Source organism: Gymnoscopelus braueri (assembly GCF_963280865.1).
Source record: "Gymnoscopelus braueri genome assembly, chromosome: 19".
Lineage (NCBI taxonomy): Eukaryota > Metazoa > Chordata > Actinopteri > Myctophiformes > Myctophidae > Gymnoscopelus > Gymnoscopelus braueri.
In genome coordinates, this window is record NC_137621.1 from 29880655 (window position 1) to 30024833 (window position 144179).

Consider the following 144179-nt stretch of genomic DNA (forward strand, 5'->3'; position numbering starts at 1 on the left):
CTCTCTCTCTCTCTCTCTCTCAGTGCAGGATGAATGGGGGTGCCCCATTTAGCAGTGATCCTGTCACCCGTTGCCAGGGAGCTTTCCCTGGTTCTCTGAGATACTCCTCTAACAGGGGGGCTGCCTCCCTCCCCTCTGCACCTCCTCTGTTACCCTCTTCTCCTCCGCTTTCCTCTCCTCCCTTGATTCTCCCACACCCCTGTACCCCCCACCCCTCCACTAGCGTCGCCTCTCCCTTACTCTCCCCTCCAGCCCTGCTTGCCTCCCCCCTCAATTCCCACCCTGTCTGCCCCCTGTCCCCTCTCAGCTAATACCCAAGGGTTTGGTCACAGCTGGCGACAGCTAATAAACTCATCACTCACACTCCCTGGGTCCTATTTACCTACAAGACAAAGAGAGGGAGCGAGAGAGAGAGAGAGAGAGAGAGAGAGAGAGGGAGAGGGAGAGGGAGAGAATGAGAGACATGCAGACATATAAATGCAAAAGTGGGAGGAAGAGGGTATGTGTAGAGTTGACAAACAGAGTGAGAGACAGAGTTAACGAGAGAGAGAGAGAGAGATCTGCCCTTTCCTATAAAAAAAAAAAGCCAATTTATACGACACGTGAAATCATAAATTAGGCTTAATTCTAATTCCTGCATTCTTATGTATGGAGTTCCTTTCCCACTTCTAGACAGCTAAAGTTGTGCTGTGTGTGTGTGTAAGGGGGGGGGGTATTCTGTTTTACAGCATAGAGTTAGTGCACTCTCTGGAGTCTTTACAGTTAAGCCCAGTTAGTTGCTAATTGATCGCCCCGAGGACATGCACGTATACGTACTGTACATCCTTAAGTTTGATTACAATTCCTCTTGACTACCATTCACACATGTGACCCAGTTACCCTTTGTCTCGGGCACAGGGCCGGCTGTCTCCATTCCCAGATTGCATACATGCACACACACACACACACACAGACATATATAATTGATATACTGTATATATACTGGAGACGCTGTCACATATACATGTGCATGATTGCATGTCTAATAATGCAGATGGAGGCACATACATGCACGTTTGCCTGCATGTACTCATGCAATGCATCGACCCGTCACCCCTGTAGATATGATATGAGCACATGTAGGCGTTTGCAGGCGTAACGCCAATGCAAGGAAAGGCCAGCATGCACGCACGCGCGCGCGCACACACACACACACACACACACACACACACACACACACACACACACACACACACACACACACACACACACACACACACACACACACACACACACACACACACACACACACACACACACACACACACACACACACACACATACACACACACACACACCTGCATTGAGTGATAGGGATCTGATTGATTTTTCTTTACTACCCATTCAGTGTGTGGCGAGAGTACTGTGAGAAACCATTGTTTATTTTATTACTACAAGAAGAACCCAATGATGGGGACAGCTGAGAGGGAGAGATTGATTGACTGCATCACCGTGTGATTATCTCCGTTTAATACGGTCTCTTCCTGTGCCCCGGCACTAGATCACCAGCCCAACAGTCCCACCCTCTCATGGCCTGTTCCTCTCCAAATATCCCACACACCGTTGGCACTCTTACACACTGAATTGCATCACATTTGTGAGTGATGGGTCGGCGGGCTTGTGGAGTTGTCGGCGATGAAGATAGAGATACTGTCCTGTAACCGATAGGTCACGGATTCGATTCTCACATCAGTCAATGTGTCCATTAACAGCCAGGAGGAGCAAGTCGGTGAGAGCAATCTGCAACCTCCATCTCCTGCTGCTTGCTTGTTTGCAAGTGGCTCTGGGTCAGCTCTGGGTGTCCCTTGAATGTAAATACATTTTGTGCTATCTGTTTAAATCACACTGTGAGGTATTACTTTTCACACTGACACATCATTTCCAGTGTTAAGTTTCAGTGACACGGTATCTTTTGCAAGAATCAATTTTGGCCGCTGGCCACGTCTCTGGTTATGGATTGGCAGTCAGTATAAGCAATCAATTCGAAATATACTGTATACTACATACAGAGGAGGAGTGAAATAAATTAATCAATGATGCAATACAACAATTTTGCTGTGCTGTGGTATCTAGGCCAGCACTGTGTGTACAACATGCCTCTGTGTGAAGGGACTATCTGAGGAACTGCTTCAGTATTTGGGTTGGGGTGTATAAAGGCAGCATATGACTGCCTTCCCCACACACACACACACACACACACACACACACACACACACACACACACACACACACACACACACACACACACACACACACACACACACACACACACACACACACACACACACACAGTATTAAATGCACCTGACCTGTCAGTGACTGAGATTGAAGAGAAAACAGTGAGGGAAAACAACAGAATGTCTTCCTATTACCCCCCTTTGTCAAATTACCTTCTGCTTCTACCTTAATTGTCCCATATTATTACTCTGCTGGTGGCTTTTAAACAAAAACAGAGGTTCAAGCACCACCATGTGGTTAACATAATGCATTACATCATAAGCTAAATTATTCTACAATAATGCCCAGAGACACTGAATTAGTTAAAGCCCCTTGCTTACCCTACAGAATTTTTTTTTCTAGAAGATCGCTGGTTTACAGCGTGGAGCTGACATTGTAATCTGCAAAATAATGTTTTTAATGGCACCTGTCTTTTTAAACATCTGTGATCATGCTGAAAGCTGAATAAACATAAACATAAAGATAACTGACAACTGTCTCCTGGCAATAGAAACAGTAAAACCTGTAAAAAACAACAAAAAAAACAACAACAACAAAAAAACTCCAGGCCAATTCCCCTTTGGTGCATGGGTGAATTTTGATTTAGTGTCTGACAGGTGGAGGTAATCATGCATGGCTTTTCTGTTTTCACATCAGCTTCTGGAATTGGAATTGGAGGGTGGGGTTATGGTTAGGTCCTAAATAATGGTTAATACCCCCAATGCATGGAACCATGTGTCCACCTGCTGGCAAAAGATGGAATCCAACAAGAACTGCCTTATGTACCTCCCTTCATTCTCAAAGCTGTTGTTATACACTCTGCTTCTATCCCTGTCTTTTATTGCATTCCCAATGTGGGCAGAAAACCTAGTATCTCCATATTCTATATTCGTTTTTTGGAGGGGTAAACAGCCAGTCTGATTTCTTAGGACACTTGAAATGTTCCTGTTTAATGAAACATATCCAACCCACATGGGTTGAGTTGAGCGTGAACGTGTGGGTATTGCAGGAAGTGTTATGAGGTTTTCTCACAGAAGCCAGATAGTTGGGTCATCTGTGGCACTTCCGTGACCGTGGAGAGCGAAGGTCCGTTTCTCAATGGATTTGTCATCTAGGAGGGTTATTAAACAAATTTAGCCGGGGTGTCTTTTTTAAAACGGCGGGGAAAATTTGTGAGAGACCAAAATCCAAAATGGCTGCCGTGAAAATGAACTTTTCAATGGTTTGACCTACAATGATGCACAATACATGGTTTCAGAGCTTATTTTGGTCAAGGAATACATATATGGTGTTTATATAATGATTTGACCTATTGTCGACCTTCAAATGCAAGATGGCTGCCAATTATGAACTCCAAATGGGAGTTTTTTTTCAAAATCGTCACAGAGCCTTCATATTAGGCTCAAATGAAAGCTCTGCTCATGATGAGTTTAGCTATGGACACAGGGGATACCCCATCCATCTGTGAAAGTCGGAGATCACCCCTGTTTGCTTCAGCAGGGTGGGTTATTGGCCCCAGATGCAGTTTTCACAAGGTTGTCTGACTGTGCTTTGTCTGACCTCTCACCCTAGACCTGTCCGGTTTGGTAAAACCTGCTAGGAGTTTCCTCCTACTGGCATAGCTCGCAGGGTTCACTGAGGTACTAAAGTCCCTTACCACGACAAGGTGAACAGTCAAAAGGGAGTTTGTTTTTCTTTTTTTAATTTATATATTTTTTCTTTTTCTCAGAAATACTAAAAGATAATAAATTAGTCAAATGAAAATAAAGGGATGGGGAAACGAAAAACATGACTGGTACAGTACATTAGCATAACTATGGTGCTTCAACAAATAGCATTCCAAAATAATTGATCAACTAGTAGCTTAATGGCCTAACGGGCAGATTTGGAGGCAACAGCGTCTCCCTCTGGCTGACACAGCAACCATGTAAAGTCAAACTGAAAATATAATTGTTAGAATAAAACACACTAATGTTCACATCACTATTATAGAAATAAAGGAAATAAGGGTAGAGAGAAAAGGCTGGTAGAAAACACAAAATACAGAGTAGGAATGGATATAAAGTAAGCTAAGCAGACGATATAACGTAACAACTTGTTGTTGATGGATGATGAGAACCGGAGACAATCACTATTCTTCATCAGAATCTGTTGATTCTCCAAACTGACTCCATTCGTCATCACTGCTACTCTCATCTGAGCAGTCATGAGATGTGAGCTGCTGGGGCAAGGGGAGGAGGGTATGGCGCACTGGCCATTCACTAGTTCCCAGCCGTGACCAATGGGGGAAGGATGTTCTTGAAGGTTGTAATGGAGCTGGCAATATGTAATGTAGTTTGTCCTTTCCACATGAAGATCCAAGGTGTCCTCATCAGGTGGGAGACGAATCGTACACTTCTTCTTCAATTTGTGCCACTTGGAAGCTCTGGCCTGGCCACACGTAACATCTGCACTCTCGGCGTAAACAATTGAGAGGACAAATGCTTTCATATCTGTTCTCACTTCATCTTTCAACTCCAGACTCTCACCCACTCGTCCCAGGAGCTCTCTTGCCTCAGGAACTACCATCACCTTCTCCAACACCTTCTTCTTTCCATGCCCATAGAAGCCTGAGGTGTGGTCACTGCCAGTGATCACATGGAGAGGTATGATGATGTCTGCAACCTCTTCAGAGAGCATGGCACGGCAGTTGATAAATGCATTCTTGTGCTTGATCAGCAGATCACCTCTGATTTGTTGCGACATAAGCTGCTTGGACAAACACGTCTGTGTCTCCGCAGTCTAGAACAACAGGTCCAGTGTAGTTGGTGGTCCTCACCTTTGCATAGGCGGAGAGCAGCATTGTATCTGCCTCTGGATGTTTGAAGACATAGTCTCCTTTAGCCACGCCAGTGCTGAGGTTGGTTGACACTTCTCCCTCACAGTATATGATATCACCCTGCGTACCCAGGTAAGCATTGGCATGGCGTGAGAAGATAATTACGCAGATTTTATGCAGGTAGTCAATCCAACAGTACTCTGAACCATCCCGCTTCCTAGCCTCTCTGTCCTCAGGTGTGGGGATGGCAAGCCGCCATATCATACCCATGTCTACAAGGCTCACATGGTTCTGTAGTTTCTCAGGAACTGGTTTTAGGGTGAAAACCTCTAATATCTTGCTCTTCACAGCGCATTGACCCATCCACATTGAAGAGTGAAAGGCACTCCTCTGTCACTCTTCTCTCAAGGGCTGATTCAAGTTGTATCATACCAGATCCCTCTGCTAGGTCCACCAGGGCCACAAGTCCTGATCTCTCCATATGGGCCACCTGCATAAGAGCACCAGAAGGTGTGCAGATCTTTTCACTTGCAAAATTCAGTCTCTTATTCCTGTGGATGGTTGCAGTAAGAGGCTTGATCTTGGTGAACACCCGCTCTTGCAGAAAAGTCTCAACCTGCGCTTGGCCATCTGGAATTGCAGTCTTAAGGTCATGCAGTAACTCTGGTGAGGCAACCAGGCCAGACTGTAGTGACCTCAGTGTAGGTGAGATGTCAAATGGGTCAGCTTCAAAATCCCTCATGCATGCCTGCAGGTCCTGAACTGCTTGCTCATCCTTCTTCATCCTCGCTGGCTGGCATTCGACATGCTTCCTGTGACGACGCTGGCACTGGAGGCCCGCTTCACAGTAGACTTCACCCTTGCAACGTTGTTTGCGTTCCTTGTTGTCGAGAACAGTTGTTTCTCATTCTGTAAAAGCTGAGTCCATCCTTGCTTTAGCTTTGAGTTCAGATTCATAGTTGTTTCTATCCATAGATCGAGGGGCTGGCAGGAGTAGGGTAGCCCTGTCATCGACTGGGTAAAGTGATCGTTGAAGAAGAATCGTTAAAGTGTCAGTGAAGAGAGCATTGCCCAGTAGTCTGGCAACCACCTCCCATAGTCATGGTTGTCGTATGCCATCAGTCATATTCTCAGTAGCCTACCCTATTTAATGGGAAACCGCAAATCAGCAACTGCTGTTTGCACACAAACATTGACTTTATTGACCTCAGAGATTACTTCTGTGTACTTATACTGTATATTATTCAACTCATCATGAGCAGAGCTTTCATTTGAGCCTAATATGAAGGCTCTGTGACGATTAAAAAAAAAACACCCATTTGGAGCTCATAATTGGCAGCCATCTTGCATTTGAAGGTCGACAATAGGTCAAATCATTATATAAACACCATATATGTATTCCTTGACCAAAATAAGCTCTGAAACCATGTATTGTGCATCATTGTAGGTCAAACCATTAAAAAGTTCATTTTCACAGCAGCCATTTTGGATTTTGGTCTCTCACAAAGTTTCCCCGCCGTTTTAAAAAAGACACCCCGGCTAAATTTGTTTAATAACCCTCCTAGATGACAAATCCATTGAGAAACGGACCTTCGCTCTCCACGGTCACGGAAGTGCCACAGATGACCCAACTAAGAGCAGAGCAGAACAGAACAGAACAGAACAGAACAGTGCTTGAGGCATTGGCTGTCTGCTGCCTTTAATAATTTAACACTTAAAATTGACTCACTATAGCTTCTTACAATCCTTTTCTATAAAGGCGTGTGCAGGGAAGCCAACTTGCCTTAATATTTCCTCCATGGAGACAGATTACAGTGAAAGTGGAGCGATGTAGACAGAGAGAGAAGGAAGGCCCTGGACAGGATTTGATTGTACAATAGAATCGCTGGGGTATGCAGTTGGATCCAGGGTTTGATTTGTCAAATAAATGAAAAAACAGAGGGTTTCTTAACCACTTAAGACCTCTAGTTATTTTATGACAAATAGTCTTATCATGTTGTGAGTTGTAGATCTGATATTGTCGCTATTTTGTTTATTTTGTTTTGCCCAAAAAAGGGACGCAAGAGTTCATGTGGTTAACATACATTTTGAATTAAATTGTTAAACTGTGATATTGTCAAACATAAATATCCAATACATCAGACAGTCCAAAAGGAAATCCATGTATTTAATACTGGCTGTATTTAATACCCCCCATCCCCTCCCCTCCAGCAAATGTAACCCTGGTTGGATGCACCTGCACCGGAAGCTCCATCCTAGTTACTGTAATCACTGTTCTCATTTTCACACTGACTCATCAAGTGCTAATGCAGGCAATTCAAGTGTATAAATGTTTATTTCAAAACATGAGAATGGTCATCATGATAAAATTCAATAATATGCAGATACAATTCTTGATAAGGGGTAAATTCAAAACTGTTTATTTTTTTAATATCCTGTTGCACAAGCCTCCCACCTCTCCGACCTAATAGGTTGATTTCTTTTCATAGACACCATGGCAAGTGAACACAACCACTTCACACCATAGCAAAGTTTTAAAATGTTTACATTTACAACAGTACCGTCATAAAACGTTAAAGTTCTTGTTCTGACAGCGATTCCTCTGCCAATATCTCAGACCACTGGGCCAGTGGAATCCCCTACAACCAGTTTAAAGTGATGGAGAATCACACAATATCGAGTGTAGCGCAATAACAGTAGCTAACGTGATTTTGTGTACCGCTGGAGCAATTTGATAGGCTTTATTTCCCTTGTTCCACTGCAACTGCATGAGAAAAACAGGATGCAGTACAGATCCCATCTGTCATTAGTCGAACGTGTTCTTTCCAAATTGATATATTTCCATGTTGAAAAGATTATCTGTCTTCATTGTTCAATATTTTATAAAAATGTAGGTTATATTCTCTGAAATATCTCTCCTCAAATAGCTTAAAGTGTCCAATTTGTCAAATGAAAATTCATTTGTCAGGACTTCATTTCACTGAGCAGGTGAAATAACATCAGGTATTTGCTCTACCTGTGTAGGATCTGTAGTAAAAAATACATTTAAGGCATCCATAGCCGCGGGAAGCGAGACTGCAGCACCCCTTGGTGGTTGATGGGAAAACTGCATATGAACCATGGGCCCACAAACTGTTATTGATTCCATAGTGTAGGTACAAAGCATTACTTAAATTCAATGAATGTCCTCAGAGTAGAAAATGTGAATACATTTGATCTGCATTCAAGAATTAGTCATAAAAAAACAAAACAAAAATCAGAAAAAGATGAGAAAAGAAAAACATGGCTTTGACCGACAGGGCTTATGAATCATCGTGCACCAATTGACCATATTCATACAAATGTCATTTTGCTCTTACATCATACTCAGCCTGGAGTTATGTCACAGCAAAATGGCCACCTTCTGAATATGGTCAGTTGGTCTTCTCCTTTGAGCTAGAGAATTGTTCCTGCTTCAATTAGCGAGGGACTGAGAGACACTGGGCAGCTAATGGATGCCAGGTTGAGGTTGATTATCTCCAGAATGAGTTTGATAGCTTGAATTCATTCTAAATTGTTGGAGCTGGGTTTTTTATTGCCCTATAACAGTCCAAAGGGATGTCCAACGGTTTACAAATCAACCCCTCAAGCAGAATCGATGGCCTTCTGGACACTGTTTTTACTGGTGAAATGCTTCTCTGGCTGTGGGACTTTAAGTGCATGTAGAGGACTATGCCAGTTCTGTACAGTAGGCTGGTACACTATCTTGAGTGAAACAGTTTACGCTGATGGTCACGTCATTAGTTTATTTCTGTTGCTCCTTATCTTCCCATATTTCGTTTTATATAATTCATTAAATATTAGGTCTAAAACATATTTTTGGTGTTAATTTCAGTGTCTAACTATGCTATGTGCAATCACTCAGTATCCACAGTTAGAACACGTTGCGTGTATTTTCCAAATGGTTCTTAATCAGACTGTTTTTTTTATTTCCATTTTTTGCTTTTTTTGCTGTGCTCTTGCTGATGTTCATGTGCTTGTGCAGTGTTGCAGCCTGCCACGTTTCTCACCAGATACTGTAGGCTACTGTTGGCAAGGAAGCAGCTTTGAATGTACGGTCCCATGCCTGTGCAATTGGTCTCCGAAAATGAGCATTATCATTTAACATTGCCTAATTGACCACCAAGTTGTTCGAGCTCATTCTTACTTACGTGATCTATTGAGTGTGCAAGGGGTTTAATATCCCGTGAAATTGCTTACTTTCTTTTCTATGGCAATGAGCCAGGAAAACTGGTAATTTTAGCTTCACACTGACTGGAGAATCTTTTTGGTTGAGGTAAACAGGGTCAGATATTGTCTCTGATCTTGATTTATGGATGGATAAGATGATTAAAATTTTAAGTGACTCAAGTCAACATCTCTTGCAATTGTGATGAAGTCCCGGTCGGCATCAACCATCACGTCCATAACATCACCTCTGCACGTCCAAATGAAAAGTTCTTCCCGCGGCTATGCAAGTATCCAATGTCAAATGCTTCATTCCATCTGCGTCTTTACACTTCACAGAATGGGGCATTCACAGAATGGCAGTCAAGTCCCACTACCCGCACTTGACGGGTTGGCTTTTGTCCTCTCCAAAGTGCTTACAGTACGTGATAGGTTAGCCTTCTGCCTATCGAGGCTAGCAGTGTTCCGTGATTGGAGTGTTCTCCCTCGCTCCATGCTATTCCCAGTGCCTGGTTGGATGACTCTGCCTCGCTCCAAACTGGTGGAAGTACGTGATTGGACGGTCCTCTCCCCTGTCAGTGTATTAACAGTGTGTGGTTGGGTGGCTCTCCCTCTGTCCAAACTGTTAACAGTGTTCAGCTGGCTACTTCTCCCATGCTCCAGAGTGCTTAGACCGCCTGATTGGTTAGGCCTCACAGTCTGTTGATTGTTCAGGGTTTGTAATTGGCTGGTCCTGTCTCTTTCTGGGAGCTTTGATTGGCCGGAGCCACTCCTGTCCAGAGTGTTGACAGTTTGTATCCTCTGCCTGTCCCTCTCCCTCTCCAGACTGGTCTCCCTGCGGCCAAGGCCGCTGCGCTCTCTCTCCAGGCTGCTCTGGATCTCTGCCCTCCTGGCCAGGGCCTCTCTCAGCTGGGTGCGGAAGGTTTAGATCTGCCCCTGCAGCTCCTGGAGCTCCCCTTCCCACAGGCAGGCCTGGGAGGCTCTGCTCCCCAGGGGAGAGAGAACCAAGCCTGCAGAGGACAGCGCCGAGGCCGGGCCCCCGTTAGCTTGGAGGTTAACCTGCGGAGAGGACGTGAGACCCCCCAGGGTCCCCAGGCCCAAGCCCGTCAGGCCCAGTCCGGGACGTCCCACCATGCCGGGCCGCCCTCACACCGAGGCGGTGTGTGTGCGCAGGCGGTAGCTGTGTAGCGTCTCCAGGTCAAAGTGCACACGCTTCTCCTTGGGCTCGTGGGACGGTGAGGAGGAGCTGGTGGTGTCTCCACCAGACACAGTTGCAGCAGAACGGGACGGTGGAGGGGAAAGGGGCGGAAGCTGCTGCTGCTTCCTGTGGAGGGTGCAGTTCTCTGATACACAAGGGGAGGGGCTGGGGATTGGAGAAGAATTGAGGTTATGTTATGTAACGTAATATACGGCACCTAATACAAGCCAATCTGCACAGTGAAATCTCCAGTGTTATCTCCATTTCATTTTCCAGTGTAAATATAACCAAAACGGTAAATTAACACTATGGATTTGACTGTGTAATCAAATCTGAGATTTGTCTTACTAAGCCTGATTGACAAGTGAATTTACAAACCTGGAGAATTCCACATTCTAGCTCATATTTGGGATAAATCATATTTGGCTAAAGTATGACAGTACAGGCTTGTATTGAATTATGCTACCATATAAACAGAGCAACCAATAAACCAATAAAATAAAATAATATAGTAGATATAGTCATGATTCAGTATGGTGACGGGACATTGTCACCTAGCAAATATGAAAGGAATACAACTTTTACACATGCTCATGAAATCTTTATCAGCATCCTTCAATATCCTGAGTAATAATGCAACATTAAAGCACACGTAAACTCATTATTTAAAAAACTCAAAGTTATAGGTATGGCTTAATTACCTTTGGTCCAGGCCGGTCAGTACCTTCCCAACATCCTCATAGGTGGTGTTGATGGCTCTGTGTATTTTCTGCATGTAGAAAAACAATGGAGAGACATGCTGGTTAGTTGTGCAACTTCTGTACAACCCACTTGTTCTGAACTCCACCACTATTCTCCCTCTCTGTACCTGTGACTCAAATCTGACCCTCTAGTCTACCCACTCAAATTATTTATTTAAATGCTCTTAAATATCTCTCCCTATTTTACTTGAAAGAGTGGCTAAGGTATCGGTCACGGCTGCCTTTTTTGTTTTGCCTAAGGTGCCTGACTTAACAAAGCTTTTGATCAAAGCCAGTTTAATAAAAAGAACAGAATCCCGTCTTCACTTGTACTGTAGGCTACTTTAATCGGTGTAACGTTACGCTTAGCAAGATTTTCATCAGACAAAGGAAAATGTCTTACAAACAAAATGTTGCACATTGTGCATGATTGATTCTGCCCATTTTTTTTTACTTTGATCTGTTGTTTTCCCCCTATGCACCTGTCACCAAAGCACAAGTGTGAAAACAAATATTTGTTTTGTCCAAAGCCAATAGAAATTGGAGCTGAGGGAGGAGATGTTCGGTGAAATCATCGGTCATGGTAGACCATGCTTCCGAAAACTGTGGGTTTTCTTTATGCTTTCTTTTAGGCTGAAATGCTACTTGTCAAACATCCAGAGTTTGACCTGTCTGTCTCCATATCAAAGGGAGAAATCATAATAGACCTCACCACCTTTCCATCTTGTTGGGATAGCATTGTTGCAGTGTAATTGGGTGTGCTGCTTCGAAAGGATTAGACTTTCAAACTGTGGGATTTTGAAAGCCAACAGAATTTGAATTCTGTCTCTGTATTCAGATAGAACACTATCTAGAGATTCAATGTTATGCGTCTGCGCTTTACGTATGAAGGTCATGGCTAACGGAGACGATTGTCTTTCCTCTTTTGTTTTGGTCAAATTGCTTCCCAGGGACAATTTCACACGGTGTAGGGGCAATCTGGAGAGATAAACCTATCCTAGGTCATGCATTTGGAGTGCAGTGAGGCAGGCCAGTGTGTGATGGATGCTGGAGGCTCGCCGGGAGTGTTTGCCCTTTCCAAAAGAAAAGAATGCAAGAGTGTGGGAGAGGAAGTCTTCCTAGGCACCCACAGACTAATTTCATCATTCAGCCAAAAACATGGCCACAGGCACTTCATTTGGGCCTGGCTAGAGCCTCGTAGTACAACACTTGACATTTATGCAGCACTCCAAGTCAAGAGAATATGATGTTGAGAAGCGATGCCTTTAGCAACCTTGTCCCTCCTTCATTAACATTCACATGACTTCGACATCAAATAAATGTTCTCCTGTTGCCTTGAAGTGTCTGCAGAATTGGCCCACAAATTGATTCAAAACATAATTTTGTTTGAGTCTGTGAAAAGCCTAACCTTTAGGGCCACCATAGTATGTGGTTTGAATTTTTCATGTATTTCTTTCAGGGAAGTCTGTGTATAATTCCACACTTGTTCACCAACAGTGCTGTGGCTTTGGGTTGTCATTTTAGATTTATAACACAAGAGGGCGCAGCATACCATTGCAACATTACAACGCTTTGCAACATGACATGTTGCGAGCTTGTAGGTCGGCTGTGTACAGCGAAGACATTTGGTGTAGAGGGAAAAGGGCAGGGTGCCTTCCTACTGCCTATTGTATAGGCCTCTGGGGGACACTGTTCAACAAAGTATAAGGGGTTTAAATTGTTAAAGATGTTTACTGAGCTTGCTTCCTTGATTTCTTTAGGTAATGTATTACACAGATTAAGGGCATTCATCTAGCAGCTCTTGGGGGAATACTGTTTATGTTGTCAGTGAGTCAGTAAGGTACACTGCTCCTAGCCCTAGCTCCTAGCATTTAGTACTTTAACCCATTAAGACCTGAGGCCCATTCTACTAATGTCTTCTAAACTTATGTTGCTATATCAGTGGTTCTCTCTCAAAGTCAATATGTGTGTGTGTGTGTGTGTGTGTGTGTGTGTGTGTGTGTGTGTGTGTGTGTGTGTGTGTGTGTGTGTGTGTGTGTGTGTGTGTGTGTGTGTGTGTGTGTGTGTGTGTGTGTGTGTGTGTGTGTGTGTGTGTGTGTGTGTGTGTGTGTGTGTGTAGTGTGTTTGTGTAGTGTACACTTGTTTTGCATTGTTTTATGTACATGCTGTGTGTATGTTTGTGTGTTTGTGTATGCTTTAAATCTCCCAGCAGGTGGAACATTACCCCACTGTGTGTGTGTGTGTGTGTGTGTGTGTGTGTGTGTGTGTGTGTGTGTGTGTGTGTGTGTGTGTGTGTGTGTGTGTGTGTGTGTGTTATGTCCTTTGTACATCCTGTACTTCTCATTATGTGTGCACGTGCACGTGCTCTCACCTGGCTGGTGTGGAGCCAGTAGGTCAGCAGGGCTCCGCCCACTCCCATGCACAACAACACAAACAGACCCGAGAAATGCTGGATCCCCATCTGCAGAGTCTAGAGAGAGAGAGAGAGAGAGAGAATGAAAGGGAGATAGTGATGAATAGAGACATAATGATTGATACAAATATGGGACTTTACTCTCTGTATCTCTTCGGGCCGTAGGGAGACCTAACATGTAGAGCAGTGGTTCTCAAACCTTTTCATGTCAAGGACCCTCAAATCCGCAGACCCCCATCTCAAATATTTTGTTCCAGGGACCCCCAGAAGCAAAGATTTGAGTTACAAAGTTCGCTTAAAAAAATATATACATTCAAAAGTTTGCAAAATTTACACACGTTTTCAAAAATAGCAGATCTAAGCTCTAAGCTCATAGCGCGGCACAGAGTGCCACGCTATGAGCTTGTAGATCTGCTATTTTTGAATAGCCAAAGTATAAAAGGTTGAAATCATTGTGATGCTATATTAACACATTTTGCTGGGGACCCCCTGGTACCCCCCAAGGACCCCTAGGGGTCCCCGGAAGCCCACTTTGAGAACCAATGATGTAGAGGGCGAAATAGATGGAAAAGAGGAAGGGAAGAGAGAGGCAGCAGAGAGACAGGACAGGTCAGAAGAGGGAGATGAAGAGCGGTGAAAGCACTGATTTGATTGAACGTAATGCATTTCTTCTCACTGGCACATTATGCTGGCTGTAGATGTTACTGTAATCATATGGCATATGATGCATACTATTTAAAAGGTTTGCTCTCAAAAGATGACTAAAGCCTGATTTATATGCTGTAAGTCGTACGACGGTGTTGAAGAGCCGCTCTACATAATAGGCGCTCTACAAACTCACAATCCGTTGGATATTTCTGGCACACGACACCATTGTACGATGGAGTAGGAGTTAAGCATGAGAGAGGCTTTAAACTGTTTTTATGCGGAGTTGAAAAAGAGGACAAATGTTTCAGCCTCTGGCCATCATCAGCGTACTAAAATTAGAATTTTAGTAGGCTATACTGATGAATGGCCACAGGCTGAAATGGTCTGTGCTCATTTTACACCCCCCCGACGTAAACCCATATTTTGAGTGCAAACCTTAAAATGGTTTCTAACAGGGGTGTAAATCTCTGACCCGAGTACGATTCTTTCAGAAACTATTCAGTGCAACATGATGATTATATTCAGTCCAATATGAATACTTTATACGATGAGGTTCAGTACATTTCGATATTTAATTGACTGACATTTGACTGATTTTATTTGACATCTTACAAACAGACAGCACTGTCATCAGTGATGTTGTTGCAAGAATGGAGCATTGTGGTGGTTCAGGCAGGCATGGAAGTCAAGCCAGTCCCACGCTCATACACCCTCCAATCACATACTGGTACAGTCCTTCATATATGTTCTTATCTGCTTATCTATTTAAGCAGACCGATGCTCACTTTTCTTTTTTTATATAGCCAAAAATGTTTTACCCCTTTCTACTCATAATTGTGTTGCTATGCCAATGAACCCTCCCCACATGTTTCTGTGTTCCCACTGCTATTGTACCCTACTGTCTCACCTACCAGCGAGGAGAAACGCCTCAGTCCTACTCCTCCCTTTCAATGCCCCTGACAGGCACTCACCCAGCAGTATAGGAGTCGCTGGCCCAGTGCCAAACACCCTCCCGGATTCCCCCTCCCCCCGACACACTAATATCACTGCGTAGATATTAGTCTGGAATCTTTGTGTGGCATCTGCATTTCCAAGGGATGGATAAAAAAAATGCCTCTGGTGATAAACCCGCCCCATATTTGCATACTGGGCCCTGATTGGTGCCCCACAACTTCGTGGGCAGCGAAATCCAATCAAAACCGAGTCGGGCCAGAATAATCTGCCAAGGGCTTTTTTGTCTGGTTTCCAGGCTACCGACACTGGGCCAGTTGTGTTTGTACAGATGCTCAGCCAAGCCGGATGTACCATGGTGGATTCAAACCCCCAGACAGTACCTGTCCAGGTGGACAGGTACTTTATCCTTGCACCACCCGAGTGCCTAAAAGAAAGACCGACACTGACTCCATGCTCAACATATCTTGCCACATCCCCAGCCTCCTTCTAGGTCTTTACTCTGTATTTACTATGGAGTATCTTCAGGTTCTTCCGCCCTATAAGGGGTTAATATGTCTATTATCATGCCCATAATAACTGTGTATCTTTATGGGTGATTTTTTATGAAGTTGTGCACTTGTGTCACACACTGAAAATAGCAGATCTACAAGCTTGTGATCTCAGAGTCTGTTATGCTTGCGCAGAATGTTCCGGAGCATCATGGGAGCAGAGCCACCACCGCCAAACACAATGCCATATCATTGCATTAAGTGGTTTACATTTGGGTGAGAGTGTCTGACTGAAAGAAATACTGAATTTCAAATGCCATTTTGAAAGAGAAAAACTGGAGGGGCAAAGGGACAAAGAAAGCGAGAAAGGAAAGTAGAGAGGAGAGAACACGACTTGAAACAATTGGGAGTTAAGAGAAGAAGCGTTCAATGAGAAGAGAGAAGAATATGGACGAGGACACAAGTGGGACAGAGGGAAATGAAAAAAATAAAAGATATGGAAGCATAAAGTAATATAATCGGAAGAAATGGCAGGAGAGCAAGGAAATTGTTTAAAAGGGAAGAAAATCAAAAGAATAAAAGGGAATGGGAGAAGTGAAAAATGAGTCTTAATTAATTAATTGAAAGAACAGTTTTCTGTGCTGAGCACACCCACATCACATCCCCTCTGACATAACCATCTATCTACACGCACGCACCCATACACACAAATACACACACGCACCCACACCCCTCTGACATAACCATTTATCTCTTCAGAGGCTTTGATGTGCCTGGAGGAAGACCTTGGTTTTCTTTCTGTAGAACCTCTTCCCCAATCATGTCTTCTCCTCCTCCCCCCACACACACACACACACACCTCCATCTGATGGCAATTAGCCCCATGCTGATACGACACTCCCACCAGAGAACAGTGACCTCCTTCTGCACCCAATACAGCAGAGGGCAAGAACACACACACACACACACAGAGAAAAGCGCTCTGTCTCCATTTCAAATGGTATCAGTACAGCAGTAATATGTTTCCTCATACAGGGTGAAGTGGAACCTGTGGCTGCGTATTTGTGTGTAATTGGGTGAATGGTTGCAAATCGACTCACCTTAAAATACTGGGATTTTCAAAAAGCCAAAGCAGGGATATAATACCAAATATAAACTGTGTGCACAATCTAGGGATCTCACCTTCTGTACACAGCTAAATCCTCTGTGTTAATTTATCCATTTGTAACTCTGAGGGTGTACAAATGTAACCAACAGGTCCATTTGGTTACATCAATATTGATTGGCTAGGACTGCTCACGTGGCGGACGTGACGTGTGTGTGTGTGTGTGTGTGTGTGTGTGTGTGTGTGTGTGTGTGTGTGTGTGTGTGTGTGTGTGTGTGTGTGTGTGTGTGTGTGTGTGTGTGTGTGTGTGACGCCGTTCCGATTTGTGATTGGCTATAATTGGCAGAGCGGCGCTGTACCAAAACGAACACTCGCTTCGACGTTTGCATCGCATATGAAAGTGACTGGAAAAGACGGAGGGTAACGGCACATCTGCTCAATGATAGCCTCGGTATACAGGCTTTTATTTCCGTTCGCGTCCAGCTCAAAAAGAAAAAGCTCAATCACAATATGCGGAGCAGCGGCCTCACTTTGCGTGCGCACGCGCGTGTTTGAGAGAGAGAGAGAGATGGGGAGAGAGAGAGACAGTCTGGCGATACATCATTTGTATTGATGCAATATCAAATTGAAGGCAAGACAACAGTTACTGAAGGGCTGAACCATGTAGAATTGATTGCCTTAACGAGAACGGTCCTCCTCAGAGCGCAGATCTCCGCCAGGCCTGGTTGTCTACCCAGGGCCCGCAAACTTCAGTCATAGCCACTTGGAATGGGAAAAAAACTCCAGATGTTCGGCCCGAACCTCTAGTTTTGTACACTCTCAGAGTTGAATTAACACAGAGGATTTCACAGTGCATCACGACTCAGCCCTCACATAACTCAAGACAGTTACTACATCCCTGTTGCTTTGGTCTAGATTGCCAATTAGACCTGCAGGTCTGTGTGTGTGTGTGTGTGTGTGTGTGTGTGTATAATGTGGTCTCACCGTGTGTGACTGTGTTTATGTGTGCGTATATGAGTTTAAACTGGCAGCCAATCTTGGCTGCTTCCCACAGGGAAGGTCTTTTATAGTGCTACCATAGCTGATTGCTTCCTACACACACACACACAGACACAGAAACACTTACCTCAGTCACGGCGAACACTCTCTTCCCGCAGGGCACCACTTTATACCACTTGTCATGTAGCATGTCCATGAAACCATCAGACTTGTAGCGGCTCACAAACTCTGACACATTACGGGTTAGAGGAGAGCCCTGGGGTAGGCCTATACCATAGCCTGGAAATAGATATGCACGCACGCACACGTGCACACACACACACACACACACACACACACACACACACACACACATTTGTGTTTGCATATTCATGAACACACACACACACTCCTGAATCATACCAACTGTGGGTCTGAGTAAATTGGGTATTCTAATTATTATTATGAATTATTATTATTGTGGGAAACCGTTGTAATGTGATGACACTTTAAATGTGTTAAATGTGAATTGTAATGTCTTTAGACATTGGAGAAATAACTGGTTTGTGTGTAAATTGAGGAGTCAATTTAAGATTGGTATGGTCCAGTGGGAGGGGCTTAGCCTTTAAAAGATGGGTGCCTACCAAGACCTATGCAGTCAGTGAAGGGCTGCAGTAGAGAGCAGACCTAGTGCCAATTGGGCCAGTAATATATTGTTTCCCCTGGACTTTCTGAAAGAAGGTGAATAAAAATACTTGCTTTTGCATCAACGGACTGTGTTTGATTCCAATGTTTTGGCATATACTACCTACACAGGTGACAGTGTGACATTTATATAATTTGCACTGTAGGCATTTAGCAGATGCTCTTAATCCAGAGCGATTTACAGTAAGCAAGGTAAACATCAGCCAATGCATGGAAGTAGTAATCTAGGATCATAGGTAAACCAAGAACCTATCATCAGTCTAAACAGTATAATGTCAAAAAATATAATCTGTACATTGAAACTATACACACTAGGATGCCAGGTCTACAAATGTTCCATTTACACTGATATGCGACACAATTGTTATGCAAAGCTCGGCCAATAAATTAAGCTGACTTGTTGGCTTAGCCAATCAGGGACGTGATGCCAATCTGTGAAGCGGAGCGTTTGGGTTGGCCAGTCAGGGAAGCCAATGCATACAATCTCCTGAACACACAGATAATTATTGCCTCTCGACCTGCGGGCCGGCCGACGGATACAGATATTCGTGATTTCTTTAACCCTATGTAGTCTGCCCGAATTGCCATTCGGCTCTGTTTGAGACTGAACAACTTATGCAGGGAGAGATTTTGTGTGACACAAACACTAACACACACACAACCCCGTCTGCCACTCAGGTGTGAAGAGCGCATCGCTATACTGTGTGTCTGGCCGACATCTCACAGTGGATGTCTTCTTCTCACCACCTCAAGCTGGACCCAGACAAGACCGAGCTTCTCTTCTTCCCAGGTAAGTCCTGCCCCATGCAGGAGCTCACTACTTCCATAGACAACTCCCTGGTGGCTTCGGTTCCAATGATTAGACCTCACCCAGGCCTCAGTCATATCAAAGGGTGTCCTGCAGGGGACGCCTGTGAGGATCTCAAGCTCTTTAGTGTCACCATCGTGGGTCTGAACCTTGGCTTGTGAGCTCAGGCTGATGCCCTGGTATTTGTCCATCCTGGTGAGGTTGCCTGACTTTGGTATTTAGAACGATGTGAACAATGTGTATGCTTTGGGCGAATTAGGCTCTCTCTGCTTCTCTTTCTCTCTCTCCTGCTCCCCCGGCCTCTCTCCCTCTCCGACTCTCCCTCCCTCTCCCTCATTCCTTGCTCTCACTGATTCCCTCTATAAGCCTGCCTGCCTGCCGTTGCTGGGTTATTTCGTTGACAACACGTTGCATTGCAAATGTTCAATCCATATATGGGCATATCTGCCCGCCCGACCGCCACAACTTGAACTTAGCTATAGGGTGAAATTGGCAGGAGTCACAAACGTGGCTGCAGTAGTTGTAGAAAAGCGAGCAGCACAGTATAATAAATACTGAACACTGTGGATGCCAGTATGTGCGATGATGTCTGGGAGTTACAGTCCGTATAATCCACATCAGTGTTTTGAGTTCATTACATCTTGCCTGAGGAATCACCCAGCATTGTACTATGGAAATAACGTATTCGTACAGTACGCGTTCAACTCGCGAGTATCAGAGAAAGTGAGCTTGTGTGTGACTGAATACGTTTGTTTTTGTGTGTGTGTGTGCGTGTGTGCGCGTGAGCGCGTGTGGGGGTACCTTAGCAGCAGATAGCAGCAGCAATGAATCCCGCTGACAAGATTTTAAATGATATATATCTGCGTGCTCTAATCAGAGCATAACAGTATATCAAGGTGGATAATTACACTACCAGACAAATTTATTTCTGCTGCTTTGCTTTGCAATTCATAATCAAAATGCTTTGGTTTCTGTACAGGACCTCCTGCTCTTATTCGTTTCATGTAATTTGTATTGCAGTCAAAGAGGCAGACCTGTCAAAGCCTTCTGTTTGTGTACTGCATTTGTGCCAGACCTGTCGGCTGTGTGTGTGTGTGTGTGTGTGTGTGTCAGCTGACCTGGATGTGCACGTTCACGCATATGCCTGTGGGTTTGTGGGCAGGTGGGACGGAATCTGCTCCGTCTGCTTGTGTTTTGGTGTTTGAATCTGTGTGTGTGTGTGTGTGTGGGCGCGCAAGTGTGTGCGCCAATGTTGGCTTTGTGTTTCTGAGTAATTGTGAAGGAACATCGGACCTGTCCGCCAATTTTGTGTGTGTGTGTGTGTGTGTGTGTGTGTGTGTGTGTGTGTGTGTGTGTGTGTGTGTGTGTGTGTGTGTGTGTGTGTGTGTGTGTGTGTGTGTGTGTGTGTGTGTGTGTGTGTGTGTGTGTGTGTGTGTGTGTGTGTGTGTGTGTGTGTGTGTGTGTGTGTGTGTGTGTGTGTGTGTGTGTGTGTGTTTGTCTGTCAAAGTGAGTTAGGTATGATGGGGTAGAGACAGCGGCTTAGGTTCAAGTTCTTGTCACACTCTGCTACCTGCATGACAAAAGACTGTCCAACCAATCACTCCTTCCCTTCTTCACCTGCGCCCTCCCCTCCCTTCTCCTCTCCTCTCCTCCAGCCCCCCTCTCCTCCCCTCCCCTCCCCTCTCCTCCTTTTCTGTCAGGACTAATTTCTGTTCCTCTCTCAACATTTCCTGGGGCCCATAGCTCTGCTCACTTCACAAAACACTACACTGGATCAAGCTCCAAAACAATACTTTTGGAGCTTGATCCAGTGTGCAGACTCCATTCTATTGTGATGTTTGCTTCTGCCCAGCGCCTGGCTTTTTAAACTGTGGATGTGCGTGCTTCATTTACTTACTTTGCTATAGCTTTGCTCAATTCCCATTTACATCACCACTTCACTTGTTGTTCACTTCATCCTTCTTTTCATATCTCGGCCCACTTTCACAATCCCATGGCTTCCCATCTCTGCGGACCCCTCCTCCTAGCCCCTCTCTCTTGGCAGGCGGCTGGCATTCAGCAGCAGACACCAGCCTACGTATCTCCGTCCGACTCTGTCTATCTTTGGAAGCACTCCGTCAAATGGTGGAACACAAGTGAGGATACAGTGCACTTTTCATTTTGCTGGGTTCTTATGCCCAGAGACCCCCCCACAAATACCACCACACAGCTTCTACTCCCACAGGCATCACCCCACGCCCACCCACCCACCCACACATGCACGCACGCACACACACTCACACTCACACACACACACACACCCCTTAACAGATGTACACACAAATTCAAGCACACATCACTCTTGCAAAATGTGTGCTACCTGCCCCGGCAACAATGTCTCCTATCTACATTGTTTTCCTCGGATCGTTCTCCGCCTTGCTTGACTGAGCTTGTTGTCAGTGGCATCATGCCCATTGGAACATGTGCCCACTACGATTTATTCTCTCTTTCAGAGGAATATAAATGTTTTCTTTTCTTTTTTTATAATAATAATAATGTATGTATTTCTGATCATTTGATATCATAAGTCAAACAAATTCTTCTACTTATGTACACACAGATCCCCTTTCTTTATCTATGGTATTGGTTTCTTTGAAAGTTGCGCAGGTGTGGTCAGGAGGGGGACAAGGGAATCGTGGCTGCATCGCGCACACACACACACACCACACACCACACACCACACACCACACACCCACACACACACACACACAATTCCCCACTCTCTTCCGTCCTCACTACTGTAAGTAGTTAACAAGTAAGACGCGCGAACGCGGGAAGCGAACGCAGCTCGAAAATATTGTGTATTTACGGACTTGTAATCCGTGTTATTTCACCGTGATGGGGAGAGAACATTGACTGTGTGTGTGTGTGTGTGTGTGTGTGTGTGTGTGTGTGTGTGTGTGTTGTGCATTTTAATCAGAGCATAGTCTAAATTCCTGCACTCTGGCGCACTCTGGCGGCTGCATACAGGCAGTGCACGCACGTGAGTCACATGGGGGCACGAGCCAATGAGAGCGCGGCTGCACACACACAACCCGGGCACACACACAACCCGAGCGCGGTTACATAGTAAGCTCCACTTGGTCGGAGGCGCGGCTTCGCCGCGCCTCCTTCCGCGCATCCTTCCGCGTTCGCAATAAATCGTATTATCCCCTTCATTCACCGTTTCAGTATCACAACCAAGGGTGCACACTTGGTTTTTATATTTGTCATAATAAACACATGTTAAATGCATATATCTGCCGTAATTTATCTTTCCGTTTCCACAACAATATACAGAGAAAATGGGCATATTTGGGGCATATTTACAAATTAATCATGATTAATCACACGTTAGCTGCGATTAATCTGATTAAAAATGTAATCTTTTGACAGCCCTAATATAGACAAAATCAGAAAACACACACGCACGCACACACTAGCTTCTACAACCACAGCCACCGACATAATTACTCAACTTATAATACTCTCCCAATACACACACACACACGCACACGCACAAGCACAAATGCACAGCACAGCACAGCTCACAGTTCTTCCATGGCCACATACCCACACCGACAAACAAGCGTCTGGATATTCAGTGGTGAAGTTATTAATGGGGTGTGTCCGGGCTGTTGTAAACATCTCCACAGCACTCGTCGGAAATACAGACCACAGCAGCACACACTCCTACATCTCTCTCTATCAACCCCCCCCCTCTCTCTCTCTCGCTCTCCGTCTTTCTCTCTCTCTGCTTTTAGTACTCCCACTTCCCTCCTCTCTCTTCTATCTCCTCTGTCTCCAAACACCAAACAAGCTACTTTCTAATATGTCCTCTCCCTCTCTCGGAAAACCGAACAGCGCCCACCCTTTCCTCTTTCCTTTTCATCAGTGTCTCAGCCTACTCTGTCTCTCTCCCTGGTTGGTTGGGGTTGAGGGGTTTGTCTTGATTAGGTGGACTCTGTTGGCTTGGGTCTTTTATCACTCGCTGTGCAGAAAGGCACAGACTGGCAGCGTGGCCAAATGAAAGTCCTCTATCTCCTCCTTCTACTCACTGTCGCTGCCTCGCCTACCTCAGTTGTTGCTTTCTCTGTAATTCGGGTCCTCTCCACTCCCCTCCCCTCCTCTCCTGCCCTCTCCTAGCCTTTATTTATTTACAACTTTCTTTCCGCTCTGTCTCTCTCCGGTCTTTTCTTTCCCCCCTCACTCTGCCTCACTTTTATCTGCCCCCCGTTTCTGTTTGCCTGTCTCTCCTTTCTCCATCTCCTCTGCATCTCTATCTTTGTCTGGGTTCCTTATTTCTATCTCAGCGTGTCAGACACCATTCAGCCCCTGCAAGGCTCCACGACACGTCTCGTCACACGGCGAGATCGCGTGGCGACCGAGCATCAAAAGAAAACACATTCATTCGCTGGCCTTTTCATGTGAGAGCCATTGAATTAAAGCCCCAGCCATCGGTTTACAACCTGCTCTGCATACCAACCGAGGCTCGCTTATATGTCGTTCGTGCCAATCGGCCGAGCCTCGCCACGGCATAGAGATCACACGGTTGCACCGCGGAGGCAGATGAGGTCGGCTCATCCCAGACTCAGAGGGATGGACACGGGAGAAAGAGCATCCTGATAGCAGTGGACAGGAGAAAGAGGCAGACTTGTGTGGTGATTTAACATGGGCATGGCGCTTGTCAGTGACTGACAAGAGTTTGGGTATGTACGGGGGACAGCAGCAGGTCCCAAGTGGCAGCCTTGTTCGTACTTATTAGTTCAGCTGTCTGTCTCCAAAATGAGAGAAGCAGACGTGCGTTTATGGAAGCACACCAGTATGAATATTTGCGCCGGCGCAAGCTCAAAATGCATGCAGGAGAGTGCATGTACCATCCACCCACCCACGCACGCATGCACGCCCACACACACACACACACACACACACACACACACACACACACACACACACACACACACACACACACACACACACACACACACACACACACACACACTTCATCATTGTTTTGCATACAGATAGTCCTACTGTACATACAAGCATGAAGTTCACACACACTGCTTTTGACTGGGCCTGATGCTTAATAATAGATGGCTGTGGACTGTTAACCCTGCAGCGCTCTGGTTCTCACTGTCAATCACAGCACTATCCATTTGATCACTGTGTGTGTGTGTGTGTGTGTGTGTGTGTGTGTGTGTGTGTGTGTGTGTGTGTGTGAGATAAGATAGAGAGATGGAGAGGAAGGGAGAAGGCAATAGACAGGCAGACAGCTAGAGAGAGAGGGGGAGGGGGGGGGGGGGGGGCGTAAAGAAGCCGTTGCCATTGCTACACCGTATCAAATAAAAAAAACCTGATGATGACCTACAAGGCAATCAAGGGCATGGCACTCTACCTTCAGGACATGATCCACCCCTACACCCTTCCTGCACACCAGCTATGACACCCTTGCCAACACTCCAAGCGACTCTCCCTCCTGGCTACCAAGCTGTGAAATGACCCCCCCCCCCCCACCAGTCAGGCGGCAAGCATCCACCGCTTCAATTGAAGCCAGTGCGGAAGCAATGAAAACCCTGCAGTTCTCATTAATGGCCTCTAGAGGGTGTCGCTATTTCCCCTCCTGTTCATTGTAGAAGAATTTTCTATGGGTATTTGACCGGACTTTACGCTTGGTTTTATGACCTTAGTAAACATTTTCAGTGGCTAGTTTAAAGTCTTCTTTCAATTCTCATGATATGCGTTTTTTTGTAAATTACTGTATGCTCCCATAATTTCAAAATGAATTATAAAGAATTATAAATATGCTTCTGAAGACTCACTCACCCATTTACCACTTCCTCTGGAACAAATTTGCAAACCTGCAAATCTGCTTTAATTCTCCTACAGTTCAACTTGGGGTCCCAGCAACGTTTTGACAAACACCACAGCATGCTGACACTAATGCTATAGTTTGACAAATTGAGGGCGCTAGCACAACTCCTAATATGCTGAATAGTGCTCCATTCTGCTCAGGTACAGGAGGCTTGTAGTTGGTACCTACTCCTCCCTCTATCTCTCAGTGGTAGAAGAAGTACTGACATTTTTCACTTACTTAAAAGTATCTATACCACTACAAGTAAAAGCCTGGTGTTCAAAAAGTACTTGAGGGCCCGGACGGGCACCTAGGATCAATGTAGCGTGACGCAGGTTCGGGTCCCGATCCCGACAGCCTTTGTTGTGTGTCACTCCCCATCTCTCTCTCCCCATTTCCTGTCAACCCACTGTACTATCAATAAAGGCATAAAAAGCCCAAAAAGAAATAAAAAAGGGGAAAAAAGTACAGTGAGAGTACAAAAGTATAGACATCAAAATATACCTTAAAGTAAAAGTACTCATTATGCAGTACGTCCCATTTCACAAGTTCACAAGTTCATTTTTCTACATTTCATGTAGAAAAATCTTTTGAAAATAGCTGATCTAACAGCAAAGCAAAGCGACATGTTGTGAGCTTGTAGATCAGCTATTTTCAAATAGCCAAAGTATATATAGGGATGAAGTGGTTAATGTATGTTTTGTAATAATATTCAAAATCTTCAAATTAACTAGTAGTAACTAACATTTTCAAATAGTTGTAGTGCAGACAATATTTGTCTCTGACATGTAGTGGAGTAGAAGTAAAAGTATTGAAAATTGGAAATACTCCAGTAAAGTAAAAAAAAATACCTCAAAACATTACTAGTACAGTACTTGGGTACATGTACTTAGTTACTTTCCACCACTGCTATCTCTATACCTGTACCAATCCCAACCCCTCCTGCTGTCTCTGCCGCTCCACTCCTCCCCTCATGTCTCCCCTCCTCTCCTCCTCCCCTCCTGCTCCTGTTCTGGACCCATGCACCGTCAAGTTCAAACGCAAGGAGCCTATACAGACACCTCCCCTTATGACGTCCACCCTGGCCCGCTCCGCACACGCCTGGCCAACCCAGGGGAATGAAAATATATACGCGCTGCATTGATTCCGTCACATCGCTCGATAGTTCAGTCAGAATTCCCAGCTCCAGAAAGTTACTCAAGGACTCTCAACAGGGGCTGTGCTCTGTTTACCTGTAACCCATTCAGACCGAGAACGCATCACGTGTCATTTTTTGTATTTCTTTGGGCCATTCAAAAATGGCAGATCTACAAGCTCATAGTGCGGGACTGAGTGCCGCACCATGAGCTTGTAGATCTGCTATTTTTTTGGAAAAAATCGTGAAAATGTGTGCAAATCTTTGAATGTACAGTTTCTTTTTTTAAAGCTATAATTTTCTTTACTCAAATCTTTGCTTCTGGGGGGGTCTCTGGAACAACGTATTTTGAGATGGGGGTCCGCGCTCCAATACATATCATTTTGTGGGCCCTTGACATGAAAAAGTTTGAGAACAACTGATTAATAGCAACATACGCTTTTCCCCCCAGAAGCTTTAAAAATACATTTATATTCAAAGTTTTGCACACATTTTCACGAAAAAAAGACAGAAAAAGTAAAGAGCAGATATACAAGCTAACTATGAGCTTGTATATCTGCTACCATGACCGAGAACACAGATGCGTTCCCGGTGTAAAAGGGTTAACTCCCATGGTGGGGGTATTTCCATTTCAATAGTGTTGCTGTGTGCCTGCATGCTGACTCAAACACCTACAACCGATAAAGAATGCCACGATGACCTTGTCTTCAACCCCCCGAAAAGTTTCATATGTCTCTCTCCCGTCTGCGTTCCCTTCACTTTGGCTTCTGGACTTTGTCTGCATCCAGTGGTGGAAAAAGTACTCACATTTTTTACTTAAAGTAAAAGTACCAATATTGCAATATAGAAATACTCTGTTACAAGTAAAAGTCCAGAATTCAAAATTTACTTGAGTAAAAGTACAAAAGTATTGTAGTATCAAAATGTACTTAAAGTACCAAAAGTAAAAGTACTAAAATGTTTGAAAATAGCAGATCTACAAGCTCACAACGTAAGCTCAAAGTACAAAAGTATTGTAGTATCAAAATGTACTTAAAGTACCAAAAGTAAAAGTACTAAAATGTTTGAAAATAGCAGATCTACAAGCTCACAACGCGTTGCATCTTGTGAGCTTGTAGATCTGCTATTTTCAAATAGCCTATGTATAAAATAGGGCTGGTTAATGCATGTTTCATAATATAATAATTGATATCTGAAAAGTAACTAGTAACTAATATTTTCAAATAATTGTAGTGGAGTAAAAGTACAATATTTAGATCCGAGATGTAATGGAGTAGAAGTAAAAGTACTGGAAATTGGAAATACTCAAGTAAAGTACAAATACCTCAAAATTGTACTTAAGTACAGTACTTAAGTAAATGTACTTAGTTACTTTCCACCACTGTCTGCATCCAATTCAAAACACCGACTGCATCACTGTCTGCTATGCATGGGAGCTGTACTGACCCCAACTGCAAAGTAATGCAGAGGGTCATTCTGTCATTCACTCCATCCAGGACATAATACGAAGGACGTTGTGTCAGCAAAGCTTGCGAGCTTATCAAAGCTCAGAGCCAATCCGACCACAGACTGTTTTAGATGCTGCCAAGTGGCAAGTGGCTCCGTAGCCACGGAGCCGTCGGCAGTAGATTGCTATACAGCTACTTCCCCGGGGCAATCAGTCTTATGAACGAACAGGACAGGAAAAAAGAAAAAATAAGCTTGGGAAACGCTATACCTCACACCTTAGCACTCCTCATTCCTTCTATCACTTCTTGTTGCCTATTTTCGATAGAAGCTACAGTATGTTGTAGATGTATGCTGTCCACCAAGTATGTCACGTACCTACGTATGTTATATGTTTAGACAGATGCTAGGTTTGATGTTTACCTGGTAACCTAGTTACTTTGTAGCACTTAATTGTTTTCTTTGCCCTCTGTGTAATGACAATTGAATTTACCCGGCCATTGGCTGACTGGGCTTCATGCCATTTATGCCATTTATAACATTTATGCCGATATTGCACTATGTAAGTAGCTCATCTGCTAAATGCCTAAATTGTTGTAAATTGTAATTGTGAATTGTGTGCCTGTGTGTGTGTGTGTGTGTGTGTGTGTGCGCGTGCGTCAAGTGTGTGTGTCTGCGACTCTGCGTGTGTACATACCCTCTATTGCGAATGGTTTGCCCACTGTGAGCAGTTTGCAGTCAGCATCAATGGACACCTCAAAGTCTAGCAGGGCCTTATCCATGATGAAGGCATCCAGGGTAGGAGGATCTGTCCTTCAGCACAAACACACACACACACACACACACGTGTGCACACACACACACACGCACACGCACACGCCCACACAGACAGACAGACAGAAAAAGACAGACACACAGACACCATAAGAGTGAGGTAGAGCATTTAATAGAGTCCCATACTAAATGAGTATCAGGTGTCTTTTGTGCAAATCTACGATCTTGCAAAAACACTCAATTTGCTACCTTTTTCTTTTTTTTTGGGTGCAATTTCCCAAGACCTGGAACGTATTGGATTCACCTCATCTACTCCCTCCTAGGGCTCCCTGAGCTTGTGTACGAGTTGTCACAGTGTCACTCTCCCATTTATTGTGGGGATGAGATTAGCTGCATGCTAATTAGCTGCATGCTAATACGCTGCGTGAACACATACATTACCTACAGTCTCTGCTGTGGACTGATAAAGCGTCAGATGGACCTCCGGAGAGTCCTCGGCTCAACTGCTACATATGTATATCGATCTGATTGACCCTAATATCCCCCAATTATTCCCCGATAGACTCAGACACTGCTGACCATATCCGCCAGTGGAGAGTTTCACCATGACAAACAACACTATGCACTGGCTGGGATGTACACTGAAACACATACATGATGGACAGACTAAATCCTCAGTGTTCATTTAACTCAGAATATTCATTTATTATAGTTTTTCCCCCTATTTTTTTGTTTTAAAATTTAGAGTAGCCAATTATTTTTTACACCCATGTGTTAATTTAAGCTGGAATCAGTGTGTACACTGACACAACCGCAGACACGTGCACTTCAGATCCATTCAATAAAATGTAATCACCTCTGCACCTAATTTTACGCGCACACACACTTCTAAATCTACTACATGCATGAATGCGCATGCAAACTCTCTTTTTCACTCAAAGCACACACAAGCACATTTGAAATATTTATTTATGTCCACATAAACAGAAGTACAAGATGTACAAAGGACATAAACACTGCCAGTGCAGTCAGATAAAGGGAAAACAGCCAGTTACAAAGTGCATGTAAAGCAGAGCATTGTTACATACAAAACAAAAGATGGCATACAGTACTTGTCAAACACAGCGGACAACAGTCATGGGTAATGGAAACAACGCCTCCTCCAAATTGAGCGGCTTCCTATAATAGCTGATATTGAGCAGTACCTTGCTAATTGTTTAGCCCTCCTTTTGGAGAGGCCGGCCATTTGCAGGCCCCTCACAACCAACTTGTGCACGTGTCCTACACTACCAAAGATAAAAACAAAAAGTTTACATCTGTAGCCTAGCTGAGAGATGGTCTGCTCTAGCTGATGATATTTTAGCACTTTGGTTAGGAAGGCTTCCTTAGTCTAAGCTGTAATCAAAGTACAGCCGACCTCGAGAATGAACACCTCCCTATGGTTTTCATTAACAACAATGACATCAGGGGTGTTAGCTGAAATGTTAGAGAACACAGAATCATCGTTACACAGGTTAAACATGCTCGGCTTCACGGTAGAATGCTTATACAGCATGATGGAAGACCTGAAAATAGAAATGATATTTTTTTATATCAAATCCACTATTCTGTCATGCCTACTTATGTAGAGTCCCCTGTATACATGGCACCCATTTAAGATGTGGGACATGGTTTCAGCTATTTGTTCATGACCATGATGTATACAGTGAGGAGCATGGTTGCCTGGAAACCAGATGGAGAGGTTAAGTTTAGATGGTAAAACCTGCAACCTCGCTTTCAGAGTAAAGACAACAATGCATTTGTCTAAAGCAAAAAAAATTAACACAGAGTGAGAGACAGAGTGGTCCGCAGCAGGGAGACATGCAGTCTTCCCTGCCGCTGCCTTTGCTGTTGTGCCCATAAGAGGCGGCCTCGGGCATTAGTCAGTGGGAGTGTTCTGCTCCACACACAGTCATAGATGCTCTGACAGAGATACTGGAGTCAGATATAAAGTCCCCCGAGACAGCCATCGTCTCAGAGTTAGATCCTACCCACTTCAAGGTAACATCAGCCCAACAGCACAGATCGTTTAAGTCCGGCCAGTCTGACCACACACCGAAGCCGGGAGAGCGACTGTCTAGCTTTCCACTAGGTTTCCTCCTGAAGCCTAGGAAGCTAGGATCCGAGCCACATGCCAGGGGGACCTTACGTCGTTTTAGGTCCAGGAACAGAGATGAGCGTGCAAGCTCTCTCACATACTGGTCATCATTGTTCAGCATATTTAACAAATGGGAGAGTCTCGTAGCAATATATGTCCATTCAAAATTGGGAACACCCATACCACCCTCACGTTTACTGTGAAATATAATGTCACGTGTTGTGTGTGTGTTAAGACCAGTCCATTGTCTCACTAGGTGCACAGTTTTGTCAGTCAAATCACGTAGTGATTTTCGTGGAACATGTACATTGGAGAAAAGATGTTGTACCTTGGCCAATGCTATTATTCTGACTGCCTCCAGTTTCATGATTAGAGGCAGAGGCTATGCGTGGACTGCTGGAGTACTCAGAAATGATTACCTCGACCTGGTCTCCCCACTCGCCTGCCACATTAAACTTGTGACCCAAATATGTGTAAGTCTCGTGACCTGAATAGACTTTAAGGGGTTTATTGAAATCAGTTAGCGTATCTGTTTTAGAGTGATACCAGCAGTTCCCTCCATTCCGCCTTTCATATAATACAGCACATTTGGATAATTTTACCTCTAATCCTGACCATTCCAAAAAGGAATCGGTTTTGGAGAGCATGTTCTTTATTCCCCATGATGAGAGGCTATCTGGACATCGTCTGCATACTAGGGTTTAACATTTTCCGGGAAATATCTAATTTTAATTCCCGGGAATTTTCAGACCTTTTCCCGGGCTTCCCGGGAATTCCTGTTAAAGGGCAAAAAAAAAAGTCTAAAATTCAGTTTATATGCAGATACTTCATTTTTTAACAGAATAGTAGACATTGTATTGCTTAAAACGTTTTATTTGAACGAAATATTAACATATCAATTCAAACAAACATATATATAGTATATATATATATGTTTGTTTGAAAGGGCCAGAATCGCGCAACAACAGCTGATAAGTCTATGGAGAATTACCGAGCCATTCCGAGTGGAAAACGGAACGGAACGCTTGTCCCTAAACACACTGCCCCATTTATTTCGCGGATCGAGGCCACCGGTTTGCACCTGGGGCAGGGTGTTTGTGGACGACGGTTCTTCTATTACATTTCTGAATGGAAAGAAGTGCACTTCTCTGCGCAATGAGAAAAATAATGACACTTTTCTGAACGTTGAATGAACTTTATTCATACAGGTGCAGTGGAGGGTCTTTACTTGTACACAGTGTGGAAAACTGTTTAATCACAATAATAATTTGAAACAACATATTAATGCTCATACAGGTCAAAAACCCTTTACTTGTATAGTTTGTGGGAAAAGATTTCACTAAATAGTAATCTGAAGACAAATTAGCCTACATCCACACGGATTGATACAGGGGAATGGAAAAACTTAAGTTGTATGTGGCAAATATAAATGCAACTCTTAATTTCAACAGATGGAACAGATGGATCTCTAGAACACGAACATGCTTTTTCTTGAACGAAAAACATTTTAAAATAATAAATACCTCCTACTGTAGCCTATATAACAAAAATAAATTAGGCAATTATTTCTTTTCCCTGCGGGATTTGAGGAAGTGGGATTTGAGGGGAATTTGATTGATTTGTCGCTCAGTCTGTTTCTCAGTTTGGTAATGAAAATCCCACACACTGAAAAGGCTCGCTCAGCTTCCACCGATGTTGGCTGAATGGTCCCAAGAGCCAAGTAGAGGCGTTGGAGATTCTCGGGGCGAACTTTGGTTGCTTCGAAGAGCGCAAATTCCTTCGAAAGGATTTTCTGCAGGTCATTCCCAGTCTTTTCCTCTAAGTCTGGGCCTTTCATGCAGGCATCGATTTCTTGCTGCAGGTGGGCTTGTAGGCTCACGGTAGTCTGACTCTGCTCTTCTGATTCCGTTCCCTCATCAGGTGGTTGGGGTTCTGCTGTGTCACCTGTTACAAACAGGCGCTCGCAGAGACTGTGCGCTGTCTTCACCAGAGTATTTTTGGAGGGCATAGCGAACAGCACATCTCCTGTAGTCACAATGACTGGGTTTTGCAGGTACCTAAACAAATAATGTGTAGGTTAAATATAGCCTATGGACTTTCATGTAAAGGAATAATAGGCTATAATAATAATAATAATTAGCCTAGTATTACATTATGAAAGCCCATATATGGGCTTTCATAATGTAAAGTAATAATAGGCTATAGTAATAATAATAATAATAATAACCTGTACAAAGACACAATGTTGTTCAGTCTCCTGTCCCCGAATCGGGTCCTGATGGCCTCCGTCATCTCCTGAGAGATGTAGCTGTCCTGCTTCTCCAGCTCGGCAAGGATAAACTTGAAAATGGCATCTGCCTTCAGAAGATTTGCTCCTCTATCGCACAGTTTTTTTACTCCCATCTTCAAGGGTTTCACGCAATTTGCTAATTCCCGAAGGCTGGTTAACTCATCATCGTTGACAATAAGCGCTGGCTGGACGTCAATCAGTGCTTTGGAAACGGGGCGATGCAGCATTATGTAACGGTCCACCATGTCACTCATACTGTCCCACCTTGTGCGACAGTCTAGATGGAGCTTCAATTCTTTTCCCAAATCTTCTTTGACGTAAGCCTGTAGTATCTCGTTGGAACGAGGAGACCTTCGGAAATGTCTGGCAATCTTTCGAACCTATTAATAGGTGAAAATAGCAAAACATTAATTACATTAATATGGGTCTAATATAGGCTGACGTGAGTGAGAAAATGATAAAACATGTTTGTTGCGGTGTGTAACAAAGTTAGTTAAACATAATCACCTTGTCCACAGAGCTCTGTAAATTCACTCTGGATAGACGCTGCTCCTCCACATTTTCTTCAGAGCCTGTCTCTTCATCATCATCATCCAGCGGCGGACTGGCCATTTGGCGTACCGGGCAAATGCCCGGTGGGCCGCTGGGCCAGTGGGCCAGCCCGTTTTCAGATTATTACGGTCATTTCCGGGTCGCGCGGCCCAATTATTAGTTACGTTAATGTTTGGGCTAGGATGCTTTCCAGCAGGGGCCTCAGTGCGGCTGCAGAGTTCATGTGCAGGGCTGGGCTGAAACAGTGAACCGCTCCACCCCCCCCCCCCCCCCCCCAGTCCGGCCCTGTCATCATCACTCGTATCATTATTTGCAGGCTGTGCCGCTTTTTTGCTGTAGAGTATATCCATAACGGCCAGGTGGATGGCGTGGCAATAGCACAGCTGGTGTTCAGGGAGGACCAGTTTTCCATACTTCACCATCACAGAGGCTCCGTCGGTGGTGGCACACACGATGTGGTCATCCATGTTAAGGGAATAGATTGCAAGTTTATCATTCATAAGCTCAACCACTCTCTCGGACGTCATGCTTCCCTCAATCCGGAAAACCCCCAGGTTCCAATGGTCGTCCTCAGTGTGCAGGTTAATGTTCATAAATCGCTTGTTTTGTAGGGAGGTATATTCATCCATTGTAAGCGAGAAACGAACACCCGTGTTGCGTATCATCATTTTAAAGGCATCGACCAGATGGCTCTGTTGCTCCGCCGCAAAGGCCTGCACCTTCTGCGCTATCAAGTCTGGGTTTGTTGGCAACTTGTGGCCGTCATTCTCCAGGGCATGTCGGAGATATGCACTCTTTGCTATAGCATTGATTGAAAATCCATCCAGCGCGGCAAGCTCGGCCAGAATCGCATTGAATGGTTTCTTTGCACCGAAGTAGGAGTCGAGTTTCATTTGTTTGCCAGGAGGCCCAGCGTCGCTTGTCTCACGGCTCTCGCCAGCTCCGCTGCCCGACCTGTGGGTGGCCATGTGTCTAGCCAAACCACTGGTTGACCCTCGAATGCACTTTAATATTTTTTTGCAGGTATTGCATTTAGCCTCTCCGTCATTTATTTTAGTAAAATCCTTCCACACAGCTGAGCCTGAAGAAGCCGCCATGCTCGCACGGTTGGCGAGGATATTGTGGTGGCAGGCAGCCTAATTGCCAATTGTTTCCGCGCTGTATCTGTCCGCAGCCTTTCTACAATTAGTAGTAATTTCTAACAAGAAAAAAAAAACGGGATCCCAGGAACCGAAGTCATTTCCCGGGACGGTAAATAACCTCGGGATTCCCGGGATTCCCGCATCCCGGGATTCCCGGTGTTAAACCCTACTGCATACCCCTGAACAGGGTTAGGGGAAATTATATTGCCGGGGGCACACATACAGAGACATTTTAACCACTGATTAAGTGCTTACACAAAATTAACAGTGCTCCATGGACAGCCAGTCTTAACACCTGCTTGGAGAGGGATGGGATCTGTGAGCTGTTTACCACAGATGACCTGTATGAATGAACCAGTGTACACATCTTTAACAATGTCAACATAAACTTGCAGTAGATGGAATTCCTCAAGAGCTGTTATCATGACATTATGTGCAAAAGTGCCAAATGCATCACGGAAGTCCAGAAAAACTGCAAAGTATTCACTAGACCCATGCTTAAAATCGTCAATTCCTGTTTTGAGACAAAACACATGTTCATTCATGCCTTGCCGATTGATGTAGGCCTTTTGCTTGGGAGACAAGATGTTTTCATCCACAAGCCACGGGAGGATTCGGGCAAGAATGCACTTCATAAACACCATATAGATGGTAGGTAAGAGGGAAATGTTTCTCCAGGTAGACGGATCGTCCGGGATATTGTCTTTTTTGGGAATTCTATAGATGAGGGCTCCCATCCATGAAGCAGGGACCCTCCTGTTCTCCAAGCAGACATTAAATATAGCTGTCAAAACGTCTGACTGCGTAGCCCTAAGATGCTCATATGAAACACCGTCCATGCCACATGCACTATTACTGGGTAACGCCACCGGAAACTTCCCATGTCGTTATATTTTAACCCCAAAAATGGAAAAATAGAACAAAAAAACTTTTCGTTTTCATAGAAACCCTATTTTCTAACATAGTCCCCATATGAGTTGGTGTTATTTAAAAATAAATAAATAAATAATAATAATAAAATCAGAACCAGTAAGAGGGGGTGTTGCTCCTAAAAACAAAAAACAGAAAAAAAAATATGACAATATGACGTCAATGTTATTGCTCTTTCTTCTTATATTGTCCCTTCCCTCCTCCCCCTTCCTCCCTCATATCAACTCAGTGTTACCTCTTTTCTTTAAGCAGAATATCTTCAATTCCCACTTCCAGTTCCTTGAAGATATTATGTTCCATCGCTCGTCTCCTCCGCTCCACTCGCTTCCATTCCGGGACGGAATGGAATATGGTTCTCTCCATATTCCTAAGGCGATTTTGCCCGGAATATTCGTCATAAAGACCCACATTTTGCCGCACAATTTGAAGAACCATTTCTTTCAGTTTCGGTTTTTCGTTTTCTTTCAGGTTTGCCAGTTCCCACCTGATGTTGTGTGGGAGTTCTGACTGATCCAGATTGTACTGAATAACTGTTAGCTTACATAATGTCTTCAGACTAGGCCTTAAATCTAACATGAACAGTTCATCAGTGTGAACAGGCTCTGCGTTAAAACCAGAGATGAAGAAGTATCGCTTGAATCCATCAAAGATGATCATACGATCTCCCACCATGCAACATAACATTCTATACATTGATAACGGGCCTTTTCCTTTGGGCTCCACCTTGTTCCAGGAGAAGGTCTCTGGATTGAATTTCCACAGATCATTCAAGTCCTCGTTATGGCATTGGCCACCAAATATGTACAGCTCTCCATTGTAGGCAAAGGCTGAATGATCATTGCGTTCTTGTGGGACGCTGAAAGAGCGACGCTGAAAGAGCGCAGGAGTGCTAAGCCAGCAGTTGGTCTCTGTGTCAAACACACTAATGCCGTTAAGCCTGTATTCCCCAACCACTCTGCCCCCAAATACAAACATCTTTGTCCCAATGATGGTGGCAGAGGAACCCTCGGAAGCAGTTGGTGGAGTGCCTCTGGTGTTAATTAAAGACCAGACCATTGTGGTTGTGTCCAACTTGTAGATGACATTAGTGCATTGAGCCCTCATTGCGTATATGGCCTTCCCCAAGACACAGGCTGAGTAGTCGCAGTACCCCTTCTCTGGAACCTTCCCACAATCCCTGGGCTTGAACCATCTGTGGGTGTCGACATCAAATGCATAAAGACATCCTTCCACCAAAATGTAGATGGAATGTTCGATCAGCATAGCTGGCTCCAGGCCACATATGGAGGGAACCTCAAGGGGATGTTCTCCTCTTCCAGCTGTCACAGGGGGTAACATCATCCAGCACAGAGACACTGTATTGAAGACATGCACTACAATCTGATTGCACTTGTCTTCTTCAAAGCAGTAGACCTCGTGTCCAACTACCACAGCACCATGGAAGTAATTATTTTCTGTTCGATTCCGATGTACCACCCACTGAAACATTTCACTCACCAACACGAATCAGTGCTGATAACCAATTTACAAGTTGTAAGAAAGCAGGTTGATTTCTTGGTAAATCACATTTGTACCTAGTCATTTTAAAGGACAGTTACATGGTTGTGATGATGTCATGATGTCATTGCGTGATGATGTCATCAAAATAAGTAAATAATACATTATTACACAAACCAGTGATTTTTGGGCGGTGAAACCGCCCCTATAAGTGAGGTTTGGAAATTTGTACAATTATCCTGCGCTGTGAAATTTGTACAATTATCCTGCGCTGTGATTGGCCAAAAAGTACTCCGATGCTTTGTGATTGGCCAGTGTCACATGACACATGTGCATAGCCCTATATAAGAAACCATAACCTGAAAAAAATTATAATTAGTTTTTTCAAGTTATGGTTTCTTCCATCATAAAGAGTGTTTCAATAAATGTATTTATCTTTTGTACATGATTGGTTGACTCCATTCAGTATTGTGATTAGCTAGCAAGACACCGCCCACTTCACACAGGGTGTGATTTTTAAATTAGCAGCTGATTTATTCATTTTATTACAATATCTCTCACACACACACACACACACACACACACACACACACACACACACACACACACGTGCACATAAACTAGAAGGTATTATGTATACAGTATAAACTAAAATAAATGTTTTACTTTAAGCCTAGCTAAAAGCTTGTGTGGGGGGGCGGGGGGGTCTGCTTTTAAAAGAAGACTCTGTTGTAGCAGACCTTAAAGGAGGAGTTCACCCAAAACATTACTTATTTTCTATCAATTGCACACCCTATGAAGCCTTGAATCCATGGATTCTTTTTCGTTTTTGTCGCATTCTTAAGCTAATAATTTGATTCCCGTCTCCTACCGGCTAATGTATCCGGTAGGAGACACAAAGTAGATTATTTGTGTCTCCTACCGGAAATACACACGGTCATCAAATTATTGTCTTAGGAATGCCACAAAAACAAAAATAAATCCATGAAATCAAGGCTTCATGGGGTGTGTAATTGATAGAAAATAAGTCATTTTTTGGGTGAACTCCTCCTTTAATTCAAGTGGAAAAGAATTCCAGAGTGTACTGTAGGACCATAATGACTCTAGGCAGCACCATAAGCTGATTTAGAATTTATTCTAGGTATAATGAGGAAAGCTTTATCTGATGATCTAAGGGATCTGTTCGGCACTTATTCAGTGAGCATGTCAACAATGTAGGAAGGAGCTAAGCCATTCATAGGTTTAAAAACAACAAGAAGTACTTCAAAATCAAACACTGACTCACAGGCCAGACTAACTGGAATCCAGCCTTATTTTATACTAGACTGGGCTGATCAGATCACCTCCTTACTATTCAGGACATACACTCCGCAAAATTTACTGCAAAAACAAAGGGTGACTTTACAGTGTCTTTGCCAGGAAAGCACAAAACTCTTGTTTTCCTGCCTGCCTATAGCAGTGACCTGTCAGATAGAGCCAGCTGGGAGAACAGAGGATATAGGCTCCTTCAGGGAGAGAAGCAACTCGGAAGTTATCCAATGTTTGGCCGAGGAGCAGGTCTGTGAGTATATGCCTGCTTGCATGTGTTTGCGTGCGCGAGCGAGCTTGTATGTGTGTGTATGAGTGCATGCACGTGCGCGTGCGCGTGTGTGTGTATAAATGTGTGTTTGCATGTGCATGTATGTGCACATTTGCTGCTCTGTGCAAAGTGCATAGAGTATCCAGTACATCTACTGTATAAGCTATAACTCCCTCGTCATCCTGCATCTCGTGGGCTTCATGTGTGTGGGTCTCTCTCTCTCAGGGAGATTTCAGGGAGCGGTATAATGGGGTCAGTTAGTTCTGCCAGCAGAGTGTTTTATTACCTCCTGTTCCCTGCACTGCTGTGACTTTGTGCTATACATCGCATGACCTCGCAATGTAAATAAGCCCTTCCTTCGTCCAATATACCATGTTCTGATCATCATCTCTGCATTATATTCGCAAACAAGCGCTGCATGTCTTTCTCTCTGCTCTATCACACATTCAGTGCTTGCACGCACGCACGCACGCACGCACGCACGCACGCACGCACGCACGCACGCACGCACGCACGCCCGCACACACTGCTAAACTATCTCAACATCTTTGTCGGTGCTTCTGTCGTGCTGTGTGTACTTTGTGGTGTTTGATGTGCTTTGAGGGGATTAGCTGTGAATGTGTGCCATTTTCACAGTTTGTTTAAAGGAAGTGTGCCTGTGTCAGCCAGGGGACTGTACTGAAGCGTTCTGTATTTCATTTAGTGTGTGTGTGTGTGTGTGTGTGTGTGTGTGTGTGTGTATGTAATGTGTGTGCAGTGTGTCACTGAAGAAGAACACCAATAATGACAATAGTTTACAAGGTACTTTTGAAGAGCAAGGTGAGGACGAATTGTGGTAGAATTATATCTCATATCGTTATTATGGACCTTTTGCTTAGCATATTATAAGAGTCAAGTCGTCACGATGACTTAGGGCTGGTATCTATTGTTTTGGTACAGCTTGGTCCTTATGACACGAGCAGCTTCTCTCTTATCTTGAGTATAACTATGGACTGATCCCTGTGTTCGACGCAGAACTAATACTGACCTGTGTGCGTCTAATGTACTCCCACCCATGATATCATGTATTAAAGCACAACCACCACCACCTTGAAATAACTGTTTGCCTCATCAATTACTGATTGATCCAGGATTCCTCGACACAGGTTACATCAGACATGAAACCATGTAAAAAAACGACGCACATGCTTGCGGGCCTGCATACTGTGTGTGTGTGTGTGTGTGTGTGTGTGCGCGTGGGCGCGCGCGCGAGCGTTATGTCTCCCAACGTGCGCTGTGCATGTGTCTTACTTTAACATGTGCACTCCTTGTGGGGTGGTGGGCTGGTTGAAGCGGCGCATGTACTCGGCCATCTCAGGGAAGCTCTTCTTCGTGTAGTCCTCAGCGCTGCTCTCCTTCACCGTGCCGAAGCGGAAGCCCAGGGAGGGGTGGTGGGGGAGAGAGAGAGAGAGACAGGCAGGCAGTGTTTTGAGATTATGATCAGCCTAATATCGGATTCACCACAGTCATGAACTCCCTCCAGGGCTTGAGGAAACGCAAGACAATAATCCTTCATAAATAATTCTGCTCTTTACTCATTATCCTGTCCTTGTGTCAGATGATAGATCTAGCAGTGTGTGTGTTTTGTGTATGCTTCTTTATGCTCGAAGCGTGTTATTGTGTATGCTTCTGTGTGTCTGTCTGTCTTGTCTGTCTGTCTGTGCGAGTGTGTATGTTTATGTGCTCTCACCTGTGTGGCCGTATGCATATATATTTGTGTATCTACACTGTGCGTGTGTGTGTGTGTGTGTGTGTGTGTGTGTGTGTGTGTGTGTGTGTGTGTGTGTGTGTGTGTGTGTGTGTGTGTGTGTGTGTGTGTGTGTGTGTGTGTGTGTGTGTGTGTGTGTGTGTGTGTGTGTGTGTGTGTGTGTGTGTGTGTGTGTGTGTGCGCGCCTCTTTTGCTTACACACATGCACATGTGCTTTCATACATGCTTCCGCAGGCATGCGTCCTTGCACTCAGGCTAACCTTGTCATCGTGTATTCCCGATACCTCTTCAAAGACCTTCTCCCCCACCATTACTGCTGCTAGGTTAGCAGTATAGCTGGACAGCACCAGCAGACAAAATATAGCCCATAGGTTCATCAGAAAACGCCCTGTCCAACACTTGGGAGTCTGCAAAATGGAGAACAAACAGCTGAAAATACTTTTACTTTGAGGGGTTATTTGATGAAAGAACCAATATATATAACAGATTGTTATCGTGACATTGTTATATTGGAAGTTTTACCAAAAAGACAACAACAAAGCAATGCTTCTAAAAATGTCACAAGACACCAGACAAAGAAATATGTCAAGTTGACAATCAAAGTAATCAAATGAATGAATGACAGCTAAACTTGACGAGAAAACAATACAAGGACAACCGCAGATAAATGAAAGTGATATGTGTCATAAATCAAAAGGGACCGACAGACGCTGAAGATGAAATAGAATTCAGAAGTGTGGCAGTGAAACACGGTACAAACACCTTAGAAAAGGTTTTCAATGTGGGGGCCAAATGGAAAGGAGAGGAATATATATATATAAAACATGTCTTTTCAATTCACATTTTGAGCATGTCATTATTGTCAAAAATAGCAAAAATACTAGATCTACAAGCTTACAACGCATCACGTTGCGATGCGCTGTGAGCTCGTAGATCGACTATATTTTACTATGTTCTTTTTTTGTTTTCTTTATTAAGGTCATTTCAATGGGGGGCATGGAACAGGGTTTGGGAACCCCTGCCGTAGAATATACATTAGGAACATCTGTTCCTCCAGAGAAGTTGACGCGACAGGTGAATCCAGAGGAGAGCTGTGACCTCTAACTGATGTCACCAAATAAATCCACTTTAGTCATGCGAGGGACATGCAGAGGAAGGGGAAGAGACACAGAAGGATTTAAAGGATTAAAGGACGATTTAAGCCTTCAATCATTAAGACACGGCTTCAATATTAGGGTGATCATGATGTTGTGCTTAAGTGGATGTATTCAGAGACCGTATATGCATAGACATGCACGTGTGTGTGTGTGTGTGTGTGTGTGTGTGTGTGTGTGTGTGTGTGTGTGTGTGTGTGTGTGTGTGGACTTGTGTTAGTGTTTGGGGTCATCGTCGTGTTCAAGGATAGGCTACCGGAATTTGTGTTGAGGGACAGAGTTGTCTGCTGTGGTTGAACCCATGACCTTTCAAGTATATGACATTCTCTCTAATGCTATAGGCAATGCCAGAAGCTGTGTTATTCTCACTGTTTTGTTTAGGGCCACTGTCATAATATTATGAGTTTTTTTTATTAAATATTCTATTGCATTATATGCTGAGTAAACTGCTTAGAAGGCACAGAGAGGACAGAGGGGAATAATTTAAGCAAATGTGCATTTTTCTGAATTTCATTTTAATGTGGAAAACATTTGAATAGTGAGAATGCGTTAATGTTATAATGGAAGTGTTGATAATTGAGAGCTGAGAGAGAGAGAGAGTGAGAGACACCCCGTACACTACTCTTTTTCCTCAGTGCTATAATTGATCACGCCGGGCAGAGCAGTGCCTCCCGTGACACTGTCAGTCATACGTGACAGCTTGACACACGCGAGTGTACGTCTTAACCCTTTAAGACCGGGAACGCATTCTGTGCCATTTTAAGATTTCTTTGGGCTATTCAAAATACAAGCTCACAGCGCGGCACCGAGTGCCGCGCTATGAGCTTGTAGATCTGCTTTCTTTTTTTTCGTGTTTGTGCAAATCTTTGAATATATATATATATATATATATATATTTTTTTTTTAAAGCAAACATTTTTAACTCAAATCTTTGCTTCTGGGGATTCTACAAATGTCTTCTAAATCCTAACATTTCTGGAAAAACATATGTTTCTATGCCAGTGGTGCTCAAACCTTTTCATGTCAAGGACCCCCAAAATGATATGTATTTGGCTGCGGACCCCCATCTCAAAATATGTTCCAGGGACCCCCCAGAAGCAAAGATTTGAGTTAAACATTTTTTTAAAAAATATATATATTCAAAGATTTGCACACGTTTTCACGAAAATAACAGATCTACAAGCTCATAGCGCGGCACTCAGTGCCGTACTATGAGCTTGTAGATCTGCTATTTTTAAATAGCCAAAGTGTAAAATAATATATAAAGTGGTTACACAGATGCGTTCCCGGTCTTAATGGGTTAATCCACTGCCACCAGATATACACATGGAAACAAATTGAAAACGAAAGCAAAATAAATTGTTCTCATCGCTGGAGACGAAATTGGTTTTGTTCTTCTCCTATGTTATGTATTCATTTATGCACGCGTACGTGTACACCGCCTCGGACAGTCTGATAGGAATTAGACTCCCATTTGTTTTTCCCGCCTAGCCGGATAACGCCTTTCATTTATACAGCCAGTCTTGCGCAACACAAGACAAGCGATAACCGTCCTTCTCATTTCTTCCTCCTAACCACGCACCGGCCTTCACCCTGCTCGCTGTCTCACCCTCAGCCCACCCGCTTGCCCTCTCCCCTTTTACATGGTTCCTTCGCCCGCCGGCCTCCGTATCACCCACTCTCTTTAGCAATTTCCATCCCTGCTCGGCCATTTACCCTTTACCCTCTTGCCCACCGTTTCCATGCCAACCTTTCCATCACCATGTTTTTTTTCCCGGAAAATGTCTGCCCTCTATGTCCACTGTCCTACCAACCCTCCACCCCGCTGCTTCCTCCTCTCATCCAATTATTCCCCCATTTACTCCCATCAGCTCGTGCCGTACCTTTCAGTCTGATGTCCTGGGGTAGCCAACCCCCCCCCCCTTTCTTCTCTGAGGTCATCTCTCTCTATCACCCTCTCAGTAACTCTCTATATGTCTATCGGGGCACTTACCCTCTCCCCTCTCTCAGTGTGAGAGTACCACCCCCCCTCTCCCCCAGGTAACTTGCTACATCATCACTGTATTCCTACTTCACCTCTCTCCCATCTATCTCCTGTTTCATGGCTATGGCTCACCACAACTCTCCTCCCTTGCGGTCAGGTCCGTCCACCCAGAGCCCTGACCTCTCTCCCTCCCTAATCATATAACTCACCCCCCACACGCACGCACGCACGCCAGTGGTGTAAAGTAACTGAGTACATTTACTCAAGTACTGTACTTAAGTACATTTTTGAGGTACTTTTACTTTACTGTAGTATTTCCAATTTTCAGTACTTTTACTTCTACTCCACTATATCTCAGAGGCAAATATTGTACTTTTACTCCACTACAATTATTTGAAAACTTTAGTCACTGGTTACTTTGTAGATTTGGATTATTATTACAAAATATACATTACCCACTTCAGCCCTATATATACTGTACATTTCGGCCATTTGCAAATAGACGAACTACAAGCTCACAATGCGTCGCATCAGAGCTTGTAGATCTGCTATTTAATTTTTTTTAATACATTTTATACATTTGAAAACTTGTGAAATGGGACATTCTGCATAATGAGTACTTTTTCCACCACTGACCCCCCCTAAACGCGCGCACACACACACACACACACACACACAGACACACACACACACACACACACACACACACACACACACACACTAAAATGGACAACACTGGCTTATAAGTATATAATATCCATTCATCAAAAGCTTGTCTTACCTTGGTGGCGACAGTGCGTCCAAACAGTATGGCGTAACAGAGGTTGAGGGCAGAGGAGTAGGAGAAGACACGCAGCCTGTTTCTGCCGTGGGGGGTCATGCCAAAGGGACTGTTCCACTCGTACAGGGTGAGGAAGAGCGCTGTAAGGTGCAGTGTGACGAAGATGCCCACCCACATGGACCAATGTAGGGGCCACATGAAGGCCCCGATGGGGGCTGCTGTGTCCCGACTACGCACCTAAGAGGATATCACAGTCAGAATAAATACTAGTTTATATTATATCAACTCTTATTTCTGTTGAAAGTACATTTTGTCATGGTATCAATTAAACTTAAATATTAATGTGTTTTTTCCCCAAATACAAAAATGTTACCTGATCTCTATTGATGTAGTTTTTCTAAAATGTGCCTAATTTACTGTACATTTTGATTGATCAGCAAACTGTGATATATTCTGACAATTACTTTAAGTCCATTAAAGTGATTGTCAGAATATCACAGGTTGTTTAAAAGTTGTGCAGCCTATCATTTGTTAATAAGTAGCTGTCACTTTGTGCAAGAGAGGATATCTCATTCTGATATCACAGACTGTTTGTCCCTGGTAAACTGTCAGATCTTATACAGTATTTTAAATGTTCCCCACAGAGAGAGAAGTTAAATGACTGCAGTGGGTTTCAGATTCCCCCATCAGCTTCCTCTTATACTCATTATAGACTCTCCCACTGCTGCTTGCCTGGACTCTCGTAATTAAAACGCCAGCTCAAAAACTAAGCAAACTAATTATTGACTCCCTAACGATCGCCTGTTCCTCAGCAGAAGGCAAGGGCCGTTCGAGGAGAAAAAGGGTGACGTGAAATAGCATTCGACCATATTGTCAGGCCATATTGAAATAGTGTCAGAAGCACAGAGGGGTGAGATTGACAAATCACAGAAATACTGCTGCCTACTTAATCCTGCCACCGACTATCACTCACAGTGTGGCAGTAGATCTCTCTGTGACACGGCGGCCTGTCCTCTCACGTCATTAAAATGCAGGCATAAAATACTCCAGCATGAAACTAATGATGACTCCTGCCGATCCCCCCTGCTCCACCCATGAATCCCCACCCCCACCCGCTCCTCACCAGAATGCCCAGGCTGGTGGAGTAAAAGGGAGAGGTGAAGTCGATAACCCTGCTGCGGGCAGAGTTAATGGAGAAGGAGGTGACAGCCATGTCCGCCATCCCACTCAGCAGGTCTCCTACGAGCCCCGACCAGCGGTCCGCGCCGCTCGTCGCCCCGTACTTCCCGTCTCCGACGATGTACAGGTCAAAGGTGAAGCCCATGTCTTCGGCCAGCTTCTCCAGCAGGTCGATGCAGTAGCCGTAGCAGCACTTCCGCAGGTCATCAGGCAAGGCTAGGGAGATGAATTTCACCCCACACGCCCCCAAAAAAATGTAAATAAAAATGATGAGGTGACATTTGTTTAGCGCAACAGAATATTCATAGGCACGTTTTTAGAAGTGCACCGGCTGCATTTCTGCAGCTGTTGACCGTGGATCATAAGAACGTATTGGATGGATTCCCGCATGACGGGAGCATTGCTACATTTTAATGAGCGCAGTTCCCAGGGTGGGACGAAATGTATTTCTGTAATTTGGATCCCAAGCTGAATAACTTTAAAAACTCTTGAACTTAGAAGGAAAGAGTATGAAACATTGAAGTGTCAGCACTTTTCTATCTTATTTAACCTGCGATTCGCTAGGCTAGTGAATGCCATGCATTTTATATCTAGTTTTCCACTGATTTTTTTCTTTTCTTTTATCTTAAAATCTGAAAAGGAACACAGACATTCCCCTGCGGCGGCTGGTCCCAGTACTGACAGCTTAAAAAATGACAATTGGCCTTTCTCCTTGAAAAAAAAGAAAACAGAAGTCTCATACTGGGCTTACCAGGTGGTCCCTGCATGCTTGTGGACAGAAAGTGTCATAATGATTACCATGGCTTAAAGCTAAGCGCTTCCAGTGTGGTAGGGTGCTTACTGGCTTAGAACACCAGTGAGCGCTCAGACATGAGTGCTCAGTAAAGACCAAGACCCCAGCTTGAAGCAGACAAAAGCCAGAAATATCTTCATGGTCAATTCAAAGACCTTCACTCTGCGTTTGTTTGTATGGAATGTTTCCATTTTGTTCCAACGCATGCTGCCTTCATTGAATTCATTAGAACCATTTCATTCTAAGTGTGTCCTAATTTCCTTTGTGGTAATAGCACATACTGCCTCTTGTGTGATGCTGCAATTCGGTCATTTATTCCGTTTTGGGGAATATGAATCAAGCCCAAACATGACACTGCCCAAAATAGGAATAGTGTGAGCAAAAATATGCAAAGAGAGTGAATCAAACTCTGAAGTGTGACAAAAACACCTTATGGGCCCAATTGATCATTCTCTGTTAAACTAATACTCAAGATGGTACTGTGCATGTAAATGCATGCATCTGTCTGAAGCATATTAGTAAAACGTTATCTCATAATTATGACTAATGATAATTCAATTCAGTTAATTTCCACTATTTTCATTGCAGGTGCAAAGAACTTACATGTAACTCCCGAGTTAAACAACAAAAAAAGAATATCCATGAGGAACATTTGGTGAAATGGAGACATTTCAACCTAATTGCCATTATGACTAATGGCTCATGTAGACATTATCATCTATAAACTGTACTGTATATCGTTGCTGTTGGGCATAAACTTTGTATCTCCTTATTTAATCTTTTTATGTTTTTAATTATTTAATACCCTATATCGCACTTTGTATGACAGCGTTGCACAAAAGTAGCAAAACAAGAAAATGTACAAGCACAATATGCTGTCTGCTACAAAAATAACTGAGCAATGGCTCCAAGCCATTGGTATTGTCTTTGAAAAAGATTGACCATTTGAACTAGATAAAAGGCACAATTCCTTACAGAGTGTAACTTCTGAATTCGCTTATAGAATGCTGATATACGTTGAGGTTACTATAAGGTTACAATAAGAACTCGCCCCTGTCTTCCCTCTTGTTAACAGCATCTTTAGAATAACTCTTTAGCGTGTTAAGAGTAAAAATATAAAAATGTACCTGTATTTTGCTGTGTGCAATAGACCAGTACATTACAGTACATCTGTACATATATTCCTAATATATGCACATACTGTATTACTGGTAATACTGTATGTAGATACTACACTACCTAGGTCTTCAAGTTTATTTATATGCCATTCTTGTTGATGATAGATTGCAAAAGTTGTCCACCTATTGGTGACCCATACACTTTGCACACCTAACTGGTCCAGGTGCAGAAGGCCAGGGCGGATGTTAAGTCATTTTTATACTGTCTGTCTTTATATGTGTATATATATATATATATATATGTATATTATTGTTATACTACTTCTCTGTACTTGCTCTCTATTCTTACCTATATCTTTGTTTCATCCTTACTGCGGTGCGACTGAATTTCCCTCAGGATTAACCCATTAAGACCTGGAACTGTGTCATTTTTAGATGAGCTAAAAAGCATTATTTTACACTTTGGGCTATTCAAAAATAGCAGATATACAAGCTCATAGCGCGGCACCGAGTGCCACGCTACGAGCTTGTAGATCTGCTATTTTTGAAAAATCGTGAAAATGTGTGCAAATCTTTGAATATATATATTTTTAAAGCAAACATTTTTAACTAAAATCTTGGCTTCTGGGGGTCCCTGTAACAAGATATTTTGACTGGGGTCTGCGGCCAAATACATATCATTTTGGGGGTCCTTGACATGAAAAAGATTGAGCACCACTGATATAGAAACAAGTTTTTCAGAAAACTGTTGGGATTTAGGAGACATATAGAATCGGCTTCAGATCTCAATGATAAATGCCTATCCTATCCTATCCTATCCTATGCTATCCTACATGGTCTTTACACCATGTGTCAAAGTACAACTCACCTTCTCCCTCCCAGTCTGCGACTGTGAAATTTGGGTTGTGCAGCTGGCTGAAGAGGCCCTGTAGCAGGTCAGAGCGGTTGGTTCTAGGGTCCAGACACAGCACACCGGCCGGACACAGCCCGTCCTCGTCCACCTCGCGCGTGTGGACGAACGGGTGCTCCACCAGGGTCACCACCCTCAGCCGGGTGCCCTCCACGGACAGACCGGGCCTCCAGCGTACCACGGGGGCGCCGTCCCCTTGGCCGTCTCCTCCCCGGCCCCCGCCCCCCTGGCCCGCATGTCCCGGGCCGCCCCCCGCGCCCGGTCCTCCTCCGAGACCCACGACGCCTTCCTCCAGCTCCAGCCTGCCCCGGGTCCACTGGCCCACCGTCACCCAGGCCGGCTGGCCCAGGGCGCCTCTCTTCAGGCTCCACACGTGGAACAGCTGGGAGGACTGGACGTGGGAGAGGCTGGGCTCCACCTGGATGGGCCCCGTGGCCCCCGTGAAGGAGGTGTTGGAGAGGAATCTGAAGAGAGAGAGAGACAGAGGTTGAGGGAGGGGAGAGTTACAGAAGTCAAGCTGTCTTAACCCTATTACACTTTATTGACCGGGGGCCCCCAGGGGTCTATACTTGGTCCACTCCTTTTTTTCCCTCTACACCAAATCTCTGCAGAAATAGGGTTTGCGCCGTGTGTGTGTGTGTGTGTGTGTGTGTGTGTGTGTGTGTGTGTGTGTGTGTGTGTGTGTGTGAGAGAGAGAGTCAGAGAGACAATATGTGTGCGTTTCCTCCTGTTTGACCCCTTCCCACAGAGGACAGATAGAAAGAGCAGGAGACAGGTTAGACAGAAAAGGAAAGACATGCACTGAGAGGGAATAAGAGAGATGGTGTTGGGGCGTGCGTCGACTGTTGATTGTGTCTGAGGTCACCGGCGGAAATGGCAAGTTTTCACTCCTGTCAATAGAAAAGGTTGGCAAAGTTGTAGACCTCAGTCACTGGTGAAAAACATTCATGGCTCCTTCACCTTTTCTCTCTTTCTCTCTTTCAGGCTCTGTCACTCAGATACCTTTTTCTTTTATCGCCGCCAAGTTGAAAGTAAAAGGGGGGAGATTAGGGCTTGTCTGTCTGGCTTTCCACAACTAATCTTGCAAACCACTCGACCGATCAGCGCCAAATTTCTTGTTCAGTAGCTCAAGGAAGTAAATCTATGAATATATTTCACATATTGTGAATAGTGTTTTTGTCTGTGTCATATTTTGTCTGTGAATTCATAATCTCAGAACCTCCGACCAGTCTTGTCTTCCAAATTAGTTCCTCTCTGACATCAGCAATATGAAGTCATCAGTATGAAGTCAGAATTCTCTGGTGGACATTATGCACTCCTCTGAGCGACCCTCTCTAGTTCTCCTTTCTCTTAGACACACTTCAGTTTTCTTTTCTTTTTCACTTTCACCCCAAACCCATTCTCTCACAAAGAGAAAGGGGTGGGGGAAAGAAAGAACGACTTTGTTTTAAGCCTGTAAAACGCCCCCTTTCTCTTTCGAGAGAGAGAGAGAGAGAGAGAGAGAGAGAGAGAGAGAGAGAGAGAGAGAGAGAGAGAGAGAGAGAGAGAGAGAGAGAGAGAGAGAGAGAGAGAGAGAGGAGAGAGAGAGAGAGAGAGAGAGAGAGAGAGAGAGAGAGAGAGAGAGAGAGAGAGAGAGAGAGAGAGAGAGAGAGAGAGAGAGAGAGAGAGAGAGAGAGAGAGAGAGAGAGAGAGAGAGGAGAGAGAGAGAGAGAGAGAGAGAGAAACTTCCTCTATTAAATATGGGGAACGTCCAGGGGAATGAAAAGACTAAATTGATAGTGAGGGTCATTAACCTCACCTCCAAGTCCGAGCTATACGCTAAAGCCAGTCTGCGCAGTGCGCACCACACAGAATATGAATGAACGTGTCAGTGCATGTGTTTGTGTGCTGGGCCTGTCCCTACACAGTGGTGTGTGGTGTGTGTGTGTCCAACAATGTGTCGTTACTCACATGATTTACAAACAGCGACCTGCTGCTGATATCAGTTTTATAGATCGTGTCTACAGTATGCATGGATGTGTGTGTGTTTAAGTTATGGTTTCGTCCATCATAAAGAGTGTTTCAATAAATGTATTTATTCTTTGTAGCTGTCAGGTCTGCTGAGAGATAAACATCAGGAAGCCAACTGGACCGACTGAACATTTCGACACAGGCAAAGGTTTGTGAAAGCGGTTCACTGCTTCTCTATGGCGTGGTGATGAGGGACTGTCATCAGGCTGTCAATGATGACACGACGCGGTGGCGGTCTTCAGCCAGGGGTCAAGAGACATTGTCATTATGGTCACGGATGAAAAACGTAGAGGTTGGAACATTGTGTGTGTGCTGTCAACTGTCAGGTGAATTGGGTTGAAAAAGTGCTAAAAAGTTGTAAAAAAAAAAAAAATCACACCCTGTGTGAAGTGGGCGGTGTCTTGCTAGCTAATCACAATACTGAATGGAGTCAACCAATCATGTACAAAGAATAAATACATTTATTGAAACACTCTTTATGATGGACGAAACCATAACTTAAAAAAAAACAAATTTATGTTTTTTTTTAAGTTATGGCTTCTTATATAGGGCTATGCACATGTGTCATGTGACACTGGCCAATCACAGTCCTGAATAGACTGTGATTGGCCAATCACGGTGCAGGGTTAGGCGGGGTACTTTTTGGCCAATCACAGCGCAGGATAATAGTACAAATATCCAAACCTCACTTATAGGGGCGGTTTCACCGCCCAAAAACAGGGAGAACCATAATGACGGAGGAAAGGCAGTGTAGGGAGGGAAGATAAGAAGAAAGGAAGCAGGGAAGGAATAAAGGAAGGAAGCAAGAATGGAAGGATGAATGGGAAGGAGTGAAGATAGGAAAAAAGAAAAACATGACACACACACACTACTCGTGTGTGTGTGTGTGTGTGTGTGTGCACTCGCGTGTGTGTTTGAGAGAACACTGAAAGTAAAGTGCTAAAAATGCAGTAGCTGCCCAAAGTGTAGCCCACGGGCTACATTTGACTTATCGAGAGTAACTCATAGTGAGCTAAAGGCTGAAAATTCTGTCTCTGACTTTTTCCAAAGTTTTCCAATGATAATAAGTAAAAAAAGAAAAGAAAATCACCAAATGTGCTTGTTTTTCGCCCAAGGCATACTGGGTAGAGGCTCTGCATGCCAGTAGCTAAACTTGAGCTGATGGAACCCAAGGGAAATTAGAATCTGGTTTTGTGGTGTACAGTAGTTTATGATCAGTTGCCATGATAGACAGGCATTTCACATTTCACCACCTGCCCTTGGCCTGATTCATTGCATAAACTCTTCACCCAACACCACAACACTACACAACCACAAAGATACATCGTTTCATCATTAAAGAAAGACGTGTTTCACCTTTGGAATGAGTTCAGAAAGTGTAGAAATAGACTTGTACAGGTCCATTTTACACTTTCAGAGTTAAATAAACACTTAACTATGCAGCAGGGGGTTCCAGTGTGTAATAAGGTATGTACACTATGTACTAAGATTTATAAGATGTACCCGACGCAGACCACACAGGTCAAAACGTTGTACTAATAAAATTCACTTTTGGAGCCGCAAGAACGTGTACGGAAAATCTATTCTTTTCTTAAGTTGTACTATATAATATTTTTATCCTGCCCCCGTAGAAATTCTCATTTCCACCTTATATGGTTTCAGGGAGGTTGTGATGTATGTGGCTGTCGGTGTACGAGGTAGCCTACCTATAGAGGGCTGTGGTGCATTTTTATGATTTAAAAGCAGGAATGCAATTTGCATGTTCTAATCTGCTTTTACATTTGTGTGTGTGTGTGTGTGTGTGCACGTGCACAAGTGTGAATGTTTCTGTGTCCGTGCGCAAGCGCTCACCATCTCTGCTTGTGTGCAGCCGTGCATGCGGCGTGGTGGGGTGGGGTGGGGGGCTGTTTGCATGCATGCATTATCACTGTGACAGTGACAGGACGATGAGGACATGAAAGAAATGTGTCGGTGGCTTCTCTTCAAAAGCCACCTTGGACCGAGGCAGCAGTATAGCAGCAGTATACACAGTATAATTACTCGTGTTCATTTATCAATTTGTAACTCTTACAGTGCAAATTTGCACTCAGGATGTTACAGTGTAGACAGACCAGTGGGTCTTTAACTTTTTCACGTCAAGGACCCACAAATGAATTATGCTGTTGGATGTCTTAAAAATATAGCAAAATTGTCTATCTTCAAATAAGGCTTAAGTGGGGTTAAAGTGGTTAAACTGCCTTTGATGCTAAAATAACACATTTTACTGGTGACCCCCTGGAACCCCCTGAAGGACCCCCCCCCCCCACACACACACACACACACACACACACACACACTTTGAGAACCACTGGCGTAGACAAGGCAATTCCAACAGAAGCCTCCCGGTGGCTCTGTGTGTAAATCTGTATGCCACGAGGCCCCGCTCTCCACCTTTCAGTATGACTGAGCGGTTCAGAAAGCAAGAGGACAGACACGGACATCAGAGAGCGAACAGCCAGGACCAGCAGCTGAACAACCAGAGAGCGGCGGCTTCTGAGAGCTAATGAGTCTGCAGACATTCAGGGATGGGAGCGGAGAGTTCTGTGCGGCCTGTCGAACTTCTGAAAACACTCGTTTTGCTGGAAGACGTGGTCTGGTGTTCAATTTTGTGTCTACACCGTGAGAGCCAGTGTTAATTTATGTCTGGGAGTGTACAAATATATTTGAGTTAAATATGGATGACGCTGAGGATTTTACTGTGTGTATAATGAACTAAGTGCCCCAGGGACTTGTTTACTGCACAATAATGTGTGTGTACATACAGTACGTGTGTGCGTGTGTTTGTTTACTGATGGGTGTGCTTGTGTGTCCTGTATGTGTATTGCCTGCCTGTATGTGTTTATTTTGCGCATGTCTGTGTGCATGCCCAGCAGAAGCACCGAGGACACGGACGGAGAGGCGGAGCGTAGCAAACGAGCGGAGAGGATGCCGAGCACCTCCTCTTCCCTCTGGTCCTCCCGCCGCTCCTCGCTGGCGTCGCTGCCCCTCCTCCTCTTCTCCTCCTCCTGCTGCTGCCCCTCCGTGGGGAGCGCGAGGTTAATGACGTCCCAGAGCTGCCAGGTGGCGCCCGCATGCATCTGCAGGTGGGACAGCAGGCCCTCGCCCCCTTCCTCCCAGCCGGGACCGACGACGGCCACGCCCCCCCAGGTCCCCTCGCCCTCGCCCCCTGCCCCGTCGCGCTCCACCTCGCCCCCCCGCAGCACGGAGAGCAGCAGGCTGCTCAAGGCCGACGGAGGCACACGGGCCGACATCTGCAGGTGGAACCGGTTCTGGTGGAGGACGAGAGGAAAGGGAGGGGAGAGGCAGGGGGATGAGAGAAGGGGTGAGGAGGGAGGGGACATATGGAGATTGAAAGAGGGGAAGGGAAATGGAGGGGGGGATGAGGGTAGGGGAGCAAAGAAAAGCAAGATAGATAGCGGGGCACGAGACGAGGGACAGAGAGGGTAGGGGAGAGCACGAAAGAGGGTAAGGGAGGAGACAAAAGAGGAAAACAGAGATTAATAGATGTGGCCAAACCCCTGTATCCCACAGCTCCGCTTAATGCCAGGAAATGCAACAAAAAAAGAACAAAAAAAAAACACACAGTTGTTAGGGACGTAAAAAAAAGCAACCTACATAATAACCACAGTTTATTATTCACATCATAAAACCATAAATTCACTTCCACATTGATGCACGAATAAAAATAAGAAGATGGGTCTCTCAGACACATACTCAGACACCAACAGAGAGACGAGTCAATGATTTGTGACTAATCTTGCCACATCACTGTGCTTGGCAAGGGAACAGTGGCGTCCACAGTTCATCCAGAAGCCGGCTTAGCCGAGCTCCACTGCAAACACTGGCTTGTTTTATACGGCTCCAAATGGATAACACTGTTGTCCTTGAATACAGCTCACAGATGGACTTTACACCACACCCCTCTCCCCCCCCCCCCCCCGATAAAGCACCGATTCATTTTTCATCACCATGTCCCGTGAGCGAGGTTGAAGGACGGCCCCTTGTTTGGCGAAACAAGACTTGAAGATTTGCTTTTGCATTGACCCGAGAGATATTCCAGCACACACAATGATGAACACACCCGTTTGTCTTAAGATTGTTATATATAACGTTATATTCTCATTTAAATATATTAAATATATTCATCATCTGTTTTTACGTCTGGAGACTCCCGTCCGGGACAAGCTTCAGACGCGCCTTCTCCAGTATTTTATGTAAGTATTTAATAAGTATTTTGCACACCTACAAGGCAACATGGTGCGTAGGAGAAGACTAGATGAGGGCCGTAACATACTGAGAGAAAAAACTCCTGCACACTGTCTTCAAAAGCAAGAAAAAAAGTTTAATGAGAATATAACAAACGTTGCGGTCTATTAGCCCTTCATCAGGTTATCTTAAGATAACCTGATGAAGGTCTAATAGACCGAAACGTTAAAACTGTTTACGGTAAAAAAAAAAAATCTTGCATTTGAAGGAGTTTTTTCTTTCGGTTGGGGCCCTAGTCTGGTCTTCTCCTACGCACCTGTCGCCTTGTAGGTGTGCAAAATGCTTTTTTAATGACACCTGACAAACGACAGGGTAAATGGTGCAAAGAAAACAATTAAGTCTAAAGAGCGTCTAAATAACATGGACAATTAACCAACATACATTGTATAACTAGCATCTATCAAAACAACATCTGGTAGGAAGAAGTGATACAAGAAACGAGGAGTATAGTATACTGTAGGTAGTCTGAAGATGTGCGATGAGTCTGCAGTCCTGGTCTGGGAGCCAGGAGGGAGAAGAGTCTAGTACACTCGGAGCATTGGCCAGGGTGTCGTAGGGAAGAGAGGGACAGACGGCTGCCATGCCCTTCATAGGCTCTATGCACAGCAGCCATTTTGGAAAGAAATTGGGCCTCTTCGTACTTCCTTCACAGGTGTTACTAATGATACTACTGAAGGCTCTGTTCACTTCTGGTCAAACTGAGTCAGGGTGCTTATATTGTGCATTTTGGCTCACTGGAAACACTGCTACACCAGTGGGTCTCAAAGTGTGGTCCAGGGACCCTCATGGTTCCTTGAGGGGGTTCCAAATGGCCCCTTAAAAGGTGTGTAACTCTGAGAGTGTACAAATGGAACCAAATGGACCGGTAAGGGTCCATTTGGTTCCATTTGTACACTCTCAGAGTTATGGGGGTCCTTGAAATTAAAAGGTTTGAGAACCACTGTGCTGCATGAAATGGAACAGAGCCTTCATTAGTGTTGAGGGAATCAGACCCTGGGTCAACTAGACCCAGACTCCCCACCGGAACCCCTTCGAGATTTGCTATAGTCTCTCCGGTTACCGGAATTTTAACCTTACTCCTACTTATCGCTTTATCTAGAATGGATAAACTCTGTCTCTTGAGTTCAACCTAGAGGATCTATTCTCGGTAGATTACAAGTGGCTTCCGACAATGACTAGACTGCATTGCTCAGAACTCAGGCACAAATCTAGAATTAGATTTAATAAACACTCAGTGATCGGAGACCAATACTATTGCTTTGGCGTCTTTTACCAACAGCTACGGGACACAACTGCTGTTGTATCTGCGTGTGCTTTGGCATCAACTGTAACAGACCTAATTTCACTCTTGGCTCTGGCCTTATCACCAAGCAGTCAGTGCCAAGTTATCTCTCGTGAGCAGCGCTCTTTATCCTGCTTTTATGAGGATATAAGTGAGAGCCACTCGTTGAGAAACTTAACACCAATCACCTTACTCAGTAATAAGCATCAGATAGATATCTCCACTGGGGAAATATCGTGAGAATGAAACCTAAGACCGTGGGCAGGGCCTGTCCCAACCTGTGTCAGTTAGAGAGGAACTCTCAAACACAGGCTGGCTCCTATCTTTAATGTAGTAATTTGTGTTACCAATCTTACCACAGAAATACAGGAAAAGGACAAAAACCTGGATATCTTTCTCGGCTAATGAAGCAGTGGGGAGGCAGTCGTCGCACAAAAATGAAGTTCAATAAAAAGTATTTATTAAGAAGTGAGTTACAAATATAGAGTAGTAAAGTATTGAAAAGAGAAGAGGCCACCGAGGTGGCTATTAGCTGTATATGACAACAGATGTCTCTAGATGCAAAAGTCCAGGAAGAGTGTGCCCATCCCTGGGCGATCGGGGGTTAAATACATCAACCCCTGTGGCAGCACACTGTCATTACATGGCACCTTCCGCCCCCCCCCTTCCCGCCCAACTCTCACCCTCGAGGCACGTAGATACTTCCTGTCACGTCTCACTGGTTCCAAGCAGACAGTGCGTGACCTTGGCTTGTCTGGCCTGTTATCAGTTTACACATGCAGCTGGTGAGAAATTGTGTGTGGGAAGTTATCTAAGCAAAAACATTTTAAAGCTATGGCTAATACTAGCTAAGCATTTGTTTTACATGTTTTAATGATCTCTAATAGTAGGGACCCTGCTGGCCTCTTGGATCGGGTTGATATTGGGCGGGGGGCGCCCCGTAGAATCCTGTGTTAGGATGAGGGCTGGGGTAGGGTCCTTGGTGAGGTCCCCTCGGTGCATATGGGTGGGGGTACGTCGGTGGACCCCCCCTGTTGTAGGGACAGCGTTGTATGGTGGATTCCAATTGCTCCATTGCTCGCTGTCTGCGGGCCACCCAGTGGCTGGCGCCCACGCAGCACGGTTGTGTTTCAGCTTCTCTCTTTTCTTCTTGCTGGCCGAAACGGCAGATGCCTTGGGCGGGGGCCTTACAGGAGCTCGGGGTATAGGGGTCACATTGATGGCTTGAGCCTCGCTCTCAACAATTAGTATCACTGGTAAAACCTGTGAAGGAAGTAAGGAAGAGGCCCAATTTCTTTCCAATATGGCTCCTGCGCCTATTAGAGCCTATTGCCTAGTAGGTCATCACCAGTGTTTCAAATTTGATGCTTGCATGCAGCAACCGGAAGGCAGCGAAGGAAAGGGGGAGATGTGAAATTTAAGAGGGTTGAAGACCAGGCGTGCAGTGACATTCTGTAACATTTGTAGGTGTGAGCATGCAGGCATACTGGTGTCCACACATGCAAGACCATTGAAATGGAAATACCCCCACCATGGGAGTTAAAGGTAAACAGAGCACACCCGCTGTTGAGAGTCCTTGTGTTTCTTGCTGGAGCAGGGAAATCTGACTGAACTCTTGAGCGACATGGCGGAATTAATGCAGTGTGAGTGTGTATATATTCTTATTCCTGGGGTGGCTAGGCGTGTGCGGAGCAGGCCAGGGTGGACGTCATAAGGGGAGGTGTAGGCTCCTTGCGTTTGAAGCTGGTGGGGGGCCCAGAACAGGAGCAGGAGGGGAGGAGGAGAGGAGACATGAGGGGAGGAGTGGAGTGGCAGAGACAGCAGGAGGGGTTGAGATTTGTAGAGGTATAGAGATAGAGAGGAGCAGGTACCAACTACAGGTCTCCTGCACCTTGCAGAATGGAGCACTATTCAGCATATTAGGACTTGTGCTATAGCGCCTTCAATGTGTCAGACTATAGCATGCATGTCAGCGTGCTGTGGTGTTTGTCAAAACGTTGCTGGAACTCCAAGTTGAACTGTAGGAGAGTTAAAGCAGATTTGCAAATTTGTTCCTGTGGAACTGGTATTTAAAGCTATCGACAATGTTACTGACGTGTTTTTAAGTCCCTGCAATTTAAGCGAGGATGAGGATTTTCGGATTAACTTTAAAAAATATATTATTTCTTAATCAGGATATAAAAGTATAATAATTATATAATGGTGGAGTTGCAGGTACTTGTAGAACGGAGACCTGGGAATTGAAAATTGTTGCACACATTCCTCAAAAGATTTCAAAATCCCATTGTGAAATACTGTAGATCCCCCATTATACGACACATCCTGCCATTTCCTCTACAGTAACAAAAGGGGATTTACCAATACATAACTTTCAGCCAGACACTTGAGGAGGCATTTAGACATAGGTCCAAATTGAATATCCGGGCAACTTTAATCCATAATAATTTTAGGATGCGTTATTGGATGTGATTTTTCTTCTCTGGACAATTAGATTAGCCAATTACTCAATACAATACCAGTGAGGGTGAGCCATGCAAGTGGGTCAAAATTAACCATACAAACAGTGAATAAAACACACACATCCAAAGTTAAAAAGCCAGGTGCTGGGCTGAGACAAATACTTTGAAAAACAGAGTCCGCACACTGGATCCTGCTCCATTTTTCTTCTATTACTACCACCAACATTTTTCAAAATGAACCATAACCAGATGAACTGAGGGGAGAATGTGATGCCTAAATGTCTGACCTTGCTTGGGCCACTAAAATGCATTTGGTTGGAAGGCAATAAGCTAAATGGAACCCTTCTGACTTGGACCAATTCACCCTAGATAGCCTTACCTGAAAACGTTGTAAAGGAGCCAGTGATTCTGAGTAGACTGGGTGCCAACCTACCAGTGTCAGATATAAATAATAATATATCGGCTGTGGAATAAAGCATCAGTTTATGCACCTGGCCAGACATCTGGGAAATCAGGTTTTCCCTTACAGCAGCCGCCAGAGGCTCGATGGCTAAACAACACAACAAAGGAGAGAGTGGCGAACCTTGTCTCGTTCCACGGCCCAGTGCAAAATGCTCTGAAATGAGCCCATTGGTTTGCACTTCAGCCTCCGGGTGTTTATATAATAACTTAACCCAAACCCATATGCAGTAATAAAAAGCCCCACTCAACCAAGTCAAACATATTTTCACATTTAATGAATAGTGGCTACTGGGGAGTATGGATTAACGATGGATAAGGAGGATTATCTTGTTTGACCTGTAATTGTTTTAACATCCATCTAAAATAAGAACGTTATTCTTAAAATCATTAGGGTCTTTACCCTTTTTAGGAAACAGACTAATCAGTGCCTTTCTTCAAAGTTGTCTCTACTACATTGCTCTCTAATGCCTCTGTGTACACCTCTAACAGAGATCTAGTCAACTCTGATACAAAGCTACAACAAAAAACTCATGGTGCCCTAGCTGGCACCATGACACCACGGTACGTTTAAAGAAAAAAGAAAAAAGAAAGAAAGAAAAATGGCTCATTATCAAAGGACGAGCACATGTACACCAAAAACACGTTTTACAGGTTATGAGAAAACTATGAGGGGCCGTTTAGGCCAAAAATAATGAAACACTTTCACACACGCTAACGAGACAGTCTTATACTTACTACTGAAATGCTTTTACATTCAATTTTGAGACACTTTCACACACACTGATGAGACACTCTTACATATACTACTGAAATGCTATACGTTCAATATTGAAACACTTGCACACTCACTACTGAAACACTCTCACATACATACATACTTTGTAAATCGATGCACGTTCATATATGAAACTTTATACATACTCATCTGAACACTTACGCATACATATGAGAAACACATACACATACATATATACTTCTGTGCCATATACACATGCATACGAAATGCTTGCACGCATACAAGTTAAACATTTATACATTTATATCTGAAACACTCACACATACACATATGAAAAGGCTGCATGTATATCGCTGAACACTTGTACATTTACAACTGAATTTCTTGTATATTATTACAAACTAAAATGAAAACTTTAGATGCATGTGCAAGCCTTTCACATGTATTCATACGAGTCATTTCAGTAGTATGTATAAATAAATTCAATAATATATATACACATAATTTCAGTGATATGTATTCATACAAGTGATCTAAGTAGTATGTATAAATGATTTCAATAGTGTATATATACACAATTTTAAAAGCATGTACAGATCATTTCACATGTATTCATACAAGTAATATCAGTGATGTATATAAGTAATTTTGATAGTATATATAAATCATTACAATAGCATGTATAGATCATTTAACTATAATGTATACAATAATTTCACATGTATGCATACAAGAAATCTCAGTAGCATACGGAAGTGGTTTCAGTAACACCGGAAGGCACAGGCAGGTGCGCGCGCACACCAGGAAGAAACTTCCAGAGAGAAGGAGAAGATAAGAAGGAGAAGACAAAGGCAGCATGCAGAGATGCTCATAGGCCTGCGTCCTGCGTCTCTGACGCACAATATTGCGAAGGGACGCATTCATAATCTGAGTTCCCAGAAGTTTTCGCCTGCTCTGGCGAGGAACTTCTGGGCCAGAGCCCTGGTATTTGTGGGCGGGATGTAGCTTACGCTCAGAATCTGAGCGGACACGCCTCTTACCGGTCTGACTCGTCTAAAAAGTCCGACGAGAGGCAAACAGCAGTACACAACAATGGCGGCCGCAATTTCTCAAGGGGAAATTGCTTCCCGTCGATCCTATTTAGATGTAGCACCCACTGCATGTGGATCCCGCCCCCTTTTCTTCATTGGCTGTTGATTTGAATCACAACGCAGTGGCCGCGCCCCTGCTGTCCAAGCTCCGACGCAATGCCTCCCAAACTAACGCATTCATGACACCGTCGTGGCGTCCATGGGACGCACTAGAGTTGTCACCAACAACAGAGAAAAATATAAAAATAATTCGCGGTAAAATATTTTTTTTACCGCGAATATTTTACAAATCCACGGGACACCACCATTTTGCATGGCCACGTTCTACTTTATCCTACTTTATAAACAATAAAATCCACTTAGAAATCGTCTTAGAAAGACGATACAAATATCAATAATAATCCACGGGAGCCGCCATTTTGCGCATGCTCAGACCGAATTCTTTAGGTAACGCGTTTGCGTGTGACACCGTCCGCGCAGTTGAAACGTGACGCTTGTAGATCTGCTATTTTCGGCTGCTAGGGTTCAAGTGGTTAATGTAAAAAAAAAAAAAATCATATCACACAATGATTTGGCGGACCCCCTGTAGTAACTCTGAGGACCCCCTGTTGAAGCCCCCTGCTCTACTCTATTTAATCTAAATTAATGGATAAGTTATAGAACTGCCCCTGTATTGTCAGTACAGCCATTTCCTTTAAATCAGTGGTCCTTGAGGGGGTCCCCAGCAAAAGGTTTTAATACATTTTCACCCCTTTATCCATATTGTATATGTTGGCTATTCAAAAATAGCAGATATACAATAAATAAAAATGAAAGATTAATGTTAGTGGCACCAAAAAGATTCTGAGGGCAACACAAAACCCCCCGTTGACAAAACCGTTCCGGGGGGCACCGAACGGGTCCGCACTGACCCCAAATAGCTGATGTATAGGCTATATGGGTTGAAGTGGTTAAACTGCTGGGACCCCCAGAACACTTCCAAGGACCCCCCTGGTAGTGATGCGCGGCAGCGCGGGACGGGCGGGTGTCTGTCTGACTGTCTCTGTCTCTCTGTCTGTCTGTCTGTCTGTCTGTCTGTCTGTCTGTCTCTAAATGAAGAAAAAAGAAAACCTGACCGTGCATCACCCCCCAGGGGAGTCCCCGGACCCCACTGTGAGCACCGATGCGCGCATCTTCAACAGGAGTTGGATGGGATGGCCTTGCGTGTTTAATAAAATTAATACATAGATACATTTTGATTGGTCAAAAGTCTAGCAAACTCGTGTGGATTAGCCTACGGAGAAATTTTAATGAAGTTTTGATCGGGGAGCTACGCACTTATGGTTCTCTTTGTGTCAGTCCGTGCGACGTATGGTTCGCGGCCCCGGCCGGAGCGGCTTGGAGCGGCAGGCGGTCCTTGAGTAAATGTACTTAGTTACTTTACACTGTCGATTGGTCTATATCCAGCCCAAGCCTGTATCATCATACATTTCGACCATTTGAAAATAGCAGATCTACAAGCTCACAGATCTGTAGATCTGCTATTTTCAAAAGATTTGTATATGTCATACAGAAAACTTGTGAAATGGGACATTCTGCATAATGATTAGCCTACTTTCTACTTTTGGTAGGCCTATTTTATTTTTTGTAGGCTACTTTTACTCAAGTAAATTTTTTATTCCGGACTTTATACTTAACTGTTACTTTGTAACAGAGTATTTCTACATTGCAGTATTGATACTTAAAGTAAAAATGTGAGTACTTTTTTTTCTCCACTGACTGTATCCATGTCCAGTCCAACCACGAGGTTAGTGTCAGGGACCACCATATAATATTTATGGTGTTTTTCACAATTTGTCAAATATTTTTGAAAATAGCAGATCTACAAGCTCACTGTGAGCTTGTAGATTGGATATTTTCAAATAGCTGATATAGGCTATATATGGTTAAAGTGGTTATACTGCTGGGGACCCCCAGAACACTCCCGAGTCCCAAGGACCCTGGTAGTGATGCGAGGGGGTCTCTCTCTCTCTCTCTCTCGCTCTCTCTCTCTCTCTCGATCGCGCGTGCTCTCTCTCTCTCTCTCTCGCTCTCTCTCTCTCTCTCTCTCGGGCCGTTGATTTATATATTGTTTTCTTGAACTTGTGCTCCGTGGCGGGGCGGGTTATGAAAAAAACCTGACCCGCGCATCACCCCCCATGGGTGTCCCCACTCCCCGGACCTCATTTTGAGCACCAGTGTGCTCATCCAATGGGATGGCCTATACTAGATTGTTTAATAAAATGAATAGGCCTACATAAATGCATTTTGATTGGTCAGAGGTGTAGCAGTCACCAGCGAATTTCCACAAAATATGACTGCTGTCCGAATAAATAAAAGACGCATTTTCGCTCAAATTTTGTCTTTGATGTGGAAGCTTGCATTGACTTTAAAAAACAGGCGAAAAAAAACCTATTTATTTGCATGAATTCTCCCCGGTGTGTAGGTGATATATTAGTATTTGATATTGAATTAATTAAAGTGGGTCTCCGTTCCCCTCCATGCTGCCGTTGTCTTCTCCTTCTTATCTTCTCCTTCTCTCTGGAAGTTTCTTCCTGGTGTTGTGCCTTCCGGTGTTACTGAAACCACTTCCGTATGCTACTGAGATTTCTTGTATGCATACATGTGAAATTATTGTATACATTATAGTTAAATGATCTATACATGCTTATTGTAATGATTTATATATACTATCAAAATTACTTATATACATCACTGATATTACTTGTATGAATACATGTGAAATGATCTGTACATGCTTTTAAAATTGTGTATATATACACTATTGAAATCATTTATACATACTACTTAGATCACTTGTATGAATACATGTGAAACTCTTATACATTATACTGAACTCACTTATACATATCACTGAAATTATGTGTATATATATTATTGAATTTATTTATACATACTACTGAAATGACTCGTATGAATACATGTGAAAGGCTTGCACATGCATCTAAAGTTTTCATTTTAGTTTGTAATAATATACAAGAAATTCAGTTGTAAATGTACAAGTGTTCAGCGATATACATGCAGCCTTTTCATATGTGTATGTGTGAGTGTTTCAGATATAAATGTATAAATGTTTAACTTGTATGCGTGCAAGCATTTCGTATGCATGTGTATATGGCACAGAAGTATATATGTATGTGTATGTGTTTCTCATATGTATGCGTAAGTGTTCAGATGAGTATGTATAAAGTTTCATATATGAACGTGCATCGATTTACAAAGTATGTATGTATGTGAGAGTGTTTCAGTAGTGAGTGTGCAAGTGTCTCAATATTGAACGTATAGCATTTCAGTAGTATATGTAAGAGTGTCTCATCAGTGTGTGTGAAAGTGTCTCAAAATTGAATGTAAAAGCATTTCAGTAGTAAGTATAAGACTGTCTCGTTAGCGTGTGTGAAAGTGTTTCATTATTTTTGGCCTAAACGGCCCCTCATAGAAAACAAAACGGAAAAAGGGTTGCCAGAAAACAGCAGTGTTTTTTTCCCCTTAAATATATCACTCTCAATCAAATTTTTATGGCATCCATCTGCGCTGGATTCACACAGCGTTGTCAGCTCTCTATCAGTGTTATCATGTCATTACTTCCACTCCACTGATTTTGATGTGTGACTCTTTGCAGCTTCGCAGGGAGAATGTGAGCCCAAGAGCTCCCGAACAGAACTGAATGAAACCATCAAAGAAAATGTGTTGGGCTACTGTGAAAAACAGCAACAAATGACAGTCGAGAGAATCGTAATGTTACCTAGCATGAGCTACAATACAGACAGACATGTCTCTGCTGTGAATACAGGCGCAGCAACAAGATGCTCTCTGAAAAGTTTTGGTCAAAGTAACGGACAGCACCTAATCATGGGGGGGGGAGACACAAGAAGGATCACCCATTGCACCCTGGTTACCACACGTATGAGAACTCATTTCTATTCCATTCTAGGCTGTATGGGTTATCAGCATGACAGGAATGAGTCTTGGTCCAATCAGAGTGCTTGTTTAAAATTAGCACTCGGGCTCTTGTGTAATAATGAGAAAATCCAATACGTGGGGATGTTAAACCATTGCGGTGTGATCGGAAAGTTAAATCTCCCGGCAGGCTCTGTTAACTCCCGCTGTGATGATTTCCGCCATAAGCTGACTGCTTCTGACATGCATGTCTGAAGCATGAAAATGTGTATAATGTGTATATTGTCAAGGATATTTGAAGATAAACATTTAAAAATCAACTAATGTGATAAGATGTTCTCCTGCTTGGCTCCACCTTGCTTCAGGACTCTTTGCCTGCTAGACATCCTGTCTCCAAACAGAGACATTTGCATTCTTTTGTTTCACTTCACATGCTAAAGTGACAAATTAACAAGTCTGAAGATGAGCCGAGTGATTGTTCCATGTGAGAGAGGAGGTCTTTGCATTGTTTGAAGTCACTTGTATAAAGCCTGTGACCTTACAGTGTCTTCTTTGAGCCAAACTGGATTTCCATTGCATGATGATTTTGTGTAAAGTTTGCTCCTTTTACTCGAGTAAAATCTCTCATACTTGGAATTCTGAATTCTTGTCTTTGCCTCATTATGTTTTAGAGCACCCAGTACAGATTCTGCTTTCACATTTGGAAGTCCTACGCCGACGATTTTTGGACTGGGTTTGCTGCTGTCGGTGTTTGGCAGTCCAGTGGAGGGGAATCCTTTGCTTTGGAGGCCCAACTAGTCTTTCGCTGTTCAGCCAATCACCGCAGTAAGTGTCTTGTTAGTGGGGAATCTGTTTGGGTGTACTAGTGGGAGACATTGTTTCAGTTTTGCAGTATTAGTGATGAATTGTGATCACCATAGGCTTTTTGATGGCCTATATGTAGGGAGACTGAAATGTCTCGCCTTCATGCGCATGACGCAGATTAGAGGGACTTTGCTTGATTTTTTGAATACATAGGATACAATATATGGAAAAATGGAGGCTGTGGACGTGTTTTAATCTTTTAAATTTGTATTCTTGGTGGAATGTTTTTTAGTGTTGCCGATTAACGTCAGTCGAGGAAACGCAGTAATCATAAGCCGACACACTCAAACCGTTAGGAGGTCATGTTTAGTAAGGTTGTGTAAATGCGTTCAGTGACTCTCTTAGTTTTTGCATGTATTTGTATAGAAGTTATTCAATCAATCAATCAAACGGTCGCCGGCTGTCTGTTCAGGGGGACTTTTGTCCGGCCTGCGGGTCCGGTTGTACAGAGTTACAACAAAGCTAGCACAGAATGACTGGTTTGTATGAGTTGTGTGTGTGCGAGTGTTGTTTATTGTAATGTTGTGTGTACAAGAACAGCACAATTACCTTTTGATCAAGGTTAAGGTTCCGCATCTGTAAGCACATGGATTTTTTTAAAGGCCTGTCGGGACGGACCGAGGCCTCGAGAAAACCGCTATTCTGCTGTCTTGAAAAGGAGGGGTACTGAGTAGCTTAAAATTCAAAGTGAGTATTGAATCCTTTTGTTATGGTAGCCTGTTCAATAGTTAACAGGAGATAGATAAATCGTTTTAGATAGATATGAAAATTAAATATTATATAATAATAATAGGTAGGAATTTCTAGATGAAAAGAGTTTTAGTGTCTCAGCTTCTTTCCTTCGCAGTAGGTGGTCGACACTTGGAATTAGGTGTTGTTGAATTAAGCCCTGAACTTTTGGCTACTATGGTGATTAGATTAACCATACATGTTGACACTACAATGGAAGTGCCATTATTTTTAGGGATGAGTGATTGAAAATGTGATTTTAGGGTCTGGGTTGAGGATTTCTGCTCCATTGGGACGCCATGGCAGCAGGAATCCGACAAATACCAGTATGGGTTTTCTTTTCTGAGTTTTGGGTTTGTGGGAAAGTTATTCTCGATAATGTTGTTTCCTTCCCAATTTCTTTTAGGATCGGTGTCGTTCTATGGGAGGCTAACATAATGTTTTGATGTGATTTCATGTTGTACTGAGTGTGTTTTATCCCACGTGTATTTTGTGACTAATGGCACAACTAACAAACTAATTGATAACTGACCTATTGAGACGTGCGTCGTCGAATGTATTACTTTAAATTTTTCTGGTAGCCGGGAACACTGGATTGTTCAATAATCCGAAACACGGGGGGTAATGTATGGTGTTTATTCTGATTTTGATTGTTACAATTGTTTATTAATTGAGCATAAGGGCTGTGTAAACATATGACATGGTTTCTGTGTGTGCTTAGATTTGTATTGAATGATGCTAATTCATGTCATGTTTTATTTGTTTATTTTTAAGATGTTTTTGTAGTAAATGATTGCTTCTCTCTTAGTGACACAGACACAGGACTGCAGGACCACATCACTAAATAGCAATATTAATCTAGTGAATTTTATGGTAATTGGTAACTAGTATAATTGGTTTGAGGATGGATTTCTAAACATGAAGTAAGATTAGTTTACTATAGCCAGTGGTGTGCCTCTAAAGGCCATACATGACTAAATGCCATACATGTGGTTTAGTTAGGGTGTGTTAAATAATGTTGTTGTGAGTGTTTATTCTCAGGTCCACTTATGAACTGCAGTGGAACTGTTTTGAGAGAGGAGGAATAAGAGATGATGACAACGTGCTAAATATCTCTACGGCTTGTGTGGTATTAAGTATCGTGGTTTGCTATATTTGTTTTTCCATATGCAGAGTCAAATATCATATGATATATAAATATATATAGGTACATTATGTGTATAGCTACACTATTTGAAAAGATTTCATCTAATCCTATGTATTCCTGTATATGATAGATGTTGACGAAATTTTGAAAGTATGCTGTATGTGATTTTAATGAATTTTGTGATTTTACATTTTGAACCCTTGATGAGATTATTTATACAAGTTTTGTGTTTCTTTTTCAAGAATGGCGTATGATGGTGTTGCTAAGGATCCTATGGAGTCTTCAGCCCTGGTGTTCACAACGGGGGATGGACTGGCTGAGTGGATGAGGAAAGAGCACTCTGAACAGGAGGACCGGCTTCTGGACTGGGAACGACCTGGAACCACGCTTCACATGGACGGGGCAAACGCCACGGGAGGATGGAGGAACGAGGAGCTACGCAGGATTCTGAGAGGACACCGCGGGACATTCGCCGTCCGGATCCTAACGTTGTTTGCTACAGTTGACGGCATCACTCTTTTTGTGGATGCCCATTCCATAACGGCAGGAGAATGACATTGCTATCACTTTGGTGAAACAAGATTTGGTGGAACAATGGACTATGGTACTTTGAGGCCATGAAGAAGGACCTTTTCGGAGCTTTATTTCTTTTATGATCTGTACCTGTATTTTGTAACTGTATTTTTCTGTACTTGAATGGACTTTCTCCCTGTGCATTTTTGTTTTGTTGAACTTCTACATGTCGTTGGCCAGAAGGGTGGTCGTGGCTAATTGAGCTGGGCTGGATAGGAATTTTCCTGTGAAATTGAATATGGGTTTTTCGCCTATTCCTGCGATATGCTATGAGTATTGTTGTGTAAGGGTTTTTTAAATGTTAAAATGGGGGAAATGTCAAGGATATTTGAAGATAAACATTTAAAAATTAACTAATGTGATAAGATGTTCTCCTGTTTGGCTCCACCTTGCTTCAGGACTCTTTGCCTGCTAGACATCCTGTCTCCAAACAGAGACATTTGCATTCTTTTGTTTCACTTCACATGCTAAAGTGACAAATTAACAAGTCTGAAGATGAGCCGAGTGATTGTTCCATGTGAGAGAGGAGGTCTTTGCATTGTTTGAAGTCACTTGTATAAAGCCTGTGACCTTACAGTGTCTTCTTTGAGCCAAACTGGATTTCCATTGCATGATGATTTTGTGTAAAGTTTGCTCCTTTTACTCGAGTAAAATCTCTCATACTTGGAATTCTGAATTCTTGTCTTTGCCTCATTATGTTTTAGAGCACCCAGTACAGATTCTGCTTTCACATTATATGTACCATACGTACTGTGTGTGTGTGTGTGTGTGTGTGTGTGTGTGTGTGTGTGTGTGTGTGTGTGTGTGTGTGTGTGTGTGTGTGTGTGTGTGTGTGTGTGTGTGTGTGTGTGTGTGTGTGTGTGTGTGTGTGTGTGTGATTATAAGTGCATGCATGTATACTGTAAGTGTGTTTATGTTGTTTTTTTGTGTGAGAGAGAGCGTATTTAGTGGATGGATTCCCCAGTGCAAGCAGCTTGCCATCAGTACAGAATGGGGGACTTCATCCATGAGTTTGTGTGGCCATGAGATGTCCTGACCTTTGTTTCAACTTGCAGTTGCTGCAGAGTTATTGGGTCTTTGAATTTAAAATGTCATTTTTTATCATCCCTACAGGGGCCCCCCCAAGTTATTTTTTGATCTCTTGAGCGTATCTTGCAATTTATTTTTTATGACAACATAGTCTAGACAAAATGAGAGGCTGCTGTGTGGCCGAATGCCATGAAGGTAATTTCTCACTTTAAAAATGGAGTCATGCTAGGTGTCTTTTGTTATGGTCTCAGGTGTGCAGCCACCAACCAGAACCAAACTGGGTTTGGCTGTAGGTGTAGGTCTGTCTGGGTCTAATTTGTCCCAGGACTCCTTAAAGTCCCGCGCCTGTATTTTATCTCATAGACAGGTCATGTATTTTTTATGTCGAATACAATTTTTTTTGCACCTGCAAATGTGCGTGCGTGTGTGTGTTTACGAGAGACAAAGAAATAAGTGTGTGTGTGCGCGTGCATGTGTGTGTGTGTGTGTGTGTGCCCGCGCAAGTGTGTGTTAGTGTAAGTGAGAGAGAGTATGTGTGCGTGTGAGATAGAAAGAAAATACATGAGAGAGGGTATGTGTGTGTGTGTTTATTTGACAAAGACAGAATATAGTGTATTATAGTGTATATAGAGTGTATTTTATAGTCTTTCTGTGCCATTGTTTGTGGACGCCTGTCTTTCTATGTGCATTCTCTTTCATGCATCTCTGTGTGCATGTGCATGTGTGTCGTTGCCGGCGTGAGGGAAAAAGTGAGGGGACATTAGTGTGTGTGTGTGTGGGGGGGGGGGGGGTTTAGACGTCTGTTTTTGGAGTAAAAAAAAAAAACAACACATGGGTAGGCTAGTTTTGGTGTAGCTCTGAAGAGTATACAAATGTAACCAAATGGAATCCCAGTCCTCAGAATTTAATTAACTGACTATTTAAAGTTGTACAATGCAGATTCACAAATAACGATTTTTAGCAACCTCTGCTGGTCACTACCGTCACTGCATACAATTTCCGTAGTCCTCGATTACCCAGAATTCCATTTGTTTTCACCGGAAGCCGGAAGCGTTTCAAAAAGCGATCTTTTAATTGTTTTTTACTATCTGCGGATCGTTTCTCTTAGCCAGTGGAGCATTAGTTACCATGAGCTGTGCTTTCTTTTTCTGTTCTTTTTCGATCTTCCAATCCTACATTCTCTTAAAATCAGCGTGAGGTTCCTTTTTGTTATTAGCGCGGTAGTTCCTGGCCAAACAGGAAACCGTTGCGGTAGTTCCGTTTTCTGGCCAGATGACGTAATTTTCCCGGGAAAGTCCCCCCCGACAGCGTTCAATACAAAATATATAAATAAAAGGCTTCCGGGGGTGAAATTCATGGAGTGGGTGTTGTGAAACTTTTGCCACTCACAAAAGATATACAATTTAACTTTAGTTTTGTTGAAAACGCTACCTAGTATTACTTTAAGCTCTAAATATCTCTGGATAAAGACTAAATTGTAAATGTTAGTCATTTTCAGACTTTCTATTTAAGGGAAATTCAAGCTGAACTCTATGGTGAAAGTTAGAAGAACTACATATGCATGAAACATATTAGATTAGATATTATACACATAGAACTCTTCACGGGTTCAAAATGACGGACCCGTCCCAAACCCTAATGGACCCTTGAAATTGGTTCCAAAATCTGAGTGGAGCCGACATAAAAAAAGAAAAAAGAATGACGCACGCGGACGGCACCCATTATTTTATCCACCCTCACCCGACAAACCTAGAATGCTGTTCTTCTAACACAGTAGGCGAGATGTCAGCTATACTCCAGTCCATATGAAATCTAGCCTAGCCTACAATAAGAGACGAATTAATACATTTAAATTGCATGTTTTCACCTTGATGAATAAGTAATCCATGATCACACATGCCACGGTGCACTTTGATTCCATGGAGGTTCTCTCTTTCGCTCTCACTTTAACTGACAGTTGCCGCGGCTTCAACTTTGTTCCCATATAGCATAGCCTATATTGCGCTGCAGTAATCTGATCCCTGGTCAGTCAGTCTAATCATCGCAGCACTTGACTCTTGCAGCCCGACTGCTTCTTTCACACCCACAGCCAGCATCCAAGATCAATGATTTGATGTGTATTAGCTTGCCTTCAATAGCTTGTCTGGCACCCAATGTCCTAGTTGAGAGAGCAACTGCACGTAGCCAGTAACAGAACGCTCATTGCGGCGAGAGGCAAGCATGCAGCCAATACACAACAACGATTTGAAGCGGTGGGGTGCTGGACCAGTGCCGGTCGGGGAAAATAAATAAATAAATGGACCAGCGGTCGGCGAGATCTACAAAATAGTGGGGGGACATCTTGGCCCTTCTGTGATTGTGTGTGTGATGTGCTGTGTGCACGAGCGCGTGCGTGCGTGCGTGCGTGCGTGCGTGCGTGCGTGCACTTATCTATTTCTGTTCCTAGTTAAAAACTCCATCAGTAAGCATGTGGACAGAAGACTAGCATCTAAGGAAATGAGATAAGTGGAGCTTAGGAAATGTCAGCGTTCTCCATGTACTCTATAAATCCATACCTCTCCCCACACATCTGAAAATAAGGAACCTTGAACAGACTATAAACAAACTGCTGCTTGATCGCTCCAGACCAGCGGTTCTCAACCTGTGGGCCGGAGCCCACTGGTAGGCCATAAGGATATTGCAAGTATAGGCCCACCAAATAACTGGCAAAACACTAAGGCGGAACACAATCGATTTGATTGATCATTAAAAAAAACATGCTCTGATATTGATCAAAGGTGGAACACAATCGATTTGATTGACCCATCTGACCACGGCAGCCATTCGGCTGGTCAGATGGGCGGGTCGTGAGCGCTTTTGAGGTTTTCAAATGGGTCCCTGATGATCGAGAAAGGTTTGAGAACCACTGCTCCAAACCATTTAGACTTTCACACTCCTGGGAGTGTAAAAATGCACCATTCTGTGCACACATGAAGGCAAACTATCTATTGCTATTTCCACTATTTTTGACATTTCTTTAGAATATATGAAATTGTTTAACTGAATTGATTATGACGATTATGCAAAAATAATTGCGATTATATAAAACAATTGCGATTAGACGATTATGTAATAATCATAATAATTGTAACACATACACACACACTGGACTTGGACATAATGCTTGAACATGTATGCGTGTGCATAGTCTGCACACACAAATGTACTTTATTGTACATACTGTGTCCTATATAGTCCAAGTGCAGAAGAACAGGAACATCTTTTTATTTATTTTGAAGTGTATACATGGTGCCTGGTACCCCTGTCCTAGTCCCAGTGTGTTGCTACCTGCCAAACCTTTTATTTGCATCTTTATCATTACTAGTATCTTGTTGCTAACTTTATAACTGAAATTTCCTTTTTCTTTATCTTCCCTGTGCTTCTTACTGCTGTACTGCCATTGACAACTCAATATCCCCTGCAGGATCTGTCTGTCTGTCTGTCTGTCTGTCTGTCTGTCTACAAACGAACACACCATATGTGTGTGTGTACACCGGAGTCCGAGCACTCTGCCATAGGCCCAAGGGAATGTGTTGGTGATGTAGAGTAGGCAAAGCACAAGACAAGAGTATGGAAGATAATATTGGACTTTATTATCTGCAAAGAATTTTTCTAACCTCGCAAATATTTTGCATTCGTCACTCATATTTATATTGAACCTCGCAAATATTAGGCATTCGTCAGTCGTATATTTATTAACGTCGCAAATATTATGCATTCGTCTCTTGTATTCTGTACTGTGATCACACAAAAAAATCAGCATTGTAAATATAAAATCGAGCTCTGTAAAAAGTCAAGCTCTGTAGTTATTATTTGCACATTTGTCGCCTGCTTTTTACATGTTATGTTACATGTTTTTATGTGCGCAATAATGTCCAATTCCTCCCTCTCCAACTTTGTAATTTACACCTGGCAAATAATCTTTATGGCTAATAACTCGCAAATGAATTCACAAATGTTTTGACTGCTTCACTCGTGTTTTCTGGTATCTGCAAGTAAAAAAAATCGTGCTCTGTAACTACAGAGCTTGTTGTGTACACATGTGTGGATAACTTTTTACAAGTGACGCACAAATTACGCTTGTGGATCTCATTTCTACACATGTGTGACTCCTCCTTTTCAGCTTGTGGATTGCCTTCTACAAGTGACGCACAAATTACGCTTGTGGATCTGATTTCTACACATGTGTGACTCCTCTTTTTCAGCTTGTGGCCGCGTGTGATTTGTGACGTATTTTTGTCCAGTCTGAGGCTAGCTCACTTGCAAAAACAGTGAGTGCAGGACATCACTGCAGCAGAGCATACAGGTAAAGTGCCTATAATGATTACTGGGGCATAATCACTAAACACTGAACAGTATTAGACCTAAGAAAGTCATATATCAAATCATATATTTAATTTTTATATTATTTGAAATACATTTAGCTTAGTTTATTATGTAGCAGGACCACCATGCTAACGACTATGCTAACGTCATATTAACAGGGGTTTACAGGCTGAGTGGGGTATGAATAACATAATCACTGATCACTATTATGCTCCAATTAGACCCTATAAGACCCGATTTTATATTTCATATTTTAAATAATATTTAGCTTATTTATTATGTAGAAATTAAAGGAAGAACCATGCTAACGATGCTAGCGCATTAGCATCATCATGGTTTATAGGCTGAGTGGGGCATGACTAACATTATCACCGATCACTATATTATGCTCATTAGATCCTGAGAAAGACTATTTTATATTTCATTAAGATTTATATGGTTACATTTGATGTAAAAACGATTTTACTGTTGTTAGCCATCTTTAGCAACTTAGCTCCCCTTTATGTAACCCATTACATAGTCTTCAACAGGGGGTCCGGGACCCCTAGGGGGTCCGAGACCCCTAGGGCGTCCTCAGAGTTACTACAGGGGGGATGTTTGTGTGATAGGAACTTTTTTTTTTTTACATTAACTAGTCCAGAACCCTAGAATTCCTTTTTCTGAGGGGAACATTAGCCAAAAATAGCAGCTCCCATTGTGAGCTTGTAGATCGGCTATTTTAGCAAAGAGGTTTGATGTAGAGGGAAAAGGAGCAGATCAAGTAGGCTACGTACAATTATTTAGGGTTTAAGTGGTTAACTGTCTGAAAATACACATCAACATGAATCCAACAGTGATGATATTGCTGTCAAGTCTATGAAGCTATCTATGAAATCTATGAAAAAGTTTAATCTGCACACAATGTTATACAATAAGTAGTGGGGGTCCCTGCTTCATCTCAGCTAAGGGGTCCTTGGCCTGGAAAACGTTGAAGACCCCTGCATTAGGGCATTAAATGAGACATATAATTGTGCGCTTGTTATGAGCTTGTAGATCTGCCAATTTTTTTTATTTTAATAACACCTGTGTGTGTGTGTGTGTGTGTGTGTGTGTGTGTGGGGGGGGGGGGGGGGGGGTCCTGACAACCGGACAGCGTGGATACCAGCCTGCAGACACCAGTAGCAGGTATGTCTTGTGTTATTGTATTGTGTTGTATTGTATTATATCACATCTTGTATTTCATTTCTAACGCTTACTGGTCCATTTGGTTCCAGAGCAAAATTTCCATTTAGGATCAATATATTTGTAAGTCAAGCTTTTCACACATGAATGCAATAAAAATCCATTCTCATGACATTGGCATTTTATGAGCTAAACGTCACGTTTGTCTGCTTATTGCAGTACACCAACCTCACCATGTCAAATGTACTTCTGTGTGCAAGACGGTGTACATAGAAGAATAAATAATTCAGATTTTATGTGTGATGTTCAAAATAGACTGATGAAAATCTAATATTTTATATGTACATATCCTTTTTGCATTCAGGGCCTGCTGCTTGTCCTCTGACGAACAGATGTACATCTCGTTTCTCCTCTCACACCAGAGAGCACCTACCAGGCGCCTACACTCATCCCAGCCACCTAGTAGATGTTCTGGAGCAGGACGTTGTGTGACGTTGTCCCTGCCTCTCCTCAAGCCTAAATGCACCACCAACCCCACATAATTATGACTGACATGGTTTTATGGCTGTAGGAACAGTGTGTGATTGCAGGAACAACATGAGAAACATTATTCTACCAATCACATAGTAAAATCCTCAATGTTAAACTATAAGTGTGTGTTTAATTGTAACCCAGTGTACCTGTAACGGGTGCATTTGGTTACATTTGTACACTCTTGGTTAAATTAACACGGAGGATTTTACTATGCACGAGGTGTGAAGCTGATGAAAATAATACACATCACATGCCTTGCATTTGAGTTCAACTTTGGTGAAACATGAATTTTGCCAAGGCAGGCTTGGCCAGAACCTCCATCCAAATTTGATGATGGAGAGGGCCATTATATTTCCACACTGACTCCAGAGAGCCACATTGCATATACTGTCGGGCAGTCACCTCTTATCTCCATATTTTAACTTTTTTCGTAAATTGATGCTGTACTTCGCCATTCTATGTCACACAAAAGTAGCAAAAATAGCCAATCTACAAGCTACATTGGACACAAAAAAGACAATAATATTGTAATACTAGTCACTAATATAGACTGAAGTAATTAAAGCGGGTCATGAATTGTAACAGCTTAAATCAATCAGTATTCTGATATTAAGTGAACAGTATACATGACTGTTACCATAGCCTTGTATTGGTGCATTTGTCTCCAGGGGGATACACCACAAATGAGCCAAGCTATCACGCCAGTGTATTTGAATAAATTAATAGGCTTATATTTGTATTTGCAGTCAGATCACCTTACCACTATTTTTTGGGGAAAAGACAAGACGACTAATAACAGAACTAATGCAAAACATGGTTATCAATTATGTAGTAATTGATAACCATGTAGGTTATTCATACTGAAATGTTGTTGTATTATAATACTGTATATTGAATTTTCCCCTCTGGGAGTCAATAAAGGTGCACCTTATGTTATCATATAATTGTGTCTTGAAATATAAATCTGTAATTCACTGCTATACATTTTACAAATATACAAGTTAATGAGCTGTGTTCTGACCTGAAAGGTTAACATGATGGGAACATAGATTGAAAAAGCAATTTCTACAATGCACATACAGTAAGTAAAGAGACCAACAAATATTTTGTTTTGTACTAAGAATGTTGAAAACCAAATCAATTATCAGTACCAGATTAATAAGGCTAACATCCTCTAGGTCAGTGGTTCTCAAACTGGGGGTCGGGACACCCAGGGGGATCCCCAAATTATTTTGGGGGGTCCCCAGATGATTAAAAGAAACCCCCCCCCCTATTCTGGGGGGAACATTTGCAGAAAATAGCAGATCTACAAGCCAACAACACGTGCTGCAACCCCTTGTGGGCATGTAGATCTGCTCTGTTGAAAATAGCCAATCTTCAAGCCAACAACACAGCGCTGCGACACGTGGGCTTGTAGATCGGCTATTTTCGGTTAATAGGTTTGGTGTAGAGGGGAAAAAAGAGCAGACAAAGTACTGAGGGTTAATGTCTGAAAATACACATTAGCATGACTCAAACATATGAATAGAAAAGATATGTAAACAGATAAAGAATATTAATTTCCACAACACTGATGAGTGCTGTAAAACAAGTCTATGAAGCTATCTATGAAATGAATGAGTTTAATCTGCAACTCAATTGAATTTTTACTACAATATGTAGTGGGGGTCCCTGCTTCATCTCTCTCTCAGCTAAGGGGTCCTTGGTCTGAAAAACAGAGTCTATACGTGGTCCATTTCTTTTTCCATCTATGAACTTATAGATCTTCTATTCTGCTGAATGTTTGCCTAGGTCACATGGGGTCATTGGGGGAGACACCAAGCTAGATGACTCATCTAATACCCAAGACCAATCAGCAGTGGTCATGGAGGAATTGGTAATTGGCATCACAACAAGACTCCAACCTAGACGTTCAACCAATAGTGTCCAGGAGAATTACCCTCCCATACGCCCCATCCCCGCTCGCGGCAGCGAACACTGCAGGAGGGTTAGGTTTTATCTCTCCTCACCTTAATGTTGGTGTATTCCACAATATTCCACAACATTCCGCAAAAAAAAAATAACAGACAGACAGACAGACAGACAGACATAGATATACAGCAGACAATCTAGGTCTGTCTGTCTGTCTATTCTTTTCACAAAATAATGTAGTGTATACAGTAGCTATAGCTAGGTTGCCTGAGTTCACTCTACCGTTCAATTAATTGCTTTTCATTTGAAGTTAGGAAAATAATAATCTCTCAAGTGTTACTTCCTATTATAGATTATGCTGATGTTGTGTATGCAGAACACCACAGAACCTCATCTTAAGCCTCTTAATGTTTTGTATGACTTGTGCCGGTTTGTCTTGAGGTCTATATGGAACTCATCACTGCCTCATGTTCACCTCACTCAATTGGTTGCAGCCTAAATCAAGAAGGCAATTACTGTAGATTGGTTTCTCTTTTTAAAAACGTTAATGCATTTACTTTAGTTGCCCGGCTTCCTTCTTTGAAACAGTATTAGCTCAATATACATCATCATATTCACTTAGACACTAGCAATATCCTTACTTTGATGTCCCACACATCTTTAAAGAGGTTGGACGAAGGTCATTCTAATCTACTACATAGCTCCATTTCCTCCTTCTGACCCCTCAGGACTTCCCTTGATACAACTTGTTTATGCTTCTAAATTGACTGTACCTGTAGGGATATATACACTGATAGTAGTTGCACTGTGCCCTTCCTTCTCTTCTGTTGTTTAACAGCTGATGATGTGGTGGTTGGTGGGGTGGGTGGAAGAGGGTGAGCAAGCTATCTGTGTTTGAATGTATCTGTATACTTGTATTGTATGTGTGTATCTGTCTGTTGTTAATGTTTTTATGGGACCCCCTCGAAAATGAGATGCTGCACCCCAAAGGGCTATCCCTACAATAAAAATCTGAACAAATCTGAATATCTATCATGGTGTCACAGTGCTTATTTACAGCTAATAAACACAGGTTGCTGTTTCACCATGTTGATATGTGACATGACATCATGCTAATTTCTAACTGTGAGGAGAGATTTTGTTACTGTGCTAAAAAAAAGCCTAACCAATTTATACATTTCCTGTAAGCCGGAGGTCAGCGCGTCTCTCCAACACAGCTTCAAACACTTCACTGAACACATTAATATTTCCCGGCTAACGGATGCACACAGAGGAGGAGAGATGGGAGGTAGAGAAAGAGAGTGTGAAAGAGAGAGGGAGAGATGTTGAAAGAATGAGGTAAAAAGAAAGAGGGAAGAGAGAGAAGATGAAAAAGGTGGATAAAGATAGAGAGAGATACGGATACAGGGAGTGTGGTGTTTAGAGAGTAAGATGAATAGTGTGTGGGGGGGGGGGCATGGGTGGTTTAATGTTTGTGTTTTGGGGAGAGGAAGAGAGGAGAGCAACCATTGAGTGATGTCATGCAGAGAGGATGAGATTGACGGGTGTCTGATGGTGTGTGCCCGACTGAATGTTTGTTTCTGAGAGAAAGCGACAGAGAGAGCGATCGAGAAAGAGAGAGAGAGAGAGAGCGAAAGAGAGAGCAAGCAGGCTGGGAAAGGTGTTCTTGGCGGGGTGCGAGTCTGATTCCTGAAAATGCGGCTGCGACCGAGATGAGAACCCAGGGACGTGCAGAGATAGACTCTAGGTGGTGCTAGAGCACCTGCCCTTTGCCCTCTTGACCAGAAGTGCCCTTTTGAAAAATAAATAAATAAAGAAAAACGTTTTTTCTTTTTTTTTTACAGTATGTAGCCCATGGTGACATCGATCAATTCTGGATTAAAAACTTCTAATATATTAACATTCCCCAAAATGTGCATTGCAATTTTCTTCTCACACTACTAGGGCAGCTGGCGGTTCCGCGCGCCGCGCAAGGTGCCCTTTTTTTTTTACTTGAGCACCTGCCCCTCAAAATGTCTGTGCACGCCACTGTGAGAACCAGAACATATTAGCTGTATAACCTGAACGAAAAAAAAAAAAAACATGTCACCGCAGAGGAGCGCACACATGGGCCAGCAGGGCGTGCGATAATCCGACTTCGATCGGGTACAAGCCCCATGGCACGGCACTGATTTTCTGTCACAGGATAAAACGAGAACAACTACCATACTCTCTACATCGGCTCATACATAATGAATAAAATGCTGTTGAAAGTGCACAAGTAATTTATTTGGACTGGTTTTCTCACAGTCCAAATAAACAGCACTTGATTGAATAAGGCCAACTAGTTCCATTTGCATAGCTAATTAAAGCTCTGCCTCTCCGTTAACTGGTTGGCCGGTGGGCTATCCAAGCAGTTGCCATGCTTTCAGTTGTGTATAATTATATGCAAATAGCACTGTTTAATTTTCGCCTAATTTGCCTGCATCTCCTGATGCTAAGTATAATACAGGGGACTTTAATCTCAGCCAACCGTGCTGCTGGGGGATTGGAGCCAAGAGCAATGGGATGAGGGAGAGGCAGACGCACACACACACACACACACACACACACACCAAATTGGAATATCCACACAAAGACATGCACAGGCGGTAGGCGCGAAATTACATTTACGTGCTCACACATGCATGAAATGCATGTCACATGCATGGGCATGTGCACGCACACACACAACCACATACACGAACGCAGCAAATGCAGCCGTGTGGTGATCAACCACTTAGCCCAGTAAATAACTACGGTTATCTAAGCATAGCAGCCTGTAGGCACGGAGAAACGGAGGCGATAAGTGCCATCGATACGCTACCACCGCCAGGACTAGCTGAATCTTATTTCGGGCGTAACAGAGGATGGAGATATTGCGGTGTAGTGTTGCTCAGATTATAGCAAATGAAGTCGTCAGCACTCGCAAATAAGTATGTACAGCAACACTTTTAAATAAGGCACAGCAGCAGAGGGAAACGGATGTGTTTCAGCCCTCGGCTTTCCTCAGCGTTTCTGAGACATATGTGGGTGTGACCCCTATTAAAGACGTTGGTGATAAAATAATTACAACCACAGAATTGTAAATGCATGTTTATCCAAGATTTGTGAAAATTATCACCTAATCTTAACTACTACGTTTTCGCCAGTTTCTTAAAATTTCTCCTCTATGCACTGTACAGTCCACGAGCATTGCCATTTAAAAAAAAAAGTTTGACAGACTCACTTCCACGAAAAGGTTACCACACATACACTGTAGTAGCCTATACCTACTTACTACTATACAGTAGAGAGAAATGTCCTTGTGGGTTTTGCTATGTGGGCAAGACAAAAAGGGGAATTGAGAATTAGGATCACTGAGCAAGAGTAGCATCTGAAATAAGGTTGAGAGGTCTCCTGTAGCCAGACACTTTATTTCCACTAGCCATGGAGTTTGTATAGGCTATGGTTCATGGGTCACACACACACACACACACACACACACACACACACACACACACACACACACACACACACACACACACACACACACACACACACACACACACACACACACACACACACACACATAAACACGCACACACGCATGCATTTGCGAGTGTGTTGGTCTTTGTCTGTCTGCTGCTAATCTTGCATACTGTATCCCTGCTGCTGGGCCAATCAGTGTCATACATTTGGTGCATGCTGCCAGAAGATCAAAGACCTCAATTCCTGATTATTTTTTCAAATCAGTCAATGATAATAATTGCAGAGCCATTATCCCTCCAGTTACTAGTCAATTGCAAGCCTGCAATCGCCAGCACAAGCCAGGGCTTGAGACAGACATGTCAACTCTTGAAAGTTGCATCATAGTTGATCATCTATGCGTGGAAAAATATATATTTTCCATCGAATCTCTTAGTCGCATAAACATTGTCCTTGTGGAGGAGTTTTGTTCTTATTGGTACAGATTATAAAGGTTGGTACGCCCACTGCCACATGGCCTTAACAATCAGACTTTGCAGTTTAGAGAGAAATTTGAATGACGGAAATCTGAGAGAATGATGGAAGTACAGTAGGTAGAGTAGACAATGACTGTGTAGCAGAGAGACAGGGAGGCAGACAACGATGTACGAATGGTAATCACATCCCCTGCTATTTTCAAGGCTGTACAGTACATAAACATTTCCCTGCCTACACTAGGTTATCATTAGGGCATGCATCCTGGCAGAGATGCATATACCCTAGACTTTTTGACTGGAGAATCCAGTCTAACACGCAGAAAACGGCGAAATGGCCAAAAGGGGGAGTTAACCTCTGAAGCTATTTAAAGAGAGGCGGGGCGTCGGTGAAAAAGGGGCGGGGTTGGGTAAGTCTGGTTGGTCTGTTGGAAAAAGGGGGCGGGTTTGCTAAAAAAGGGTTCTGAAACGCGTCATAATTAAATGTCCGTCCACCGATTGGTTGTGATATTGCCCTGACAACCAACAACAACCAATCAAACACATGACTGTCCCTTCGGGCTATGGAATCTATCCTCCTGTTATTCTCCTGGATGAGGTTCCACACAGCGTTCCACCACATGCCGCCTCCCTCGTGGCGCGCGTGTGTGTGTGTGTGTGTGTGTGTGTGTGTGTGTGTGTGTGTGTGTGTGTGTGTGTGTGTGTGTGTGTGTGTGTGTGTGTGTGTGTGTGTGTGTGTGTGTGTGTGTGTGTGTGTGTGTGTGTGTGTGTGTGTGTGTGTGTGTGTGTGCGCGCTATTGTGTTTGCCAGAGATATTTTCGTATTTTGGTTTGTCTGACAATGGATATACTACTGATCTTAAGTGTGTGTGTGTGTGTGCGCGCGCAGCGTGCGTTATTGTGTTTGCCAGAGATATTTTCGTATTTTGGTTTGTCTGACAATGGATATACTACTGATCTTAAGACAATCGTCTGTCACGACCGTCATTGATGAACTTCAACCTGGTGTTTGCACTTTCTCCATTTACGGCCCTACATCTACATAAACGTTCAGATTTCAAATATAAAGTACTTACCTTGTGGCCACGGACGTTATAATGATGGACGGTTCCTCAACAGTATCCGTTTATTCCGTGTTGTTCAATAAAAAGCATTTTAATCCGATCGAGGGCCATTTCCTCATACAGTTACAATGTATCAGAGTGCAATACACCTCCCAACCGCTAGGGTCGCTTAGTTGAAAGCATGGAGAAAATTCGGAGAAAGAGGCCATTGATCGAATTAGAATGCTTTTCATTGAACAACACGGAAGACACGGGTACTTCTGACGGCCCGTATATAATTGTAACATCCATGGCCATGGGGTACGCACTTTATATTTGAAACCTGAACGTTTATGTAGATGTACGGGTTGTAATGGAGAAAGTGCAAAAAACAGTTCGGCCATGACGCTGGTGGTGGACGATGCGATCGTGTTTCCACCCACAGTGATGTTGCTTTTTTCCTGTATAGTTGTTTTGACAAGGTGTCATCTGAACTACTACAGTCCTAGCCTAATGTTAACCTTGCTATTTATAGTGTTATGTGCACACTACAGTAGGCCTATGTTCATTATGTGAAGGCCTGTAGTGTTATGTGGCAGTAGGCCTACCTTTTTTTATTTGACAACTTCAGTACTACTTTGTAGATTTCGATTATTATTACAAAACTTACATTAACCACTTCACCCCTATAAACATTTCGTCCATTCTAAAATAGCCGATGTACAAGCTCACAGATCTTGTACATCTGCTATTTTCAAAAGATGTCACACATTTCACAACTTGTGCAATGGGATATTCTGCATAATGAGTAGCCTATTTTCTAGTTTTGGTACTTTAAGTACATTTAGATACCAATGTTTTTGTACTTTTACTCAAGCACATTTTTCATGCCGGACATTTACTTATAACATAGTCATTTTACATTTTCTACATTGCAGTATTGATACTTTTACTAAAGTAAAAAATGTGCATGCTTTTTCCACTGACTGTATGTCCAACCATGAGGTTAGTGCCAGGGACCACCATAACATTTGTGGTCTAAAAATGTTTGCAAAAACATTGCATGTTTTTCACATTTTGTCAAAAGTTTTTGAAAATAGCAGATCTACAAGCCCACAACGCGTCACACACTCTCTCACTGGATATGTTATCCAATGTATTCATTCAGATCCAAACTATGGTAAGTACGTAGCTAAGCTACTGAAATGCTATATTTCACCATAGCAGATCCAAACTATGCCATCAAAATAAAGTATAAAACGTAAAAATGCAATATTTCACAATAGTAGATCCAAACTATGCTACGTAGGTAGCTAAGCTACCGATCGTCCATACTGCCAGTAAGTACATGTTGACCATAAATAAATAAACTTCCCTCTATTGCCTACATGACGAAAATGTGCTAATATATATATATATGGCTAAATCACCTGTTGTCGTGGGTTCCTTTTGTGGACCTGTAATGTTCATATAACCATCATAACAATAACTTGATATAACATAGGCTACTTGTGGCCACAATTTTGTAAGAACAAATAAAACATTATAAACCTGTAGATTTGTGTTACTTGAATGCTGTGATTGCTAAGCTAGGAAGACATAGTCTACTATGTGGTCATTAGCCTAAATGACTATCTAGGCCAGTGATTCTGGCTCTTTAATTTTAAGGACCCCCGTTTCATATGTACCAGGGCACAGGCCCCAATTTTTCCAGCCAAGGACCCCTTAGCTGACAGAGAGATGAAGCAGGGGTACTGATACAAGACCACCAACAGGAGACTCAACCTTTACAGACATATATACATATTATTTTACAAAGATTTCGTAGATTTATTTGGTAGATTAGCATTAGCATATGGAATGTGGCCAATCAAAACTGTCATTTATTATGAATAGCCTCATTTACATCGATCAAAACATATGACAATGTCATCTAATGACACTGCTGTGCAATTGATTCTGACGATGGGAAATGACTCAAATCAAGACGCATAGTACCCCCAAAGCTGAGCCACGCACTCTTATTAAAAAGTATTGGTATCAGAATGTACTTAAAGTACCAAAAGTAAAAGTACAAAAATGTTTGAAAATAGCAGATCAACAAGCTCACAACGCGTCGCTTGTAGATCGTCTATTTTCAAATAGCCTATGTATAAAATAGGGCTAAAGTGGTTAATGTATGTTTCATAATATCATCATTTATATCTGAAAAGTAACTAGTAACTAGAGTAACTAGTAACTAGAGAGAGAGAGAGAGAGAGGACACACAACTTTGCGTGCAGCTCATTCACACCTCGCGGTTAATTCGCTCATGCGTTAATGTGTCAATAACGCGCTAACTTTGACAGCACTACTTCTGTGTCTTTCCTCTTCTCAGATCATGAACACAGAAGCCACGTCCTAGCTCTCCAGTCACAATGACATCTATTGTATGTCATACGTCCTTGTTTAGTTACAACATGCTTTAGAAAAGATGTGTGAAAACCCCAAAATGGATGGCTGAAACGGTTCCCCGACATTTGGAACCGTTTTCGGAACAGGTTTATCACACTGTCAGAGCTGGTATGTGGACTTCACGTCTGCTATACAATTACAATACCGGTGGTTCTCAATTTTGAGAGTTACAGACCTGTAAAGGTTACATTTGGAACCCCCTCAAGTAACCCGGAGGGTCCCTGAACCTCACTTTGAGAACCACTACAATAATAATGTATGTGATACTGTACGTATGATTGAATTTGTGTTTATAAAACATTGTAATGACGGCCAAAATTATAAAAGAAAATAATTGACTATAGGAATCGTTAAAGAGAACCGTTAAGGAATCGGACCGTTAAGAGGGAATCGTTAAGGAACCGGAATGGTTAAAATCCTAAAGGATTTTCCCATTCCCAAACCTAACTAGAAAGTGAGTCTATTAAAGTTAAGGACCATGCTAGTTAGCTGTAGCTAGGGGGTGTTGTTGTTGGTGGTGGGGGGTGTTATGTGGTCATAAAGAAAAGTGAGCTATCGTGATGTGCTCATAAATGTCTCAACAGCCTCAGTTTATCCTGTCTCTCTCTCTCTCTCTCTCTCTCTCTCCCTCTCTCTCTCTCTCTCTCTCTCTCTCTCTCTCTCTCTCTCTCTCTCTCTCTCTCTCTCCACCACAGAAAAATGGGAGAAAGAGAGAGTGAGAAAATTTGATTTGCTCATTCCGTACATCTGCTTCAAACCAACCATAACGAGGTGGATGTAGTGTAGTGTATGTGTGTGTGTGTGTGTGCGTGCATATTTGAGTCGGTGTTTACTCGTGAGTGTGCCTGTGTGTGGGGGGATGTGAGAGTGTTTCTGTATGTGTTTATATCTGCCTGCCTGTGTGTGTGTGTGTGTGTGTGTGTGTGTGTGTGTGTGTGTGTGTGTGTGTGTGTGTGTGTGTGTGTGTGTGTGCGCGCGCGTGTATGTGTGTGTGTAAGTGTGTGTGTATGTGTCTCTCAGTGAGTATATGCATTTACAGATCATTTGCAGGAATATTGTCTCAGTGTGGTTCCAAATTAATTTGATTGATCAAGCAGTGGAGCACATCAGCATTTTCCCCCTCCAGAGCCTGAGGAACCACTGTAGAATTGACGGCAACAGCAGTGAACACACGCACGCACACACGCACGCGAGCGCACACACACACACACACACACACACACACACACACACACACACACACACACACACACACACACACACACACACACAAACACACACACACACTCTCTCTCTCTCTCTCTCTCTCTCTCTCTCTCTCTCTCTCATACACGCATACAGTACACTCAAACACGCACACACTCAGACAAACACAATACGATTACTTTAACCAGCCCAGAGTGCTCTGAGCTTTGTATATTACCAATGCAGGAGTTTTCAGCAACACGATATTAAGTCACTTAGTTTAATCAAATGATGATCCGGAGGGAAATGCTCTCCTCACTAGTAATGCGAGTGCACATTGGGGGGGTATGCAAATCCAGAGCGCACAAAGGCAATGCTGAGCAAATGCAACGACCAGGGGCTCTTCTGTAGAGCACGCTATCCTCCGGTTCGGCACACGTTTTTCTTTTGTAAGCCTCCGCGGACCTGAGGAAAGCATTCTTATGTCATCAATAATAATCAGATAGATTTAGAACGGGCGGAACAACAACGACCTAAGGAGGGCGAAAGGGAGAGAGAGAGAGAGAGAGAGAGAGAGAAAGAGGGAGAGAGAGAGTGTAAGATGGCTCCATTTCTGTCTACTGACTGTGTCAGAGGTGCATGGGCTTTGGACAATTCAGGAACCTTCCTACCATTGATGTCATCGGTTGGGATTCCAAGCTAATGGAAACTACAGTCTTTGTCTTCCTGGAAAGTTAGCATGCTGAAATAGAAGCCAATGTTTTTGCATCATAAAAATTACAATTAAGATTGAAAATGGTGTAATCAGTGGGAACTGTCCACAGTCCACCTCAGACATGCAGACATAATATATAATGAGCAATAGTGAGGACCATTATTTAAAGATATGTTTGAAAATGGATGACGTGCTCTGCTCAAAGGTTGCATTTTACAATTAAGTGATAGAATGTTCTAAACTTTAGGCTATTAGACTCTTGTAGGCTGAGTGAAATGAACAACCAATGCTTCTACCTGTTAAGTAATCACATCCAGTGATTACTGCTACTTATTGTTATTCTTTCATTGTTTGTGTTTTTGTTGCTGAATCTCTTGAATCCATATTACTAATGGTCTTTTCTCAAAAAATATTGTAAATTATTCCGAAAGTACCAACAGTCATCCCAAAAATATTGTCATATTATCAATATCAAGTATATTAGCTAAACATTGTGACCAAACATTTGATTTGGTCATAATAGCCCAGCCCAACGTGTGTGTGTGTGTGTGTGTGTGTGTGTGTGTGTGTGTGTGTGTGTGTGTGTGTGTGTGTGTGCGCTCAGGCAGCAAAGCGAGAGAGAGTAAAAAAAAAACGATTCTGGGCGAGCGTTCCGGTGGTAGCCGGAACGCTCGCCCCAAAACACACTCGCCCCCATTCATTTCGCGGACAGAGGCCGCCGGATTAGACCCGGGGCGAGTGTGTTTAGGGACGAGTCTTCTGTGATTTCATTCACCAGCCAGTGTTGCCAGATTTTGCGAGAGAAATAAGCAACCAGTTCTATGAAAACAAGCCCAAAAGAAGCAACTTAGGCCACATGAGCACTTAAAACCTACGCTATTTTTTGAAGCAAGCCTAAGCAAGTACACTTTAGAAACAAGCCCCAAAAAAACGCAACCCACAACGACCAACATTTTACAAGAAAACTTTACAGAAAAACAAGCCCAAAGTCGCTTATAATACGCGGACATGGCAACACTGGCCCCAGCAGGTAAAGCCCCGGAAGAGTGAGACAGGCAGCGCCAACAACAAAAACAAACAAGGAACCGAGAGTGGTACGAGAGACAGAACGAGAGCAAGACCGACATTACAGAGCGAGACACACACGCGCGCGAAGCACGCGGAAAATGTTCACATGCAATGTTTTTGTGGGCCACACACGCGCAAATTTTTTACATTTAATTAATTATAGACGCGCGCATGCCGTGCGTGTGGGAGGCAGGGAATAATCATAGTATACCTTCAAAAAAAAAACTAGAACACACCACTGAGTTTGCTACAGGTACAATATAAAAACACGCGCGCACGCGCGCGCACACGCACACACACAATTAAAAGACACCGTTGGTCTACCTTGGTCCGGAGGGGCTCCGTATCCTCCAGGATGGAAATGAACGGAATCTCCCGGAAGGAGGACAGAAACTCCACCTGGATCAGCTCGGAGGAGGAGCGGGGGAACGCCAGCACGGCGGACACCCCTCTGACCACCAGGTCCTGGCAGGCGCTACGGGACAGCGACTCCGGGTCGCCTCCCGCGGGCGTCCGCGCCACCATCTCCAGGCTGAGGTTGTAGGGCAGCAGGGGAGACATCTGGGAGGTGGTCGCGGTGGTGGCGGAGGAGGAGGAGGAGGAGGACGACGAGGAGTCCGACCCGGGCCCGGTGGTCTGGTGCCGGAGGCTGGCCAGGGCGCGGTTGAGCGCGTTCTGTATCCGTGCCGGCTGGCGGCTTGGCAGGAGCGCGCCGAGGCGCACCGTGTGTCCGATCCGCGCCAGGATGTGGCAGGGCTGCGGGTGCGGGCGGCAGGGCTCCGGGGAACAGGAGAGGACGGCACCTCAGTGCAACGCTCAGCAAAGCTTATAACCATATAAATATTGATATAAAAAAAAGCACAATTGTTAATTTCAACTGCACAAATTAGAGCTCAATGAGCACTAAAGAATGAGACCATTTTTGGTCAATTTGGAGGAAAAAAATGTGGGGTGCAATGCTCAGCAAAGCTCATAACCATATAACTTAAAATATCTCAAAAATGATACCAGCATAAATTCTAAAATTTACGGCACAATTCAGCACAAATCCAGCACTAAAGAATGACACAATTTTTATTCAAGTTTTAATCATATGGGGTGCTGCTAACTTCACTGAGGTGTGTCGGTATTATTATTAGGTGGCTTCGGGATTTCGGGGTGACTTGGGGCGTGAAAGAAGCAGCAGCCGAGATGGATTAAAACGGGAAGATTCACCGCAAAACTGGAGCAGCACGCGCGACAACGTCGGGGGGGCGACGGGACTCGGTGAATTCACGGAGCCCCCGGGACAGAGGTGAGTAGTAGGGACTGTCCGGTCCATAGACGGCCCAGTGCCCCCCCCCCCCATCTCTCTCTCTCTCTCTCTCTCTCTCTCTCTCTCTCTCTCTCTCTCTCTCTCTCTCTCTCTCTGAGAAATCAGCACATGGCTTTTCACGTTTCCATAATTAATGATCTCATACGTGATATGCTTTGATGTGAGGTGAAGGAAACGACTATAGTTACACCATAACGGTGTGGTTCTATGTGGTAGCAGCAGGCTTATAATGTCTCTCTGCCTCCCTCGTTTTGTGTGTTCAGGACCACGCCGTGGACAGCGCCTCATCCGCACTGCCAGCGATGCGACGCGACGCGACGCGAGCGGGCGATGAAATCTCATTAAAATACATGTTTTTCAATGAGACCGTCCTGACCTACCGCGAGCGACAACGAACCATGCAGCGACGTCGTCCACCCCTCCTATTTTCGCTCGCAGGGTCTCTATTTGAGCGAGGTTTCGCGGCTGTGCCCCGCCCCCAAACACTTTTTTATTGTTTTTTATTTATTGATTAAATACTTTATTAACAGAGAGATTTGTGAACAGTGTAGAGGTAGGATTTTACTATGGTTGTTAAAAGGATAACACAAAAAAACCTAAAGGAACTTGTTTCCATTGTGGACCTGATTGAGATCTGCACACTGCTTTGTCATAGAGTGGGAAAAAAATAGTGCTTTGTGCCTGTTCGATATACTACATCTATAGTATAGGCTATTATTTTTTATTGTCAGACGTTTTATAAAGAGTGGAGGAACTTGGATTTTCAAATACCTATAGTGGACGGACAACACATCAGCTACTGCACATCACTTTGTTCTTCATATTTGAGGATTGTTCTACTAAACGCAGTAGGCTAGGCCTATAGTGAGACCCTCATTACTTCATATTTTATTTATAGCCTATAAAGTTCAAACGACCACCATCAAACAGTAGGCTACAGTGAGTGAAAAAAGCTCCGCTATTCAGTGGTGGAAGAAGTAGTCAGATATCATATTTTACTTAAGTAAAAGTAGCAAACAATGTGAAGAAATAGGCTACTCTACAACAAGTAAAAGGCCAATGTTCAGTAAAAGTAGGCTACAAAAGTATTGGCATCAAAATATACTTAAAGTACCTAAAGTAAAAGTAGGCTACTAAAATGTTTGAAAATAGGTACAGATCTACAAGCTCACAATACATGTTGATGCATTGTGAGCTTGTAGATCGGCTATTTTCAAATATCCTATGTATAAAATTAGGCTAAAGTGGTTAATGTATGTTTTATAATTTAATAATGTATATCTGCAAAGTAACTAAAGTTTTCAAATAATTGTGTAGTGGAGTAAAAGTAGGAATATTTGCCTGAATTGCCTCTCAGATGTAGTGGAAAGGTATTGAAATTTGGAAATACTCCAGTAAAGTAAAAAATAACTCAAAATTGTATTTAAGTAGGCCTACAGTACTTGAGTACATGTACCAGTTACTTTCCACTTCCACCACAGCCGCTATTTATTTATTTATTGCTTCTTCGGGAATTGTCCTGAAAAATTGGGATCTATACGCTACAGTACATGTTTCCTAGCTGTAGAATACAACTCTCGTAGACGTATTTATGATTCTGACGTTTTCAATCTACGAGAGTTGTAGGGTTCACGGTCACCCCCCATGGACACAGGGACTTTCAGCACTATACCCGGCCCGTAGACACTCCAAACATGTACAAATTGAAAAAATGGTGCTTACCCCCACGCTATGTTAACTCTCTCTACGGGGTAGTAGTTTAATGTAATAATTCATATCTTTTCAATAAAGAAGTGTTTTAATGCCGTCTGTGGCCGAACGCCATTTTTTCACCCTTGTTTACTCTCTGTTTACATTGAGTGTAATTCTGGGTTTCACCAGATGGGCGCGTCGCTACCACCCATTGGGAACTTCCGACAGAATCGGCCACAGACGGCATTAAAACACTTCTTTGTTGAAAGATATGGATTATTACATTAAACTACTACCCCGTAGCGAGAGTTAACATTTGGGACGTGGGGGTGAGCACCGTTTTTTTCCTTCAATTTGTACATGTTTGGAGTGTCTACGGGGTATAGTGCTGAAAGTCCCTGTGTCCATGGGGGGTGAACCCTACAACTCTCGTAGATTGAAAACGTCAGAATCATAAATACGTCTACGAGAGTTGTATTCTACAGCTAGGAAACATGTAGCGTATAGATCCCAAATTTTCAGGACAATTCCCGAAGAAGCAATAAATAAATAAATAGCGGCTGTGGTGGAAGTGGAAAGTAACTGGTACATGTACTCAAGTACTGTAGGCCTACTTAAATTAAATACAATTTTGAGTTATTTTTACTTTACTGGAGTATTTCCAAATTTCAATACTTTTACTTCTCCACTACATCTCAGAGGCAATTCAGGCAAATATTCCTACTTTTACTCCACTACACAATTATTTGAAAACTTTAGTTAGTTACTTTGCAGATATACATTATTAAATTATAAAACATACATTAACCACTTTAGCCCAATTGTATACATAGGCTATTTGAAAATAGCCGATCTACAAGCTCACAATGCATCACCATGCATTGTGAGCGTGTAGATCTGCTACCTATTTTCAAACATTTTAGTACTTTTACTTTAGGTACTTTAAGTATATTTTGATGCCAATACTTTTGTAGCCTACTTTTACTGAACATTGGCCTTTTAGCCTACTTGTTGTAACAGAGTAGCCTATTTATTCACATTGTTTGCTACTTTTACTTAAGTAAAATATGATATCTGACTACCTTTCCACCACTGAATAGCAGAGCTTTTTTCACTCACTGTAGCCTACTGTTTGATGGTGGTCGTTTGAACTTTATAGGCTATAAATAAAATATGAAGTAATGAGGGTCTCACTATTATAGGCCTAGCCTACGTGCTGTGTTTAGAACAATCCTCAAATATGAAGAACAAAGTGATGTGCAGTAGCTGATGTGTTGTCCGTCCACTATAGGTAGCCTATTTGAAAATCCAAGTTCCTCCACTCTTTATAAAACAACTGACAATTAAAAATAATAGCCTATACTATAGATGTATATCGAACAGGCACAAAGCACAATTTTTTTTCACTCTATGACAAAGCAGTGTGCAGATATCAACCATGTCCAGAATGGAAACAAGTTCCTTTAGGTTTTTTTGTGTTATCCTTTTAACAACCATAGTAAAATCCTACCTGTACTGTTTACAAATCTGTTAATAAAGTATTTAATCAATAAATAAAAAACAATAAAAAGTGTTTGGGGCGGGGCACAGCCGCGAAACCTCGCTCAAATAGAGACCCTGCGAGCGAAAATAGGAGGGGTGGACGACGTCGCTGCACGGTTCGTTGTCGCTCGCGGTAGGTCAGGACGGTCTCATTGAAAAACATGTATTTTAATGAGATTTCATTGCCCGCTCGCGTCGCGTCGCATCGCTGGCAGTGCGGATGGGGTGTTAGCCCTAGCTGCCCTACTGTAACTTTCCAGGACAGATAGATGAATGAATATAGGCGAATGCATGCTGGATAGGCTATATGCGGTCAGTTGCTGTCTTTCATTCATTAAATATATTCTAAATTCTGCAATGAGATTTATATATGTCACAGGGTGAATGGAGATCCAGGGTGATTGAAGACAGAGCGCTCGTTTTTAGGCACGGGGCTTCGGGGCGATGCGGGGCTTTTCGAGACAGGGTTTATTAGCGAGGCTCGCGAGGAGGAGGATGAGAAGGAGGACGCGGCGCTGCGAGGCGGGGGTTTATTACGCGAGGCTCGCGAGGAGGAGGTCCTTCTCCTCCTCCGAGAGGCGGGGCTTTGATGCGACGCGGACCTGTCTTTTGTTGTTCCCCCCCACATAGCAACCAGGAAGCTACGCTAGGGGAACGCTGAACACACGTTCACACGCACACGCTTGTCCATGACGGAGGCGCGCCGACTGAGTAGAGCTTGAGGCCGAGGAGGCGCGCCCGGAGGCGCGAGTGCCCGCGCTGACCGGCCGATGCTCTACTAGTCGACACAGCGCCGTTCGAGTTGTAAACCGATAGGGACAGAATAGTTATTTTCATGGATCACTGTGTGTGTGTGTGTGTGTGTGTGTGTGTGTGTGTGTGTGTGTGTGTGTGTGTGTGTGTGTGTGTGTGTGTGTGTGTCAGGGAGAAACTAAAACAAAAGCCAGCAGAACACAATAAAAGTGTTCAATGGACTTAACAGTCCATTGAAAGCGTGTGTGTGTGTGTGTGTGTGTGTGGTCGCGGCCATATATGCTTGTGCACAAGCCTGGCTTGTGGCTCCCTCTAGTGTTGCTTCTACAGAATTGCTGGGTGGGTGGTAAAAACGAGCGAGCCTTCTTCAATCACCCTGGTTCTCCATTCACCCTGTAACATATATATATATATATATATATATATATATATATATATATATATATATATATAGTACAAATGAGGCCTGGGGGAAAAAATAGTTCATCCAATATACACTGCTTTGCTGTCATGATGGTGCTATGCAACACTGCAACATATTGTGGGCTATATTGTATTCTGTGCTACAGACCAGTACGTAGTATGTGCTCTATATACTGTATACTGCATGCACAGCTTGTAGTACATACTATGTGCTATACTGTATACCATTGGTTCTCAAAGTTGGGTCCGAGGACCCCCAGGGGTACTTGAGGGAGTTCCAGGGGGTCCCCAGCTAAATGATAGATAGTTAGGAACCATGTTTGACCCTTATGGATCTGTAAAATCGCCGACAACTAACATAGATTTTTTTGGGGTCCCAGAGATAGAAATGTCATTAAATGGGGGTCCGTAGCCCAATACATGTCAAACTGGGGGCCCTTGAAATTAAAATGGTTGGAAATCACTGGTATAGTGCCGTAAAAATCTTCTCTTATGGGGGTCCTTGGCATATCTTTTCAAATGGGGGTCCGTGGGCTAATATGTGTCAATTTGGGGGTCCTTGACGCGAAAAAGGTTGAAAACCACTGCTGTACTACTAATACTGTACTAATGCATTTAGTCGTCGTATACTCTATACCGGCTACAGCATGTAGTGTGCTATACTGTAGTGTGTATACTGTGCTACAGCATGTAGTGTGCTATACTGTAGTGTGTATACTGTGCTACAGCATGTAGTGCATACTAACTGTGCTACAGCAGCATGTAGTAAATGAATGAACCGTACTCCTCTTCTCTCAGTAGCATGAATGTTCTCTGGTGTCACACAGACTGTTCCTGTCCACCACAGGCTGTGCAACCAACCCCCCATTCACACATGCCTCAGCCTACACACACACACACACACACACACACACACACACACACACACACACACACACACACACACACACACACACACACACACACACACACACACACACACAATACGCCCCTGAGGATGAATGCTGTTGAGTTAGATAAACGAGCACTTCTCTTCAGTAAAGAGGCTCAAACTAAAGTGTCTGCATGCGTGTTTTGTTTGCATCTATGCATGTGTGTGTGTGTGTGTGTGTGTGTGTGTGTGTGTGTGTGTGTGTGTGTGTGTGTGTGTGTGTGTGTGTGTGTGTGTGTGTGTGTGTGTGTGTGTGTGTGCGTGCGTTTGCGTGTGCACGCGTGTGTGTGTGTGTGTGTTTGTGTGTGTCATGCATGGCAATGCCTGAGTGTGTGTATCTGTGTTTTGTATGCACGTGAGCATGTCTGATTTGAGTGGCCCTTAAGTGCTGACCAGAGTTGGTTACTGAGACCCTGTGAGACAGAGGCTGACTAGTGAATGCTTTCATCCCTCCCTCCATCCATCCATCCCTCCATCCTCCCTTGTTTGAGCACCCACCACCACTTCTGTTCCTACCCCCTCTTCTGTCTATTTGTTTTACTCTCATTATTTGTCTTTGATCTCCTCGTATCTTGTTTCCTGTTCTCTCTCCCATTCTCCTCGCCCTCTTTCCTTTCTGCCCTGTTCTGATCTCTATCCGATCTCTATCCTTCTTTCCATCTCTGGTTGTCTCCTTCCCTTCTTGTCTATCTTTATTGTCCACCTTCCTTTTCTTTCATCCTCCTCCTCCCCCACGAATTCTGATCTTTTCTCCTCTCTCTACTCCTATTCTATACTCACCCCATTCTGCCCTTTTCCTTTTGCTTTATTCCAATATTCTCCTCTCCTCTCCTCTCCTCTCCTCTCCTCTCCTCTCCTCTCCTCTCCTCTCCTCTCCTCTCCTGTCATATTTCCAGCAGTCACAGAAATCAGACTGAAGACGCCTTGATTCTCTGTGCCATCCACAGCCTCAGGGTCAGTCAGTCTATCTGAGAGGGAGACATGGAAGGGAAAAAAATAAAGAGAGTGGGAGGGAAAAGTAAAAAGGAAAGGTTAGAGAGAATGAATGACAGGGACATGTCATGTTCCACTGACACATGCCTTCCTTATTTGAACGACTCTATCAAACAAGATGTCGACAAGGGCAAATATTGCGGCATGGTCATGCTGGACCTCCAGAAGGCCTTTGACACCGTTAATCACCCAATTATGATCAATAAGCTCAAAGCAATAGGTTTTGATGATACGTCGGTGAACTGGATGAGATCCTACCTGGAAGGGAGGGAGCAAGTGGTGGAAGTAAATGGCACCCAGTCCCCTCCCCTCCCAGTGACTTGTGGCGTTCCTCAAGGAAGTATACTAGGACCTCTACTGTTCCTGATATATGTGAATGATATGTCTTCAGCTTGCGACTGCAAACTGTTCCTGTTAGCAGATGACTCGGCTCTGCTGGTCTCGGACAGGGACAGGCTGCAGGTTGAGAAAACTCTCAGCACTGAACTCAACAAGATCTGCATCTGGCTCTCCGACAACAAACTTTCATTACACCTGGGTAAAACTGAATCCATCCTCTTTGGGTCCAGTCCTAACCTTAGCAAGGCTGAGAGTTTCACGATCAAAGTGGGTGATAATGTTATCACAAGAAAGGAGGAAATTACCTACCTGGGTTCCATCTTGGAGGCAAACCTCTCCGGTAACAAAAACGCCGAAAGAGCGATCAAAAAGGTCAACAAAACAACACGCTATTTGTGGAGGATTGATCGTCTAGTCAGTAAGAATACTCTGAAGATTCTTGCAGGGGCCCTCATACAAGGTCATTATGATTATGCATGCACTTCATGGTATCACAACACCTCCAAGGCCTTAAAAACAAGGCTCCAAACATCCCAAAACAAACTTGTAAGGCTACTTCTTGGCCTCAATCACAAAACCCATCTAACCCCTGCTCATTTTGCTAGGATTGGATGGCTTAGGGTTGAGGACAGAGTACAGCAACTTGCTATGGGCCTGGTCTTCAAGATACACCACAACATTGTACTATTTACTAATGAAAACTATTCTGTAAAATGCTTACCAAAGGAGGATTGATGCATATCACCAACTGGGCCAAATACAGCAGCCTACATATTCACAAGATCTTAAGATGAGGGAATGATAGCTTAGCCCACTGGTTCTCAACGTCGCTTCCAGGGAACACCAGGTGTCCAAATGGATCCGTATTAAGGGACCTTTAAGGGTCCATTTCGTCAATTTCTACACTCTCAGTGATAGATTGGAGTCTCCGAGATAAAAGATTGTATCAAATGGGGGTCCGGTCGGTGGGCTACCGCATATCAAACTGAGGGTCCTTAAAATGTAAAAGGTTGAGGATCATGCTGCGTTCACACTTGCAGCTACAAAGGGACACAGCATATCTTACTGAGTCGCTGTGGAAGTGATAAACACACTTCCCGTCATCAAGCGTACATTCCGACTAGCAAGAAAAATATAGGAAAATAAAGCCTGGGATTAAAAAGAACATGGAACTAACTAGCGGACGGAAATAATTGGTTTCCCCCATTGCAAGCAGGAATTGTGTGAAGAGAAGGTGAATGGAAATTGTTAAACAACATTTTTGTAGCTTTTGTCATTGTGTAGCTTTGCAGCTGCAGATGAAGCCAGATCAACTAGGATTGTAGCTTTGTAGATTTTGTAGCAGCTACAAACATCGGGTGTCACTTTGTATCTTCATGTTGCTGGTTTCCATTGAAAATGAATGGAAGACTGTAGCTTTGTATCTGCCCGTGTGTGAACGCAGCATCAGCAGTCATTCTCCTTTCTCCCACCACCCCCACTGGGTCCCGCTGGGCATCCCAGGACAGAGCTGGCCATCTATTAAGTCTCTTCCTGTCAGCAGTTGAGATGCTGCTGCCCCAGTGGACCTCTACATAGATAGAAGATGGCTGGTGCCGCCACAGAGTAAAAAAATTAAACGGGTCCTCAGGAGTGCCCCCTGCCCTCCAAAAGACCTGAGACTCCTCAGCAGATAGAGTCCGCTGAGGATTGAGTGATGTGTTTCAGCCATGAAGGCGCTAAATTAAATTCAACCGGTCCTTTACTGCACAGTCATGTCCAGTGGGAAGTGTGAGTGAGTGTGCCAGTTTTTGTGCACGTGCACAAGCCTTGCGTATCGCAGTGGGGTGTAACTTGGCCTGGTTTTCAGGATCCCCCTGTATTTGTCAAAATACTTCAAAAATGTTAATGAAGTCCATGATCATAAGTCACCAGTTATGTACTGTCATGTACTGTTCTCATGTCTTACTAAATAAAGTACATCAATCAATCAATCAAACACAGAGAGAATGCAGAAACAGGGAAAGCTAGCAGGAGAGAAACAGAGAGAGGGGGGGGATACGAAAAAAATAAATAACAGGGAGAGAAATGCTGTAGTGAGAGACATTGTTGTGAGAATGTGAGAAGTAGAGAGAGATTGATAGATTGGGTAGGCAGAGAGAGGAAGAGACTACCAGGACACCCCCTCAGAGCACACAGCAATACCCAGCCAAAATCCACTACATTTGGGTATACATACAGTATCACAGTTTTGGCCACCCCCACATCAAAAGCCAGCTATGTCGCTGGCCCTCTGTGGTATAGCGACGTGTCATTCGAGTGTCTGTCCTATCACCTTTCGATGGTAAGCAACCTGCCTACCATGGGAATGGGAATGGTAGGCAGGAATCAGGTTTCAACTCCAGATAGGGACCCTATAAGAAATGGCTATCACATCCAAGTTAGTGGCAGATTGAGGGGGCAGGAGGGGCAGGCAGAGAGACCTGGGGAGTGTGGTGTCTGTGTGGTGGTGAGCAGAAGGGGCCTTCATGATGGTGTAGTATTTGAGAGAGGGTGCATGAGGTGTGGGCAGAGAGAGCAGGGGAGAGTGGAATGTATACTTGTGAATATAAATGAAGAAATGAATGTGTATTCTGGGGCTCCTTAATAACGATAGCAGGTCGTGTCAAAAGTAGCAGACTAATCTTGTCTCTCGGTTTTCATTTTCAGTGTTGTCAAAAGTAATGTAATGTCAAGAGAAATGGTGTTAGGGATTTGACAGTCATGTCAGTAAACTATAGAATTTTGTTGAAATAAGTGCTACAGGCAAATACAAAGTAAATAGATATGGGGAGAGATATACACGTGTACATGCAGAGGTAGACAGACAGAAATGGCTAGAGGGAAGTGCAGACATGGACAGAGACAGATGGAAATGCAAGCAGATTCGGGGAGGGACAGGGAGGGAGAGACAAGCGATATGAGGGAAAGGCGACGGAGGAGGCTGTAGAGAGTGAGAAAAGCTGAGAAACTGACAGACGAGGAGAGATGGACAGTAAAATAGAGACATAAAATAGCTGAGAAATAGAGAAGGAGTGAGATAGACAGAGGGGAGAGGGAAGGGTAGATAAGAGACATGCAGAAAAATAGAGAAATGGGGAGACAGGCAGAGTTGTGAATATTTAACACTGTTTGGTTTTCCACGTTGGCCCTTAGCTCTCTACTTTCTACATTCTATTAGTAGGTGTGTGTGTGTGTGTGTGTGTGTGTGTGTGTGTGTGTGTGTGTGTGTGTGTGTGTGTGTGTGTGTGTGTGTGTGTGTGTGTGTGTGTGTGTGTGTGTGTGTGTGTGTGTGTGTGTGTGTGTTGTAGCCCCATTGCTTGTCTTTGCATGAGTTCTTGGGCGTGGGAAAGTATGTCTATGTGGTCCTGCAGCAACTGTTCTGGGTCTGCTGATGAACATCAGAACAATGTTTTTATTAAAAGAAGCTGTAATGTAATTAGTCAAGATAATATTCCTATAATAAACTAATAGCTAACATGATAAAAAAACCTCAGTACAGAACAATAATCAAGATGACAGAACACCAAAGTTTGTACTACAGTAGCTGTCTGCATATCGTCGCTGTTGGGGAGAAACTTTGTATCCATATTTAAACTTTTTATGTTTAAAAAATAATAATAATTATGCCCTACTTAATTGTTCAAGAGTGTCAAACAAAATAGCAAAAATAGCCAATCTACTGTGAACTTGTAAATTTGCGATTTTAGCTTTTCATTTTCTTTTATGTTTAGTTCTGTCTGTGGGGTTTTATACATATTTAACCAATGAAAAGAGCTCGTGACTAAATTGGTCCATTGGAACACAGGTTCGTTTTTCATTTCCTGAAAAGTTTTGGACATAAAAGATTTCCACCAACAGCGATGATAGTAGTAGATGTTAGGTACAGTACATTTCCTAACAACATCACCTTTCCTAACAACTGAGATCTACTTCTACCCATCATAACAGCACTGTCAGCTTTTAAGCCTATATAGACCCAGGTTCAAATCACCCCATCCTGACTGTCAGCGAGCGAGCGAACTGGCAACAAAGTGTCCATGTGTAGCATCGACCATGGCGCTGCGAGCGGAAAGGAATGACACCCCATCCTCACTGCCAGCGAGTGAGACACAGCGGAGCGAATATTTGATGGTCGGACATCATTGCTAAACAACGTGCTGCCGCTCGCAGTACGTCCGGACAGTCTGATTGAAACACGTCTTTTAATGACCTTTCATCACTCGCGTCGCTGATGAGGATGGGGTGCATTGGTGCCGTGACCTGTTCCAATGGGGGAGGTCAAAGGGGGATTAATGTGACACTGCCTGAGGTCACAGGCGGTGAATGTTACCCGTTTTCGAATCCTGGGTGTTACATTAGCAACTACCTGAGTAATACGATCAGAGAAAGATTTTATAAACTTTAAAAAAAAAAGAAGAAATATGATCTATTTCCAATGGCAGAACAGCCAACATGTAATGTAATACAGTATTTACAATACTGAATGCATCTCCAAATTTCCATGTTGTTAACGTTAGCAGAACAGCCAACATATTACAGCACTGAGAACATTCACATAACCATGTTATTAACGGCCCAACATGTTATCCTACTATAAATGCACGAAATCTCTGTGCCTCTGTGTGTGCGTCTGTAGTTCATGTATCTCGAGAAACGTAAAAGGTTCAGACAGACGGGTACAACGGGTAATGCATAACTAGGTGTGGCATTTCCAACTTGCATCATTCTCGAATTGCATCGTTCCAGAGTAGATTTAGTATTTACAACATCTCCACAATTTAACTTTAAAGGAATAATTTTTAGAATATTATATCCCATTTTTAGAGTCTTTGTTTTGACCCGGTCGGGGATCAAACCCCAATCTCCCAATCTCAGGGCGGACACTCTAGCCGCAAGGCCACTGAGCTGGTATAATGCCTTATTATAATACAGTCTTACTAATTCTTTCTATCGATTCCTCACCCTGTGAAGCCCTTCAATACTTGATGCATTGAAGGAAAATAGGGGCCCAATATTAACATGACAGCAAGACGTTATCAACAATCTGTTCATAAACTCCAAAGCAGCGAAAAATACGTGTTTTGGAAGTACTGGACACAAGACACTTGGATTATACTCATGTTTGTTTTTTTCACAAGTTGTTTTTACTCGTGTTGTCTTTATTTTTGGAATCTTCATTCACCATTAGGGAATGCAACACAAACAAAGATTCTCCAGGTATTCAAGGCTTCATGGCTTGAGTAATTGATAGAAAGAACATCATTTTTGGGGGTAATTATCATGTATTACTTTAAGCCCCTCAGGCAATACAGCAAAACAGCAAACATGATATATTAACAACACTGAGAGCATCAGTGTTCTACAAACACTGTATAAGTATCAGTAATGCTGATACTTATACAGTAACGTTCTTGCTTTCGTTCGTTCGTGTGTGTGTGTGTGTGTGTGTGTGTGTGTGTGTGTGTGTGTGTGTGTGTGTGTGTGTGTGTGTGTGTGTGTGTGTGTGTGTGTGTGTGTGTGTGTGTGTGTGTGTGTGTGTGTGTGTGTGTGTGTGTGTGTGTGTGTGTTTGTGACTCACTATAAAGCAGAGCAATAACAAAATTCTACATAATAAAATGTTAATGTCTGTGTTTATTTGTGTGTATCCACGTGTTTGTGTACGTGTTGTATTACAGTACATCAATAACAATGGGTCTCATTTTTCAAAAGACTACCCTGCATCTTTTATATGTGTAATATAAATTATGTGAGCTCCAAGATAGGCAGTGCCTAGTCTAACAAGTATATGGGTTTAATTAAGACGGCATGTGTGTGTGTGTGTGTGTGTGTGTGTGTGTGTGTGTGTGTGTGTGTGTGTGTGTGTGTGTGTGCGTGTGCGTGCGTGTACGCGTGTGTGCTTGCGTGCGTGCGTAAATTTGCACATAGATGACTGAGCTAATCACTCTTAAAGGACCATATCATTCTAAACATTGTCTAGTCCTCACAGCTTCAGTCATACTGTATATCGTACCCCGTTAATTGCTTCATTTTATAGGTTGTGGTTGTCGTACACGATTAAAACTTCGCTCGTAAATCAATGTTTTCACCAGGGACAGTTTTTGTCTAGACTTTAAACGCAACGCTAACCTAATTTTGACAAACAATAGTGGCTCAATAAAATAGTCCTATTTTCCTACCTACTGTACCGCAAGTACGTTTAAACAATTGATTTCATAGCGAAATGAATGGAAAACAATGACTTCCTCACAGACCAAACCAGCACAGTACATGTCAATAACCTACTGTACACGTGTTAGACATGTATCACTCTTCTCTTTATCCTTGTGTTGATATGAAAGTGTGTGTGTGTGTGTGTGTGTGTGCGTGTGTGCGTGTGCGCGCGTGCGTGCGTGGCCTTCGCCGGGCCGGCTGCCTCCGTAAGCCAGACACACACGCATGCACACACGCACACACAAAAACAAACGTATTCAGTCACATACAAGCTCACTTTCTCTGATACTCGTGAGTTGAACGCGTACTGTACAAATAAGTTATTTCCGCAGTACAATGCTGGGTGATTCCTCAGGCAAAATGTAATGAACTCAAAACACTGATGTGGATTATACGGACTGTAACTTCCAGACATCATCGCACATACTGGCATCCACAGTGTTCAGTATTTATTATACTGCGCTGTTCGCTTTTCTACAACTGCTGCAGCCACGTTTGTGACTCCTGCCAATTTCACCCTATAGCTAAGTTCAAGTTGTGGCGGTCGGGCGGGCAGATATGCCCATATATGGATTGAACATTTGCAGTGCAACGTGTTGTCAACGAAATAACCCTTCAACGGCAGGCAGGCAGGCTTATAGAGGGAATCAGTGAGAGCAAGGTATGAGGGAGAGGGAGAGAGGCCGGGGGAGCAGGAGAGAGAGAAAGAGAAGCAGAGAGAGCCTAATTCGCCCAAAGCATACATTGTTCACATCGTTCTAAATACCAAAGTCAGGCAACCTCACCAGGATGGACAAATACCAGGGCATCAGCCTGAGCTCACAAGCCAAGGTTCAGACCCACGATGGTGACACTAAAGAGCTTGAGATCCTCACAGGCGTCCCCTGCAGGACACCCTTTGATATGACTGAGGCCTGGGTGAGGTCTAATCATTGGAACCGAAGCCACCAGGGAGTTGTCTATGGAAGTAGTGAGCTCCTGCATGGGGCAGGACTTACCTGGGAAGAAGAGAAGCTCGGTCTTGTCTGGGTCCAGCTTGAGGTGGTGAGAAGACATCCACTGTGAGATGTCGGCCAGTGCGATGCGCTCTTCCACCTGAGTGCCAGTTACACAGAGGATTTAGAAGGTGAGATCCCTAGATTGTGCACACAGTTTATATTTGGTATTTTATCCCTGCTTTGGCTGTTTGAAAATCCCAGTATTTTAAGGTGAGTCGATTTGCAACAATTCACCCAATTATACCAAATACGCAGCCACAGGTTCCACTTCACCCTGTATGAGGAAACATATTACTGCTGTACTGATACCATTTGAAATGGAGACAGAGCACTTTTCTCAGTGTGTGTGTGTGTGTGTGTGTGTGTGTGTGTGTGTGTGTGTGTGTGTGTGTGTGTGTGTGTGTGTGTGTGTGTGTGTGTGTGTGTGTGTGTGTGTGTGTGTGTGTGTGTGTGTTCTTGCCCTCTGCTGTATTGGGTGCAGAAGGAGGTCACTGTTCTCCCTGGTGGGAGTGTCATATCTAGCCTGGTAAACCCTCCCTCCGGAAATCTCAATTCCATTTCATTTCAGGAGTGAGTCTGGCATGAACCGCCTCTCTGCAATATTGGCTGTGTATGCCAAACGGCCGCGCCTATCAGCGTCGTCGCTCATTGTTCTGTGATTGACAGCTTACGTTGGCCAATCAGGTGGCGAGTTCGAGTGAGCCCAAAACACGAACGGCAGCCATCTTTTTCTTGTGCGGCCAATTCTCCGCTATTTTTTTACTTCAAAAAGCTCTCTAACTTCTATTTTGAGGCACGGAATTTACTTATAAGATATCGTTTGGATAGAATTTAGTTGTTTAACTTCATATATGTGGTCAATTAATCATGACAAAGCCTATTTAAAAAAAAAATATTAGAGAACCGGTAGGGGCGGGCAGTGACACCATTGTACCCGAAAAAGGCAACCCATTTTGGGTATGGCTGTCTCAAAAGTCCCGTCGCGTCACATTAAGACTGGTGAACTGCTGATTGGCTGAAGGGGAAAAATTATCATTGGCTGAAGGGGTTGTCAGTCAACGGTATTACTCCCGCCCAACTCCAGCACAGCCAATATTGCAGACAGGCGGATCAGGCCAGACTCACTCCTGAAATGAAATGGAATTGAGATTTCCGGAGGGAGGGTTTACCAGGCTATGTCATATCAGCATGGGGCTAATTGCCATCAGATGGAGGTGTGTGTGTGTGTGTGTGTGTGTGTGTGTGTGTGTGTGTGTGTGTGTGTGTGTGTGTGTGTGTGTGTGTGTGTGTGTGTGTGTGTGTGTGTGTGTGTGTGTGTGTGTGTGTGTGTGTGTGTGTGTGTGTGTGTGTGTGTGTGTGTGTGTGTGTGTGTGTGTGTGTGTGGGGGCAGGGAAGAGGAGACATGATTGGGGAAGAGGTTCTACAGAAAGAAATGTCAGAGGGGTGTGTATGCGTGTATTTGTGTGCGTGAGTGTATTTGTGTGCGTGCGTGTAGATAGATGGTTATGTCAGAGGGGACGTGATGTGGGTGTGCTTGGCACAGACAAACTGTTCTTTCAATTAATTACAGACTCCTTTTTTCAATCACTTCTCCCATTCCCTTTTATTCTTTTGATTTTCTTCCCTTTGAAACAATTTCCTTGCTCTCCTGCCATTTCTTCCGATTATATTACTTTATGCTTCCATGTCTTTTATTTTTTTCATTTCCCTCTGTCCCACTTGTGTCCTCGTCCATATTCTTCTCTCTTCTCATTGAACGCTTCTTCTCTTAACTCCCAATTAGTCCATGAGCCAGACAAGATTTCATTATCGAAAGAGTGGGCAAAACCAAACCTCTATTAAATTGTTCATAGGGTCAATACGAGTAAATAAATATATGATAACCTCTCCACAGGAGCAGCTTTTTCATGGTTATCACACATTTTGTTATTTTCCCCATACGTACATGACAGGTGAAAAAAAATCAAAATTTAAAAAAGAGTTATCATAATGAAACTTCCTGGGTTGATTACTTACATGAAGACAATGATGTATCGTATTACAAGTTTTCTGAAATTGTATATTTAAATATGCAAATTAGGCATTTAGTCCATGAGCCAGAGCCCCAAAATTGAGCCAGATATTGAATATTCCCTCGTTAAAAACCTTTGACTCCAACATCTTAACAAAATGAAATAAGTATGTTGATTCTGGCTTTGTCCAATGTTCCAATGTTGATTCTGGAAAGTTTGGGCATATTTTCCTAATTCCTAATTTGCATATTTAAAGGTAGGGTAAGTGATATTTTTTGGTTAAAACAAAAAGTATTTTGTTAAAAGGTTAAAATACTATATTCTGATAGTAATCATTGCTATAGAGTGTTTGTTCAGTAACAGATGTCTCCCTGTCTCTCCAGCTCTTTAATAAACAGAAAATACATTTTTCGGTAGGTGTCAAAATCTCAGCCAATCAGGAGAAAGTACCCATTTTTAAGCTTAATTTGTATAGTGTTCCAGTTCAAATTTTGTCTGCTCATTTCTTAGTGTCATCACTTCCAATTTCACTTGTTTAATCTATATCCTGATTGAGTTCTCTGTCCTGGTTGGATAAAATTGGAAATGAAACTACAAAAAAAAAAAGAAAAACTACAAAATACATTTTCTGTTTTATAAAGAGCTGGAGAGACATGGAGACTTTTTATATGGACAGGACACTCTATAGTAACGAGCACTATCAGAACATAGACCCATTTTGCAATTATTTGAATAATTGCAAATCACTTACCCTACCTTTAAATATACAATTTCAGAAAACTTGTAATACGATAAATCATTGCCTTCATGTAAGTAATCAACTCAGGAAGTTTCATTATGATAACACCTTTTTTAATTTTGTCATTTTTTTCACCTGTCATGTACGTATGGGGAAAATAACAAAATGTGTGATAACCATGAAAAAGCTGCTCCTGTGGAAAGGTTATCATATATTTAATTATTCGTATTGACCCTATGAACAATTTAATATAGGTTTGGTTTTGCCCACTCTTTCGATAATCATTGCTCAATTTTGGGGCTCTGGCTCATGGACTAAATTGTTTTATGTCGTGTTCTCTCCTCTCTCCTTTCCTTTCTCGCTTTCTTTGTCCCTCCTCCAGTTTTTCTCTTTCAAAATGGCATTTGAAATTCAGTATTTCTTTCAGTCAGACACTCTCACCCAAATGTAAACCACTTAATGCAATGATATGGCATTGTGTTTGCCGGTGGTGGCTCTGCTCCCATGATGCTCCGGAACATTCTGCGCAAGCATAACAGACTCTGAGATCACAAGCTTGTAAATCTGCTATTTTCAGTGTGTGACACAAGTGCACAACTTCATAAAAAGCACCCATAAAGATACACAGTTATTATGGGCATGATAATAGACATATTAACCCCTTATAGGGCGGAAGAACCTGAAGATACTCCATAGTAAATACAGAGTAAAGACCTAAATGCTACTACAGAAGGAGGCTGGGGATGTGGCAAGATATGTTGAGAAATGAGCTCAACATTGTCAGTGTCGATCTTTCTTTTAGGCACTCGGGTGGTGCAAGGATAAAGTACCTGTCCACCTGGACAGGTAGGGGGGGGGGGATCCGGGAGGGTGTTTGGCACTGGGCCAGCGACTCCTATACTGCTGGGTGAGTGCCTGTCAGGGGCATTGAAAGGGAGGAGTAGGACTGAGGCGTTTCTCCTCGCTGGTAGGTGAGACAGTAGGGTACAATAGCAGTGGGAACACAGAAACATGTGGGGAGGGTTCATTGGCATAGCAACACAATTATGAGTAGAAAGGGGTAAAACATTTTTGGCTATATAAAAAAGAAAAGTGAGCATCGGTCTGCTTAAATAGACCCCATATATGAAGGACTGTACCAGTATGTGATTGGAGGGTGTATGAGCGTGGGACTGGCTTGACTTCCATGCCTGCCTGAACCACCACAATGCTCCATTCTTGCAACAACATCACTGATGTTGTATACAGTGCTGTCTGTTTGTAAGATAGAAATGTCAGATAAAATCAGTCAAATGTCAGTCAATTAAATATCGAAATGTACTGAACCCCATCGTATAAAGTATTCATATTGGACTGAATCAAATCATCATGTTGCACTGAATAGTTTCTGAAAGAATCGTACTCAGGTCAGAGATTTACACCCCTGTTAGAAACCATTTTAAGGTTTGCACTCAAAATATGGGTTTACGTCGGGGGGGGGGGGGGGAATTAGCACAGACCATTTCAGCCTGTGGCCATTCATCAGTATAGCCTACTAAATTTCTAATTTTAGTACGCTGATGACGGCCAGAGGCTGAAACATTTGTCCTCTTTTTCAACTCCGCATAAAAACAGTTTAAAGCCTCTCATGCTTAACTCCTACTCCATCGTACAATGGTGTCGTGTGCCAAAAATATCCAACAGATTGTGAGTTTGTAGAGCGCCTATTTGCGGCTCTTCAACACCGTCGTACGACTTACAACATATAAATCAGGCTTTAGTCATCTTTTGAGAGCAAACCTTTTAAATAGTATGCATCGCCATATGATTACAGTAACATCTACAGCCAGCATAATGTGCCAGTGAGAAGAAATGCATGACGGTCAATCAAATCAGTGCTTTCACCGCTCTTCATCTCCCTCTTCTGACCTGTCCTGTCTCTCTGCTGCCTCTCTCTTCCCTTCCTCTTTTCCATCTATTTCACCCTCTACATCATTGGTTCTCAAAGTGGGGTCCGTCCGGGGACCCCCTTGGGGGGGCGGGGGGGTACCAGGGGGTCCCCCGCAAAATGTATAGCATCACAGATCTACAAGCTCATAGCGCGGCACCGAGTGCCACGCTATGAGCTTGCTTGTAGATCTGCTATTTTTTTAAACTCGTGAAAATTTGTGCAAACGTTTGTAACTCAAATCTTTGCTTCTGGGGGTTCCTGGAATAAAATATTTGAGATGGGGGTCCGTGGATTTGAGGGTCCTTGACATGAAAAGGTTTGAGAACCACTGCTCTACATGTTAGGTCTCCAAACGGCCCGAAGAGAAACGGAGAGTAAAGTCCCATATTTGTATCAATCACTATGTCTCTATTCATCACTATCTCCCTTTCATTCTCTCTCTCTCTCTCTCTCTCTCTCTCTCTCTCTCTCTCTCTCTCTCTCTCTCTCTCTCTCTCTCTCTCTCTCTCTAGACTCTGCAGATGGGGATCCAGCATTTCTCGGGTCTGTTTGTGTTGTTGTGCATGGGAGTGGGCGGAGCCCTGCCGACCTTGGCGGGTCATTCTATCACCTCGTCATACCTCGCCTCAGACGCACACACAACCTGACCTACTGGCTCCACACCAGCCAGGTGAGAGCACGTGCACGCACACGCGCGCGCGCACACACACACACACACACACACACACACACACACACACACACACACACACACACACACACACACACACACACACACACACACACACACACACAGTGGGGTACTGTTCCACCTGCTGGGAGATAAAGCATACACAAACACACAAACATACACACAGCATGTACACAGCATGCAAAACAAGTGTACACTACACTACACAACACAAACACACTACACAAACACACACACACACGCACAGACACAGACACAGACACACACACACACACACACACACACACACACACACACACACACACACACACACACACACACACACACACACACACACACACACACGCAGTCTCACCTGCTGGGAGATGTAAAGCACACACACACACACACACACACACACACACACACACACACACACACACACACACACACACACACATTGACTTTGAGAACCACTGATATAGCAACCTAAGGTTACGTATGTAACCACGGTTTTATTAGTAGCGTAAGCAAGTGCTTACTATGGGATATCATCGCCCTCTGGCGATCACACAGAGCAAGAACAGGACTCCCGGAACTCCAATGTCCATTGGATAAGGGTCTTGTGACGCAGAACTCCGGCGACCGGAGGGGGTATAAATACCATTGCGTCACAAGGGCTCGTCCTCACACAGAGGGGGTTCAAAATGTACTAATAAAACCGTGGTTACATACGTAACCTTAGGTTATTATAGCGTAGACTACAGCAAGTGCTTACTATGGGACACATACACGCCCCCCGGGGGAGCCCCATAATTTGTTGACTACCCTTACCCAGGTGCATGCCCAAGGCCCCAGGTCCCGCCCCCGGCAGGACCCTGACCCATAGGCACCCTCGACCCCACGGGTCGGGACGCACAGGACTTAAAAGGCAAGACCTTGACAGACACAAGTCCTGTCCCTGTCACCAGTTCTGGACAAAGCCTAGATTATCCAGCCAGTGACAGATAAACCAAGGCGTCCTCCTCCCCGGACCATGCTTAGCCGGTCCCGGGAGGGCAAGGAGAGCCAGCCAGGTAGGAAGAGAAGCATGCCCCTGGGCACACATCGCATTCCCTACCATGAACTAGCAACTGCACTCACACAGGGAGAAAAGACATGCCCCAAGGCATGTCCACAATTTTCTACCTGGAGTCAGCTCCTACACGCAAGACTGTGCGCGCCATCTCTGACGCCGCTACATCAAGGCTGTAGAAAGATGCAAAGGTCGAGGGAGACGACCAGCTATCCGCGGAGCAGATCTCCTTTATCGACACCCCTTTGTAAAGGGCCCAAGATGCAGCTACGCCCCTTGTAGAGTGGGCCCTCAGTCCCAAAGGAATAGGGAACCCCTTACTCACGTATGCCAACCGAATCGCCTCCACGATCCATCTGGACAGGGTCGGTTTAGCCACCGCCTTCCTCTGACCTCGGCCAAAGGTGACGAAAAGCTGAGACGACCTACGGCCCATGGCAGTCCTCTGACAGTAGAGCTTCAAGGCCCTCACTGGACAGAGACAATGTAACCGTTTATCCTTCGCCGAAGCAAACGGCGGAGGATGAAAAGTCCCCAGCTTCACTGGGGCCCTGGCAACTGCGCCGGTTTTGGACACGAAGGCCAAGTTGGGTCTCAGTAAAACCCTCTTGCCGTCGTCTGAAAACCACATGCAGTCCTCACTCACCGAGAGTGCCTGCATGTCACCGACACGTTTTGCCGTACAGAGGGCCACCAGAAGCACCGTTTTGTAACATGCGGTCCCCGTGGCACACCTCGTCCCCGCCTTGCCTCAGGAGGCACCTGAGCCAGGGGAGAGGCCACGGCTCGTCATAGAGGAGGGGAGTGATCTCCGTCCTCCAGGAGCCCCATGCTGGTGCCACCAGCAGGACCACTCCGCCCTGGATCCTGATCCTCTCCAGTGTTGGACGGATCAGATCTAGGGGTGGAAAAGCATAGAGTAGTACGCTCGGCCACTCGTGCGCTAAAGCGTCTACTCCCAACGACTGGACCTGACGGCTGATCGAGAAGAACTGCGAGCACTTCGCGTTCTCCTTCGATGCAAACAGGTCGACTTGGGCCCGGCCGAACCGGGCCCAGATCTGGTCTATTACCATCGGGCAAAGAGACCAGTTCTCGTACCGAAGCTCTCCTCTGGACAGCAGATCCGCTCCGCTGTTCAGGTGGCCCGGCACATGTTTGGCACGCAGCGAAGCCAGGCGTTGTACACTCCAGAGCGTCAGCTCGCGCGCCAGTCTGTCCAAAACAAGAGACCCCAAGCCTCCTTGTTTGTTGACATAACACATCGTTGTGGTGTTGTCCGTCCTGACCAGGACATGACACCCCACGATGTGACTCTAGAAATGCTTGAGAGCTAGGAAAAACCCCCAGCAGCTCCAGGTAGTTGATGTGGGCTTTCCTCTGGGAGGATCCTGAGAGGCTGGCGTCCATGGTGACCACCTTCCAGGACACCACCGCGCCTATCCTGACCCCTTCGGACAGGAAGGTCGCGCGCATCCATGGTTCGAGTGACTTCACACACAGTGGTGTCACTACCACCTTCCGAGAGCCCATGGAATGCGGTATCCTCAGAGACCGCATCCATCTCTGGAAAGGTCTCATGTGGAATCTGCCTAGCCGGGGTGTATGGCCGACGCCATGAGACCCGCGGCTTGCATGCATGTCCTGTACGTGACCCGACGCCCCAGGCGCAGGGAGCGCACGTATGCTAAGAAACCCGCTATCCTGTCCTGGGACAGGCGCGCTACCATCGTGGTGGAATTCAAAGATATCCCCACGAAGGTAGCTGTTTGGGAAGGAATCAAAACGCTCTTCTGAGCGTTGATTGTGAAACCCAGGGACTCAAGTGCGCAATGGCCACTTCCGTGTGCCGCGCCACCGTGTCCCTGGAGTCCGCTGCCAGCAGCCAGTCGTCTATATACGTCGCCACACGCAGACCCTGGCGCCTCAGCGGGGCTATCGCCGCCTCCGTGCATTTCACGAAAACCCTGGGGCTCAGTGACATGTCGAACGGGAGCACCGTGTACTCGTAAACCTTGCCTTCGTAACCGAAGCGCAGGAACTTGCGGTGCGGCGGTTAGATTGGGACGTGAAAGTAAGCATCCTTGAGATCTATACTCGTCCACCAATCGCCTCGTCGTATCGTCTGCAACAGCGTCGCTGTTGTGAGCATACGAAAATGTAAAACCTTCAGAAATCTGTTCAGACCCTTTAGGTTCAGAATAGGTCGTACAACCCCCCCCCCCTTCTTTTTCACCAGAAGATACTCAGAATAATAACCCAGTCGGTTCTGATCCGGAGTTACTTCTCTGATAGCACCCTTGCTCCAGAAGAGCTGCAACCTCTTCCCTCAGCGTTATGGCCGCTTGGCCCGACGCGTGGGAGAACACTATCTTGTCTGATAGTGGAGGTATGCTCGAAAATTGCAACCTGTATCCTTTCAACTCGGTTTGCATGCTTTCCATTCGGCAAAGCATCGAGCGAGAGGATTCGAGGGGATGGTGGGGGCTGCTGACGTCACCTGCCCCATTAGGCTCCGACCGTTCGACAGTGGGGAAAGCCCGTGACGTAGACGGGGAATCCCGCACACTGTATACATCCGCCCTGTAGCATTGCTCGGTAGCGCTAGCTGGGCTAATGCTGGTCTCGTCAGAGAGCGCGCGTGCGTTCCCATGGGAACGTGCGACGCTGTCGGCTCTCCAGACGTAGTCTCGGAACCTTGCCCCGGTGTAGTACCTACCCGGATCGGAACACAGTGTTGACGGAGTGACACCGGGGCCCGTTGAAGTGAGTTCCGTCGTCTCTCGTCCACCATGTTGGCAAGGTCGATAGGAACGGACCTCTCGTGTGGTGTGTGTACCCGGAGCGAAAGTATTGTTCCCCCTGGGGACTTTCGCTGGTGTAACACCGGGGTTCTGTGAGACGTCAACTTCCGCCTCACCTCCGCCATTTTGGCGAGGTGTGGGGAGGCGGCCATTTTGTGCCCCCTCCGTCCTGCAGAGGCGTTTTGCCGCCCTCTGCCGGACGGAAGGCGCAACTGCTGTGTCGCAGTTGCAAATAAAGTTTTGTCTGCACAGAACCCTCTTTTTACACGACATATTTGACACATTTGATTCAAAAGCAAAGGTTTCTCTACCTGCATTTGGTCTACAATGTTTACAGCATGCACAGGGTCTGTCCCTACAGTGTTTGGGATGTCGCCCACCGGGAAACAGGTTGCCTTGACTTTTCATGGCACGGGGAAAAAAAAGATTTATTCCACACACAGGCTGTACATTTTTTACATGAATTTTTGGGAAAGGACACACATGACTTTGAACCGTATTCACTGTCTTTAGCGTCTTTCTTAGTCTCTTTGCACTGGTGGACTCGTCCTCGACTCTGTCCGACCTGGCAAGGAAAGCGCCAGTCCTTTTCCCGTTTAAGTGCTGTCCGAAAGCTGGCCCCCGCATGAACGGAGGAGCCGTCGCGGGGCAATCAGCTGGTGCTCGCCCGGTGGAACCGGGAAATGAATGTCATTTACCCTTCCACGCTCCGCGCTGAGGCCCACTGTCCTTACATCGGGGCCGAGGCGAGGGGGGAGGTGGGGGAGCTTTCTTGTCGTCTTTACGCCTCACGTCCTGGGTGCCGAGAGAGCTATCGGGTTGCTCCCAGGAGCTAGCTCTGGCTGAGGACGCTCCGGATGCTCCACGCTTGCGTCCGGAGGTGCGTCTGCCGCCTGCAGCTCCTCGCTGTTGAGGCCTAGCCGCAGCGGGGGTTGCAGGGGTTGAGAGGAGGCCTGTGGCCGTCTCCTCGAGCTGCTTCTCCGCCGCCTTGGTCTTGGTGATCAAGTCGGCAGCAGAGTCGAAGAGGTTGTTTGGCTTGAGCGGGAGGCCCTTAAGACCCGAGGTCAATATGGCCTTGCAACCGGAGGCCAGGTCAAGCCACTGCAGTCTCTCCATGTCGGCGGTGAGAGCCATGGCTCGGCCCGTCCACATCAGGGCGGTGCAGGAGCAGAGTATTGCGAGCTGGACCAGCCTCGCAAGCTCCGCAGCGTCCTCGGCGAAGGCCTCGTGCACCTGAGCCGCTGATACCGTCTCCAGCAGGGGCCGCGCTCTCAGCTCCACAAGCTTTTCCGCGGCGGAACCCTGGAACAGCGAACCCACGTTTAGAATCTTGGCTGCTGTAGCCGAAGCTTTGTAGAGTGTGGCGTGCGCTGCAGATCTGGATCTCTTGGCGTGGTCGGTGAAGACGGGCCCACTCCTGTGGCTGAGTCGCACCGTCCCGCTTTTGGCCATCTCGATGGCCTCGGCGAGTTCCCTGTCCATTGGCGGGAACTGGGTGACACCCAGCTAGGCCCCGTTCAGGATGTCGGTCACGAACCCAAGGTTCCCCGGCTCCCTGCGCTCGCCCCAGGAGAAGAAGATGGCGTTTCTCACGCCGGAGGCCTCCGGGACGAGTTTCGACTCGACGTGTCGAGGGGGGAGTGGAGTCAGGCCTTGAAACCCCGCGATGGGGACCCCGATGGACGTCTTCGCCGGCTCCGTTGGCTGCGCCAGCTTGCACCTGGCGATGGCCCGTTTGAGTACGCCGGACACGGGCTCCTCTGGTCCCGACGCCTGGCTAGGGACCTCTGGAGCCGCCGCTGCCTCCGGAGCCGGCTCTGGTGCAGGCTCAGGACGGTCCGGGCTGGCCATCGCAACCTCCTGAGACTGTTGGTAGGACGTGATGTCCACATCCTCGTCCCCATCCTCGTCCACCACCACGAAGAGTTCCTCATCCTCGTCCTCGCCGTCCGAGTCGCTGCCGTCCGGAGTGGCAGTGTCTCCCCAGGCGGCGATGGAGGTGGTGGGGGAGAAGATGGTGAGGTCGCTGCCTTGGGACGGCCCGACGGCCTCAGCAGCGTCCTCCAGGTCGGGGGATGAGGAAGCGGCCCTCGAGGCCTTCTCATCCCGGACCTTGTTGATGGCTCCCCAGGCGCGTGGGGCCAAGTGGAGCGGGGGGCCCATGTCCCCGTTGCTAGTGCTAGCCGCAGGCCTCCTCGGTGCCTTTGCTGGAGGAGCTTCGGGGCTAGCACCGCCGCTGGTCGAGGCTACTAGGTCCTTGGCCCTGTCCCAGCGTCGGACCAGCTGGGCCTTGGAGAACATCTCACACTGCCCGCACCTAACTTCACCTTCGACGGCGGGCCAGGCGTGGTTGGTGCCGAGGCAGGAGATGCAGAGGCGGTGTTCGTCGTCCGCAGCGACCAGGAAGCTGCATCCTCGGAACGCGCAGGGACGAGGCGCCTCCATTCTTTCCCTTTCTCCATCGAGACACGAGGCGAAACAAACAAAAGGCTAGCGTTAGCCTAGCCTAGCTTGTTAGCTTTAGCTTAGCACTCGGTCACGCTGCCTCGTGGCAGGAAGACAGAGAGGATAGGAAAGATAGTAATAAAGTGATAAATAAACTGATGAAGCCGATTGAGTCCGGGAGAGTTTGAAAACTGAAACTATTTTTAAACGAAAACGCCCAGGGGCGTAGCCACGGGTGGGCATAGGTAGGCCTGGGCCCACCCACCTGGCTGTTGTGCCCACCCAAAAAAAGTCATTTTTATAAGTGCATATATATTAAAATGTTTTTTTATTAATCAATATAATTACATAGTGTGCCCATTTAAAGAATAACTCTTATGTTGTTATGCTCATCTGGAAAGCGGAATTCTTCATTATGGATTAACAGTTAATAAATACGTAAATAATATAATTAATATATAATAATTCAATATAATTAATATAAATTTCATGGATTTTTTTATTTCGATTTCATAGATTTCTGCCAGCTGCTGCCAGCGTTCTGGCTACGCCCCTGCGTAGAACACTTTGTGCTCGCTATGGGTTGTGTAGGATTTCGTCAGTTTCTCCGTAGATTTCCTTCGTTGGCTCCGTGTGCTTTCGCGTAGCAGAGTGGAAGAAGAGGACGAGCCCTTGTGACGCAATGGTATTTATACCCCCTCCGGTCGCCGGAGTTCTGCGTCACAAGACCCTTATCCAATGGACATTGGAGTTCCGGGAGTCCTGTTCTTGCTCTGTGTGATCGCCAGAGGGCGATGATATCCCATAGCACTTGCTGTAGTCTACGCTATAATAACATAAGTTTAGAAGACATTAGTAGAATGGGCCTCAGGTCTTAATGGGTTAAAGTATTAAATGCTAGGAGCTAGGGCTAGGAGCAGTGTACCTTACTGTCTCACTGACAACATAAACAGTATTCCCCCAAGAGCTGCTACTGTAGATGAATGCCCTTAATCTGTGTAATACATTACCTAAAGAAATCAAGGAAGCGAGATCAGTAAACATCTTTAACAATTTAAACCCATTATACTTTGTTGAACAGTGTCCCCCAGAGGCCTATGCTATAGGCAGTAGGCAGGAACCCTGCCTTTTTCCCTCTACACCAAATGTCTTCGCTGTACACAGCCGACCTACAAGCTTGCAACATGTCATGTTGCAAAGCGTTGTAATGTTGCAATGGTATGCTGCGCCCTCTTGTGTTATAAATCTAAAATGACAACCCAAAGCCACAGCACTGTTGGTGAACAAGTGTGGAATTATACACAGACTTCCCTGAAAGAAATACATGAAAAATTCAAACCACATAGTATGGTGGCCCTAAAGGTTAGGCTTTTCACAGACTCAAACTAAATTATGTTTTGAATCAATTTGTGGGCCAATTCTGCAGACACTTCAAGGCAACAGGAGAACATTTATTTGATGTCGAAGTCATGTGAATGTTAATGAAGGAGGGACAAGGTTGCTAAAGGCATCGCTTCTCAACATCATATTCTCTTGACTGTGTGTGTGTGTGTGTGTGTGTGTGTGTGTGTGTGTGTGTGTGTGTGTGTGTGTGTGTGTGTGTGTGTGTGTGTGTGTGTGTGTGTGTGTGTGTGTGTGTGTGTGTGTGTGTGTGTGTGCGCGCGAAGTGCCTAGAATGAGGAATCCTCCAGTGCATGCACGTGTGTGTGTGTGTATGTTTGTTAAAACTCACACACCAACAAAACTGCTGCATAAATGTCAAGTGTTGTACTACGAGACTCTAGCCAGGCCCAAATGAAGTGCCTGTGGCCATGTTTTTGGCTGAATGATGAAATGAGTCTGTGTGTGCCTAGGAAGACTTCCTCTCCCACACTCTTGCATTCTTTTCTTTTGGAAAGGGCAAACACTCCCGGCCGAGCCTCCAGCATCCATCACACACTGGCCTGCCTCACTGCACTCCAAATGCATGACCTAGGATAGGTTTATCTCTCCAGATTGCCCCTACACCGTGTGAAATTGTCCCTGGGAAGCAATTTGACCAAAACAAAAGACGAAAGACAATCGTCTCCGTTAGCCATGACCTTCATACGTAAAGCGCAGACGCATAACATTGAATCTCTAGATAGTGTTCTATCTGAATACAGAGACAGAATTCAAATTCTGTTGGCTTTCAAAATCCCACAGTTTGAAAGTTTAATCCTTTCGAAGCAGCACACCCAATTACACTGCAACAATGCTTCCCCACCAAGATGGAAAGGTGGTGAGGTCTATTATGATTTCTCCCTTTGATATGCAGGTCAAACTCTGGATGTTTGACAAGTAGCATTTCAGCCTAAAAGAAAGCATAAAGAAAACCCACAGTTTTCGGAAGCATGGTCTACCATGACCGATGATTTCACCGAACATCTCCTCCCTCAGCTCCAATTTCTATTGGCTTTGGACAAAACAAATATTTGTTTTCACACTTGTGCTTTGGTGACAGGTGCATAGGGGAAAAACAACAGATCAAAGTAAAAAAAAATAGGCAGAATCAATCATGCACAATGTGCAACATTTTGTTTGTAAGACATTTTCCTTTGTCTGATGAAAATCTTGCTAAGCGTAACGTTACACGGATTAAAGTAGCCTACAGTACAAGTGAAGACTGTGTGCGGGATTCTGTTCTTTTTATTAAACTGGCTTTGATCAAAAGCTTTGTTCAGTCTGAGAAGGGCACTCAGGCAAAACAAAAAAAGCAGCCGTGACCGATACCTTAGCCACTCTTTCAAGTAAAATATGGAGAGATATTTAAGAGCATTTAAATAAGTAATTTGAGTGCGTAGACTAGAGGGTGAGATTTGAGTCACAGGTACAGAGAGGGAGAATAGTGGTGTAAGGCTGTGAGTGTGCATGCCTCTTAAGAAGTTGGGTCTGCATCACTCAGTAGTCATTGACAAGAGTTCAGAACAAGTGGGTTGTACACAAGTTGCACAACTAACCAGCATGTCTCTCCATTGTTTTTCTACATGCAGAAAATACACAGAGCCATCAACACCACCTATGAGGATGTTGGGAAGGAACTGACCGGCCTGGACCAAAGGTAATTAAGCCATACCTATAACTTTGAGTTTTTTAAATAATGAGTTTACATGTGCTTGTTGCATTATTACTCAGGATACTGAAGGATGCTGATAAAGATTTCATGAGCATGTGTAAAAGTTGTATTCCTTTCATATTTGCTAGGTGACAATGTCCCGTCACCATACTGAATCATGACTATATCTACTATATTATTTTATTTTATTGGTTTATTGGTTGCTCTGTTTATATGGTAGCATAATTCAATACAAGCCTGTACTGTCATACTTTAGCCAAATATGATTTATCCCAAATATGAGCTAGAATGTGGAATTCTCCAGGTTTGTAAATTCACTTGTCAATCAGGCTTAGTAAGACAAATCTCAGATTTGATTACACAGTCAAATCCATAGTGTTAATTTACCGTTTTGTAAAATGTTTTGGTTATATTTACACTGGAAAATGAAATGGAGATAACACTGGAGATTTCACTGTGCAGATTGGGTTGTATTAGGTGCCGTATATTACGTTACATAACATAACCTCAATTCCTCTCCAATCCCCAGCCCCTCCCCTTGTGTATCAGAGAACTGCACCCTCCACAGGAAGCAGCGGCAGCTTCCGCCCCTTTCCCCTCCACCGTCCCGTTCTGCTGCAACTGTGTCTGGTGGAGACACCACTAGCTCCTCCTCACCGTCCCACGAACCCAAGGAGAAGCGCGTGCACTTTGACCTGGAGACGCTACACAGCTACCGCCTGCGCACACACACCGCCTCGGTGCGCGGGCAGCCCGGCATGGTGGGACGTCCCGGACTGGGCCTGACGGGCTTGGGCCTGGGGACCCTGGGGGGTCTCACGTCCTCTCCGCAGGTTAACCTCCAAGCTAACGGGGGCCCGGCCTCGGCGCTGTCCTCTGCAGGCTTGGTTCTCTCTCCCCTGGGGAGCAGAGCCTCCCAGGCCTGCCTGTGGGAAGGGGAGCTCCAGGAGCTGCAGGGGCAGATCGAAACCTTCCGCTCCCAGCTGAGAGAGGCCGTGGCCAGCAGGGCAGAGATCCAGAGCAGCCTGGAGACCACACACTGTTAATACACTAACAGGGGAAAGGACCGTCCAATCACGTACTTCCACCAGTTTGGAGCGAGGCAGAGTCATCCAACCAGGCACTGGGAATAGCATGGAGCGAGGGAGAACACTCCAATCACGGAACACTGCTAGCCTCGATAGGCAGAAGGCTAACCTATCACGTACTGTAAGCACTTTGGAGAGGACAAAAGCCAACCCGTCAAGTGCGGGCAGTGGGACTTGACTGCCATTCTGTGAATGCCCCAGATGGAATGAAGCATTTGACATTGGATACTTGCATAGCCGCGGGAAGAACTTTTCATTTGGACTTGCAGAGGTGATGTTATGGACGTGATGGTTGATGCGGACCGGGACTTCATCACAATTGCAAGAGATGTTGCCTTGAAAGAACAGAGTCACTTAACATTTTAATCATCTTATCCATCCATAAATCAAGATCAGAGACAATATCTGCCCCTGTTTACCTCAACCAAAAAGATTCTGTAGTCAGTGTGAAGCTAAAATTACCAGTTTTCCTGGCTCATTGCCATAGAAAATAAAGTACGCAATTTCACGGGATATTAAACCCCTTGCACACTCAATAGATCACATAAGTAAGAATGAGCTCTAACAACTTGGTGGTCAATTAGGCAATGTTAAATGATAATGCTCATTTTCGGAGACCAATTGCACAGGCATGGGACCGTACATCCAAAGCTGCTTCCTTGCCAACAGTAGCCTACAGTATCTGGTGAGAAACGTGGCAGGCTGCAACACTGCACAAGCACATGAACATCAGCAAGAGCACAGCAAAAAAAGCAAAGAATGGAAATAAAAAAACCTTGAGTCTGATTAAGAACCATTTGGAAAATACACGCAACGTGTTCTAACTGTGGATACTGCAAACTTTATTTTTTTGGTTATGAGTGATTGCACATACACCAAAAATATGTTTTAGACCTAATATTTAATCAATTATATAAAACGAAATATGGGAAGATAAGGAGCAACAGAAATAAACTAATGACGTGACCATCAGCGTAAACTGTTTCACTCAAGATAGTGTACCAGCCTACTGTACAGAACTGGCATAGTCCTCTACATGCACTTACAGTTCCACAGCCAGAGCAGCATTTCACCAGTAAAAACAGTGTCCAGAAGGCCATCGATTCTGCTTGAGGGGTTGATTTGTAAACCGTTGGACATCCCTTTGGACTGTTATAGGGCAATAAAAAACCCAGCTCCAACCATTTAGAATGAATTCAAGCTATCAAACTCATTCTGGAGATAATCAACCTCAACCTGGCATCCATTAGCTGCCCAGTGTCTCTCAGTCCCTCGCTAATTGAAGCAGGAACAATTCTCTAGCTCAAAGGAGAAGACTAGTGCAGGAACCAAAAGCCCAAAAGTTGACTATACCCCTCCTCGGAGTAGAACAAAACGGAAAATCGTTTTTTCATATCTTTAGGATGTCCCCTTCGTGAAATGGATTGTCCCAATTTTTACTTTTACTGCAAAAGTCATGAAATTGATCCATGAAGTGACTCACCACATGACCCACAAAAAACGCCTACCCTGAAAGTGGGAGCTCCAAGTAAATCCTCTGTCATTTTCTACCTGCTAGTTGTTTTTAGATCATACTTGCACAGATGGTCTACAGGTAGTGTCCCTACATCCCAAAACAATCAGAATGCCAATATGTGGTTCTATTGTGAATCAGCAGCCTTTTATATAAGGCCTTAAATAGGCGGAAATAGCAAAAAGTTGACTTTTTGGGCAATATATACTTTGGTCCAACTCTTTATCAGGGGTAGAACTAGATGTGACATTGTTTTTGCATGTCTTTAAGATGTCCTCTTCCTGAAATGGATGGTCAGAAGTTTTACTTTTACTGCAAAAGTCATGAAATTCATCCATTAAGTGACTCACCACTGCAAAAAAAAACGCCTACCCTGAAATAGGGCGTTCCAAGCCAATCCTTTCTCATTTTACCTGCTGGTTCTTTTCACATCATACTTGCACAGATGGTCTACAGCCTTTTATATAAGGCTTTATTATGGGTGGAAATAGCAAAAAGTGGACTTTTCTGAGGAATATTCACATGTAATACTGGTCCTACTCTTCTATCAGGGGTAAAACAAAATGTGACATTGTTTTTTTTTCATATCTTTAGGATGTCCTCTTCATGAAATGGATTGTCCCAAGTTTTACTTTTACTGCAAAAGTCATGAAATTGATCCATGAAGTGACTCACCACTGCAAAAACACACCTACCCTGGAATAGGGAGTTCATTTTCTACACGCTGGTTGTTTTCACATTGTACTTATACACAGATGGTCTACAGGTAGAGTCCAGCTGCCCTTTATATAATATAAGGCCTTATTCAAGGCAGAAATAGGAATATTCACATGTGATTTTGGTCAGAGGTGGAACAAAACCTGACGCAGGTTGTGCGCGGCCACATTTCTTTGCAGCCAGCGGATTCTAAAAAAACGCTGTGACGCACCTGTCACTCACTTTCAGGACCGTCCCCGTAGCCCGCACCGCTTGCTGCCTTGTGCTTCCTGAGTCTTGGGACGGTCCGCCTTCGACTCACCCGATTGGACAGAGGAGGAAAATCAGCTCCTGCCTCCAGTAGTTTTCTGCTTCAAATGGACAAGTCGTGTAGAGCAGATAAACGCAAGGTCTGCGCGACAAGCGGAAAAATCCGCTCTTGCGTGAATCCACGCATTTACATTGACAATGCATTGGCAGATTCTGCCCCAGAGGTAAAATAAAAGTGCGGTGGGAGCGCGGCCTAATAGATCAGGATTAGAAGTAACTCTGAAAAATAAAACCTTCATAAAATCCTGCTGATTCACAATACAGAATATTTTGACATATCTTTCTGGTTGTTTTGGGTGTTGGGGTCCTACCTGTAGACAATCTGTGCAAATATGATGTAGATCCAACCAGTAGGTGGTCAATGAAGCAGGATTAACTTAGGTAGGTAGGGACTTTTCTGCATAATTTTTTTCTTTTTGCAAATGTTCATGGATTTTGACATATAAACTTCTGACCATGCATTTCATTAAGATGACAAGTCAAAGTTATGGAAAAAAAAGGTGAAGTTTTTTTCTACCCCTGATAGAAGAGTAGGACCAGTATTCCATGTGAATATTTCTAAGAAAAGTCCACTTTTTGCTATTTCTGCCTATAATAAGGCCTTGTATAAAAGGCTGCCGATTCACAATAGAACCAAATATTGGCATTCTGATTGCTTTAGGATGTAGGGAGTAGGGACACTACCTGTAGACCATCTGTGCAAGTATGATGTTAAACAAAAAACATAAGGTAGAAAATGAGAAAGGATTGACTTCGAACTCCCTTTTTCAGGGTAGGCGTGTTTTGGCAGTGGTGAGTCACTTTGTGGATGAATTTCATGACTTTTGCAGTAAAAGTCAAACTTCTGACCATCCATTTCAGGACATCTTAAAGACATTAAAAAAATCACACCCTGTGTGAAGTGGGCGGTGTCTTGCTAGCTAATCACAATACTGAATGGAGTCAACCAATCATGTACAAAAGATAAATACATTTATTGAAACACTCTTTATGATGGACGAAACCATAACTTGAAAAAAACCAATATTTGGTTTTTTTCAAGTTATGGTTTCTTATATAGGGCTATGCACATGTGTCATGTGACACTGGCCAATCACAGTCCTGAATAGACTGTGATTGGCCAATCACAGCGCAGGATAATTGTACAAATTTCCTGGGCCCAGATCACAGCGCAGGAAAATGTACATTTTTCCAAATCTCACTTATAGGGGCGGTTTCACCGCCCAAAAACAATGTCACATCTAGTTCTACCCCTGATAAAGAGCTGGATAAAAGTTACAAGTAAATATTGCTCAGAAAAGTCAACTTTTTGCTATTTCCGCCTATTTAAGGCCTTATATAAAAGGCTGCTGATTCACAATAGAACCACATATTGGCATTCTGATTGTTTTGGGATGTAGGGACACCATGTAGACCATCTGTGCAAGTATGATCTAAAAACAACCAGCAGGTAGAAAATGACAGAGGATTTACTTGGAGCTCCGACTTTTAGGGTAGGCGCTTTTCTGCCTATGTGGTGAGCCACTTCATGGATCAATTTCATGACTTTTACAGTAAAAGTAAAACTTGGGACAATCCATTTCACGAAGGGGACATCCTAAAGATATGAAAAACTATGTCCCGTTTTGTTCTACTCCGGGGAGGGATCTCAAAAACTAAGGCTCTTTTTGAGGGTTTGTTCCTGCACTAGACCAACTGACCATATTCACAAGGTGGACATTTCGCTGTGACATAACTCCAGGCTGAGTATGATGTAAGAGCAAAATGACATTCGTATGAATATGGTCAATTGGTGCACGATGATTCATAAGCCCTGTCGGTCAAAGCCATGTTTTTCTTTTCTCACCTTTTTCTGATTTTTGTTTAGTTTTTTTTATGACTAATTCTTGAATGAATGCAGATCAATTGTATTCACATTTTCTACTCTGAGGACATTCATTGAATTTAAGTAATGCTTTGTACCTACACTATGCAGACATGCAAAAGTGTCACTTTTCAGCTACAGTCACCTTTTTGAACCCAAATAGGGCAATTGTGTGACACCTGACCCGAAAGAAAACAACATGTTGTCACCTTTTTCACCTCGGGCTGTTTGCATGCCTGACTATGGAATCAATAACAGTTTGTGGGCCCATGGTTCATATGCAGTTTTCCCATCAACCACCAAGGGCTGCTGCAGTCTCGCTTCCCGCAGCTATGGATGCCTTAAATGTATTTTTGACCACAGATCCTACACAGGTAGAGCAAATACCTGATGTTATTTCACCTGCTCAGTGAAATGAAGTCCTGACAAATGAATTTTCATTTGACAAATTGGACACTTTAAGCTATTTGAGGAGAGATATTTCAGAGAATATAACCTAAATTTTTATAAAATATTGAACAATGAAGACAGATAATCTTTTCAACATGGAAATATATCAATTTGGAAAGAACACGTTCGACTAATGACAGATGGGATCTGTACTGCATCCTATTTTTCTCATGCAGTTGCAGTGGAACAAGGGAAATAAAGCCTTTATCAAATTGCTCCAGTGGTACACAAAATCACGTTAGCTACTGTTATTGCGCTACACTCGATATTGTGTGATTCTCCATCACTTTAAACTGGTTGTAGGGGATTCCACTGGCCCAGTGGTCTGAGTTATTGGCAGAGGAATCACTGTCAGAACAAGAACTTTAACGTTTTATGATGGTACTGTTGTAAATGTAAACATTTTAAAACTTTGCTGTGGTGTGAAGTGGTTGTGTTCACTTGCCATGGTGTCTATGAAATTAAATCAGCCTATTAGGTTGGAGAGGTGGGAGGCTTGTGCAACAGGATATTTAAAAAAACTGTTTTGAATTTACCCCTTATCAAGAATTGTATCTGCATATTATTGGATTTTATCATGATGACCATCATGTTTTGAAATACACATTTATACACTTGAATTGCCTGCATTAGCACTTGATGAGTCAGTGTGGAAATGAGAACAGTGATTACAGTAACTAGGATGGAGCTTCCAGTGCAAGTGCATCCAACCAGGGTTACATTTGCTGGAGGGGAGGGGATGGGGGGTATTAAATACAGCCAGTATTAAATACATGGATTTCCTTTTGGGAAAAAGAGACTGTCTGATGTATTTTTATGATATTTATGTTTGACTATGTTAACCACATGAACTCTTGCGTCCCTTTTTTGGGCAAAACAAAATAAACAAAATAGCGACAATAGCAGATCTACAACTCACAACATGATAAGACTATTTGTCATAAAATAACTATAGGTCTTAACACATGGAATGCCAGAGTTATTTCAGATTTTTTAGCTGTTTTATGCCAGAGATTTTTCATTGAGAAAAAAAAAGTACTCGAGATACCGAGATACAGAATGTTTTAGTTTTAAGTTAACAAGGAAGTGGATGGGAGTCTAAATCTTCAAAAAATCATATCTCCTTGGTCTTTGGGTCAAAAAAAATAAAAAAAAAGGTAAAAGAATAGATAAATAAAACTTTTTATTTATTTATTTTTTTAACGCATATATGCATTCTTGGCACACATGTGATGGATTCAAAAGAACGCAAAGAACGCATATATGCGTTCTTGGCATTCAATGTGTTGTTAAGTGGTTAAGAAACCCTCTGTTTTTTCATTTATTTTACAAATCAAACCCTGGATCCAACTGTATACCCCAGTGATTCTATTGTACAATCAAATCCTGTCCAGGGCCTTCCTTCTCTCTCTGTCTCCATCTCTCCATTTTCACTGTAATCTGTCTCCATGGAGGAAATATTAAGGCAAGTTGGCTTCCCTGCACACGCCTTTATAGAAAAGGATTGTAAGAAGCTATAGTGATCAATTTTAAGTCTTAAAGTATTAAAGGCAGCAGACAGCCAATGCCTCAAGCACTGTTCTGTTCTGTTCTGTTCTGTTCTGTTCTGTTCTGCTCTGCTCTGCTCTGCTCTGCTCTGCTCTGCTCTGTTCTGCTCTGCTGTGGCTTCTGTGAGAAAACCTCATAACACTTCCTTTAATATCCACACGTTCACGCTCAACTCAACCCATGTGGGTTGGATATGTTTCATTACACAGGAACATTTCAAGTGTCCTAAGAAATCAGACTTTAGTTATCAAAACATGGCTGTTTACCCCTCCAAAAAACGAATATAGAATATAGTCCAGGGGCCAACACTGATATTTTCACAAATTGGTACCACCTAAGGTGACCGTAAAGTTTTTGTATTTTTGTCTTGCTACATGTCTCTAGTTTATATTTTGGTATGATAACCCTTCCAATCTTGTAGCTTAATGGCAGTTATCACAACCTACCCCTGTAGGAAAATGTGATGTATGTGAATCATTTATATGACTTCTAGACAATACTTTTTGAAAAGCAATGGTCTTAACAGTTGGCCCTAAGGTGATTTTACCAGTAGAATCCTTTTCTGCTGAAGAAATGTTGGTATTGTGCATATTTAATGAGATAATTTGCATATTTGAACACATTTGTGGAACTAATGACATGATAAATACAATTACAGCTAGATATTTCAAAAAGTGTGAAATGTATGTGAGAAAAAAATAGTGGAGATACGTCTGTGACCTACTGGCAATGTTCACAAGCAATTTGGTGCGGCTCGGCCCAATGGTTTGCGAGATTAGCTAGGACAAACTGCTACAAGCTGTAGTTTTAATAGCTGGAAGGGAATATGTAAAACATCATAAAGATTGTGCAATTAGTGACAAGTTTTAGATTTTTGGCATGGTGTTAGGTGAGGGTGTAAGGTTTTCAAAAACCACCATACAAGTTGGGCTGACCCACTAGTGGCCGGTATGCATGCAGAAACTCCAATATTAGACGGGTCAGTATGGTTGAACCCAAATAATTGATACAAATGTATTTTTTCAATGGATTATGTTACTATTGGGCATGCTAAATAGCATACTAACAATCTAGGAAATTTGTAATTCCGGAAAGGCGTCATTTTCAAGATGGCTACTATTAAACGTAAAAATGTGGTTTTGATGTCTAACTCTAGGGTTTAGGACTCAAGGAATGCAACTGAATCTGTGAAATTACCAACAGTTAATTATTTATAGCCAAATCCAAGGTGGCGTCCCAAGGTGGTGTCCCATTCTACTAAATTACTCAAAAACTACAAATTAACCTTTCTTATTTGTATTTTGTTATTGAAAATGAACATTATAACTCTAATTTAATATAGTCAAGTAAAGGTAAATGTTTTTGGAAGCATATTTCTATTACTAACCACAAAGTCTTCAAGTAATCCAGTAAGCCAGGTTAACAAGCCCATTATGCAGTAAGCACTTGTGTTATGCAGTCACTATTTATCATCATTATCTGACTCCTCTGGAAGAAACTATTGTGGAATCGTCACATTCCTTAAGTTGACACAGTCCACAGACAGTAGTGCAATTCAGAGAAGTTGTGTCCAAAGACCAGCTGATGGCAGTTTTAAAGTGTATAACATGGACCTATTAAAATAAATCCTCAGACATATCAAGTGTTCTCGGGGGATATTCATCCACGCTGTGACTGGTTGTGACACAACTTCTCAGATTTTTGGTGTTTGCAAAAAGACTTTCCATAAGCTTGTAAAAGTTGACCCTCCTTCGGTCTAGGGTGGTCATAGCTGAATGAGTAGAGAGTCCCCCTGGGAAACTTAAGGTCCCAAGTTTGATTCCTGGCCCCAGCTGTGTGTTGAGTTGTCCATGAGCAAGACACTTAAAGGAGAATTCCGGACATTTTAAGTGTTATCTTTGATGTGTCGTTACTCACCTACCGACGTAAAAAGTGGCATTGTTTTTTTCCAGAGATTCCCCTGTCGTCATTTTTCCAACCCCTCCGTTGTCATAATGGGAGCGCGTGGCTTAGGGAAATTCGTCTATTATAACCGATGCAAAGTTGCGACACTGGTTGCTTGTTTCTCTCCAGAACCTGGTAACTTGGTGTTGCCAGGTAGAGAAACAAGCAACCAGTGTTAAATCGTTCGGCAGTAGCGCTAGCCTCTCAGGAACTTTCAGCGCATGTTTGACTATCATGAGACTCTACAATGAGTAGTAGTAGAGAAAAAAATAACTTTGCATCGGTTATAATAGACGAATTTCCCTAAGCCACGCGCTCCCATTATGACAACGGAGGGGGTTGAAAAAATGACGACAGGGGAATCTCTGGAAAAAAACAATGCCACTTTTTACGTCGGTAGGTGAGTAACGACACATCAAAGATAACACTTAAAATGTCCGGAATTCTCCTTTAACCCCTAACTGCTCCCCAGAACCAGTCCCGGCAGCCATCGGCTGGGTGAAGCTGAAATCAATAATGAATGCTGCTCAAGAAGCGTTCATTCAAGATCATTCATTGTAACTTCTGCACTGCTTACAATACACTCTGCTTCTGCTTTTGTAGAAGATATGGACAACCATGTAGGCCTACTACTATCTGTTGACTGTGTCAACTTGAGGAATGTCTCAATTCCACATAAAAAAGGAGTCAGAGGATGATGATGAATAGTGATTGTAGTCTGTATAACCAAACAAGTTCCTATAATGGGCTTGTACCTGCTTACTGGATTACTTGACAACAGTGTTGTAATTTAAGTAATTGTGTAAGTAATAGATATATCTTATCTAACGTCCCCCTTTCTAAGTTGAATAGTAATACTGTATAACCATTATAAGCTCCATCGTGGACGGCATATTGACGCCTTTCCGAAATTTTCATTTTCCTAGATTGTTAGTATGCTATTTAGCATGCCCAATAGTAACATAATCAATTGAAAAAAGAAGTTTGTATCAATTATTTGGGGGTTCAACCATACTGACCCGTCTAATATTGGAGTTTCTGCATACTAGCCGGCTAGCCCAACTTGTATGTGGTGGTTTTTGAAAACCTTACACCCTCACCTAACACCATGCCAAAAATCTAAAACTTGTCACTAATTGCACAATCTTTATGATGTTTTACATATTCCCTCCCAGCTATTACAACTACAGCTTGAAGCAGTTTGTCCTAGCTAATCTCGCAAACCATTGGGCCGAGCCGCACCAAATTGCTTGTGCACATTGCCAGTAGGTCACAGACGTATCTCCACTATTTTTTTCTCACATACATTTCACACTCTTTGAAATATCTAGCTGTAATTGTATTTATCATGTAATTATTTCCACAAATGTGTTCAAATATGCAAATTCTCTCATTAAATATACACAATACCAACATTTCCTCAGCAGAAATGGATTCTACTGGTAAAATCACCTTAGGGCCAACTGTTTATAAGACCATTGCTTTCCAAAAAGTATTGTCTAGAAGTCATATAAATGATTCACATACATCACATTTTCCTATAGGGGTAGGTAGTGATAACTGCCATTAAGCTACAAGATTGGAAGGGTTATCATACCAAAATATAAACTAGAGACATGTAGGAAGACAAAAAAACAAAAACTTTACGGTTCACCTTAGGTGGTACCAAAATCTGGCTTGGCCCCTGGACTAATATGGAGATACTAGGTTTTCTGCCCACATTGGGAATGCAATAAAAGACAGGGATAGAAGCAGAGTGTATAACAACAGCTTTGAGAATGAAGGGAGGTACATAAGGCAGTTCTTGTGGGATTCCATCTTTTGCCAGCAGGTGGACACATGGTTCCATGTATTGGGGGTATTAACCATTATTTAGGACCTAACCATAACCCTCCACAAATTAACCTTTCTTATTTGTATTTTGTTATTGAAAATGAACATTATAACTCTAATTTAATATAGTCAAGTAAAGGTAAATGTTTTTGGAAGCATATTTCTATTACTAACCACAAAGTCTTCAAGTAATCCAGTAAGCCAGGTTAACAAGCCCATTATGCAGTAAGCACTTGTGTTATGCAGTCACTATTTATCATCATTATCTGACTCCTCTGGAAGAAACTATTGTGGAATCATCACATTCCTTAAAGGGATACTTCACTTTCACATAAAATAAACATTTAAAAAATATATTACAAATAAATGAAAAAAGTAATGGAAAAATCACGGCCCCCTCACGCATTAGAGTGTCCTACTAATGTGTGAGGGGGCCTTTATTTTGCCATAACTTTTTTTTTTATATATTTATTTTTAATGTTTATTTTATGTGAAAGTGAAGTATCCCTTTAAGTTGACACAGTCCACAGACAGTAGTGCAATTCAGAGAAGTTGTGTCCAAAGACCAGCTGATGGCAGTTTTAAAGTGTATAACATGGACCTATTAAAATAAATCCTCAGACATATCAAGTGTTCTCGGGGGATATTCATCCACGCTGTGACTGGTTGTGACACAACTTCTCAGATTTTTGGTGTTTGCAAAAAGACTTTCCATAAGCTTGTAAAAGTTGACCTTCCTTCGGTCTAGGGTGGTCATAGCTGAATGAGTAGAGAGTCCCCCTGGGAAACTTAAGGTCCCAGGTTTGATTCCTGGCCCCAGCTGTGTGTTGAGTTGTCCATGAGCAAGACACTTAACCCCTAACTGCTCCCCAGAACCAGTCCCGGCAGCCATCGGCTGGGTGAAGCTGAAATCAATAATGAATGCTGCTCCAGAAGCATTCATTCAAGATCATTCATTGTAACTTCTGCACTGCTTACAAGACACTCTGCTTCTGCTTCACACACACAGTATTAAATGCACCTGACCTGTCAGTGACTGAGATTGAAGAGAAAACAGTGAGGGAAAACAACAGAATGTTTTCCTATTACCCCCCTTTGTCAAATTACCTTCTGCTTCTACCTTAATTGTCCCATATTATTACTCTGCTGGTGGCTATAATAATGCCCAGAGACACTGAATTAGTTTTACTGGAGCTGTCCCATCTTACCTGTTATCATGGCTCAGTAGCCCGGCAGGACTATGGCTATGTCAGTCAAAGATGGGACAGAGTCATTTTGCCAGTCCGGTAACACATTACTTGAAGGGGCAAATTCATACACGTAATTAATGCTTGATTAATGATACATAATCAATTCATAATTAATTCCTGGTCCTCAAAATTATGTGAACCAAGTGTAATATATAATTTAGATAGCATGTTATGTAGACAGATGCCAGGTAAGTGTTGACCTGGCATCATATAGTGTGTATAGTCTCAATGTACAGGCTGATGAAAGGTTCTTGGTTTACATATGTATTAGTTATTTGATTATTGGTGTACTTATGTATTAATTTATTATTTACTATTTCTATGCATTTGATGTATTATTGATGTATTATGATGTATTATCTTGTGTCCTTGCTTACTGTCAATCGCTTTGGATTAAGAACGTCTGCTAAATACCTAAACTGTAAACTGTACTGTAAGTCGACAGGCAAGTCCCAAATTGGAACGTGGGCTTGTTTTTTTTATGATTGGTACTTTATTCTTTTCAATGTGGGCTTGTTTTGACTTGAAACATGACACGTCACTTGGGACTTCCAAGTCACCGTTGGAACGCTAAGCGTGAAACTTTGCACGCACACACCCTGAAGGCCAAGGAAAATCAGGCTACCAATTTCGTTCAATCAAGAGAGAGAACTCATAGAGGTTACAGAATAAACAAATGAAATCAGAAGTGATGACAGAAAGAAGTGAGCAGTAAAAAGTGGAACTGGATATTTTTGTCAGAATTTTATTAACATATTACCATATGCCTTACATGTTTTCCAGGACTAATAAAAAAGCATAACAAAAAGAAAAAAGAAACAAATGTGCTTTTATTTCTGTAGCCTTTTATGACTTCAGTGTTTTGCCTTAACACCTACTGTATACAGAACTTAATAGGATCAAACTGTCCTATTGTAGTTTTATTATTACCACGGTGTAATTATGTCATCCCTGCCATCCCTGGGTGTCTGAAAATCATTATCGCGAAACACCTGGTCGTAGTGGTTGACCATACCTGTGCACGGCATATAAACAGTTACTTCGTTGTGCGCATGGTCCAGGGTGCTGTTCCTGATATCGTAGCGTATGTTCACACACCACCTGAGTTGTACGATGTCAGTGATGTAGTGGGGGACGTCCACATTCATCGCGACGAGAAAGAGGTGGAAGCTTCGCTCCCACAGAAGATAGTGATACACATGCCTGGGAATGTACAGTAAATCAGAAATTAACTTTCTTGACATAAAGTCAGAGGGATGATAATGGCAATGTACACAAATCTATCTATAGACAGATTTATAGATAGATACGATACGCATCACAATACATGGTTGACGATACGATACATGGACGATATTGGTTCATTTATGGGGATACTATACGATTCAATGATTTAAAATCGATAGAGTAACTATTTAGCAAAATAGCAAGATTTAGAAAAATTTGCAAATTTGAACACATATGGACAAACCCGCACCTTGACATGAACATAGAAATTACACCCATTTATCGATAGACCAAATGTAGCAATTAGCAATGGAAAGATAATCAAATCCCTCTCTCTTTTTTCTTCTTAAAATTGCACGAGCACTTAGTATCGATAAAATCGATTATTTGCATTGCAAAACGATTCGGTATGATACAAAATCAAACAATTAGTGGAGCGGCTAAGAGAAAAATCGTTCACTTTGTGATGCAAGCATGAAATTTGGTACATTTACTCTTCAAACCCCACTCTTTTCAAAAATACCGCTGGCCACGCAAAATTCCAAAATGGCGGCCCACAAATCCAAGATGTCTGTCCAAAAGTTAGGTTTTTCCTTTATAACTTGAAATGTATTGATTTTAAGCACCATAAATGTATTAAAGTTGAATATAAATTTGGGCATTGCGGATATTTTGGTACCAAGTGCATGGCTGTATCTATTACGGTTCTTGAGATACAGCATATAGGTACTTTTACAGACTCAGGAGAGTAAGAAATGTGTAACATTGATTGTTAATAAGTGAATATGGTGATATTTGGTGTTATTTTCATAACCTGTTATTTTCAGTAGGTTATAACATACAATTCTAAATCCAAGATGGCGTCCAAGATGGCTGCCATTAACTTGAAGTAATCATATCTTAGCAACTATGATACTTTTTTTTTGGCGTGCATATGTTTTTTGGTCTATGAATCCAATGGGGCCATTGCAGTACAGAATTTAGACGTTGATAAAAGTGGATATTTTGGTACCATAGCATACCATAGCATGTCTATATCTATTGCGGTTCTTGAGATACAGCTTATAGGTTCTTTTACGGAATCGGGAGAGCATAAAAAAGAGGTTTGAGTTACACCTCACAGTTGCAACTGCACAGAGCTGTACACATGAGACCCAGTTTATAGCACTTGCACCTGCCACGACAGCCACATTTACAGCCACATTTGGTAAGCTGTTCGCACGTCTTGGCTATTGGAGAGTTGGCTGTCCAGAAGACCTGCCATTCCTCACCAACCTTCTGCCATCCCCAGTCTGCAGGGTCCTCTGCTCCTGGCTGACACTGGGTTGCCTGGGCCCACACACAACCAGCCTGGTAGGCAGCACGCCTGGTGTGTTGGAGCAAAGCTGCTCTGGTTGGTGGGATTGACTCATAAGGCCTCTGCTTTCTGGCAAACATGTCAAACCTGGCCCCATCCACAGTTGCAGCTGTGCTGGATCTGTCATACATTAGGATGACAAACCTCTCCAGAATCTGTAAGTCACAATCCTCCACTGTGGGAGGGTAAATACCCAGTTTGGAGAATACAGGCGAGACCTCTGGGCATCTATGTCCCATGTCTGCCAAGCAGTTTTCTTGCCTTTGTTGCGGAAGGCTGACACGGTGTCACATCCTGTAAAGGCATGAAAGAATAGCATGCCTTTGACCTTCTCCTGGCCAACAAAATGAAATAGGTCATGCACACTGATCCAGTGCAGGCTCTGACCTTGTCCAAACGCAACCCACATCTGCTGTAGTCCAGCCTCTTGAAGAGCAGCGAAGACACTTAGTGCTAAGATGAGAACATCTGTGTCATTTGCCTTGATCAGGATGGATTGGCTACCATGTTCTGCAGCATGTTTGGCGTGCACAAAGATGCAGCTATCAGCTTCCTCATGAGAGCATTTATCCAGTCCATCAAGACCAGTTTCATGTGTGCTGAGGACAGCAGGTCCCTTTGTGACAATCACAATATTTGGAACGAACATTTGTGCAACCTTGTCGGCAAGAAAGTGATACAACTCTGTCTTGTTTTCATTGTGCCTCAGGAAGTTATGCCAGTTAGATGGCATAGTGTTCTTATTTGTCACCTTGCGTCTTCCTCCATGGCCACGTTTGGACCTGGTTTCAGCTTTAAGACTCGATGGGCTGTACACATCAAAGATCAGATGTGTCATTGTGTACTTGGTGCTGTACATGTATATCACTGGTAGGAAGTCAAGAGCTGCATAGTCCTCAAATGTCTTGGATCTTTTTGGTGGCAGGGCATGGACCAAAGCTGACCCAACTACAATGAGAACATCTGCCTCAGGTTCTTTGTCAACTGGTGGGACATAAGTCTCAAGGATAGAGGTCAGCTGAGACTTCTGGCAAGAGTACAGTCTTCCACCCTTGCTCAACGCAGCAGGTTTACTAGCTAATGGATATGGGGCAGTCAGACAGCATTTGGGACACTAAACTAAACTATACTACAACTGCAAGGCTAATAACACATTCGTATATCTAGATCAGCCGACACTGAACCCCATGCTGAGTTACACAGCAGTGATGTCACCAGTGTGCCCTGGTTGTGTGCTGACATTCACTCTATTGCATTTGTAAGATTTTATCAATGTCTAAATTCTGTACTGCAATGGCCCCATTTGAACGCATAGACCAAAAACATGTGCACGCCAAAAAGAAAGTTTCATAGTTGTTAAGAGTTGTTAATTTGTTTTAGTTTTTGATTTAGAATTTTATGTTACAGCCCTACTGAAAACAGGTTATGAAAATAACATTTTCATTTTGCCATATTCTCTTAACAATAATCAGTGTTACAAATGTATTGCTCTCCCGAGTCTGTAAAAGTACCTATATGCTGTATCTCAAGAACCGTAATAGATACAGACATGTACTTGGTACCAAAATATCCGCAATGCCCAAATTTATATTCACCTTTAATACATTTATGGTGCTTAAAATCAATACATTTCGAGTTATAAAGGAAAAACCTAACTTTTGGACTGACATCTTGGATTTGTGGGCCGCCATTTTGGAATTTTGCGTGGCCAGCGGTATTTTTGAAAAGAGTGGGGTTTGAAGAGTAAATGTACCAAATTTCATGCTTGCATCACAAAGTGAACGATTCTTGCTATATTCTGCAGTTAGCCGCTCCACTAAATATGATATTTTGTTGTTTGCATATCGACATAGTAGATTGTTGAAAATTTAAAACGATGCATTGATGCAGTTACTGTATCGTTACACCTCTATTTGTAATGAGTTTTTAATGATGATTGACAGTCTGTGGTCGCTGTATAATGACGAGTGTGTACATTGGTCACCTACGCTGGTCACCTGCGTTTTACAAAATAAAGGCTTTTTTTAAAACTCAACTGAACGAGAGCCTTGGATCTTTCTAAAGTTCACCTGTCATATCTCGAATGACTGTCTGGAGCGGCGTAGACGAATGGTTCGTCATAGGTGTGGACCCTCTGAGTAGTCCCATCTGTGCGGATATGTTCCATTCCCCTTGGGCCCTGATATTGACTCCAGGGCAATCCTGCCACCCAGGGCAATCCGTCCACCCTATCGGGTAAATCCAGTATTGGAATGTGTCGATTTACATCATACATGTAATCCAACCTGTTGCGGGCAGAGAGAGAGAGAGCAGGACAGAGAGATTCACTGACAATCAGGGCAACAACCAGGGCCAGGTCTTCTGTCTGCCGGCGTGTGTGTGTGTGTGTGTGTGTGTGTGTGTGTGTGTGTGTGTGTGTGTGTGTGTGTGTGTGTGTGTGTGGTGGATGCTGTATGCACACGCACGCACGCCGACTCCGTTATTTGCGCCTGGAGGTTTGGCAATGGGCGTGTTGTTGCGCTATCCTTAAAGGAGTAGTTCACCCCCAAAATACCTTTTTTTCTATGGATTACTCACCCCATGGAGCCTTGAATTCATGGATATTTTTTTGTTTTTGTCGCATTCCTTCCTTTATTATTTGATTATAATCAATTTAGCCCCATTGATTCCGGTAGGAGACACAAATGCATTTGTGTCTCCTACCGGAATCAATGGGGACAAATTTATAATAATCAAATTATTGGCTTAGGAATGCCACAAAAACAAAAATAAATCCATGAATTCAAGGCTTCATGGGGTGTGCAATTGATAGAAAATAAGTCATTTTTTGGGTGAACTCCTCCTTTAAAATTGCTATCTTGCTTTACTATTTCTATGCATAAGTGGCAGGACAAAATTTATGAAGAACAACGTCAAGCACTGTGTAACATTATATTTCTGTTGGCCTTCCACAAAGCGAAACATACACCTATATGTTTATTTGAAGAGGACATTCCACTATTCAAGAGGCTTGGAGTTAATGTCGGGAGTGCCTATCATTCACGAGAAGGGGGGTCCCGCATCATGCAGACCATTGCACAGACAAGTTATCCATGTATCCCTCTATTATCCATCCTGCGAGACGTGTTGCGGCAAAATGTATCTATTTATTTATTTAGTGAGCATCAACTAACATTAGCATATCGTTGCTGTCCGGCAGGAACCAGCTAACACCATTTTTCCGCTTTTGCATTTTTTTCCCATAAATCAGTGCTATTGAACACCCTTTACGTCTGTGTGTTGGTAAAAAAAAATATTGAACCAATGAAAAGTATTAAAAAGTACTTCTGACAAAATCAGTTAACTCCATTGGATCCTCAAACTTTCTGCAAAACCACCGGCTTCGAGTGCTATCAATGCATTGAATGGGGAAATAGGCGAGTTTATTAGACCTTTGAATGGGCGAAATAGGCGACCTACTACCTACCCGCGATTTATCAGACCATTCGTTCAGGAGCTACTGACCTACTTGGAGGCGGAGCAGTCCCCACAACAATATTTACGATTCTGTGCCTATCGGTACATAACTCGAACGGCGCTGAGTAGGCACAGGCGAACGTCACACCGTTCAGGACGGCAACTCGGTCGCCTTAGCTCCCTCGGTGGTCCTTCACGGGGTGACAGTTCGCCTGTGACTGCGTGCCTCCGTCATGGTCCGAAACCAAAAGCGAAACCTAAACTGAACTATTAAGTCATGTCAGTTGGTAGGTCAGTATGTCTTGATAACACCCAATGAATGGTCTGATAAATCGCGGGTAGGTAAGTAGGTCGCCTATTTCGCCCATTCAAAGGTCTAATACACTCGCCTATTTCCCCATTCAATGCATTGATAGCATTTGAATCAGGTGGCAAAACCAGCTAACACCAGCAAAGGGGGGTGGAGTTAGCTGGTTTTGCTGACTCCCTTTTGACCTCCAACCTCATTGTGAGCTTGGAGGTCCATTCAGCTGTTCTTATCAATGATGAACAAAACCTCCTAACTTTTTTTTTTTCTTTTTTTTTCATTTCCTGAAAAATGAACATTTTGGAGTTAGCTGGTTCCTGCCGGACAGTAGAGATATCCAGGTGCTCCCCTGAGAATTTGACCAAAAAAGTTATGTGCACCCTTGTCTATATAATCAGTAACATTTGGGCAATCTGGGAACCCACAAAAAACAACAAAAACTTTTTGTTTTGTTTCTGCACAACACTTACGAGTAATTTTGACCACCATTATTAGTGGCACGATATCTGACTCTGGTCGTACCGGCGTGCAATATCTGCATCCAGCCAACTTCTGTGTTGGGGAAAAGGTCTGTGGGGAAGGGACCAAAATGAAATTTGATAATAATTGTATTAATAACGATTATTCCAATATTTGACCACGCCCCCCCTTATTTGAAATAAAAATAGAAAGGAAAAAATAAATTAAAAAAATAATATTTTTTTGATATTCAATTTTTATCCTAAAAACGATTATTTGAATATTCGATTATTCTGACTACCTGAGTTGACATATGCATCCATCACTATGAATGCAGATGCCTGAAGTGGACGATCCATTCCAAACCTTGTTTGTCTTGCAGGTGTTGCATCATTCACTCTAAGAATTCCGGTCCCGATATCTATACCATATAATTCTAACGTTGTATTCCTTCTTAACATTTCCTGTCGAAACTGGGCCTGTGTCATGTTGACAGTTCTGCAAAGAAGATGAAAGGAGGTCAATTTAGTATTCAGTAAGTATATTATAATATACTTTATATAAGAAAGTTTTTGAAACTTTTGAAAATAGCACATCTACAAGATCTGTGAGCTTGTAGATCGGCTATTCTCCAAATGTAGTGCTTTGCACTGTAGCCAAAGCATCCCTGCAGCCAAAGCATCCCAGCAGTAAAAGTTATTTTATTTATTTATGCAAATGCATTATGCTTTAATTATATTGTTTTCTTTAATGCTGGACTATTATAGAGCCAGTGGTGAACAAAGTACTTTTGAGTCAATGTCTAACTAGTCTGGGTCAAATCTACAAGTTATTGTTTCCCTTTAGCAAAATCCTTTATTTTCCCCAAAGAAATCACGTGACCTAACTTTAAACATTCCAATAGTCATGCTTTTTTAAATAGTTAATAAAAAATAGAAATGTATGCATAATTTGTGTTTAAATGCCAATGCATTAATACATGATATGCATGCCGTGATTTTCAGTGATTTCCCCGCCCCTAAAACATAATCATCAGGTATTATGGTTATACTAGGAGGAAGATTTTTTTCAAAAAAGTGTACGGAAATTGTTAAAATTATGTTTTTATGTGGACACGCCTCCAGTTCATTAAGTATACCTGGTTCTCACCTTAGCACCTCCTCCACCACCTTAGCACCACCCACCTGTCCTAGTCCCTCCTCCTCCTCATGCCCACACCTGTTGTGTTATGATAATGAGGGGGAGGGTATGTTTTTACTACGTCACTAAAGCGCTGTTTCTCTATTGGCACGTTTGACCCTCAAGGTTTCAGCCTCCAGGTAGAAACTCAAAACAGTCAGAGAAGCCATAAAACACCATAAAAACACCACCAGGGGGCTTAATGAAGTTCTATCAACCTCATAAGACACATGAAAAACAGAAAAAGTGCAAAACCATGGCACCACCTCTTTAATTAATAAATACACTTAATTTTAACAATTTTAGTCTTGTCTGCTCTTAATGTCACCAATACAACGGACGCGCGGAGAGCGTGATCTGAAGGGTTACGAATTATTACATTGCACAGTTTGTCTGTTGGTTTTTAGCCCCAGTCTCCAACAGCTTCATTAGTATCATTTGTAACACCTGTGAAGGAAGTAAGGAAGAGGCGCAATTTCTTTACAATATTTCTACTTACGCTTGATCTTGCTCTCCACAAAGTTATAGATGTCCTGAAACTCCTGCTCTCGGCACGGCAGAGATTCCGGTACTGCAGACACGTGTAGCCTACACACACACACACACACACACACACACACACACACACACACACACACACACACACACACACACACACACACACACACACACACACACACACACACACACACACACACACACACACACACACACACACACACACACACACACACACTTATGAGTTAAGAGTTAATGCCCATGTGCATCTTTACATAATCAATGAAAACAATTTATAAGACACCCGAAAATGGTTCATCACCACTTTTCTCCTCTGATGATTCATTAGACCCTGACAAGCAGTGATTGCAACCGACTACTTGGTGGAATAGGACGTGCGATTCGAATTCGGTGCCGATCGCATCCCGCGTTTGTGATGCGTGCCGTTTTGATTTTAGGAAATAGGCCCCTCCCACTAAAGAAATAGGCCCCTCCCATAAATGTAACGGGCCAATCGTATTGTCACGTCACTCCTGAGATCACTTGCGTTTAATTTTGAGAGGATTGATCACCTCAAAATCATGTTTTTGCATCAAACGGTTACATTTTGTGCATTTGTGGCGCCCCCTATGGATCAAAGTGGAAATGCTTTTGGGGATTCTTTGAGTAAACCACGGAGAAGGAAAATGATCTCAATCCCCGGGTTTTCAGCTTTGTTGCTGGGACCTTAAGGAGTGACTGGTCAGTCGACTTCAAGACCCTTGTAGCGTTATTGGGAGGTAGAAGCTCTGATATGTACAATGGTGCCAGCCCATTTAAAGACTTACACACAAACATTCAAGTCTTTAACTGAATCCTGTAACGAACAGGGAGCCAGTGTAGGGAGGCAAGAACTGGAGAGATGTGATCATACTTCCGTGCCCCTGTTAAGAGGAGAGCGGCCGTGTTTTGGACTAACTGTAGTCGTGACAAGCAGGCTTGGCTAACGCCAACATAGAGTGCATTACAGTAGTCGAGTCGGGTTGAGATAAAAGCATGGATAAGACGTTCAAAATCAGAAAGGGTTACAGCAGACTTGACTTTGGCTAAGAGCCTCAGCTGATAAAAGCTTGATTTAACAACAGAGTTAAACTGTTTGTCAAACTTAAAATCGCTGTTCAATTTGACACCAAGGTTTGTGACCACCGGTTTTAGAAATGGCAGCTGGGGACCCAGATCCAGAGAGGAGGTGTCGCAGGCAGCACTGGGTCTGAACACCATGACCTCTGTTTTACTTTCATTAAAGTTAAGGAAGTTTAGGGCCATATTCAAATTAGGTTGACCTGTACAGCTCCATTGCACCATGTGGCTTATCAGTAGACTATGTAGTTAAAGCATCAGGTACTGAAGAGCCACATACTCATATCCTGGGCTAGGGCTGAGCAGGGCTGAGGCAGGTAGGGTGACATCAAGTTACATTTTGGAGCTGTATAGAATGTATTTTCAATAGTATGTTTGCCAGCAGTATGTTGGCCAGCAGTAAAAGTTATTTTATTTATTTATGCAAATGCATTATGCTTTAATTATTTTGTTTTCTTTAATGCTGGACTATTATAGAGCCAGTGGTGAACAAAGTACTTTTGAGTCAATGTTTAACTAGTCTGGGTCAAATCTAGAAGTTATTGTTTCCCTTTAGCCAAAGTCCTTTATTTTCCCCAAAAAATATCACGTGACCTAACTTTAAGCATTCCAATAGTCATGCTTTTTTAAATAGTTAATCAAAAATAGAAATGTATGCATAATTTGTCTTTAAATGCTAATGCATTAATACATGATATGCATGCCGTGATTTTCAGTGATTTCCCCCCCCCCTAAAACATAATCATCAGGTATTATGGTTATACTAGGAGGAAGATTCTTTTCAAAAAAGTGTACAGAAATTATTAAAATTATGTTTTATGTGGACACGCCTCCAGTTCATTAAGTATACCTGGTTTGTCTTCAATTCTCCGTAACATACTCACTATGGGATATCAGCGCCTCCTGGCGATGCACAGAGCTACATACAATAAACTCCCGGGCCATTACATTGGCTGTTAAGGGTATGTCACGTGGACGGAAGTCCTAGGAGTATAAAGCCCTCCCGTGACTGTGGCTCCTCCTCTTTTAGCTTCTCTGCTCGCAGATGCAAACGGCTACTAAACATACAGATTATCTACTATCAGGATTAAGAAAAGCAGCAGCAGCAGGCCGGGCGATCGAGACGTATCGCACGGACGGGACCGGCCCAGGGAACGTGCGTGGCGGCTCACACCACGTACAGCCTCTCACTATGGGCCCCCCGGCAACCATGGCACCTCCGGATGGCGGAACCAACTCTCCGCGGCGCCATGATGCATCTTCACAGGCTGTGGCTACCGTGAGTGGCGGGACCCACCACTTACGGAGCGAACACAGCACACCAGCAGCCACTGCGGCTGTGTCGGGTGGACCACACCAGATGCAGCAGGCTAGCTGCTCTACCTCTCACCCTTCCCCGCTTCCCGCACCCCCACCACCACGACGCTTCAGAAACTCGAGCGCGTTGCAGGATGGAAGTGACTACTCCAGCGCGGACAGCATGGAGGAGGGTGAGGACGGGGACGGTATCACGTCTTTCCAACCGGAGTCTAGGGAAGCCGCGATGTCCAGCCCCGTCGACAACGCACCTGGGGCTTCCGCAGGTCCTCCCGCCTCCCAAGAACCGGAGGGAGAGGGCCCCGACACCACCGATCCAGAGGGCGAGCCCATTTCGGTGATTTTCGACCGCGCTCACACCAGGTGCGGCCTCGAACGTCCAACGGAGGAACGAGCGTCCTCCGTGGCTCCCGTCCCAGGCTACCAGGGCCTGGCTCCGCAGGTCCCACGCCCAGCCAGGTCCAGAAAGGTAGCGATGTGTAGCAGCTTCGACAAGGTTCTACACTTCACCTGGGAAACCCACAACGAGCCCCCCAGGCTCAATTTCACCATCGACATGGTGGGCGCTCGTGAGGTGGGTCTCAACAGCCTTCCCCCCATGGATCCGGTGCTGGCCCAGGGCATCTCGGACCAACACCTGGGCGCCGTGGGTCTGACCCCCGAACCTCACTTCACCAACGAGAGGGAGAAGGCCATCTCCGCAGCGGTGAAGAGGTCCTACAAATCATTCGCCCTAGCAGCGTGTGCACTCAACGCAACCGGCGTGCTCCAGGGCTCTGCTGCCATTTGCCTGGCTGAGCTGCGCCAGAAATATGGAAAGGACATAGCGGAGTTGGAACAACTGCAGCAGCTCACAATCCGACTTTGCTGCCACGCAACCATGTGGAACGGTAAGGCGATGTCGGACTGTGCGGCGATTGAGCGTGCTAGATGGCTCGAGCTAGCCAAATTCAAGCACGAGGTGGGCGACGCCAAGAAAACCTTGATGGCTCTTCCTCTAAGGCCACACAACCTCTTCGATGGCGCCCCAGACTTCCTACGCAACTCTACTGAGTCCAGGAGAGCCCAGCAGGAAGCGGCGTCTGGCGTCTTGGAACCCACTCCTCCCCCACCTCCCAAGCCCCGCAACGAGAGACCTCAGCCTGCGGGGAGAGGACGCTCCTCTTCCCGCAGGTCAGCGGCCAGCAGCTCTCGGCCCCCCTCGACCCAGGCAACCTCCACAGAAGGATCCCGGGCCAGGGGAAAAGACCGGAGGAACCCACCTCCCCTCGCTTCCAAATCACAACGCCGTGACGGAGGAAAATCCCGTCGCGGGCGGGGTAATTGACACTTTGCCCCCAGAACACTTGTTTGTCCAGCAGCCGCACTCAGATCCCCGCGGAGGGACTGGGTGGAGGACGGGCCCCCAGACAATGTTGTTAGGGAAAAGGACAGGTTCTTTGTTAGCCCCGATGGACAGAACCTCGGGCGCCAAGAGACACAAAGTTTTTGTTGTTCCGTTTTCCAATGCAATACAAAAAGTTTTGAGTGTCACAGAAAAAGTGAGTGTTGCAGAAAATGTGTGTGTACAGTCTACTGTAATAAACATGTTGAATGTTACAAAACCTCTCATTATTCCACCTGTCTGCGAGCCACGGAGCAGGAGGGTCCCTGAGCAGCGGGCCCTCCTACATCGTCGCTCAATGTCTATAAGCCCACAGCATTTGGAAAGTCCGGTTCACGACATTCCAAATGCTGCTGGGATAGCCCCGCTGAGTGTATTGAATACCATGAGCCCACAGTGCTCGGTAAGTCCTTTTCGCGACTTACCGAACACTGCTGGGACAACTCTGCTAAGTGTATTAAATACAGTACAGGTAATAAAACCGGTGCCACCCCGATCCATCGGGCGCTTAAGCGCCGGTGTACCGGGGTCACGTCGGTTTTGTCTCCCGTCCGACAGGAGACATCATTGGGTCGATCGGCACAAGATGGCCGCTCAGGTCCACAGTTGCGCCACAATGGTGGACCAGAGGCCTTGTCGTGTCATCAACCCTTTGTGTATTATGCCACGCTCGCCGCTAGAGGGCGGCAGAACGCCTCCTCCGCGGAGGGCCTGTCTGGCCCACAGTTGCGCCACAATGGCGGACCAGTGGCCTTGTCGTGTCAACAACCCTTTGTGTATTATGCCACGCTCGCCTCTAGAGAGCGACAGAACGCCTCCTCCGCGGAGGGCCTGTCTGTCGTCACTCCCAGCGCGACCGGCAGAAGGGGACAAGATGGCGGCGGCCAGGGGGGCCAAGATGGCGGCGACCAAGGTAAGGCGGGAGTTAACATCACGGAAGTTTTCAGTGTTCGATCACGTGACTTCCCCATGTCTCCCGCACGAGCCATCGCTACCTACACCGCCTCTAGCGTTAGCCACGCATATGACTCTGTTGGTACAAGTAGCGGCGCCATTAATCCCCATGGTAACGGACACACGCTCCGAGGGGACGGTGACGTCAGCAGCCCCCACCAACCCTCTCGCTCAGTGCCTAACGCAATGGAAAGCATGCAGTTTACGCACCATAAAAAAGGGCTATAGGCTGCAATTTTCCACCAAACCCTTACTTTTGGTGGAAAAACTTTTCTCATGCGAGGGGACAAGCAGCCAGCACATTGAGAGAAGAGGTTGTCTCTTCTGAGCAAGGGTGCGGTCAGAGAATTATCTCCGGATCAGAACCGGTTGGGGTTCTATTCGAAATATTTTCTGGTGAAAAAGAAAGGGGGGGGCGTACGACCCATTCTGAATTTGAAGGGTCTCAACAAATACCTGACGGTTTTCAATTTTCGAATGTTGACAACCGCTGCGCTTTTACGCACGGTGCGTCAGGGGGACTGGTGGACCAGCATCGATCTCAAAGATGCTTACTTCCCCATCCCGATTTACCCACCGCACAGGAAGTTTCTACGCTTCGGCTTCGAGGGTAAGGTGTACGAGTACACAGTCCTCCCCTTCGGCATGTCATTGAGCCCCAGGGTGTTCGTGAAGTGCACCGATGGGGCAGGGAATCCGACTGTCGACTTACATCGACGATTGGCTTTTGACGGCGGGCTCGAGGGAAGAGGTGATGCAACACACGAATGTGGCCATCTCTCACCTATCGTCGCTCGGTTTCACCATCAACGCCCAGAAGAGCGTTTTGGTCCCGTCCCAGCGGACCACCTTCATAGGGATCTCGCTGGACTCAAACACGCTGATGGCGCGTCTGTCCCAAGACAGGATAGACAGCTTTTTGGCCTGTGTGAGGTCTTTCCACGTGGGGCGTCAAGTCAATTACAGGCTTTGCATGCAGGCGGCGGGTCTCATGGCTTCGGCTATACACCTGATCCGTTTGGGCAGGCTCCACATGAGACCGTTTCGAAAGTGGATGCGGGCTCTC

At 43.9% G+C, this 144179-nt stretch overlaps 1 pseudogene across 1 annotated transcript; it reads right to left on the reverse strand.

Annotated features, from left to right (window-relative positions):
• Nucleotides 1–9643: 9643 nt before the first annotated feature.
• On the reverse strand, nucleotides 9644–88675 carry LOC308074109 (glutamate receptor ionotropic, NMDA 3B-like; annotated as a pseudogene). The gene is made up of 15 exons: nucleotides 88570–88675; nucleotides 87679–88157; nucleotides 53212–53655; nucleotides 52778–52854; nucleotides 50515–50583; nucleotides 48296–48801; nucleotides 45461–45732; nucleotides 44338–44574; nucleotides 40679–40825; nucleotides 39962–40155; nucleotides 28468–28583; nucleotides 17953–18104; nucleotides 13590–13688; nucleotides 11180–11247; nucleotides 9644–10643 (listed from the first exon to the last, which is right to left on the reverse strand). The product of its transcript is annotated as a glutamate receptor ionotropic, NMDA 3B-like (transcript).
• Nucleotides 88676–144179: the final 55504 nt, after the last annotated feature.